Below are 144179 nucleotides of genomic sequence, written 5' to 3'. Positions count from 1 at the left end.
AATACTAATGGGCAAAGCTGTATACAAAAAAAGTACCACTAGATGTGTACAGAATGCCAACAGAACAGAGGATCACATGGCTATTCTGTTGACTGGATGTTGCAAGAGCTTTCCTAGGGAGATATAAAGAAACATCAATTTGTTCCAATACTATTACCAGAGTGTCATTCTGAAGTCACCTCAGCTCTCTTGTCTTTATGATCACACCTAAAGGAACTCAAACAAGATGGAGAGTAGGATAATTTCACTTCAGAGTAAAGGGAAGCATTCTCAAGGGATCCTTGCAGAGCAGAGCTTTCCCTCAAGGGATGAGAATGGACAGTGGTCAAAGAGACAAGTATGGGATCATTATGGAACAGAGCATGACCTCAAAAAGTAAGAGTAGAGAGTGACCAGCAAAACCATTGAGCCCATCTACATTTTAAGTAGGCTTTTATAGTATTTCTGAACTCTCTAGGATTGGCAGGTTTTCCTGAGAGACATTGTCCTGTCCAGATGATTAACAGGCCCATTCGGTTTAACTGTCTAGTGAGGTGACAATAGTATGCCTTTGCTCTTTACCAGAAAGCCACCAACTAGATAATGACCTAATGACCTTCCAGGCAGTTCAGAATGGCATGTCCCCTGGGACCAGAAATCTCTAGTCTTCTAACTAGTTGTGGCATTTCAGTTCCTTTTATAAGCTGATTGTAAGGGAGGAAACCATCTCCAATGACCTTTGAACCCACATATATCTATCACACAGCAATAAGGCACCAACAAGTCAAAGAAATTATTCCATCCAAGTCTATCTGGGTGAACCAATAACCTTATTTAGGTTGCTTATACAGTCAAAGATAGCAACATTACCCAAAAATCCCAACCAAGCATGAGCAATGGTTCAAAGGCTGCATCTCTGGAGTTCCATTACTTGGTTCACCTTCTAGCACCACATAGGACTATACCTAGACAAAAGCAAAGATTGAGTGATGGTGGATTCTGTGGAATCTCTGCACACTCTGTGCCCATAGACTTAGCTAATACTATATAGTCTTACTATTTCATTGTCATGATGGCAAGCCAATGTACTGTGCTTCATGGTGGCTGATGGTTGTGTTACATCTGGAAGAAATGGCTTCCCTGCAAGAGGAACTAAAGTTGAAGTGATTGTCAGCACTAGAAAGGTCATCCTTAAAGGAGGTGCCATCTGAATCGAGCCTGTTACCAAGCACAAATGAAGAAGAGAGTAGGGATGGATGTCCATCAGTAATGAGAGCAGCTGGGAAAGTTCTATCAGGGCTCAATGGAAAGAAGAACACTAAATTGACTGATAATTTGACTTTTGTTACTTAAAAACTGATTCTGAATAGATGGGGAGATAATTGCTTGACTATTTCTGGTGGATGGTGGAATTTACTTTCCTGCATCCTTCTATTGGTGCAGGGAGAAGGAGGGCAGGGAACTACAGGGCAAAATGAGAAGAATAAAGGCCTGAACTGGGACAATGGTTTTGAAAAGGCTCCCTTGAAGGGCTGGCTTTTGATGGCCTGCAACACTTCCTTTGTGACCTGCTGCAATTACAGGCACTTGTGTTACCACTGTCGATGTTATTGTTTGCTTGAACAAAAATTCTTTGAATGATGAAAATTCTATTTCCAGCTCTACTTGTGTGCAATTTCAAAGGGTTTTACCCACCAAGATGCAAAAATTCATGAGGAAGAAACATGAAGTGATTCTCTGCCATCTTTTACAATGTCTTGTTTTATTCCTTTTTTATTTTTTTCAAAATTTTAAGCATTAATTAGCTATAAAAGACCATTTAATGCTGATGCAATAAAACACAGTTCCCACCTCAAGAGGAATAAGAGATAGTTTGTTCTGAGGTTCAATGTGAGTGACCGTGGCCTAAGAACATAGATTTAGTTCTCCTCAAATACAATGTTCCAACATGGAAGCAATTTGATTGAGTTTTTATAGTAAAAGAACAAAGAAAGTTATAAATCAAGGCAATTTTAAGATACGTTGGTGGAAACATTAGGAGGCAGTTACTGAAGTACAGAGACTTTAGCTGCACTCCTAGGATGCTATTTCATAGTACTGTTTAGCCTGTTCACTGGTAGGAAATAGAGTTTTGTGCTGCTAATCATTCCAGAGGTTCTTGTCTGTTTATCAGAAAGTTAGGTATGATACAGAGGTGGGCAAGGACTGGCCCCTTGCAGGGTAAAATTAACCCCAAAGAACCTGTAATTAGTCTATGAGAACAGCAACATTCCAATCTGTGCCTCATCGTGGAATTCTTTATCAGCCTCACAGGCAACTTCTCTCCAGGAATTCTTGTTCATATTATCAGAAATGTACACACTCTAAAAAATACTGGAGCAATTCAAATATTCGTGCCTGCTCCTGTTCTATTTCCTTGTTCTGGGAGCTTATTTTCGTTCTTGGGATTTGACAAACACTTTTCTATGTTCCCTGTACTTGTTTATTCATTTTGCCTTCTGTTTCCGTGTGTGTGTGTGTGTGTGTGTGTGTGTGTGTGTGTGTGTGTGTGTGTGTGTGTGTAAGAGAGGAAGAGACAGAAAGAGAGAGGGGAGAGAGAGAAAGAGAAGGAAGAGAGAGATCTCAGATATTTTAATACATACTTAAGCCTTCAATATCTATTTAACAATATATTTCCATACTCCAGGATAAATACATTCTCTTTAGTTTTATTGACAACTTATCACAATCAAGAGTCACCTAGAAGAGAGAACCTCAACAGAGAGAATGCCCAGATCATACTGGCATGTGGCCATGTCTGTGAGGGAATTATCTTGCTTGTTGATTCATTTGGGAGGACATAGCCTACTGGGAGCAGGGCCACCACCTGTGCCCACTCGTTCCATTCTCATCCCTACCTCCCACCTCACCCCCCACCTCACCCTTGTCCCCTGGTCTACCATCCTCCCACCCTCACCCCACCCTCCCTGGCAAACTGAGCATGAGCTGAAAGAAACCACCCAATAAGAGGCCTCCCTCCATGGTTTCTGTCTCTGTTCTTATTTGAGTTCTTTTCCTGAATTCCCTCAAGGATGAATTGTGACCTCGAAGTTGTAAGATAAATCCTTCCTTCCCAGAGTTAGTTTTGGTTGGTGTTTTATCACAGCAACAAAAAAGCATACAAGAACAGAAGAATACAAGGACATTTCAACACTTTCATTCTAATCACACACTTTGTATGTTACCACTGGGATGTATTTAATTCTATCTTATATACTAATTACTTAAGTTCTTATATTACTGCTCTAAACAGTCAAGGATTTTAAGTATGTACCTAAATAGCAACATAATCTTTGGTAATTCCTTTTTATATCGTAAACTAGCTGGAAACATTATTTCCTTTCAACATTAAAATCACAATCTGCAACTTTCTTGATTGATGTCTATTGTAAAAAATAAACAAAAAATACTTTTCAAATCAAAATAACTTTTTATTTATGTATTTTACATCCTGATTGCGGTTTCCCCTCCATCCTCTCCTCCCAGTCCTTCCCCACACCTACCCTCTCCCTCCCTCCCATGCACTCCTCCTCCTTTTCTTTTCAGAAAAGGGCAGGCCTCCCATGAGTAACAACCAAACATTTCATATCAAGTTGCAGCTGGCTGGTTTTATGTATTTAAGGGTGGGCAAGGCAAGTTAGTATGAGGAGTAGGGTGCCAAAATCCAGGAAAAAGTGACAGACAGCCCTTGTTCTCACTGTTAGGGGTTCCACAATAAGACCAAACTACACAACTGTCACATATATGCAGAGGGCCTAGGTTAGTCCCATGCAGGCTCCCTGGTTGCCTGTTCAGTCTCTATGAGCTCCTGTGAGCCAAGTTAGTTGATTCAGTAGGTTTTCTTGTGATGTCCTTGACCCCTCTGGCTCCTACAATCCTTCCTCCATCTCTTCAGCAGGATTTCCCAAGCTGAGCTCCACCTAATGTTTGCCTGTGGGTCTCTACACCTGTTTATACCAGTTGCTGGATGAAGCCTCTCTGATGACTATTGGACTAGGTGCCAATCTATGAGTATAGTAGAATATCATTAGGTATCATTACATTGACATTTTTCTCTTCAGTCATGTTTGGTTCTATCTTAGGTTTTTTGGCCATCCAGCCTCTGGGACCTGATACTACAGTCAGTGTCAGGGGTAGGCTCACTCTCCTGGCATGGGTCTCAGACTGGACCAGTCACTGGTTGGCCAATCCCACAATCTGTGTCACCCTTCCATCCCATAAGTCAGACAGACTGTAGGTTGAAGGTTATGTGGCTGGGTTGTTGTCTCAATCCCTCCACTGGTAATCTTGCCTAGTCACAGGAGGTAGGCAGTATAAGCTATGTATCCCCTTTTACTAGGAGTCTTAGCTCGGATCATCCTTGTAGATCCCTGGGAGTTTCCTCTGCACCAGGTTTCTACCTGAACCGGAAATGACCCCCTTTGCAGTTGGCTCTTTTAGTACTTGGCCCCCCACACACACCCAACCCCCACCTAACCCATCATACTCTCATTGCTACCCACCCCCAGACTACTCATGAAATCTCTTCTATTTCACCTTCTCAAGGAGATCTGAATGTACCCCGTAAGTTCCCCCCCTTGTTACCTAGCCTCACTGGATCTGTGGATTATTGTATGGTTACCCTTTACTTTAAAGCTAGTGTCTACTTAAAAGTGAATAATACATGCCATGTTTGTCTGGGTCTGGGTTACCTCACTCAGAATGATTTTTCTAGTCCCATCCAATTGCCTTCAAATTTCATGCTGCCATTGTTTTTTAACAGCTGAATAATACTCCATTGTGTAAATATACCACATTTTCTTTATCCATTCTTCAGTTGAAGGACATCTAAATTTCCAGGTTCTAGCTATTACAAAATAAAGCTTCTATGAATATAGTCAAGCAAGTTTCCTTGTGGTATGATTGAGCATCCTTTGGGTATACACCCAAGAGAGGTATAGCTGGGTCTTAGGATAGATCTATTCCCAATTTTCAGCAGGGGAAGCCACCCCATTGATTTTCAAAGTATTCCCACCACCAATAGAGGAGTGTTCCCCTTTCTCCACATCCTCTCCAGCATGAGTATTGCCTTAGTCATTCTGACAGGTGTCCGGTAGAGTAGTTTTGATCTGCATTTCCCTGATGGCTAAGGATGTTGATCACTTCTTTAAATATTTCTCAGCCACTTGAGATTCTGCTATTGAAAATTCCCTGTTTAGATCTGTACCCCATTTTAATTGGTTTATTTGTTGGGCTTTTTGTTGTTTAATGTCTAGTTTCTTGAACTCTTTATATATTCTGGAAATCCACCCTTTGTCAGATGTGGAGATGGTTAAGATCTTTTCCATTCTATAGGCTGCCATTTTGTCGTATTAAGGGTGTTGTTTGCCTTACAAGGGCTTTTAAATTTTATGAGTTCCTATTTATTAATTGTCAATCTTAATGTCTGTGTTACTAGTGTGTTATTCAGGAAGTTGTTTTCTGTGCCAATATGAGCAAGGCTATTTCCCACTTTCTCTTCTATCAGTTTCAGTGTATCTGCATTAATGTTGAGGTCTTTGATCCATTTGGACTTGAGTTTTATGCTGGGTGAGAGATATAGATCTATTTGCATTCTTCTACATGCTGACAGCCAGTGATTCCAGCACCATTTGTTGAAGGTGTTTTCTTTTATCCATTGTATAATTTTGGCTTCTTTTTTGAAAATCGGGTGTCCATAGGTGTGTGAATTGATGTCTGGGCCTTCAATTCGATTCCACTGATCTCTTGTCTGTTTTTATGCCAATACTATGTGGGTTTTATTATTATAGCCCTGTAGGAGAGCTTGAAATATGGGATGGTGATACCTCCAGAAGTTCTTTTATTGTACATAACTATTTTGGCTATCCTGGGTTTTTGTCTTTCCATTTTTTTATTTGAGTATTGTTCTTTCAAGATCTGTAAAAAAAATTGTGCTGGGAATTTAGTGGGGATTGCATTGAATCTGTTTATTGCTTTTGGTAAGATGGCCATTTTTACTATGTTAATCCTACTGATCGATGAGCATGGGAGATCTTTCCATCTTCTGATATCTTCTCCAATTTCTTTCTTCAAAGATTTGAAGTTTTAGTCATACATGTCCTTCACTTGCTTGGATAGAGTTACACCAAGATATTTTATATTATCTGTAGTTATTGTGAAGGGTGTTGTTTCCCTGATTTCTTTCTCAGTCCTTTTATCCTCTGTATATAGGAGGGCTACTGATTTTTTTGTTGTTGTTAATCTTTTATCCAGTTACTTCACTAAAGGTGTTTATCAGCTGTAGGAGTTCCTTGGTAGAATTTTGGGGTGGCTATGTATACTATCATATCATCTATGAATAATAATACTTTGACTTCTTTCTGATTTGTATCCTCTTGATCTCCTTTAGTTATCTTATTGCTCTGGTTAGAACTTTGAGTATATTAAATACATAAGAGAGAGTGGATAGCCTTGTCTTGTTCCTGGTTTTAGATTAGGGAATTTACTTTTATAATTTTGCTAAATATGTTTTCTGACTTTTTGAGCTAGGTTTCTTCTTCTACTCATATTATTCTTAGGTTTGGTCATTTCATGGTGTACCAGATTTCCAGGATGTTTTGTGTCAGGGCTTTTTTAACTCTAACATTTTCTTTGACCAAATGAATATACTTCTTCTATTGTATCTTCAACACCTGAGACTCACTCTTGCCTCTCCTGAGTTGGTGATTCATGTATCTGTAGTTCCTGTTGGCTTAACCAGATTTTCCACTTCCTGTTTTCTTTATTGCTTGTACTTCAATTGTTATATCTTGGTTAGTTTCCTTCACTTCTTTGGTTTTTCTTGGCTTTCGTGGCGTTCTTTAAGGGATTTGTTGATTTCCTCCAATTTTTTGGTTGTCTTTTCCTTGATTTCTTTAAGGGAGTTTTTCCATCTTCTCTTTAAGGACCTCTATCATAATAATAAAGTTGATTTTAAGATTATTTTTTATACCTCCACTGTGTTGGCATATTCATGGCTTGATGTAGTGGGATGGCTGAGCTCTGGTGGTGACATATTGTCCTGGCTGCTGCTGTTTGAATTTTTACACTGACATTTAGGCACCTGGATTTGGAGCAATTAGAGGTCTAAGTGGCAATTTCTGGATTTTTCTTTGTTGGGTGGGTGTTTTCTTCCGTAGTTTCTGTTTCCTCTCTGGTCTTCTGGATCCTGTGGCCTGTAAAGTAGAGAGTCTCTGCCCATGTTGGAGGCTGTACTTCTGATATCTTGGATGGTCTCTGGTCCAGCAGGAGGTTGCTTCCCAAGTTGTGAGCTGAAGTTCTGGTTATGTATTTTGTGGCCTGCTGATCTTTGGGTTCAGGTGCTGGCCTGACTTCTGGTGGGGTAGGAGGCTTCTGCCTGGTTTTCAGGGAGTTGCCCTGGTATCTGAGCTTCAGAATGCTGATCTGGCCTCTGGAGATGAGGATCCAGGTTGGCCTTTGATGGAGTGGAAGGCTTCTGCCAGAGGTATGGGCCAGGATATGGTGATGGGAAGAGAAGGGGCTTTTGGAGTTATGCTGTGCTAGAGCAGGCAGACTAGGGGGCAGTATTACCTGGGTTTCAGGATGCTGGCTTGGACTTTGGGGAATAGAAGCCTTACTCCAGAGGTGTAGGACGGGATGCTTTAAACAACTTTTAAAATGATAGTTTTATAGGACACATAGACTCAGGGTGACACTGTTTCTCTCAGAACTATCATTATTTTTCCATGTACTCTTGCTGATAATGAAAAAATAGTTGCTGTAGTTGGTTTTGTTTTGTTTTGTTTTGTTTTGTTACTCTTTGCTCTTTGAGGACCCACCACCCAGCTCCCAAGTAAGTACACAGAGACTTATTTATTCTTACTTATGAATGTCTGACCTTAGCTTGGCTTGTTTCTAGCCATCATTTCTTAAATTATCCCATCTACATTTTGCCTCTGAGCTTTTATCTTTCTCTTTACTTCTTGCTCTTTATCTGACTGTGTAGCTATGTGGCTGGCCCCTGGTGTCCTCCTCTCCTTCTCCTCTTCTCATTCCTCCTCTCTCTTCTTTTTTCCTCCTCTTTATTCTCTCTGCGTGCCAGATCTGCCTATCCTTTCTCCTGCCTTGTTATTGGTTGTTCAGCTCTTTATTAAACCTATCAGGCAAAGTAACATAGCTTCACAAAGTTAAACAAATGCAACGTAAAAGAATGTATCACATCTTTAAATAAATATTCCACAGCACAAACAAATGTAACACATCTTAAGCTAATATTCTACAACATGTTGTTTTTAAATAACATGTTTTTCTTCCATCTCAATGTTGTTGGGATATTCCTTGTGTATTTGGATTTCTGCTTTATCACCACAATGAACATTGTGTGTTATTTACATATATTTTATGCATAGGACATCTTGACTCCTATTCTAAAGACTTTAACTTATTCCCTCTTTTCATCTGGTTTATCACTCATCTTCTTCCAGAACTCTAGTTAGAAATGCAATAAACTTCTACATCTAACTTTCATGTTGTTAACCCTGAGATATTCAAGAGAAAAGCCAGTGCCACAATTTTGAGCCAAATTTGAAAAAAGCTTTAATTAAATACTGGCCAAGTAGAAGGACTCTGGACAGGTCCACCTCTGGGTTTCCAGAGAATGGCCATGAGTCACATTTTGAAGTAGCTTAAGAATGCAAACGCCATAATTCAATGTATTTCCCATCAAGTCCAATCAGGGGCATTCATACATTCTGACATATTTTCTGTCCATGTGTCCCCTACCACATGTGATCAAGCACATCTGGTGCAGATGGGTCAATCAAATTTGTCTAGGGGAATGAAAATGAGGCTTTTTGTTTCCCAAGAACTACAACTCCCAGCATTCCAGGAAGTTATCTTGTCCATGGACAAGCAGGGTTTACAGATTAATGTTGGCTCACTATAATATCTTGTCCTCAACTATTTCTTAGAGATGCTTCAGCACACTGACCTGCAGACCTGCTGAGGCAATAGGGGGGACACAATGAGGAGAGGGTCCCAGAATGGGATTGTCTTTGCTTTGCTCAAATGCTAAAGAAACCACAACAAGACTTCCTTACACAGTTCAAGTGAATGACTTTCAATTAATCTAGGCAGGATATCTATGTTTATAAGTTTCTGGTGGAGAAATTTCTCTTAAGCACTTGTATTTGAGAGTGCAGAAGGAAGGCTTGTATATAGCCACTCGTTAATGAAAATAGCACTTCCAACTCTAGCCTTACAAGAGTGTGCAGTCAGCTGTCAATCTACCAGACACTCCCATTTTTTTTTGAAGGTGAGGTCCCTGAGAGATGGTATTTAGTATACCTATTTTCCACACCTCTAGACTACTCCATCAGATTGATGATCTGAGCTTTGTTTCAAGTTTGCCAAATTGTTCCAGGCCATGGAGTGAAGGGTCACCCACCCTCTGTTAGCAAAGCCAAAGACAAAGATGTCACTATGCTTCACCTTATGGGCTCTCTCATTGGTCTCACTTGCAGTGGTTTCACTTTGACTAGTTCTTAATTGCAGAAGCAGTTATTATTTAAAAGTAGCTATTAACTGAAAAGTAGACCACTTGCATTGGCATTTTTAATCTCTCTTTGGTTAGTTGTTAATTAAAGAATTTGTTATTAATTGAAAAAGTAGGTTTTATTTAAAAATAGTTTTCTATCAAAGTTTCAGTCATGGTATCTATTTTCATGAGATAAGAAATGGAGTGAATACTGTTGAAATTCAACTTTAAAAAAATTATTGCCATAACATTTAAGGTTAAATAGGAGAAAAGATGATTTCATGTTCAGATTTGTGACTAGTGTTCTTATTTTTGTATAATGAAAAGCAGTACATGGATGATTCACTCAGTGGGATGCATCAAGGTTTGTGAATGCAAGAATTAAGCAGTACTGTGTGCCAGACTCCTGTTGATCCTATAGGAATAATTATCTTGGTAGATTTAATCTTTCCACATAAAGGATTCAGTGATGCCCCATACATAGAGAAGGGAGATGAAAATAAGTGATTTAGTGAGGCACCTAAACACAACACAGTAAGTTCCTTCATTCTCAAAAAAGCACATTTATGTTAGATTAAAGTTAAGAAGAGCCAGGGGATCCATGAGACATCGCAAGAAGAATTTGTCAGCTCTGAGTTTTGGGGAAAAGGTGAAGAATGGGGAAGCCACTGACCCAGAGACAGGAAATTGAGCCCTTATTGGCTCTGGACATTCAGACAAGACCTTCACTTCATAGTCCATGAGCTCCCACTAGCTCAGGTCAGCTGTCTCTGTGTTTTTTCCCATCCTATTCTTGGCCCCCACCACCTTATCATATGATCCCTCCTCCCTCTATTCAACTGAACTCCAGGAACTTAGCCCAGTGCTTGGCTGTGGATCACATCATCTACTTCCATTAGTTATTGAATGTAGGTTCTATGATGACAAATAGGGTAGTCACTAATCTTGTTAAAGGGGAAGGCATGGGAATGAACCCTTTGAATGTGGGTGACAGTTATGTGACTTGATCTGTTGTGGTGGGGCTGGCAGTGGTACCAGAACCTATTCCAGGTGCATGAATTGACTTTTTGGAGCCAATTCCCTATGGTAGGATACTGTGCTCAACCTTAATACAGGGGGAGGGGCTTGTTCTTGCCTCAAATTGGTATGCCAAACCTTATTGATGCCCCAAGGAAGGCCTTACCCTCTCTAAGGAATAGATGGGTAGGAAGGAGGGAGGCAGGAGGTGGGAGAAGGGGAGAGAGGAGAAACTTGGGTTAGTATGTAAAATGAAAAATATTTTTAAAATAAACATAAATACATGAGCGAAAAAAAAAAACTGTATGCAATGACTCCCACCAACTGCAGCAACCATCTTTGATACCAGATGTTTTAAGCAGCAGAACCTAGAAAACTTGACCAAGAAGATAGATAGCTATAGCCACTATGGACGCAGATGATGAGAAAAGAGATTAAATCTTAGAGCCAACTGACCCCATGGCGCTGTCTTCCCCTAGTATCTGCTAGATCCGACAAACTTGTAATCAGCATCCTGTTCACCTTGGTTGAAAAGTTTTCTTAAACTAAAGTATCTTTAGCATCTGGTGACATTTGAAGCTCAGATAAATTGGTCAGATTCTTCGTGAATAGAGTAAAAATAAAATATATATCTCACAAGATTGAGAGCCATTGGTGTCACTTCAGATAACTCGTGAGAAAAGCCTATACAATTCCAAAGATTCAGAAAAATCTGGCATCTCATCAGTCAATCCTTTGTACACTAAGATATTTAGACAAGAATACCAGCAAAATATCTGTGTGCCTTTCCCATTAAATATGAGCACAAGTGAAATGAGCAATGTGGTGAGATGCCATTCCCTTCTAGGTTCTAGCCCAGGCAGAAGGTAAGTCCTCCAGCACCTGCTGCTGTCCAGAGAGAGGTCAACATAGGAAGGGTGAGCCTGGAGCACCCAGGTATGAAGGGATGAGTGGGACATAGAATTTAGAAACCTGGTTTTGGCTGAGAAGCTAATCTGTTTCTGCCTTTTGAGAATTAGAGGAAGAGTGTGTCTGGTCTTTGGGCTGCTGACAGTATGTGTTCATCATACTTACACCTCTGTCACCTAGAACCCTGCCACAGAAGTCACATGAAGTGGATTTTTAGTTACTTTCCCCACTATAAAGGGATTATAATGACTCCTTGGAATTAGCAGGAGAGGTGGGGAATGTCCCATGTCCTCAGGTAGGAAATGAGCAGACACTCAATACAGACTACTTCTCTCCCTGAACTGCTGATACATGGTATACATCTCTTTCTTGGGTGTACCTTCTATGGCTTTTTCCATAAGTTCCACCAGAGAATTTTTTTTCTTTGTACTTTTTATTTCATTATTTCTTTTATTTACAATTGTTTTAACTTTTCAAAGTTTCTTTTTTACATTTAATTTTTGATAACTTTATACATGAGTACTTTATTTACATCATTTCCATCTCCTACTCTCCTAACTCGAACTCTTCCCATGACCCCAACTCCAAACTTTATGACCTCTTCTCCTTTAGCTATTACACACACACACACACACACACACACACACACACACACACACACACACACACAAATACAACCTAATGAGTCCATTTACTGTTGTTATTCTTGTGTACATGTGTTTAGGGCTGACAACTTGGGATCAGATAACCTAAGTGGGGTCTCATCCCTAGAGAAAGCTGATTCTCTCTCTCAGTGTAGCCATCATTTGCCTACAGCCCTTCAGAGGGGGAAGGCCTTATGAGGTTTTCCCCATCCATATTGGCATGTCAGCTCTATCAGAGAGCCTAACCACATTTCCATATATAATTACCACCCCACTTGCAAAAGGCCATGTCTTAAATGTTTTTTTTCTTCATTGTGTCTAATGATCAAAAACAAAAGAAAATAAACAACAACTGCCAACGATTCAAAATCCAAAGGGGACAGATGTCTAGCTGTTTCTCAGCCCAAAAAGATTTCCAATTCATATTCCACCAGCTTGGAAGGCTCATGAAAAGTAAGCTCATCAGAGAAAGGAACGGGAGACACTGAAGATCTCCCAACAGGCTGGAGAGTCTGAGGCTGCAGTTGTGAAGTGCCCACTTTTCACCAGAAACACAGAGGGGTGAAAAGAAGGCCAGCTCTCCAGATGGACAGCCACTTTGGAGGTAGCTCAAGGGCCAACCTAGGGTGAGCTGTGTCTCCCTGTGTATCACACCCAGCCTGGATCTATGTGCTGATGAATGAACACAGCATTTACCCCTGAGGATCTCATAGTCTCTGAAAAGCACCCACCCAGTGATGCCACCTAAGGCACACTGCATGGCGATGTGTACCATGTTCAAAAGAGCAACAAGAAGAGAATGGGACCAACCTACCCAAAGATGAGCAGCCTTCAAGTCATAGTTCCTAAGCATGGTCTCAAGAGTCCACCAAGTTGTTTTATGGTCCAAAATCGAAGCCTTCAAAATAATTCTAGGTCAACCCCATTGTTATCTGCTTAAAGTCAAGCCTAGAGGGTAGAATTGTGGTAGAATTGTAGACCAGCTGGGAGCCAGTGCTTGCACTCCTGCTTCTCAGCTTCATTTATCCATGAGAAAGTTCAAAGTTCATAGACAATAAAAGAGAAGTGCAGGTGACAGCCATCACACTGTGTGGCTCACAAGAGAAAGCCTGCATGTTCTCAACTGCATCATAGCTGCGAAGTCATGTTCTAGGAAGAGAACTATGGCTCAGTGGCACACTTCCGTCTTCTCCACTTCCATCTTTCTTAGGCCAGTTTCACAGCAGTGAAAGTTTCTTCTTGGCATAATGGATTTGCTTGGTCACATCTGCTCCAAGCCGATATGGTGTCCTAGAAAAGCCTCTGTCAGGTCGCTTCACTTTGCACTTCAAGTCTTAGGCCTATTTCCTGAGCTGACAAGTAAGTGCCATGGATTTTCCTTTCAAATACCAGAGCTCTCTGGATTTAAAAATAAACCTCAACTTAGCAAGGTTCAAAGGCTTAAGCAGGTTTGGATTGTGTTTTGTTTAAAAGAGTTGTTCAAATTGGCTGGGTTGGAATTCAAAAATCAAAAATATCAAAGCAGGTCTCTATATAATCAGCTATAATGTATATGTGATTATGTGACAGGAACAAGACATTTTTGAAAGCTCACTACATACCTAGCATATACATTAAGTCATGGGCTCATTCTGAGGACTGACTGGGGGTTACATGTGGTATCATCTCCAAAGTAGAAAATTAGGCAGGTAAGTATGTAAACTCAAGTCTATCTGAGTTAAGCGCTTGTGTCAGTTCTACTTACCTATGAAAATTTATACAGTTCTTGCTCTGAGAAAGGAGAGGAATTGATATTTCAAGAGACATGGAGAATCATATAGCAATGGGTTAAAAAGTCACCCTGGAAACACATTTACTCACTTTCAGAGATTAAGTGAACTCTATTACAGACGAGACATGGGACACTGACATAAGATGCCTTAACTGTCAATCATCCACTCACTTGTCTTCAGTCCACCTCACTAGCTGCTAGTGGCAGTGCATACTGTGACAGAGAGCAGTAAAGAGACACTCAACAGGAGAAGTACACCCACCTTAGGCTGGAGCAGAAACCCAAACAGGGGGTGAGCTGAGAGATATTTTAGATAAAATATTTCCATTGTGTAGCCCACACCCTTCTATGGCTTCTAGAAGATTCCATTCAGGTCTCACAAGAGGAGCAAAGGGTGTGTGAAAATGCAATGGGGAAGGAAGATAATGAACTGGCTATCTGTAGGAATCCTCTGACCCTATGATTGGCATTGACTACTTATTATGTTTTATAAGAGGTTGTGACTGTCCCTAAGAGATTTAGAACTGCTAAGCCTAAGTATCTTCTTATGTCCATTTCTGTTGGGATAAGAATTGAGAGGTGACATGATAGAACTTGGCATGTATCTCAGTCATAGAATTCATATCTAGCATGTATGAAGTCCTGTATTCCATTCCTAATATCTAAAAAGGAAGAATGGAGAGGAGGAAGAGAAGTGGAAGAAAAAAAAGAAAGTTGGAGAAAGACCCTCTGCTCCTCATTATTTTGGGAAGCCATACTGGAGCCAACAAGAAACAGGAAATGAGATGATAAATTGTTTTTCCATTAATTTTAATATTGCACTGAAACTATAGTCATCTTGATCACTTATAGTTTTGGAGCTTGTGCCTGTCAACCCAACAGAATCTAGTTGCCTGAGAAATGGGCATGTGGGAAAGTTATCTTGCTTGGGTTCATTGAGATGGAAAGAAAATCCAACCACTGTGAGTGGGGCCATCCCCTGGCCAGGATCCTGTACTATATCAGTAGTAAAAGGAAGCCAAGCTGCAGCATATATCCATCACTCTCTGTTTCCTGGTTGTGGATAAGTTGTGATTAGCTGCTTCAGACTCTTGCAGCGTTAAATTCCCTGCTATGAGGGACTCTAAAAATTGAACTGTGGGATAAAAATAAATCTTTGCTTCTGCAAGTTGCTTTTGTCAGGGTATTTTATTATAGCAACAGAAAAAGAAACTAAAAGTGACCCTTTAATTTTGCTGCAAAGGTAAGCACACCACCTTGATCCTTACTTTGGTCTCTTCCCTGAGGCGCCTCTATATTTAGGCTGCAGGGTAATGGTAGGCTGTATCCAAACCTGACCTTGCTTCCTACTGGGAGAGAGAGTTCCCCCAAATGACCATGTCTCATGCTGTTTGAGTTCCCTCTGTAAAACAGAAAACGAAAAGACACCAGATTGGTTAGTCATGAGGTCTGGATGAGTTAACACATGGACTGTTAGAGAAGGCTGCCAGGCACTCAGAAAACATAGTTAGAGGTTATTATAATAGCACATGAACAAACAAGGAATTACCTTCTGTGATTCAAAGCAGTTCTTTGGTTCCTATTTCCATCACCATAGCAATGACTACCACAAGCCCAGGTTCCACCTGGAGATTCACCAGAAATAGGAGATGGAAGCATCATGCTGTTCCCCAGCAACAACTGTAGTCACATAATAACAAAGTCGTTCCTTGTGACCATGTTCTGTGCTATCCAATATTGCTATAACTCCTTGCATCAGAGTGATCACCCCTCTTCCCTCAGCTACATGTCCTCTTTGCCCTTCTCCCCCAGTCAGTTTTCATACTATGTTGAATATGTGGTTCTGCTCTAGCCAAGCTTCGATCCTGCTGCACATAACCAATCCACCAAGATTCACAATAGAGAAATGGGATTTCCATGTAACAGGATTTAATGAACCACAGTTATAAACCACGTTAGAGCAAAGACAAATCCAGGTATAAGTTCCTTCTCATGGGATGATGCCTGGAAACTCCATGCTAAAATTTCTTTCTGAAATATCTGGACATTCCCTAGGGACACAGATTTTATAATTGTGTTGTTACTTTAGAATGTTTTATATGTATGGGTGTTTTGCTTACATGTATGTCTGGGCATGGTATCTGTGTCTGGTACCCAGGGAGAACAGAAGAGGGTGTCAGATTCCCTAGAACTGGAGTTACAGATGATTATGAGTCACCATGTGGGTGCTGGGAATAGAACCTGAGTCCTCTGGAAGAGCAGCCAGTGCTCTTAACCACTAAACCATCGCTCCAGCACCATTACTTTAGAATGTTATGAACTGATGTTGAATATTTGTTGGGGACATATAAGAAAGAGGAACTGAAGTCATGTAGACACTGGTGCAGCCCCTCCCTTTCTCCTGTATGTTCTCATATATGCAAGGCTCTCTTCCTAGTGTGTTCTGACATCTCCCTCCAGAACTATTTTTGGGGGTATCTGAGATATTAGCAACAGCAAAAGAAGGAAACCTATTGCCACTGGACAGTCGTGATTGTCTGGTTTCTTATTCTTGACTGTAGGCACCATTAGGGCAAGGGCCATGTTTGTGTTGGTCTCTATTGTATCCCATGTATATAGCACAGGCCTTGAGACATGATGACATATGTTGATTGATATAGTGTTAGTGTAATTGATTGAATAAAGGAAACCTGAAGTTCTAATGACTGTGAAGTCATATGATCTCCTCCATCTGTAGTCATCCCAGGGTAAAAACATATGAAGAGACACTTGCACCTTTCTGATAGGTGTATTTTCCTTGTGACAGGTGTTGAAACAGTCACCAATGAAAGCCAAAAGCAAGGATCACATAACAACCACAATACAACAAAAAAAAAACAACAACTGTACATTCTAAAGCTAGATTACACAAATGTAAGTAAGCATCATGTATGTGTGTCTGTGTGTGTGCATACCTGTGTGTGCCTGCATACCTGTGTGTGTGTACTTTGCTTCATGCTGTTTACCTGTCATCTATCAATAAGAATTTATGACATATAGTTCTGTAGCATAGAACTCTTTAAATACACTTTCTTGTCTGCTATTTGCAGTATCCTTCTCAGGGGCCAACATAATCATTCTCACTTTAGATTTAAGATGACTAAGAGTTAAATATGTTGTGAGACTTTCTGATCTACCCACATATTAAATAACAGTGCAGTCCCATGAAGTGGATAGGGCTTCATTTTGTTTTTATGGCTCTTTCCTGTTTCATTTATTCAGCTTTCTATCGTAGAGATGGGGATTTGGGGCCTTTATAAGTGTACACAGGCTTCAGGGGTAGTACATTCTGGACTCACAGGAACATAGCAGGGCAATCTGGGTTTCCCCTAATGCCTATCTAGTTTTTTCTCCAGCTCCTTATTTTTTTTTTTTGCTTCTTGCTTCTGCTCTTAGGGTCCTATTAGTAATGACTCCTCCTCCGAAAGTTGTCTGCCTTTAAGATACAAGTTAAACGATAATCCAGAAAAGAATGAGAAAAGAACACTGCATCTCTTTATCTTTGGAGTTCCTAGACCTCTCTGCACCTGCTGGCTCACCCCTCCTTAGTTCTAGCTTCCTCCACCACTCAATGGGAACCTCCCTGAGGGTGAGTGCAATGTCTTGACCATCTCCACATGTGGCAGAAAAATTCCAAGCTATCTATCAGGAATGTGGCAGGGAAACTGACCTATCGTCATAATGCACATGTCATCCGAAAATGATTGTTCTTTAGATGTCATGCTTCTTATTTGTTCTTTGAACTTTATTTCCAAACTTAGCTCACAGATTCTGTGCTTTGTCTGTGAGTGACTGTGTTGTATTGTTGAGAATGGCAAACACTGAAATTGAAAGGATGAACCACATGCATTCATTCACTCACTGTCTTTACTTATTCACTCAAATGAGGAGCTATATCAGTCAAATGCTGTCCACAAACAACATTGCCAGAAGCTGGGGGGAGCCCCTCCATCCCAGGGTAGAAATAGAGTATATTGTATATCACTGCGTCCTCCGCACACCTTTTTTGGTCTGTTTCCCAAGGACAGTGGGAACCTGCTACGTGAAGGGCACCTCCAGCATGCTCCACCCTAGGAAAACTCTTGCTTTATGACCTGGGTCCTTAGGATAGAGCCAGCTTACCATAACCAACCATGGGAGCTCTCAACTTGCCTCTGTTTCCACAAAGTCTTCACCCAAGCATCATAGCCTTTGTATTGCCACTGAGTCCCAGCCCAGTCCACCAGCACCTGCTGCAAGTATCCAGATGTCTCTAGGGTTAGAAATTCTCCCCTTCGTGGAGGGTCTGAATCATCCTCAAAAGCACTATTCTACCTTATACAAATGCTTTTCCAACCCCTATGTGATCTTAGATAGATAGGACCCTAGTAAGTGAAAATATCCTAAGTCAAAATACATTAAATCATTAACCTACCCAACATCACAGTATCTCATTGCAGCACACCCACAGGTATGCCCAACCTGTTGACACTGGAATGCCACATTGTCACATACGGATTTCATGCTTTAGAACTATGCAAATGGGTTACAAAATAAATCACAACAAATTCTCATCATGTTTTAAGTTTATGATTTTTATATTGGACTGTATGCATAAGGTGTCCTAGGATATGCGCTGCCCTTGGGCAGTGGGTCAGATATAACTGCTAGAGAGTCAGTTGTTTTCCCTCAGGAACATGTCTGACCGAGAGATGGTTTTCACTGCCACCACTCAACAGAAAATGCGATTGCAGCACATACCACCAGCCCAGGGGGAAAAAAATCCTAATTCAAGAATTGATGTATAGCCTCTGTTGGAGAGATATCTCTTTCATACCATCATCAAGCCAAAAAGTTGTAAGCCAGACCATTAGGAAGTTTGGAAACATCTGTAGCTTCAAGATACCCAAGGCAAAAATTGTACCGATGCATCCAAACTTTCATGATTTTTTTTTCCTATGACAAAAGAGCTCTGCCATACTCAGAGATGAGGGTGGGCAACTTCCAGAAGCAGCTGCCACTGTGTCCTCACTGTGGCTTCCCTTCCTGATGAAACTTGACTGTAAGCTCCCAGGTGAGGGCCATGCTGACTCCCAGCAGCTGCTTTTCATCTGCCTCCACATAGGCATCCCGGAGCTGTTTATAGCTCTTGCTGCAAGGGCAATTCTTGGGCAGGGAGGAAGAAGTCTTCTGTGTTAAGGGAAGGCAGAGGCATGAAGGTAGGAGAGCAAGGATGAAAGAAACAGCTCTGTGTAGTCTTGGGCCTGGTGACATGAGCTGATAACCGGTGGGTGAGTCCATGTTTTGGGAAGGGAGTGGAAGTGGATGCCATCTATGCCTCTCTGCCTTAAGGTTGAACAGCAGCTGGCAATGGAGGAAGATTAGCATGCAAGAGGCTTATGGGTGCATGTATGAGTGTGTGTGAATAAATGTGTGTGAAATCAAGTGAGCAGGAGGAAAACCTTTAAAGCCTCTTCAAATATCTCAGTCAAGTTCCCTGCCCAATGCAGCAATGTCTGTGTCATCTCCTTGGATTGTCAGAAGTTAGAAGGATGTTCATTGCCTCAGCAGTTACACAGCTCACAGTTCCTTGTCTGGGAACCTTTTCCCTCACATATCTTTTGCTTCTATAATATGGTTTCCGGTTTTATTTTTATGGGTTTTCAGTGTGTGTGTACCTCAGTGTTTTACTGTTGCTTTTTCTTGGGCTTTTTTTTTCTGTTTGTTTTGTCCTAATTTAGTTTGTTTGTCTTTATTTTATCTTATTGTATTTCATTATCACCACCACAATCATCATCATTTTGTTATTATTACTATTATTATTATTGTTGTTGTTGTTATTTTAGATGCCTACTTGTATTATAGTGAGAGATAGAAAGAAAGGGTATAGGGTGACTGGGGATGTGGGGGGGATCTGGGAGGAACTGGGAAGAGGAAAACATAATCAGAATATGTTGTATGAAACAAAACAATTTATTTTCAACAGAAAATAATAAAGAGGTTTACACCACAGTGGTGTCCCCAGTAACTGAAGAAAGGAAGTCCATCAATAAGCTGGGTAGTTGTAAGTTGCTTCATTGAAAAAGAGCCTAGACATTATCTCTGAGCAGGTCTGGAGCTAAGTCCAAGTGGCTACTTTGTCTGAGGTAGAGGAGAAGGAACTCAACAGAGACCTCAGTGCTTCCTATCCACTGCATGTTGGTCATTTCTCCCGTAAAGAATCTTTCTGTGATGAAGAAAATATTCACCAAGTTCAAGTGTCACTATAGGGCACATGGCCATGAAAAATTCAAGTGAGATTAGTCAGAGACACTGAATTACCATCTTTAAAATGTTGTTATGTGAGTAGCCACCAGAGCCTGTGACTATTTTGGTAAGGGACATTTCAGAAACCATCCATTTATGTTCTTTATCTGTCCTATGACTTTGTGAGCTATGTAATAACCAAGGTCTTTTCTTGTTTTTTTTAAATATATTTATTTTATTAAAAATAGGTCCTTCCTCATACAAATCGTCCCAACCACAATTTCCTCTCCCTCCACTCCTCTTGGCTTCCCCCACCTCCCCTCTCCCCCAGATCCACACCCCCTCCATTTCCTTTCAGAAAAGATCAGACCTCCAAAAACCAACAGCCAAACATGACAAAATGAGATACACTAAGACAAGGCAAAAGCCTTCATATCAAGGCTGGACAAGGCAACCCAGTAGGAGGAAAAGAATCTGAAGAGCAGGCAAAAGAGTCAGAGACCCACCCACTCTCACTGTTAGGAGTCCCACATAAGCACCAAGCTAACAGTCATAACATATACACAGAGGACCTAATGAAGACCCATGTAGGCCCTATGCTTGCCACTGCAGTTTCTGTGAGCCCATGTGAGCTCTGCTTAGTTGATTCAGTGGGCTATTTTCTCCTGGTGTCCTCCATTCCCTCTGACTCCTACAATCTTTCCTCCTTCTCTTCTTGGGGTTCCCTGAGCTCTGAGGGGAGGGACCCAAGGGACCTCTAAATAAGACTCTTGCTGTTGGTCTCTGTACCCACTCTCATCTGCCACCAGAGGAAGCCATTCTGATGAGTTAAAATTATAGAATATCATTAGGAATCATTTTTCTTGTTTCCTTATTTTATTGATGAGGAAACTGAGGCTCCAAGGAGACTCCCCTAGAAGGTATTCCCTGCTATTAGCTGGATCCTAAGCTGGAGAGTCAGGGCAAGTTCTTTCCCAACCCACTTAACAGGTCTGTCTCAAACCCTAAGGCTGGTAGGCCACCTCCAGCTGAGACTGCTCATGAAATGAGCCAAAGTCACCAAGGATGAATTATTTGCTGTGTCAGTGGGAAAACAAACCATTTTCCATCACTAACAGGAAGGATCTGGCTCAATGAGAGAGTCATAGGACTATGGCAGCTCCAGGCAGCTCACCAGGTAAGGCACAAAGAGAATAGAACTCTGATGTTAGAGTCTCATTTGTGTTGGCCATAAATGACTCCATTCACCAAATCAAGAATATTTTTGTATGTTTCTATTTTTTATAATTTCATATATGTAAATAATGTGTTTTGATCAAATCTATCCCCAATTTCCTTCCTCTAATTCATCCCCTATCCCTCAAACCACTATTCACTCCTGATCTCACATATTTTTGTTGTTTTGTTTTGTTTAAACATAAAGTCCACTTAGTGCTGCCTGTATTAGCCTCTCAGGGCCTGCATCCCTGAAGAAAACTGACTCTGTTGGTAGCTATCAATTGCCAATGGCTTCTCAGCTATGGATGGGACTTCCTACCCACCACCCCATTCATACTAGGATTTTGTCTAATTTAATCTTGTTCGGGTCTGGTGCGTGCAATCACAGCCTGTCAGTTCATCTGTGCAACTGTCTCTTATGTCTGCCAGTTTTGCTGCCTCTGGCTTTGAAAATCTTTTTTGTCCCTCTCTTCCCTGATGATCCCTGAACCATGGGTGGATAGGGTGGTATACAATTGTCCCATCTAGAGTTGAGTACTCTGCAGTCTCATAGGTTGACCAGTTGTGGGTGTCTGCCCCAATTGCCATCAGAAGCCTCTCTGATGATAGCTGAGAGATGTATTGTCTTTTCAACACAGTAGTTCAGGACCAGCAAGGCTACAGCATCAGGAGAGGGCTACTTACTTGCAAGAATGCTTACTTAACATGCAGGAAACACACCCCTATATAAACCTCTAATCCCAGCACTTGAGAGGGGGAGGCAGAAAGTCCAGAGTTCAAGGTCATCCTCATTACACAGTGTGATGCTAGCCCAAGCTACATGACACCCTGTCTTAACATGAACAAACATCAATTTAAAGGGAATAAAGGTACCCACAGTTCCAGGGCACCTGCTATAGGCTACATTGTGTCCCCTAAATTCACAATGGTGAAGCCCAGACTTCCAGCACCAAGAATCTGTCTGTGTTCAGAGACATGTAGAGATGGGAACTTTCCAGAGACTGGTAATTTAAAATTAATGTTTTAGGTGGTCCTTAACCCAGGTGTCTACATTAAGAGAGGAGACTTAGGCAGGCTCTACTGTGGAAGGCCATGTGAAGACTCAGAGGTAGGTTAGTCAGCTCCAAAATCACCTTGAACCTGGCCTCCGAAATTAAGAGATGGTCAGTTCCTGCTGTTAAAGGTTTTCCGTATAGCATCCCAAACAAATGAATACAGCATTTATTTGACAAATCTGCCTGGGTAATTTTAACAAGAGGCACACACAAAGAACCTCTGCTCCATTTTACAAAGGAACAGCAGTGATCACAGTGCCAAGGTCAGCAGTAACTGCAATAACAATAAATGCAGACCTCCCCACTGTTTACGACTAATGTGCCTCTTTCACATATGTTTTTTATGTTATCATTTTGAGAAACGATCATTGTTCTATTTCAAAGACAGGCAACTGAAAACTCGGGAAGCAAAATGGCCTGTTTGAGTAGACAAAAACAGTCATTAATAATGCCAGACCATAACACCACACACTCCTTCATGCTACACAAACCCCATGCCACCATTTCATCTTATCTACTTTCACCTGCACTACCTCTAACCCAATTTTCCAAAAAGAGTTCAAGTTCACACTGTTTCCCACACAGGAATTGTTTTTTAACAATGGCTTCATGCCCATTCCCCCAAAACATCTGTATTTATACAAATTATGACCTGGTCTCCCTCCCTACAAACCACACTTAATAGTAAAAGTTCTCTGCAGTTGTGAATATAGTAATATCCCTATGCAGTCAGCACTCTCATAGGCAGGTTGGTGGGTGCAAACACAGCCTCAGTGACGAGATGCCTTGTAGGGAACAAGGCACAATCAGGGTTCAATTCAAGAGATTGGTGCCTTAGCTATGCCCTGCCACTGGCTTAGAGCAAGAGCTTAAAGTAAATGAGGAAAGTAAGCTAGATAATCCTGAGATCATGCCAGCCTTTCTCTTGCTAATTCAATAAGTGCTGGATATATTTAAAGGATTGCATAAGAGAGCAGCCAGTAGAAGAATGACTGGCATGTCACAAGAGATTGAAGTCATTTAGAAAGATAGAAAATGTGTTCTCTGATGTTTTACCCATGTACATAATTTGTTATGGTTATAAACAAACTTTGTAAACATCAGTTACTTACCATATCCAGGAGTTGCTGAAGTTCTCTTGTCCCTCCAGGTCCCACCACCCTTCTCAGCCCCAAATAAGCACACAGACACTATATTAATTATAAAACTGTTGGCAGATGGCTAAGGCTTCTTATTGGCTAGCTCAGTCTTAATTATTTAACCCATTTCTATTAATCTAAGTATTTCCACATGGTCTTATCTTACCAGAGAAGGGTCCGGACATGCTACATGGCATCTCCGTGTGGTTTCTCTCTGCCACCTTTCCCAGAATTCTTGTCTCTTAGCCCCGCCTATCTTCCTGCCTTTCCTGGCCAGTGTTTTATTCATCAACCAATAAGAGAAACATATATACAGAAGAACATCCCCCATCATACAGGCTTATTGCTTCATTTGAACACAGCATGTCTTAAGTCCCGCAGTCCTCTGCGGGTACATCCTCCCAACATGGTTATGCAGGGATTCAGTCCCAGCTTCACTAACTGGAGTGGGTGTCTAAGTCTGGGAAAGAAAGCCAGTAATGTAAGATAAAGTGCCTTCCATTCATATCCATTGTATGGAACTATTTTCATGGCCTTGCCAAACTTCAGAGAGCCTAGAAAATGTGGGCAAGCAAATGGCTCTTCAACCAGCAACAGATGTCTCTTCTAAAGGTGTGTGTTGTGATAGATTGCTATTAGAAAGAACATTTGCTTTAAATGAGAAAGATAGAGTCCAGGGGTTGATTCAAAGGTTCTCAAGTGCTGTCTCCATTGCCTCTTGGGCAGCCCCTGTGATCTGCCCTTGGTGGGCCCTGAGAGATCTTGATATATATTGCAACACCTGGCTGGAGTGAGCCACTTTGTCTCTACTGCTCTTCCCAAAATCAGAAGCCACCTAAGCCATAAGAGGCTGCAAGTGTTAACACTAGGGAGTTATATCTGTTTAATGATGTGTCATTCTGAAAAAGTTGAGTTGCTAATGGATTCCTGTGCTGAAACCTTGAGGTGGAGGACAAAGAGGTTGAGTGTACCATGAAGTACCTCCTTCTGATGATGTCCTTGTCACAAAATTCAGTTTTGCTCTAGTATTTCCATGTAAGGGTGCTGCAGTTGCCTGCCCATACACCTAGGGACCAGACACATTTCAAGTACATGGTGAGGGAATTCCCATGATTAGACCACCACTGTCCTTCTGTCATGGCTGTCTTCCCCTACCCTGGTACCCAGTGCCATAAGGGTCCCACAGTAAAGTGGTTAACATTCAGGAATTCTCTGCATGTGTCGTTTTTCTACAACTACCATAGCAAGCAACCACACACTGAGTGGTTTAAGACAACAGAACTTTAATCTCTTCTAATTTTGGGAATCAAAAGTCCAAAACCAAAGTTATCTACAACTGTATCACTCCAGTCTTGTCTCTGTCATTGTCTTAATAATTTTTCTATTACTGTAATAATACACCATAACCAAGGCAATTCATAGGAGAAAGACTATTTGGAGCTTACAGTTCCAGAGGGCCCACCACCATTGTGTCAATGAGCATGACAGAAAGCAGGCAGGGAACTGGAGCAGTAGCTGAGAGCTCACATATTGGGATGCAGCCACAAAGAAGAGAGAACTGGAAATGGCATGGGCTTTGGAAACCTCAAATCCTGCCCCCAGTAACACACCTCATCCAAGATCCTTCCCAAACAGTTCTGTCAATTGGAGACTAAGTATTCAAACATTTGAGCCTATGGGGACCATTCGCATACAACATTTGCACTGGGTATTCTCCTCTCCTTGTGTATCTGGCTCATAGTCACTTCTTATAAAGACACCAGTCATCATATTGAATTAAAGGCCACTGTGAAGGTGTTTCTGTTACAAAGATTCTATTTCCAAACAAGTTTGCATTCACAGGTTAAAGAGGTTCAGTGTATCCTTTCAGAGGACACAATTCAGCCTATGAAAACAGAGCTTCCTGGAGCAAGATCTCCCCCCCCCACCCCCGGGTTCTCATGAGCCATACTCCATACTCCATGATGGCAGCATCTGTCTCAGTGTAGAAGTCAAGAGTTTGCATACCTCTCCTTCTCACTTTGAGGCCTCGTGGGGACAATGTCTGATGTGCCTATTGCATCTCTCTAGCAGTGTCTCTAGATGTCCATATCCACAGTCAAAAGAAGATATAAACAATCTTAAAGTTCAGAACACAACCCACAACATGGCGCTACCCACATCCAGGGTGGGTCTTCTCACCTCTGTTAACATCAAGAGAAACCCTCACCAGCGACCTAATCTACAATTCCTGGGACTGTCCTCCCAGATGATTCTAGGCTGTATCAAATCAACAGTTAAAACTGACTAGCACACATCCCCTCCTGCTCTCCAGCAGAGGAGCCATGTGAGGGGATGAGGGACAAGGCTTTCTTCTCTCCAGACCTCAATACCACCTGTGAACACCCAGTCAGTTGCTTTTGTAGAGGACATGCTTGGATCATTCTTTATCACTAATGACTTTCACACTAATCTGAACCCGAAGGGGAAAGTCCAGTTGTTCTCTAGGTGGTCTGCACAGGGATAAAGCACAAAGCACAAATGCTCCAGAAGCAGAACAGTGACAAGTATTCCACAGATGCAGAGCTTGACTGGGGGGGGGGGGGGACCTGGACACACAGACGTGCCTCTGTGAAGCAGCAGACAAGTAGAAGGGATTAGAGTAATTAGTAGCACAACTTTCAGAAAGCTTCCCCAGCCAAGTATGGACTCTGGGCAGCAGGGTTATTTTCTCAGGAGATCAAGTGTGGAGAGGTAGAGAGCATGAAGCCTAAGATGCTGGGGAACTGACAGGCAAATGCAGTAAATAGAGCTAATTAACGTCAGTTTCTTTCCTCCTGATGACAACGAACTGAGTGAACACAGCAGGCTGGCCAGGAAACAGTGGGGTCTCCTGGCCTGCCCAATGACCCAGCTCTAACATGTGGGACATCTCCCAAAGTGACCACCAACGGTTCCTTTTTATATCTAAAGCTTCCTGTGGACCACTTTTGGGGGGGTGAAAACTCAGTTGTCTTCTGTTAGCTTCTCCTCAATGTCCCCTCTCTTCGCAGAAGCCTTTTACTGACAATCCTGGTGACCTCTCTGAGCTCTGACACCCCTGAAAAACTAGCAATGGCCAGGAAGAGAAGTGGCACATGATGCTTAATGGTAGAGCTCAGGATGAGTCCATTAGTCTGAAGCCTGCTATATCTTTTTTTTTTTTTTTTTTTTTTGGTTTTTCAAGACAGGGTTTCTCTGTGTAGCTTTGGAGCCTATCCTGACACTCACTCTGTAGACCAGGCTGGCCTCGAACTTACAGAGATCTGCCTGCCTCTGCCTCCTGAGTGCTGGGATTAAAGGTGAGCACCAACGCCCGGCTAAGCCTGCTCTATCTTAATGAGTTTGCATAGATGACTTTAGACCACTCTGGGTTTCACTCTCCTTCTCTATAAAATGACAGTTCTGATTTGGAATTCATTGATTGTTATAACTGTTCATGGGAACTCCTCCATTCATGAGCTGGATGAGAGGCAAAGATGGAGAACAGAGGTCAGGTGGAGTTGACTGTACCATGAACCACAAAGGTGTGTGTGTGTGTGTGTGTGTGTGTGTGTGTGTGTGTGTGTGTGTGTGTGTGTGTGTGCATGTATGTATGTATATATTGTATTATATATAAATTTATTAAAGGGGATGTTATGGGGAAACAGACTCAGGGATACAGGATATGATATATCCAGTTGCAGAGTCCTTCTGTTTTGCCCAAGGGAACTGGGGACCTGACCCAGTTTTCACCACCCAAGAGAGCAAGCAACCTCTCCTCTTAAGCAGTCATGTCTGTAGACAAGAATCCATGCCCTAAGGCTGGTACCCCAAGGCTATTGGTGGGAGACCTAGTGAAGGGTGATTAAAGCATGGACCACCACCTTAAGAGACATTAATGTTGGTCTCTCCAACTGGATCAAGTCTCACAGGAGCCGACTAATTTACAATGAACCCCTTCCTTGCATTCTCTATTGTATGCATGAGACCTCTCTCTCTCCAACTCTCTCTTTAAATCTCTCTCCATCTCTCTCCCACCCTCTCCATCTCTCTTGCCATCTCTCTCCATCTCTCTTTATCCATCTCTCTTCCCCATCCATGTCTCATGTGATAGCATCATCCACAATTCCTTGCTCCACTGTCCACTAGCTCCATACCATCTGATGGACAGTTTCTAAACTGTTTTTGCCCATTAGAGCACACTGAACAGCATCAATCTGACCTCACAGAGGGCTTGGAGGATGGAGTGAAACAAGGGATGTGGTTCCATCTCCCTTTCTCTTGGTCTGTTTTCTCTCCTTTTCTGTCTTCTCCAGTGGTGATGGGACTGAATCAGTCATTAGTAAAAGACAAGCAATCAAGCATCAGCAAAACTATCATGGCATGTTAAAACATCTTTTGTTTGCTTATTTTGTACTTGGCACCTGTGGTGGTTTGAATAAGAATGGCCCCCAAAGATTCGTATAATTGAGTATCTAATCCCTAGTTGGTGTAGAATGATTAAGTAGGATTGGAGGCGTGAGCTTCTTGGAGGAAATGTGTCAATAGGGGTGAATTTTGAGGTTTCAAAAATCCACAAGTAGGCCCAGATCCTCCCCACCCCCAGTGCTTGTCTCTATGCCTCCATGCTCCCCACCATGATGATAATGGACTAAGCCTCTGAAACATTAAGCATGCCCCCAATTAAATGTTTTATTTTATAAGAGTTGCCTTGGCCATAGTGTCTCTTCTTGGCAATAGAGCAGTAACTATGACAGCACCTTCTAGCAAATGTATCTATTTCAATTCATCTAAGTCTTTACCTGCCTACCTATTCATTTATCTACCTACAAAGTGGATACCATATTTTCAGATCACATAATGATTTGCAAAAATAAAAAATCTATAATTGTGATCTCTCATCCCTAGCCATTACATTTCCTTTCTCTTCATCTGAGCATCTGGGCAGAAGCAGTATCTCCTTTGCTACTTGTCTCTGGTTTCCAGCCTTCTGCTTATCTAGGGCTACCCAACCCAGCAAAGAACACAATTAAATGACTTCCTACAGAAGGCATCTGGAGTGTTTGGCCTTTGTGAGAGAAGATTCAGACCTTAGACAGTTGGAAATGCTTTTCAATCAATACAGTCTGGGCAGGGGTCACTCAGACTATGCTTATATCCTGTAGAGTTCTTCAGAGGCTGACCTCATCATGTTGACCCAAAGACTGCCTGACATGAGGAGGGGAAGGGAAGAAATGGAAGTGAAGACAGGCTTGCATTAAGCTGTGAGTGGATCAGGAGGCACTGATTTCCTGAAGTGTCCAGGCATCTGGCACCATTGCTATTGTGTAAGCAGGAGGCAGTATGGGTTGAGAAGTCTCTTATTCTGCTTCTCCTTCATGCTTTCTCTAAATACTATGGCTGCTGTCCTTATTTATTTGCTCATCCATTTACTCATTCATTGAGCAATGTACATGAAGATAAATGGCCTGGACTTCTAAAAGAAATATCATCCTTGGTATTGCTTACCTATTATAATGGGGTGTCCATTATAACTCATGTAAGACAATAGTGCCTAGCATAGTGTTTGACCTGTGGCTGATACCCTACAAAAAGTGGCTTATTGGTATAATTACTAAAGAGTAGAAATCTATGAGTGAAAGAATATATTAATAAATTCATGGAAGAATGAATGAATGCTTTCATGAGTAAGAGAATGACTGAAAAAATTAATCAATGAATGAATTAATATGAATGAAAGTGACAGATGCTCAAATTATATGAGTAAAGAAGGTGAACAGTATAGCGTCAAGCCAAAGACCTTAATCCTTCCTTCTTCCACTGTAATTAATTCATTAGCTTCTCCCTTTCCAGAGATCATAGCCCATTTGCAGAGATAGTGGCTCCATAATTCCTGAGTCCACAGAACATAGCTCAAGGCTTGGTTTAAAGTGAGAAGAAAAGCTAGAAATAACCCTGGACTTCTGGCTAAATAGATGCAGGTTGAATCCCAGCTCTGCCACTCGATATTTGTGCAGCTGGGCCAGTCCCAGGAGACCAAGTCTCCACTTGCTCCTCCGTGTGATGAGGGGGAAAACATTCTCTCACTTTTCTCATAGACTGATCGAAGTCCCACTGAGAACCAAGGAGTGTCCTAGCAGTTTGTCAGCCAGCAAGTGCAATTTGAAGGTAGAGTTGTTAGGACAAAATCACCAGGCAGAGGAGCAAGGCAAAAGGCAAGCTCAACTCAAAGACAAGGTTTAATCATGTCCACAGGCTGAGGAATTTCCATAAAAAAAGAACCAAGTTTCTGATGCAGCAGCAGAAAGGGCCATTCTCTGCCCTATCCCTTAATCACTGTCTTCCCATGATGTCTTCCTACATCTTCGTCCCCAAGCTCTCAGGGAGTCAACAGTACACGCTTTTTCCTGCCATGGAAGAATTCTGGTTGGCTGGCAGCATCAGAAGTCCTGCTGGGGACTAAAGAGAAGGGTTGATTTCTATTCTGAAGCTTTGAAAAACCTGAATATATTGTAGGAACTCCCTAGTGGGAGCTAATGCTTAAGTCTTGGGAGAGACAGTGGCATTGCCTGTGAAAGCCTTTCCCCTGGAGAAGTACAGTGATTACCAGTCAGTCTACATCACGATGCTTTGTCCATACTCTATAGGCTAGACACTGCTGCTTTGAAACCTACCTAGGTGGGCTGATAAAAGTCCTTTCACTAGGTAGGTGAGTAGGCAAACTCCCCCAGAGGATTGCTGGGTTTTTTCTCTGGTAGGTGTCAGCATCTCCCCACCTTCCCCTATGCTCACTCTCAGCTCCTGGGAATTGTAGGACTCAGGCTACACTGTGGATGAGCACTATATTCCCTTGACCCTCACATTGCTAATATGTCCAGAGGTGAGCCTCCCCCTTCCTCCTCCTTCCCAGGTCAACTCCAATAACAACCACTCATGATTGAGCAAGGACCTCACAAAATACCATGAAGGAAACAGGCATGCTGTCCCCAGGGAAAGGATGTGCAGACAGAAGCCAACTCCACCCATCTTGTGGGAGCTAACACTTGAGCCCATCTCCATCGCTCTGAAGCCCCTGGGCCACCCAAACCTACACTGCCTGCTCTGATCTCAATCTTAGGAGAAGCATTCTACTGTTTGCCACATTTTGGAAAACAAAAGGAAAAAAATGACATTGCTTTTACCCACATTGCATGCATCCAGAGAAACCCAAATAATTCCACAAATAAGCATTGAAACTCCAGTAAGTTCCAGGAGACTCATGAGTGGTGGCACTGACTTCATCTGAGTTCATATATAACCTTGAGTTGTAATCTAAAGGGCAACTTAAGCAAAGCAAAAATAAATAAATAAATAAATAAACTAAGGTCTGGTCTGCCTAAGGGAATCACATGGAGGAAGGCATTGATGCTGAAGGGAGCAGACATTCTGAGGAGATGGTAAAGCACTGTAGCTCAGGGGAGGGAGGGAGAGCCCCACAGTACCAGGGTATCTATTCCCAACTATGTCTCCTCATGAATAAAAATTCAAATAAAAGTATCATTTCTCTGTGTCTTTAGGAAAAAGGAAGAAATTGGTGTATTTTTCTAGAGACAACAGAGTTGAAATAAGATGAGCCAAATTTGTTTCCCAGGATTAATCCTTTGTAAGCTGTTTGCTAACAAAACTCAACTTCTTCACCTGTATAGTGGGAATAATGTTTCTTATAGTCTGACTGTGTGGCATTCACGCAATAGAAGGATAGGGAGCTCAAGGATATTTAAGAACTTCAAATCCTCCATACCTACAGCTGAAGGACACAAATTTCCCAAAGGAACATTTCTTCCCCCCACTATCTCCAGCCCCAGTCCCTAAGCAGTTATTGTGTCCACTATAGTCACCTTGACTACACATACCAAGTCCTGTTTTGCTCCAATAAAAGGGCGATTTGAGAACCATTTGCCCCTATTTCTCAGTATCACAGTCACAGAAAGACTCTGCTGTGTGGCACAGTGCTGATCCAAAACAAAAATTTAAGTTGGATTACTCTTAAAATTATTCTTCTCTCATCTGTGGTGTACCAGCATCTAGTCAAGGACAATGGGATGCCATGAAGAAATTTATCACCGTGTACAAGGAAAGTTCACCAAGAAGATTGTGCTCCTCTCAAAGGGATCACATTGGACCCTGGGGTAGAAAGGCCCTATTGCCAGATTTCTCAGACAGAGTTGCAGACCCAGCCATCTATTTACATAAACATCTACCAGTGTCAACTGTCTCCCAGCAACTGTTCTTGGAGCTAGAATTTAGAAGCCTAAGAAGATTCTTGCAATGGTTTGCTCATAGTCCACCCTCTCTGGGGAGCATGCTTCTATGAACTTATATTTACATTGTTTTGTTTAGGGATACCTAGGCAAACAACCCAACAGACACGGTATGATACAGCAAGCATTGTAAAAGAAGTGAGTACCCTGAAAGATCTGGGCTATGGGACAAGGACAGGCATGAGCACCACCAAATAGAATTAGCTCAATGAGGCAGAAGCTCAGGCAGAAGTTTCATTCATATGAGATGCTACACACCAGAGGTACAGTGAATGGTGTCTTACTGGGAAAATGAAAGGGTCAGGAAAGCGAAGTTAGAGGGAGTCCATGCACTTTGCTGACAAAATCACCAGTGGCCTTTTGGGATTTCAGTCAGTGTCTGTGTGAGGTGACTTCATGATAGGTATATCTCTGACCCTGTGATGACCTAGATACTCCAGGTGCCAACTCCTGCAGAAAAAATAAAGTGGTTGTCCTGAGTGAAGGCAAGCCTTGGAGGAATGGAGGGAACTATGGCTACTGCCTGACTGAGTGTTCTGGGTGTCAATGCCCCAAGTCTGGTCTTCCTGTTTCTCATTATCAAGGTCCTGGGTGTCTGAGTGAAATGTGCAGGAATGAGATGTGACAGAAGCTTGGTCATCTTCTCTGTCCTTTGCTCAAAGGACCTCTCGCTTGGCATGAAAACAAGGAGCAAGAAGTGCCTGGGTGACACAGGGCTCACATTCTTAGCAAGGCCTAGCTAGGCCATTGTCGAGGCCTCCTCTTTCTGTCCATCACTACAAAAGAGTTCTAGGACTGGAGCCACCTAGATAGAGGCTGGCCTGCAGCTATCAAGTTTCACTATGTATTTGGGACAGAGCATCCTGCTTCATTTGCCTCCGTTTCCTCATTTAAAAATGCAAGTAAGAAAGCCAGCTCTTGTATTTTGTATTTTAAAAAGTAAGGAAAAGAACCCCTTATTGTTGAGCATGTTGGCATTGTCCCCCTCCCCCTTTTTTTTTTCTTTTTGGGGACATATGAACCAAGTTATTTTCTGTATCTTTTTCTTGCAAACCTTTTGGTTTGTTTTGTTTTAAAATGGCTTTATAAAACGGCTTTTGTAAACCCCCCTCCTGAAAAAGAAAGAAAGCCAGCTCTATGAGAGGGAGTGATGACTAAGATGCCATAGACGACACAGAACAACATGCAGATAGCCCTTTCAGTTGCTGTTTCGTGTTGTGCGCACAATAGAGATCTATTGTAACCTCCTCAGTGCCTGAAGGTCCCCTTCCCCTTCCCTTCCTTTCTTCTTTCCATATCTGCCCAAACCCTAACCCCATCCACCACACTTGCCAATGTTTCTTGCAGAAATAAAACTCACACTAATAAGCAATTAGTAAGGTCATTGTCACACAGAGAGTAGACAAGGTGCTCTGAGAAGGACCGTAGCTCATAATGTTTATTTCCAACAAGGTATTGACCATCTCATTATTGCCAAAACCAGGCCCCCAGATTCCATCTGTCTCCCACTGATGTCCACTGCCGATTTGCTGGCAGCACTTCAAGGAGCCTGACTGATTTGAAAACATGAAGCTCCCCAAACCAGAATGAGTTTATTTTCCTAACGGGTGATAACTATGCTTAACTCTAATTTGCCGTGAAAAGACTCGGCCGGCTTCTTCGAGAGCTGCGCGTTCTTAGCATGAATTACAGCTCATGGTCCACAGGGTTCTCCTCCTTGAGGCACAGCTATGGAAGGAATGGACGCTGTCAGGTTTCAGCAGAGTGGCAGGTGGTGTGCAGAACACAGATAGCAGGGACTATCTGTTGAGAAAGAACCTGAGACATTCATAGGCTGCTCAAAGCTAAAGGCTGAGCTTCCTTTTAAATATAAACTGATTCAGAATATTTCACATGCCCTAAAATCCACCAGGTTGAAAATATACAATTTGCTGGCCTTTCAGCTAATTTACCAGACTGTGTCACCACCACCTCAAATCAGCTTTTAGAACATTCCCATCAGCCCCATAGGAGGCTTCATGCTCATTTCCTGTCAGCTCCAGCACCACAACACCCCACCCCCACCCCCACCCCAGCTGACACATACCTTCCCAAACAACCCCTCAGCTACTTTCTCCATACCTTCCCAGGCAACTGCTTCTCTACTCTAGCTTCCCTTGACATTTCACAGTAGCATTTACATGGCCTCTGTGCCTGGCTGTTTTCTTTCACTCAATAGAGTATTTTGAGGTTGTTGATGTTGCAGCATGTGTAAGAATTCTTTTGTTTTATTGCAAAATAGCATCCTGTTTTGTGAGTACACCCCAATGTGTTCTAACACCAATTGATAGCACTTAAGTCATTTCCCATTTGGCTCTTGTAACTCATATAGCTAAGAACACCGGTACACAGGTCTTTATGTAGACATTTGTATTTCTTTCAGGTGGACCTAAGGGTAGGTATAATGGTGGTTTAGTTGATTTGTGTTGCACTTTTTAAAAAACTGTCTGTAGCTCTTGATGCTTCCTCCCGTGTTCATTTCCTTTTTGGTCCTCAACAAAAATGCCTGCAGCTCTGACATGAGAAGCATACATTTCACACCTCTCTCTAGGGCCCAGGATGGGAAACACAAACATGAGGTGTTCCTCTCGCCCCACTGCACTCATCCTGCAAGAGAAGTGAAGGCTCTGCGCCACAAAGTGCACCTTCCAGGAAAGAAAGAAAGCCTATTTGTTTTCTTCCTTCTCTTTCTAGGCTGCATAGCTTAGAAAAAAAACAAAATACTACTGAGTTACAGAAAGAACAGGGCATGCTGTCATTTCCAATGGTTGTCCTGGGTTATGGATCACTAATTAAATTTTGTAAAATTTGTTTACACATTCTTTGCAATGCTATCACAAGTGAATTAATGACAGAGATTGGATACCTACTAAGTGCTGATCACAGAAAGTTGGATGTGGGCAAGACGTTCAAGTGAGTAGCTAGTCCCATTGATGACAAGTCAATAACATAAAACTATGTTGTATGTGTGGTTTAGAAAGAAAAAAGAACTTAGGTCTTGTCTCTCCTTTTGCTCACATTGATCCTTCTGACTAATATTCTTGCAGAGCAGAAATAGAAAAGGAAACTTGAACTTGGGTCTGCCCTGTATTTGCAGCTCTTCCAGTTATAAACAATAGATAGATCCTATACATTCAACTTGCAGAACAAAAAAAAAAAATCAAGAGATTGGCACATCAGGGAGTACTGAGGAGAGAATTCTATGAGGTTGTGTTCCTCTTGGGTCCCTATACTTGAAAAAGAATGGAATTAACTGCACTGGGCACCAATCCCACAGTATAAGCATGAAAACATGAATAGTATTTCCACCTTAGAGTTGTAAAATATGTGGCCCACAGCAATGAAGTTTGGGGTCTATTCCAAAATGTGCCACATAGCAGCAATAACTGGTGTTACCCTGAGCTTCTCCCACCATGGTGCTGTGCAAAGTGGGATAGCCAGTGGTGTTGGAAAATGTCTGATGAACAATTCAAGGGGTGGGGTGGTAAAATTTGTATGCATCTATACAAGCATACAAATTCCCATACATTTTACTATTATAAAATATTTACAGAATGCAACATACAAATAATAATAAAATATGCAGTGCTCTTTACTGTCAATGCCATATAGCTAATTGATTCCCCCAGAGTCACTTCATTGATCCATGCTGAACTCATATCCTTAAAAATCTATGGTTACAACTGACAAATGAGTATAGATAGCTCTGACATCAATATTTCCTTTCTAATACAAAGGAAAGGAATTTTCCTTTATGTTAATAAGTAAAATGATAATGAGACAATGGACATATGTCAGAAGTTCCCTTGTTCCTTGCAGAATAAGCAAATCTTCACTGAATTTGATAATAGTTTTGAATACTATAAGATTGTCTTTCAAAAGTTTGCAATAGTCACAACAGCTATAGACATGACACATTTGAAAATTAAGGCAACATCATTAATGGTTCCTCCACTATGTTCTTGATGTGCAGCATTAAGAAAACCAAACCCTGATATGCAGCACTTGCTGACTTCTGTAAATCTCCCACCCTGACCCATGTCAGGCTACCAACTTGATATTACTAAATGCAAATCTGTGAAGGGACACATGGGAGCAAGTTTCCATCCCTAGAGATGAGGTATAAATGCCATCTAGCCTGTGCGTGATTCCTAGAATAACTAGGAATGGCTGTTAGAAAGACATGAATTCGTGGGCAGATTTGAGTGGGGAAATACAGAAGAGTGCTGATGAGTCTCAGCTGTGACTGTGGTTACTAGAACACTCCCCTGCTATGCCCTTGCCCCAGCTAGTGTCATCTCCTGCTTAGGTCGTTGCAGTTATCTCAAGACTTCCTTTATCACCTGTCTCATTGGCTTTCTGTTGCTGTCACAAATACTACAGCCACAAAATTTGCAAAGGAAAGTTTATTGAGCTCACAGGTCCAAAGGCTCTGAAGTCCAAGAGCATGGTGCTATATCCAGTGAGAGCCTGCTTGTTGCCTCAGAACACTATTGAGACCATTACACATCAAGACAGAGCAACTGTGCTGGGTCTCTCTCTCCTTATAAAGCCACCAATGCCATCATGTAGTCTCACAGCCATTGACTAGACTAATCATAATTGTATCTCAAAGGCAACACCTTCAAATACCATTATCATATAAGTCTATCGGTTAACATTCCAACCCATGAACATTGGGGTTCATACTCACATAATAGCATCCCCCAATGACTATCTGCTCTTCAGAAAGCAGGCACTGGGGTGCTATGGACACATGGTTGATGTTCTATGCCTTTGTTTAGATGCTGCATGGACTGCTGATTTATTTGGAGCCTCACTCTACAGTCTCTCGGTGACTACATGGCCTATCACATGCTCTGATTGTTCTAGAAGCTCTTGCACTGTCTTTCCAGTGCTTCACTGAACTCATTCCAGGCCAGTCATACAGGACTTCACCATACAGCTGCCTTCGGGGTTTGTCTGCTGGTCTTAGATGGTCTTCCTGCACAACCATGGCTAAGACATGAGGCCTTGCCCCACCCTCACCCTATCAGTGAGGCCCACCATGACCATGCCATGGAGGACTCCCACCTTCCTTCCAACACCACCTGGGTACCTGGACTGTTGCCTTTGCACCTGACCTATGGCTCCAATGTATCCTCACATCCCTGGACAGTCTACTCACAGATATAGACAGCCTTCTCTACTCTGTGGAGATGCCCATCTTCTTTCTGCTTACCACCGTATTCTAGGCACTAATACTTTCTGCCTCACAATACAAACTAAAGAGGGAATGAACTTTGATAAAGATTGCAAGGCTATTTATTGAAGACTTACTCTGTTCCAATTGCTATTCTAAGCATTTTGCATGCATTATCTCACTTAATGCCAACAGTGTTCTCAAAATATAGCAAAGGCTGAACACTCCCAGTACCAAATGATGCTGTTAAAAAGCTCCAGGGAGACACAAATGGGGGGGGGCACATTAAAATGATCAGCTTCAACTCTGCCTTTCCAGGTTTGATTACCTTTTGATAATGCTTTCAAAACTAGTTTCGACAGACACATGATAAGATGGTCTGCTTGCAAAGCTCATCAGAACTGTTTCAAAGAAAGTTATACAAACCCCAGGTGACTCTGGGATCCTGGCCACTCCATTTCCATGAAGCCCAATTGGGAAAAATGGTCTTTGAGACAGATGGGTCTGCATTTGAATTCTTCAATGGCACTTACAGCTGTGTACCCATGCATCCATGCACAATATGGATTGCCTCTCCAGGATTCTTTTTCTGCATCTGTAAAGTAGGAATGTGGCTTAGCAAGTCATGCTGCTAAGTAAGAATTGTAAAGTTCCTTTCAAGGGTCAATGTGTCTCTTACCTTTTATTGTAGTGACTCACTTTATTTTTTATTAATTAATCAATTAATTTTTCACAGCCAATCACAGTTTTCCCTCCTTCCTCTTTTCCAGTCCCTCTCCCTAACCTATTCCTCCCCCTCAATCCACTCTCTCTCCCTTCCCTTCAGAAAAGTGTAGGCCTTCCATGTATATTAACAAGTCATAGGATATTAAGTCACAGCAAGACTAGGTACCTCCTCTCCCATTAAGGCTGGATGAGGCAACTCAGCAGGAGAGAAAGGTCCCAGAAGCAGGCAAAAGAGTCAGAGACAGACCCTGCTCCCTCTGCTAGGAGTCCTACAAGAAGACCAAGCCATACAATTGCAACACATGAGCAGAGGGCCCAGGTCAGTCCCATGCAAGTTCTCTGGTTGGTGGTTTAATCTCTGTGAGGCCCCATGAGCCCAGGTTACTTGATTCTGTGTTTTCCCACGGTGTCTTTGGTTCCTCTGGCTCCCATACCCACCCCACCCCACCCCCCCACACACAGAGCATTTTCTGAGGTTAGGAACCCACTTTAAACCTACACTTCCTCCTTTGGACTGTGATGTTGGACAGAATTGTATTGAAGTCCAGCCTAGCCACCTTAAACTCTTCCTGAGGGTGAGTCCCCATCCTCAGTGGTAGGATCATGGACATGCACTGAATGTTATCTTTTCCCTGAAAGATAAAGGCAAGCAACTTAAGCTCCATCAACACTCAGTTGCTGAGAGACTCAAACAAGATGTGTCTGGAACAAGAAATCATGTGTCAAATGTTAATCCATGGAACTCGTGGAAATTGTAGGAAGACTCAGACTATGACTCAGCCTGCTTTCTGTGCTTCTAGAAAGACAGTGGAAAAACCAGATGCACCTGAGATAGGCCAGTTGTTCACAATGGCTGCCTTGAAGGTGTGAAGTTCAGGCTAAGGAGAGAGAATGGAAGTCGGAGTGTTAAGGCTCAGATGTGGAAGACCTGAGCTCTATGTTCAGATGTTCAGGTGTTCAGGTGGTGGAAAAGCTAGGATTTAAAGTAAGGACTGATGAACTCATGTTGGATGCATGGGATCAAGTGAAATGAGGTGTGGTGTGAAGGGGAATGGGTCCCACAGTGAGTGCCAGAGACCTCCAAGGGAAGAAGGTAAACTGAGGCAAGCAGCTGCTGTTAGAGCGTCTCATTTCCCTCCCCCACTTTGGTTTCCTTCTTTTCCTTGGACCTTCTGGAGTCAGAAAGTGTTGTGTAGAGGACAGAAGGAAAGCTGTTTTCTAGGTGGCTTTCTCTGGAAGTTCCTCCTGTTCTCCCGGCATCCCCTGGAACTCATATACACCACAGGTCACTTGTGGCCTTTTATTGGGAGGGGATGTTACTAGGATAGACTCACCAGGCATAAATCAAGGAGGTTCTTAGTGGATGTTTTAAAGCTTGTTTTTAAGGTTCGTACTGTTTTTCCATGTTTTTCTATTACACACATGGGATCTTGAGGACATGACCATCTACAAAGTAACTTCTACTCTGAACATATCTGCGGGTCTAGGGAAAGGATAGCCTGAAGCTGTGTGTGCTCTTGCCATACTGGTGGTCCATTTGCCACTCTATCCCTGGACTGTCAAGAGAAAAGAGAGAGAAGGAAGCATACCTGAGCATGAGTCATAGGCTTCCCTTTGTATTGGTTCATTTCTCTTTTTTGCTGAGTCAAAACTTAAACAAAAAAGGGAAAGGGAAGCAGGAAAAGGACTTATGGGGTTTTTGAAACCTGCCTTAAAGGATTCAGCATTCCTTCCTTGTTTTCTAAATTAGTTTTTTTTTTTTTCTTATCTTGTGTTTCTTTCACTTCTCGGAAGTTACAATGAGGGACATTCACTTAAAAGATACAAGGAGGCTTGGTTAGAAGTATAAAGAAATCAAGGCCAAATGAAGGGACCATAGCAGATGTGGGGCAGCTTTCTCTCTGATAGGTTTAGTCATCAGTTCATTTCCTTTCTCATTTGTAAGGTCAGACATGAGGTGACATGCACACCTTTCCCCAGCCCTGGGCTCTGATATTAATCTTTCCCTTCCCTTCCAGGAAGGGAAGAGTTAAGTTTAGTTCTGCTTTATCCTGCATCCCAATAGCAGAGCTGGTCTAGTCTAGAACATTCTAGACCAACTCTTTTCCTTATTAAACAATAGGAGAGTTCCCTATCCCTATCTGTTGATTTTCTCCTGTACAAGCATTTCCACTACTGCTATCTGTATGAGGAGATAACAAGAGGCCCTAATATTTGAAGTCCCAGAGTTTAAGTGGAACATACATTTACAAAAGATGACTAGTACAGGTGGAAAACACTAAGAACTGGGGCCTGACTCATTTCAACGGAGAACACAGGGATCTCTCTGAGTCAGGGAAGCTAGAGGAAGCATATTTGGAAGGAGGGAAGCAAGTCCAGAAGGAGCGCTACCTCCCGACTATACAGATCAATACTTAATGCAAACATCCTGGTTTCCAACCCATCTCATTTTACATCCTCAACAATGAGTGTGGAGAACTCAGGAAGCCTAACCCTCTTCTCTCAGTGAAAAACTAGCATCTAATACATTTCATTGTTACCACAATAAATGTTTACTGTTGAAGGCCCTAGGCTGCTAGTTTATTAGAGCAGCATGAATGGGCTCAGACAAGAGATAACCCAATACTCATCTTAATCACTAGTCAGGAAATATTTGGCTGGAAGAGGGTACTGGAGTTTGCTTCCCACTTCAGTTCAGCTGAAGAAAAACTTTAGACTTAAAGGATGTTGGTATCCCCTTGATTCTGAGATGAAAAGGAGAGGGGTCAGATCCTGACTTGGGTAGGATCTTGGGAATCCTAACAGTCACCATGACAAAGAGCAAGCACCAATCCAGCCAATAGACTAAGCATTGTATATTCACAATGTTATGAATTCACAATGAGAGGTTATGAAAAGGGCAAGATGACTTGAAAAGCTGCTGAGGAATTAGAGGTAGGCAAGGTTGTAGAAGAAAGCAGATTCACATCCAGAGATGATATCAGAGGACAAGAATGCTTCAACTCACCTTGTTTGGGACCACTGAGAGGCTCCACTCCCCTGGCATGTGGGCTATAAAATGAATTTAAATAGGTGAAATAATGCTTGAGAAATTTGTGGAGGATCTTTGAGTAGGAAGGGATTGGTGTCAAGATCAACGAAAGAGCCTTTTAGTCTGGATGAGAGATCAAGGAAGCTTTGATAAGCTGCAGACACTAATGCCACTGAGTTCTCAGCAGATTACACACACACACACACACACACACACACACACACACACACACACACACCTCTTAGCACAGGGGGGTGGGACTTTTCTACTCCATTCAGCTGATTCGGATTCTTACTCTCTTCTGTTTAAAACAGAGCCAAGAGAGTGACCAGGACATAACTGATAGCAATCCATTATGAACAACACAATTAGCCAAATTCCCTGGTTTTGTTTTGTGGTTTTTCTTGCTTGTTTTTCTTTATTTGTTGTTTGAGACAGAGTCTCTCTATGAATCCCTGGTTGTCCTGGAACTTGATATGTAAACTAGGTTGGCCTTGAACTCACAGAAACCCACCTGCCTCTTCCTCCCCAATACTTGGATTAAAGGCATGTGCCCCCATACCTGGCCCATTCCCTGGCTTTATAGGTAAGGTAACAGGGCCCAGAACTCTTGAACTAAAAAATTGAGATGATTCAGGTCAGTTGAATAGCTACGGTTCTGGGCTGTGTCACACAATTAATCTCTCACTTCCTTGTAGCTGGCTGTTCCTGGAATCATAGTCCAGACTGTGGATGTAATCAGCACAGCTGAGAGGTGCTGGAAACTGAGTAATACCCCAAACTTAAAGATGTTTCAGATTTTATCTTATACTGAAATTATTTACTTACTTTCTACTCTAACTCTATTCCTAGATATAGAGGGACTGCTCCCATCACTGCTTGATTGTGACGTCCTGGTGTGTCAGGGCACTATGAGATTCAGCATCTCATTGCATTGAAGTCTCTGGAAGGGTTTGATATCAGACCTTGTTGGTATCCATCTCCTGTCTTCATTGGCAGCTCAAATTTTGCTTTCAGTGCCAGAAGGGAACAGAGTAGCCCACAGTGATGGTATGTCAACCTGGTGAAGGGACCAGTTCACATGCCAATCTGTCCTCAGGAGAAACTAGCAGACGTACTTACCCAACTCTCAGATGGCCTATCTGTCCCTCCTCCTGATCCCTCAGAAGCCTAGGGTTTGGGCTTTATGCAGGGGAGCCACATATTTTAAAGGGAGATTATCTAACAATAGGACTTCAGTGATTAGAACTCTGAATCTTGTTTTCTGCTTCTGCAAAATGGGGCAAGATGTCTACTCTGAGGACTTGTGAGGATGAAATCAACTCACAAAAGGACGTTTTTGTAAGAGGAAAGGAGTTTATTGCCTAGTGATATGATTCCCTTCCCTTATTTCTGCCTGAATGCAGTTCCAAAAATGGATGAATCTTCAAGATAGAGGTAGATATAGATGTAGACGTGTATCTAGAGTTACATAATTAGAGAAAGGTGATGATGATGGTGGTGTTGGTGGTGGTGGTATCGATAGCATGTACACAAGAGAAACAAACACAGAGACAAAGATTGTTAAGGATTGGCTCACAAGTTTGTGGAAGCTAACAATTCTAAGATTACCAGTCTGTCCCAAATTTGGAGATTTAGGTAACAGTTAATATTGTCATCTTGAATCCAAATTCCTCGGGCATCAGGTTGGTGACTGACAGTTTTTCCTGTGACAACTTTGATGAAGAATTCCTTATTTAGCATGACAATCATCTTTTTGCCATTGTAACAAAGTAACTGAGATCAACCAGGAGGAATGGCTTATTGGGGCTGATTGTTTCAGAAGAACCAATCACTAGCCACCTGGCCCCACTGCTTGGACCTGTGACAGGACAGTAGATCATGGCAGGAGCGCCCAACAAAAAGAGGTCTGTTCATCTCTTGGAGACTGGGAAGCAAAGAGAAACAGAAAAGAGTTGGGATCATAATATCCTTCTTGAAAGGCACACTCTCAATGACCTAGCTTCCTCCCACTAGGTCTCACCTCCTAAGGGTTCCCTTACCACTCTGTAGGATCACAGGATGTCAGGGAAGCCTTTGGCACATAGGCCATTCCAGACCCAAACATAGTGCCCAGGAAAAGTTTCTTTCCTCTTAGGGTCGTCAGCTTTTAGAGGATAGGGCACATTATGCGAATCATTTGCTGGATTCAGAGTCCACTGAGGGATTGGAAATGCTCATTACAACGAAGAAACACCTTCACAGTGGCATCTAGACACCATGGCCTAGTTAAGTTGACACATGAAATTAGCCATCACATCACAGGACTGGGAAATTGTAAATAGGAGAGGGGTACAAATCACAGCCTCTCACTGTGCTCAGTTGATTATCAAGTAGATTTTCCTCTCATGCTTCTCAGTGAAGGCTGCCAAGTATATGTTCAGGGTCCAGTCCACTAGTAGAAAACATGAGACAATAGGAAGTAGATGGTAGGGCTTTCTGAACTTGAGAGAATGCAACATATATTTGAGGGTTTAGAGAGATAGCTCAGTGGTTACATGTGTGTGCTGACATTGCAGAGAACTCGAGTTCTGTTCCTGAGTACCAGTCAGGCAGTTGACATTTGTAACTCCAGCTCCAGTGAATCCAGTATCTCTGACCTCTGTATGCACCTGCACTCATGTTCACCTACCTAAACATAGGCACACATAGACACATAATTTGAGATAAAATAAATATTTTTAAATAAATAAGTGTACTTAAATTCAAACAAATTCACAAGAAAAACTGGTGGGAAGCAGGCTGTGTGGCTCTTCACCTTTTTGAGCTGGACTGTGCAAGCAGTGAATATGTGAGGTATATGGAGCCTGGTGAATGACCTCCCAAAGCCTGAGATTAGCCTGGATGCTCAAGAGAGCACTAATCCATTTATATGCTTAGATGGAGCTGTATGCAGGAGTTTGGATTTGAAGGAGGTTCACACATACCTGTTACTGCCGAGGGACCCAACAGAAAGAAAAAAAGAGCATCTGGCACTTGGAGGAGTTTCTAGCAACTACTGTGGTGATTATTTCAAGGGACCTGAAAGCTGAGGCACAGGCTACCACAATAATCGTGCTGCTATCTCATATGCAAGAACTGGAGGTTAGAGAGCCAGGCTGTTCTGATGTTTGCTGGGCCCTGCTGAAAACCTTGTGGACCTTGAACTCACAGGTACAGAAAATGTAGATGGTTGAAATGAAAGAAAGAGACTGGTTGATTGGGCTTGTGGGCTGGTAAGAGTTGTTGTTCAAGTGTCATTCCACGCCTGTCTCCCTGCAGTGTAAGCATCATGTGGAACAGATGGACTAAAATTCCCATATGTGTCTCCACATCCTGGAACTTACGCTCTCTGTACAATCCCTTCCTTCAGGGTGAGCAAGGCAGGTGACTCCACTTGCTACTTCACACACTGTGCTCAGCACAATACATGTGACATGTGACTCCCCCAAGGGTGGGATGCTGTTTCTATACACAACATGCAATCTCCAGCAACACCAGGTTTGCCTGAAGCTGTGCCTGCAGCTGTGCCCCAGGTTTGATTCTGACCTGGCCATCTGGAGGAAACATCTGGCCTTGTAGATTGAGGGCTCAGTCCCAGAAGACTGCCTCACTTCACATACTAGTACCAAACTTCAGCTTGTGACCAACTATAAATTGGAGTTCTCATGATAGCTTCTCTGGGTTCAATTAACCTACCAAAACAGCTCACAGAACTTCTTTTTTGGTTGAAACAGGGTTTCTCTGTAGCTTTGGAGCCTGTCCTGGAACTCATAGAAATCCACGTGTCTCTGCCTCCCCAGTGCTGGGATTAAAGGTGTTCGCCACCACCACCCAGCTTACATGCCCACTTATTACAAAGAATATTTTCAAGGTTACAAACCTGAAGTCAGATAAAGGGATGTGTAAGATAGAATATAGAATAGTCTCATGCACAGCAATCCCTACTTTGTGGAGTTGAGTTGTGCCACCAATTAGGCAACCTCCAACCAACCTCCGGTAAGGAAAAGAGACTCTTAGCCTAACAGGTTTAAAGAAACTACATCTTGTCAAGAAAACCCTTCCCAGATAAGCTTTCACATGAGAACCCAGCTCTGGCTCACATCTTAGCCATAGCCTCAAAGGAGAAATCCTGATTTTCGGACTGCATTCTTTATGTTCTCCACTTCCCATCATGCCCTTTGGTAGCCATCAATGACTAGTACAGGATGCAATTCCTAAGAAGAAAACAAAACAGAATGTGAGCTCACTAAAGCTCACAAATAGCAGTGGAAAATCTTGACAATAATGGCATCCAGGAAGGGCTCCCTGCCTGACAAGAGCAGAAGCCAGTGCTGTATATGAGGGCTCTGCAGACAGAAAAAGCTTTATCACACAGTTAGTGATCAAAAGAGGCCAGAAGCTAAGAAGAAGCTCCACTAGACCTCCCCTGTGGTTTGGTGGCAGGGTTCATGGGAAGAAGAGAGGACACAATGCTTGATGATTGGGGGATGAAAAGGAAGGGTGTTTAGGAATCTTTTCAGGGACACGGATGGTCACCAGGACTTTTCAGAGGCCACATGCCTGCTTAAAGTGGAATTATGCTCTGAGCTGGGAAGTTTGAGTTTATAACATCAAATAGTGTCACACACTTCTAATTCCAGCAGAAGTGGATGTATCTTTTGTTCATATCATCTTGAAAAGCTGGATTACAGTTGCCTTTGAGAAGATTCTAGAAGCTTTCCTGAAAAGATACCTTCAAACACTTGAACTCAGAGAATTTTTGTCTGGGTGTATCAATCCATAGCCAATTTCAACAGGAGACTTAACACATTGCCTAGGGAAGAGGAAACCCCTTAGGGAATTCTAAGAAAGAAAATTTCATGGACTTCTCAGGGGAATAGAAAGGCTCCTGTGAAGTGGGGTATTTTGTTAGGTGGTGAAAGACCAGTGTAAGAAAATGTACAAGGTTACTCAGTGTCCTGCAATGGCAGTGAGTGTAGCAACAACTGAAGATTGCCTACATGTGACAAGGGGGTATAAGGGTGCTCCATCGTGGTGAGTCCTCATTTTGTTAGGGTGAGCCACTGTGTGTGCAGTTCCCAATCATGCAATGAAGGCCGTTCAGATCAGCGAGTGTTCAGTCCCAGGTGTGTGTGTGTGGTGGGAAGTACACACCTCTGTATGAAATTCCCCTTCAAGCATTAGGGATTAAAAGGAGCCACACTGCATGCCATTTTTCACTGCCTGCTTCCTGCCATGCAAATGACAGCATCTTAGCAGTAGTGTGGGATGATGGCTAACTTGTTTGGCTCTGCCATTTTTGTTACTATTCTTTTTGGGTGGAAGAAAGCCACCATTTTTCTGCTTGGAAATGCTTTCTGAATGAGGCTGACACTGGAGCCCCAGTCCTTTTCTGGATACTGCCTTCCCTCCACATCATGGATTATGTAGGAAAGAAGGAAGCTTCCTGAATGGACAAAGAAAGTCTGGAGGTAGGATGGTAGGATGAAGCTAGAGTGACAAGTGGCCAGGTGAAGGCTGTAGTTCTGAGAGCTTTGTGTGAATGAATATGATACAGTGTGGGTAGGTGGGACTCAAATTGAGATCCCAGGAGACATTGCTGCTCATGAGAAAATGCTTTCCCTCATGCTTAATTACATAGGCCACTGATGAAGATTTTTGTATCAGAGGCTTGACCTCAACAGTAGGTGCATATAAGAATGGAAAGAAAGACTTTGATTTCTACCAAGCACAGTGTGTACCAAGGCTGTCATCTCATGCTCACAGTTAACCACCAACATAATAGTTCCAGCATTTTTTAAGTTATCATGTGAGATAAGGGTCTTATACTTCAAAGAGTGGTGACAAAGAATTACTGGACACATCATGAAATGGAAAGCTATATCCCGGTCTGCCAAAGCTGTATAGAGTTTTGCTGGAACATTTGAAGCCATTCAGCAGACACTGGGGGGAAAGCCCAAAGTTATGGATCAGGATATAAACTCTAGCATTGGTGTAACATTAGTTGACAAGGCCATGGTGGCTGCTGTAAAGGAAGCAATGGAATACAGAATTCAGTTTACCTGCAAAAATGTTGGGGCAATTAACTATCAAGGATACAGTCCCCGCATTTAGGGAAAGCCAGATTCCCACAGATTCCCAGAGCACAGTCCCAAGGAGAGAAAACGCTGGAAGATAAAAATAATTCTACAACTCAGTTTCCCTCTAGGAAAAGCCCATGTTGGTAAAGAGGTCTCCTCTTTCTTTGATGTTTCTGGTTCTCAAGTTAAAAGATATTTTGTTATATATCCTTTTCTTTATAAAATAATAAGAACATGAAGTTAAATAAAACAAAAAGAAATACAAATAGAAACAACTCTATAACTAAATAAACTATGTAAGAGATCCATAATGTGGCCTCATATGTGGATAACCGATACCCACACTTCATACCTGGTTGAACAGCCGATTATGTTAATTCAAAGTGTAACTTTTACCTCAAAGGGAAAAATCATCTTTAAGGAATTTAAAGAAAAGAAAAAAAAAAGCCCACCTGACAGAGAAGGCATGGCAGCAAGAGTGCCGGAGAGCTAGTAACATTAGGAAACACTGTGTCTTAATGGCATAATGGATGGGAAGAGCCTAAGTCAACAGTATCTGTCTGCCACAACCCACTTTTTCCAGCTGGGTCCCACTCCTGCCATTTGTGCTCCAAGCATTCAGACACATGAGCTGATGGGGTAAATTTCACATTCAGTCTACAGTAAGATCCTTAGTTTAGTTACACCTTCAGGTACCCTTTATCTACTCACACACCCAGGCCCCAAGAACACAGACATTGCAGTGCCTGCCACACCACATGTGGTCTGAAGTCCACTTTACAAAACTGGCCTCTTCTAGGGTCATCTGACAGTAATGAGTACCTACATAGGAAGGAAATATAAGGAAAGAATGAAACATAAAGAAAGGTGGTGTATTTGTCAGAGTTCTCTAGATGAGCAGAACTGATACAATGGATATATGTGTATATATATAGAGAGAGAGAGGGTAGCAGTTATTAAAATGGTTTACAAACTATGGCCCAGCTGATCCAACAATGACAGTATACCAACAAAAGGTCCAAGAATCCAGTAGTTGTTCGGTCCATGAGGCTAGGTATCTAAGCCAATCTTCAGTATACACCAGAATCCTGAAGGAATGACCTTGCTAGGAGAGAAAGAACAAGCAAGCAAAGGGAAGCAGAAGAGACTAGGCCTGGCATGGCTTTTGAAACTTGAAAACCCACCCACCCCCACGTGACACACTTCCTCCAACAAGGACACACCTACTCCTAATAGGTTATACCTTCTAATCTTTCTAATCCTTTCAAAGAATTCCACTCCCTGGTGTCTAAGTATTCAAATGTGCATGTGTCTATGGGGGCCATTGTTACTGAAATCACCACAGGTGGGAAAGGAGTAGAAGATGGACCCAAATGCACAATGATGCAGGAGGAAGGCCAAGGGAAAAGAGGAAATCAAAGGTAGCCTAGCCAGAAAGTGTTGACTCTGGAGTGGGGGTGGGAGGAATAGCCAGAAGGAAAGCAGTAATGTATGTATCCACAGAGTGGGCAACAATTGCAATAAAATTCATTGACTGATCCCCTGACTTTGTTTCCTTGCAAACGTATGGCACCTCCAGATTTTCTGAAGCATGTTAAGTGTAACAACTCAGTCTGGGTTCCTTCGGGGTAGGGGGTGGCACCTAAAGAGACAGTGACAAGCTAATAGACCAGCAGCTTAGGAATGCAGGATGATTTATTTTACTATTTAGGTGGAGTGCACCAGAAGACTCCTGTGAAGTTCAGCTGAACCCAAATGACTGAAGCCTTTAACGGGTTGCACTTCTACTCTAAGGCTATGGCAAATAGCACCAGCATCCCCAATCTCAGTGCCCACGCCTGTCCAGGGTCAGATTTCCACGGAATGTAAAACAAACATTTTGAAATCCTGTGGCAACATTTTCTGGGATATCTGAGATATTCTTTTTAGAGCTGTTTTGGTTTTGTTGGTGTTGTTTGCTGCATGTGTCTAAAATCTGAGCTCTAGGGAGTGATTTCAGGCAGAGACGCTTGGTGGGAGAAAGCCTATTAATGACCCCTGCTCTCTGAGAGCATTTCAAAAACAGACTTTAACTCTTGCCATGCAGGCAGATAGCCATTTGTCTTCCAGGTTTGTTACTATCTGCCTTCACTAACTCTCATCAGTAAGGCTCCTCCTCCCCATTCTCCACTGTCCCTCCCCCAACCCTCTTCCTGTACCCTATCAGCTTTTGGCCTGAACTGTCCTGCTTGCTCTGGCCTCCTCCACAGCACACAGAGACCTGGACAAGAGCTGTGCCACTCACTGGGGCTTGTAGTACCTGCTCTGCCACCAACCAGCTTGCTTACCTAGAACCAGCTCTCCACTCTCAGCCGGCTGTTTCCTCACCTTCATGCAAAGCTAAGAAGGAAGTCTGCCCACACGGTGCTGAGTTGATATAAACATGAAATCCATCCAAATTTCAATTCAGCTCTCTTTGTAATGTTAAGAAGACCAAAGCTGACTGTCTAGAGAGGTCAGAGGGTTTTTGTAGACTGCTTCATTCCTGAGGAACCTAGAGAGAAGCTGAGACAGTTCCCAGAATCCTTAACTTCCTAAAGGGACTGATGAAAACCACTGAAAGGAGTGTTGTGTGGATTGTCAGAGCTCAGAATCAATGCTCATGACCCACAGGAGGAGTGAAATAGAACTCACTGCTCAGTGCAGGGACCAGTCACAGAGACATAGAGTACTCTGTACTGTGTATGAACATTGGTAGATGTTATCTGTGAGTATATGGGCTATCATTCCAGCATTTCTGAGTGCAGGCAGGGGTAACTCAGCCTGTGCTGTAGGAAAGATACCCAGGATATCCTCACCTCAGCATAGGGCCTACACAGTGAGAAAGCAAGCACCCACAAGCACATGATAAGGTTGTTTAGTCAGTTAAGGCCTGCCCTCCTACTACAATAAAAGCTTCATGCACACACTCCCAGTGTCCTTAGTTACTGCCTTGATAAATAGTCCAATAGCTATTTTCTGAGTGAAAGAATGAATGAATTTGTAAACAAATGAATGGCAAAGTAGAAGTGTCAAGGGAACTCAGAGAGGAAACAATAATGTGAGGGGCTCATAAGGAAGGTATATTTGAACTTAACCTAGAAGAATGGGGAGTATTTCCAGATATGGAGGAAACACTAGGTGATCTAATCAAGAGTGTGGAAGTATGAGAAGAAACAGCTCAGGGGCCACAGAATGGAATGTAGCACAGAGGACAGCTGGAGAATAGTGATATCAGTGGTATTTGAGGACTCTGAGACAGGAATCTTGGCTATTGTGGTTGAAGGTTTGGATTTTATCCTGCAGGAACAATGGTCTGGGGAGGACTCTTAAGGTAAGGGGGGGTAATTTGATGGTGTTCTGATATGTAGAAAGATAGTTCTTGCAGTGGTTCTGAAGATGTGGAGAGCCCAGGAGACCAGGAAAAAGATTCAAGCAGAGACGAGGGTGGAAATGATGGGAAAACACGAGAGGAGATCTGGGGGGAGATGAGAGAGAGAATGAGATGAGAATGGAGATGCTAGAGGCTGAGCTCGAGACACGAAAAGCAGAATTAACACTGAGATTGACAACTGGTTTAAGGAGTCAGGAGGAAGGTTCAAAGTCGAAAGGCCATTGAGAACCTGAGTGTTAGGATCTGGTAACAGGTCTTCAAGACAGCAGTGAGTGGAGAGGACACCCATGCTCAGTGCCTCAGTGCCTGAACTGTCCTGCTTGCTCTGGCCTCCTCCACAGCACACAGAGACCTGGACAAGAGCTGTGCCACTCACTGGGGCTTGTAGTACCTGCTCTGCCACCAACCAGCTTGCTTACCTAGAACCAGCTCTCCACTCTCAGCCGGCTGTTTCCTCACCTTCATGCAAAGCTAAGAAGGAAGTCTGCCTTCCTTCTTAGGATGCTCATTTAAAAGTTAAGTCATGCACAGCGCAGCCTCCCAAGGATGAAGGCCTGGGTCTATCGGAGGACACCAATAGAAAGATCTAGAAAGCATCTGGTTATTCATGACCAGAATTTAGAAGAAACATCAATGTGTGGATTAGATTTATGAATCAGCTTTACTCAGAAAGGAAAAATAATAATGAAATAAAAAGAAACAAGGGATAATGCAATCATACAATCATTTTTAAATAAATGGAAGAGAATTGGAACAGGTCATTGAAATCATGAACTACAGGGTCACGTTCCACAGTGACAATCCCCTCCCTGCACAGTATACTTTTGCTGTACCCTATAGCCTTCACACAAAATGCCAGGTGGGGAGGGAGCCTCAGGTGACCCTGAGGTTTGTTCTAAAGGCCCAAAGTCCTGTGTGCATTCCCACATGCCCACATAGGCTCAGTGTAGGTCAGGCACAAGCCCAGGCCCAGGAAGACACATCTTCAAGTCTCTGGAGTAGTGGAGATGCAAGCTCAATGATTTTGTCAAACAAGCTATACATTAAAACAAAGGTAAGAGTTGGAGAGATGGCTCAGTGGGTGAAATGTTTGCTCTGAAACATTAAGGATATAAGTTTGGATCTGCAGAAGCCATAAACAAGCAGGGAGTAGCTGTACATATTCATAACCTCATCACTGGGGGGGTGGAAAAAGGTGGATAGCTGCAGCTCATTGGCCCACCAATATAGCTGAAATGATGAGTTCCACACGCAGTGACAGATCCTGCCCCCCACCAAAAGAGCTGGATGGGATTGGCAAGATAGATGCTTAGCAGATAAAAGTGCTTGATGCCATATCTGCACAAGCCACGTGGTGGAAGGAGAAAATCAACTCCCTCAAGTTGTCCTCTGACCTCAGTCCATGTGCTATGTGTGTGATAACCACGTGAGCACAGTAAATAAAGACACTGATGGCCACCTCTGGCCTCTGCAAGTGCATGTATGGGCAAGCACATGCTCTCTCTCTCTCTCTCTCTCTCTCTCTCTCTCTCTCTCTCTCTCTCTCACACACACACACACACACACACACACACACACACACACACACACACACAGAGAGAGAGAAGAGAGAGAGAGAGAGAGAGAGAGAGAGAGAGAGAGAGAGAGAGAGAGAGAGAAGACAAAGTAAATAGAAATGTGAAATAAAAGCTCAGCCAGGAGCCAGGAATGAGGAAGCCTGCAAGGTCTGGGGTGGGGAGGCTGGGGGAGGGGGGAGGGGTGGAGTGCTTGACAGAAGCAGAATGGACTTGATGTGGAAGGAGAGGCTAAAGAGAGAAGACAAGCCATGTCTCAGAAAGTGCTTCATGGCAAGGAATAGAGAGTGTTCGTGGGCCAAGAGACAAGTTAACCCAGGCAGAGAGAAGAGTGGGTTTGTGAAGTTAGGTTGACTAACCAACTAGTTGTCATGGAGCAATTGTTCAAGAAAAAAATCCCCAGGAAGCACTTGGTAAAGCCTAGGGAATGTCTGCAAAGAAAAGAGAGTCTGCTGAACCGGACTAATTAGATGAGCTAAAGATGCATAACAATGATGGCTTATGATAGTAAATGTATTTAATGAATTTTAACAAATTAACTCAATTTAAAAATCATTTAATGTCTTTGTGGAAAAATGCCTTAGCAGAGTGCCTAAACATTACTTGGATCAGAGCTGTGCTTGCTAAATAGTCTGCCTTTCTACGTGGGATGATATTTGCTAGACTTTTCTCAAATTCAGCTGACACAGTAGAGCAGCTAGACTTGTGCCTGGCTCAAGTCGCTGTCCCCACAGTAGCTTAACATCCTTCTGGCAAGCTTACAGCAGAGGTCCATGCTCTTCTCTATAGATGAGCAGAGGCACTCATGGAGCTTGAAGAAGATAACTGTAAGTGAGACACTGATGTGGGAGAGACAGACTCAATCTTCACCTTGACCCGACTACTTCTTCCATCCTGAATCCTGCCCTCTAAAACAGTTTTAAGTAATTAAGTTTCTTTAAACATGTTTCTAGCCCCAGTGGAAATGCAAAGATCGAGTCAGAAAGATATGTGAGGCATTAATTACTCAATCCGACTGGGGAGGGGGGCTGTTTCTATGAATGAATGCACTTCATTAATTTTTTCCTCCAGCTCCTTGCTGTTTCCCAGTTATAATGTATTTTCTCTCATCCCAGGGGCAATAAAAGGACAACAAAAGAAGGATTCAGTGATTTGAGATCCCAGAACTTCTCTCTGCTGAAAAATAGGTCAGAATATTTACTTATTTATTACTAGAGGAGTGAAAGTTCTAATTCTGTGACAGATAAACTGACCATCACACATTCATAGATACACACACAGAGAATAACACACAGGCGCACACATTCATACAGTGTCACACAAAGAGAAACTTACACACAGACTCACAGAGAAAAAGAAATCCACACAGACTCATACACACATCACAGAGAGACTCAAATCCACACAGACTCACATACACAAAGAGAGACTCAAATTCACACAGATTCATACACAGTGAGAGAGAGAGAGAAAGAGATGAGGGAGACTCAAATACACATAGACTCTCATACACATACACAGAGAGACTCAAATTCACCCAGACTTGTGCACACACTCATACACACTCATATACACAAACACAGAGAAAGACTTACATAGAGAGACTCACATACACATACAGAGACTCAAATACACACAGACTCATGCACGCACATGTGTGCACACACAGGCATACACACAGACTCATAACACACACATACACAGAGAAAGACTCAAGTACACACAGACTCATTCACACAGAAAAAGACTCACATAGAGAGACTCACATACACACAGAGAGAGACTCAAATACACACAGACTCATTCACACGCACATACACACAAAAACAATGTTATTCTCATTGGATTACTTCACAAAGGTGAAGAAAAGACTTGAGGTGGGCTGGCCATACAGATAGTGTGTGATACACCCCTTGAATGATGGGGCCCTGATCTCCACAGCTTTGCTGAGCAGGGCTTCTTTACAGTCCACCCAGGTCTCTAGACAGCCCAAGAGAAACACTTTAGGGATCATCTGTCCCCCCTGATTGACTGAGATAATGGGTTGTGGCCCCTAGCACTGAAACCTGGTGCTTGGAACATGTGATTCACCCAAGTCCTACAGAGATGATCTCTCTTCCCAGCAGTACCCAAGGTCTCCTTATCTATCAAATGTTGGCACCCCTCATCTAGTTCAAGTCAATCTTCTCCATGTGTTCTCCAGGTCCTACTTTGTGTCCCTCTGCCACAGCTCTGAGATGCTAAGGCATGCTGGAATAACTGAACTCCCTGTGCAGAGTGAACAAATGCCCTCAAGACAGAATAGACAAGTTACTTTTCACAAACATTTTAAGAAAAGGGAAATTTGTAGCTGTGCTCAAACTTCTTTAATGTTTACATTACACACATTTGAATAATGCATTTTAAGTCTGTTTTTCTTATTTCTTGACAAAAGCAAGAGATAGGAAATGGAAGGGCTAGAAGCCTTCCTTCCAAGAGAGAGGGTTGAAGCAATTACATACATCAAAGTAATATTTACAGTTACATTTTTTGGGAGAAAAGACAGAGAGAGAGGAGAGCAGTGTTGGTTTTTTTTTCTTTTTTTCAGAAGCAAATTATTTCAGGATGTGTCATAGCATGCTCAAGATATATTAAAAAGAGCAACTGATGATGCTTCTGCAACCTGTTCCAGGCCATTTATAAACCAATCTTTTTAAATTCCCATATTCACACAAATCTCTGTACCAGTGCATATTTTATAATGAAAGCATTATATGAATATAAATTAGTTTTTGAGATATATAAATCAAATTAAAATGTCTGAAAACGACATATTTCAGTCCACTCTCTTATGTTAGTATCTGTTAAACCAACGTGTTCAGTTCCCATAAAATGACAATCACTGGCATTGAGCAATGGAGGAGGGTGGAAGCTGCTGATGGGCAGTGTCACCATGCCTATCGAGTCCTCGTCCAGGCCTGAGCTAAAGCCTCAGCCATCCTGCTAACTAATGGTGTAGCTTCTGGTGGCTGTCTCCAGCTGTGGGCTTTAGAAATATTTTCTGGGAAAAGTTGATTCTTCTTTATGGCTGAATCCCCTGCACTCAAACCGTATGATATTTGAAGAGTGAATCAGTGGTCTCTGTACTGTTCCTGGACCATAGTAGATTCTCAAAAATAATACTCATAATATTCAATATATGCTAGGTTGCATTTCAAGAGCTCATTAAGCAGCTCTGAACACTGCCAATCATATTCTCAGTCTCCCATTCAAGGGTGAAAAGACTAAAAATCCTCCCTGAGGCTATCCAGCTAGTTGTAACATGATAAACCGCAGGGCCATCTTTATTAGTAAGATAGAAAACAGCCTTGGTGTTCACTTCTTGCTGCTTTCATGTCATTAAGCATTGGTATTAACTCTCCATCCTCCTCCAAGTTCAAATGTCCACCAGGTTCTTGGCAAGGTGCATTACCAAGCTTAATGCTAGGGCACGCATGGATGATATGACCCAGGCAATGCAGACCATTCCCACATCTGTAATCTGCCTACAAGCCTAAGATAAGAGAGCCTTGCAGCCTTTCAAGGTATTTGCCTGGCTAGATTGACAACTACCATTTCTCTTGTGTTCAATTTCCTATGAACATAGAAGCAGAAACACTGGTGAGTGCTTTTCAATTGAGACCACACTCAATCATTATCTGGCACTAGCATGCACCAGACATCCCAAGAGGAGTATGTAAATGCAACATTCACAAGTTTTACCTAAAACATATATCTTTGTTCCTGTTTATAAGTATGGAAAATAGTCTAAGGAGGTGGCCCACCATGGTCATCATCACAGAAATACTAAGTTGTGATAGCTAGATTTGAATTCAGAATTGAACTTCAAACCTGCTGTCACTCCTGGACTCTAGTGACCAGTATACATCTGGTCTCCTCTATCTGTGGATTCAACCAGCCATAGGTCAGAAATGTTCTGCACTGGGCATATGCAGTGTTTTCTTGTCCTTATTCCCTAAGCCATGCTATCAACTGTTTGCATCGTATTTATATTGTATTAGTTATTGGAAGTAATCAACATAGATTTAAAGTCTACAGGAGTAATGCACAAGTTAGACACAAATACAGATGTATTTGTTACAGGAGATTTGAGTGTTCATAGATTTTGGAACCCATGAGGATAAAGAGCTGAAACTAATACCCTGTAGATACCAAGTGACATGTGTGCTGGGTTTTCTGTTCCCACACATCACTAATCTGTTCCCACTAAGAATCCTCCATCAAGAAGAAACACAGCATTGCACTCTTGGTTATCACAACACATCCAGGGTAAGGGTTATGTCTCCTGCAGTGGTCTCTAGGGGATAGGACTGAGACTTGAGGGACATTCACCTGTGTTAAAATCAGCCCTCCCATGATTTCCAGACACTCAGGTTTGAGAAGCTCAGTCAGAAGTTCCCTTCCGACAGACAGCTCAAGCCTTAGAGCTAGAGTGAGAGGCTTCAGGTCTCATTGCTGCTCTTCCATTCAGGCTGACTAGAACAATGGATGAAAGGAGGATAACCTCAAACATAGGATGGAGAGTGATGAAGGATGTGGTGTCAGAGTCTTTCCTACTATAATCATTTCTCACCCTTTTCAGAGTCCTTAAAGTTCCTGGGTTGAGCCCTAGGGATTGTAAAATGAACAACACACAGCTCTAGCCATCAGTATGTTCAAACTGTGATAGGGTGGGAAGGTTGGGGGAGTTGTCAAAAACAGAAATACATCACTCCTGTGAAGCCACATGCACAGCAGAAGAGATGTAGACCCTATGGTGACCCAGGGACATAGGATCTGCTGGTCAACTGAAGGTGAAGGTCTAGCCAAATCCAGACCCCAGCAAGTAGCACAGACAACACTCCAATCTCTATCTTCATTTTCCTATCCCAAACCTGTAGCAACAGCTTTCCAGGTGACAAGGTGCAGATGGCTATGACTTATCATTGCCTTGAAGAGGCAGTCCTTTTCTATTCTATGCATTAGGATGCCTCTCTGGCATCCTGAGACCATGTAAGAACAGGAACCGGCGAGCACTGTTGTTTGTCTGCTCTCCCAGACTCTGGTGTTCTCTTGTGCTATACAGCTGCTCCAGGACTTCATAGCACTGAGAGATCCCAGAGGTCACTCACTGCCTCCACTCCATTGTACAGAAGATAGGGTAAGCTTCCAAGAGACCTCACTAGCAAAATCTTCACTGAACATCCAACATGCTCTCAGAGTATGCATGCATCCACTGGGTTGTCTGCTATCTTTTCTCTGAGCCAGAGAAACACCTGATGGAAGGAACAAAGGAAATTTAAGATAAAGTCAAGACCCAAGACAGCTCATTAGTGTTGATAACCCAGGTTATTGGAGATGTCACTGTGCCCACAGTCCTCTACAGTGTCAAGTACATACTGTGTACTTAAATGGATGGCAAAAAAAAAATTCTAACGTGGGAACAAGGATAGAGGAGAGGGGAGTAGGAACGGAAAGCAGGGAGGGTCAAAGAGAGGCGAAGAGGATTTCCAACTCTTCAGTTCACTGAAATAATGTCCCAGCTGAAGTGGGTGTGACAAGCCATCCTACTGTCTGACTTGCCTGCCGTAGCATCCATCCAGGTGATCAACTTCACCTTCAGTTTTCAGCCTCTGACCCAGGCATTCCCTGCTTATCAGAAGAGGACTGTAACTCTCAAGGACATGCTGCCTGTCCTCAGAAGTCCATCAGTAGAAGTAGCATATAAATAATCACATGTAGCTTTCTAGCCCCTCTGAGATATATTACTAGAGAAAGAAATTGCCTAAGAGCTAGGGCAGGGGTAGTTCAGATGGTTCCTAAGTAAGAGAAAGCTCACAGAGGTCTGGGTGCTATCCAAACATGGGGACTTCTCAAGACATTTGCCCCAAACAATGTTCACCAATGAATCCAATGAAAAGATTCTGGAATTGAATAGTGTTGAGTGTGTGAATGTGTCTAAATAGCCACAGATACGTACAATTGTTATGTATAAAAGTGAAAGGTTCTGGAAAGTCACCAGGGAAGTCTTTAAGAAACAGCAGGCCCATTTGTCCACTTACTAAATAGGAAGCTGAGATGATTTTGCCTTGAATCAATTTCATCAGCATCCAAATATCATGGGATGGAAGGCCCTCCCAGTCTCTATTCTATCAAAAATGTAGTCCTCCCCCTTCCAGAGAAATTCAGGGGATTTTTGTAAAGATCCCTACTAAGTTTGGATACTCCATTGGCTTTGTTGGGATAGGACATGGCTTGCAAAGCATCTTTAGGCCTATATCCTCATGGGATGCTTAGGATCCATGCTTCCCTGAGCATGTACACATCACATGCATTCTCTCATCCATCTACTCCCCCCTGCTCATTCACCAACATGCTTGTGCATATGGCCCAAGCCCCAGGTACCATATGAGGTAACCATCTCCTTTTAGGGGACACTGTAGTTAGTCTAAGAATTCAAGATGGGCTCTATTCCAGTTGTATGGTTAAATTCAATCAAATAAGTGTAAGGTACATGTCCAGGTGATAAAGGAGATTTTTTGTGGTCTTGGGAAATAAGGAAGGCACTCACATCCATCCATTATGCTCTTTTCTCCACACTGCTGGAAACCCCAGTTGGCACCTTTCCAACCAACTCTGTGTGTTCCCATGTTACCTTCCTGAGACATAGCTCTGCACATCTTTGCCATGCCAAACTCTCTACTGTACCCCTAGTCACACCAGTCTGCTAACTGAGCCCTGCAGGTTCTCTACCCTCTGAGCATGCTGTGTGTGTCCAAACCTTAGCCCCACAGTTCTCTAATGGGAACTTCCTACTCTGAATGGGGAGTCACCAGCCTGGGGGTGAAGCATAGCACCTTTGATACCTGGGAATGTGGATCAATGTGGTGACAAAGATACTGTTCCCCAGGACAAAGTTTGTGTGAGATCGTTTTTTGCTCAGTTCTCAAGGCAGATATTCAAGTGAAGAGGAGAAAGTACCAAACTTAGAAATTTGTGTTCTCCTTCAATTCTCTCTGTATTTAAAATGAGTTTAACAACTCCTAAATACATCAGTTGTCTTTCAAAAGCTACAAAATTTTATTCTGGAGTAACATTCTAATTTCATGAATAGCACTTAAATAAGATACAGAGTTCAAATCCATCATTCTTGGAAGCTCGGGAGGTGAAGAAGGCTGATGATGTAAGATCACATGGATCACTTCCCCAGGGTTTGCTGCCAAGTTCCAGGGGACAATGAGTTACTAATGTCCATTCCAGGAGCTCGACCCTGGAGACACGGCTGAGTCCCATCTCCAAGGTACCCAGATAACACACCATCTACACTGTGTTCCAGTGGATCACAGGAACACACTGTCTACATCATAACATCCAGTGTGCCAGGCAGCAGGAGAGGTGGAGGAGGGGAGAGTTTGTTTTAGCATCCTTTAAAAATTAAAGCTCATTAAATGCATTAAATTATTTAAAAGAATTAAAAATTCAAAATAATTCCAAATTTAAAACCTATTTATAATAAGATTACATGTCAGAAAACCACAGACATGGGAGGACCAATTTGATCATTCTATACTTCACAGAGTTGCATGCCACCGTGATCACACCTGCCACATACACAGAAAAAGCCAAGGAAGGAAACCCTGCTTCCTGCAGGCTCAGATGTGGAAGGAAGCCTAGAGTATAAGGGCAGATGATGCTGCCAGTCTTGTGCTCTACCCAGCTGTGGCCCATTTGCACATGGCTATGTTATTGATGCTGTTGACAAAAGGAAGCCAGAACGCATCTTGTGATTCCCTGGCAAGGGGCAGCTTGCTAACAGGCTAGCCTCACTGAAGCACAGGCTGAGCACATCAAATCCCCATGAAGTCAGCTAGCGGCATCTTTCATTCGTCACCATGGGCTGTCAGGCTGCAAAGAGCATTAACACAGAAGCCTTTCCAGAGAGCTCGGCAGCTGCTGGTGTCAGGGTGATGTCCACACTCCATCCAGACAAACCCAGTATCCAGCCTCCCTTCTTCCATCTCAGGCAACACTGCCAGCCTCCCCACCCCCAAGCCATTTTTCTAGCTCTCTGGATCATAGCAGCAGGCTCAGCTGGAATAACAGCCCCTTCCCTGTTTTGCTGAGGTTTCCTCTGCTAATTCACAGACTTACACTGACGCACAGAGAGCCCCCAGGGTGCAGAATCCCCAAGGACATGACATATGAATACCCAACCATCATTTTGAGACCCCACCCAGAGTGAAGCAGATAAGCCACTTTCAGACAGCCTTGGCAATCGGGAGGAAGCTTCCAGATGCACAGCCCTCTGCAAGCTGTATTGCTGCTCTAGGCTTGTGAATAACAAGGAACTCGGGGTGGAAACCTGACTCTGGCAATAGCTTGTTGTGCCACTCTAGGCAGGTTAAGTTTTAGTTACATCTGCAGAGTGGAAGATGGAGATCCAATTGGCTAAAACTGATGCCAGAAACCTGTATCTGCTGCCTCCAAATGGCTTCTCTGCCCTTATGTTTTACTATTACTTGTGTATAACACAGAAACACATAACATGAGATCAGCTCCCAAAACTTCAGCTGTGCACACCGTGCTGATAACTATGGGCACGCTGCAGCCTCTAGATCACCTCTATGGCCTGTTTTCTTGTAAAAGTCAAAACACTGTCCCCTTGAATGCCCCATCCTTCTCCTGTCCCTGGCAGCCCCCCTTCTACTCTGTGTCATCATAACAGCAACGCTGGATACTATTTGTCTCTTCACAACGTCTGTACAGTGACATCTATGGCTTTCTGTAAGTCAAAAATAAAACTAGAAGCTGGGCTGTTACATATCTATAATCCCAGCACCTAGGAAGCTGAAACAGGGGGATTATAGAGAGTTCACAGCAAGGCCAGCTTGGGCTATAGAGAGACCTTCTCTTTAAAAAATATCTGTTAATTGATCAATCCATAAGGGTAAAATAAAAATATTGCATCAGCAGGGAAAAGAAATTGAGAAGATAAGTGTAAATAGGTCAGACACTGCCAAAGAGGGGAGCCAGGTCAGTGCCCAGACAGGTGCTAAATGTTTTGTTTTGGTTTGTTTTCCCATCATCTTTTGTTCAACTTATTGTGTGCCAAAGGGCCTCAGCCCAGGGTCTGAGGAGAGGGAAACCACTAAGCCATCTCAGGCCTCAGCGTCCCTGTCGAACTAGCAAATCAGACTATGTGATCTCCTGTATCACATTCTAAAATACTAGAGGGTAAAGTCAGAAGACAGTGAATACAAAAGTCAGGGTCCTCCCTAGGAAGACTTCTCCTGAGGATCAGAAGTCCCAGGTTCATACCCACATTCAGCCCACTTTAGAATCCCCTACCTGGAGTCCCTGGGACACTTGCTCCATTCATAATGAGCTCACTGGACACAGACACAGAAACTTGTTCTATTGCATGTCATAAGTTGTATGTCTGGGGGCCTTGTGAGACTAATGGCAGGCCAGGATGTCAGGGAAGAGATCATGTGACTAGGGTTGACAGTAGAGTGTTCACAGGCCCCACATGCAGGATTTGCTTCTCACCAGGTACTATACTGTTAGTTTCTGCTGAAGCTCAGGCAACTTGAAAGGGCACCAACTGCTAACTACAGGGCTCCTGGCTGCAGATGTGTGGTGGCTCCCGAGTGAGACTCACCACATCCCAAAGGCATGGGTAAGGAGAGCAAGCTGGAGGAGAAGCAAAGCTTGAGGCAATTTTCTTGCCTCTCAGTGGCTGTCTGGATTGAGCTGTTTGTGCAGCTCTGTACCCTGTATCTTGTATGGGAAGTTCCCCAAGGTCATTTGAAAGATGAAGTTAGGGAAGGGATGGCATCAGAATAGGCAGGAATCTGGACTCCTGAGCTCTGGTCTCCTGGTTACTGATACTTCATTGCTTAACTATTGTGTGCCCAATGTCCCAGCCACCAGATAGGCCTCATAAATATTTACACGCAATGTGCGTTGCGATGCTCAATTAATTGCAGCTGTGACGCACTTAGAGAGCCTCGGAGGAAAGGTGTGCATAGAGAGCTAGGGGTTATTAAATGCACAAACAAGTCAGCTCACGGAAGCAGCGCCCTTTGGAGCTTTCCATTGCCCTGGGGCTTTTCAGATCAGAGCCCAAATCTAGGGAAAACCTGCTCCCAGGAGGACACTGTCCAAGAGTGACATTTGTGACTATGCCAAGAACTTGTCATCAGAACATGAACAATGACGTGCACGTGTGATTGACCAAAGAGGGAATGCAGGTAATAATTTAAACTCCTTAGTCGTCTCAGAAATGAAACAGGTGCCATAAGTAGGTAAAGTGGGGTTGGAGCGTGGATCCTGGTGGGGAGACACAGTGGGTGGCCACTTCACGTTGAGTGAATGAGAATGTAAGTTAATCGGAATCAATACAAACTATCCAGAAAGCATCTGAGAAATGTGCCACAGGGCCTGAGGATGCCCAAATGACCCGGCACTTTCCTTTAATTAGATTATTGTCCATCCATGAAGATATTCAGAGATGAGACTAAAATGCTAGAATGGATGAGTTTTGCAATCTTGTTTACAGTAGTCAAAATTAGCAAGAAAGGAAATCTGCTTGAAAAGTGCCACACAGCCAACAAATGTGTTTTTCAATGACACTGAATAAGAAAGTGTCACAGTGGCATCCTACACAATCTCATATAAAGACACTTAAACAACTATGTATCTTAATGTGTCTGTGGGCCTACATGACAGCTCAGTGGGTAAGAGCACTGATGCAATCCTGATGACTTGAGTTCCACGCCTGTGACCCACCCAAAAAGCCTAGTGCTAGGACAGGCATCTGTAATTGCATCCCTCCTACAGTGAGGTGAGAGGTGGAGACAGGGGCATTGCCTGGCTGCTCATAGCATGGACTATCCTGGAGTATGAAGCACAGAAATGAGAGGCCTTGCCTCAACAGGGTGGGACCCCAAAGAGCTGTCCTCTGACTTCCACATATGTGCTATGATATGGGAACAATCACACACACACACACACACACACACACACACACACAGAGAGAGAGAGAGAGAGAGAGAGAGAGAGAGAGAGAGATGCATATGCATGCACCTGCATGCACCATTCACACATTGCTTTCATTTTAAATGTATGCATGCATCCTCATTGCACACATATACACATATGAACATGGTGCTGACTTTTTTTCATGTCTATGTCTTCTATCTTTAATATTGCCTCTAACAAAACATTACTTCAAGACTACATTAATACAAACACGAAGGGTTTGCTTCCTGTTTGTATTACCCAGACTGGGACTGGGTGAGTGACTGCTCACAGGGTAAAAAATAGGGACCTGAGTTCCATCCCATATATATATATATATATATATATTAATATATATATATATATATATATATATAAGCCAGAAGTGGTAGTGCATGTTTATACTCCAGCACTGGCGAGGTGGAAATAATATGACCCCTGGGGTTCACTGGCCAGCCCAGAAGCCATGGTGAGCTCCAGTCCACTGACAGACCATGTCTTGAAATGTCAAGGTGGACCACACCTGAGGAACATGTGCACACATCCATATGATTGTGCAGCTATATATGCATGGACACTCAGACCTGTGCACCTGTACAGATATGAACATACATGTACAGTTTCCACAGAAGGAGTGCTGAAATACATCTTGAGAGGCCTGCTACTTTGGAAACAGTGTTGAATTCAGTTTGTTCTGAATTTAACACTCATTTTTGTTCTCTTTTCTGCCCTAGGTCATGGCCGCGCCTCAGCAGTACCAAAGGTGAGCTATGGGTTCTGTGTCCTTTAAGTGATGACATAGCTGGCCTATTGGGCTTTCCTTTCTATTCTATGAAAGAGCAATGGCTGTCACTCTCTGCACAGTCATGATGTCTGGGCCTCAGTGAAGAAGACTCAGACAGCCGGGGGTCCTGCACACAAATGGCTGATCCTTGGACTTGGACAACCGATAGAAGGCTAGAGCCCTTGATGTGGGTCGGGCTTGTCACACACTGGTGACAGGGTTTTAAAAGAGAGTGCATCCCAGGAAGGAAAGCCCACAGAACAGCAAGTTAAGGAACCAGGCTAGAAGCTACAGCCTTCTTGTGGTCTAGCCTCAGATATCCAGAGCATCACCTCTGATGTAGCTCTGGATTACAGGCAAGATATGCACGTTAGCCTAGATTTCAAAAAAACACAATCATCTCAGATGGCTGTTTTACCAACACCCAGTAACATGCATTAGCTTCTTGCAGCCTTCCTCTCCAGCTGCCCCAGAGCACAGCTGACTCGTCTGTCAGGCCCACAAATCTGCAGATATGTGGGGATCCTCCTGCACCACTCATTAGTTGTGCAGTCTTGGGCAGGGTGCTGCATTGTGAGCCCGAGTTCCTCCCTCTGTGAAACAGGTAGAGACCCAAGCTATTCACTAGTGCCCAGTCCACTAAACTCTCTATTGTAGGTTTTCAAAAAAAAACAAATACATAGGTACAGTAGAAAAACTGCAAGGACCCATAGAATCCCACAAGAAAAGTGGGATGGGTGAAGACCCAAGTGAGCGAGAAAAAAAGCACTAGGCTAGAAGAAATGTGCAAGGGAGTGCATGAATCTCAAAGAGCTCTGTGCCAAGCGTGGAAAGGTTCTCTGCAGGCAGCTTGTAGTGTGCACTCTGCACTCAGCTCAACATGGGCTGCAATAGAATCGCATAAAAACCAAAGCGCAGTCCCAAAGTGATGTGTGAGGCTAAACAGTGGACAATACTCAGCGCTCACCCTCCTCCCCTCAATCTGCCACCAGTAAGTTCCCCTCCAGGCCTGAGTTCTCCAAGGTTAATGTCTCCAAACTGTGCTGCCAGACTCTTTGGTCTCAGATATGCCATCTACTCCCTCCATCCTCTCTGAACACCCACTGGAATCCTGGAGGAGACTAGAACACTCTAAGGGGCTTTGCCCAGGGCAAGGAAGCTGTTTATTGGTTACATTAGATAGTAACTTGGAAACCAAGAGAGCAAAACAACATGTCAATGTAGCCAGCTGTATTACCTTCTCCATCTTGGGTTAGAAGCAGAGAAAAACTCAAAGGTGGATATTCCATTTCATTGATAAAACTCTATATATTCAAGGAAAAGAAAGATTTTTACAAAGTCAGCTCAGATTTTAAAAAGAAAAGTCCAGGCCTGCCCAGACACAGATACATCTATACCATTCCAAAACTCTGTACAAAATCATAATGTGTGTGTCACAGACCACTCTGGTGTCTACAAAACTCTAACAGACATGGTGTAAATAAGGACACAAAGGAAGGCTGGCATCAGAGAATGTCCATCTCGAGATAGTCACACATTCCTACGTCTTCATGGTGTTTGTGTTTTTCACCAATGGATTCATTGAAAACATGGGTCATCCGTGAGGGAGAATTCCTTGCAGCTGTTTTAACTGAGGAATGGGAAGCCTGTTCATGGCCATCACTTAACAGCTTGTTTGTGAAAGGGCAGGCAAGAAAACATTGTGCACGATATGAACAGGTGTATTGATGCACATGTTGCAGTGTGTGTGTGTATATGTGTTGTGTGTGTGTGTCTCACACAATGTGCACAATGATAGAAGACATATTAATGTACAGCTGTGTTGTATCTCTGTGTGTATCTCTGTGTCTCTGTATGAATTTGTATCTCTGTCCTCTCACTCTCCTGTCTCTCTCCCTCTCTTTATCTCCCCCGTGTGTGTGTGTGTGTGTGTGTGTGTGTGTGTGTGTGTATCTGCACATCGATGTGTGTCTGTGCTTGTCAGCATGGGTGTCTGTATGTAGCTCTCTGTATCTGTGTTTCACAGTGAGGAGATGTCGGCAATCAAACATTTATGTTAGCTGTGTCAGTGAATTGACATCCTTCTCTTTTGCAAACCTACATCTTATATTTTCTTCCACAGAAACATACAGTTTTATATAGTTAGAATATTCTATTAAAAACTGAATGCTTAACAAATCCCTCCAGGCCTGGAAAAGACAGACACATTCTGGGATGTAAATGATGGGTCAGTGTAGCTGCCCCCTCAGAGGCAGGCACGGTGCTGTGTTATCCAACAAGATGAACTTGTGAGCTACCTCCTTCCAGTGCCTAAGGAATGGAATCCCGGAGAAGTGACTACATTATTTAGAAAGTGTGTCCCTCTGTCCTAAGTCCCCAGAAGCTGGGGGAGGGGAGGGCAGATAAGAAATAGGCTGATTCTATTAAAAAGACAAGAAATTTCATTTTTCCAGAAACATTTGGGTTTTGTCCTTCTAGTTTTCTAAGGTAATGGGTATTAAAGGTTGATTTTTCTCCCACTTTTAAAAGAAAAAGTAGTAAAGATATTTAAGACTAGGAGGCGCACCAGCAGGTACAAAATATGTGGACCTCCAGCGACCCCTGCTGGCTAATTCTAGGCATTGCGTTAACTGAGCTAAATGAACTGGAAGGGCTATGAATCCGTTTCTCCCCAAGACTTCAAAACATTAGTGGACAGGAACAAATCGCGAAAATGTCAGCTGAGCTGAAGCGAGGCTCTCACCACACACTTGGAAGCAAAAATCACAGTTTTGGGTCACCCAAAGACTGGCAAACCCAAGGACTAATAGTTGCCTTCAAAATGCATTGTGCTTTAGAATCACCGCAGAAGCACACAAAACCTACAGCCCATCCCGGGATTTCCACTTTGGCTGTACTTTGCTGAAGCCAAGGAAGCATTCTTTTTAAGAACAGTATTCCAATGCATGTAGTTCTTTAGAGAACCGCTTGTTGAAACAAAGGCGGGGGGGGAGTAAAGCCCACATATCCAGACCGTCCCGACCTAGAGGTTTTTGATGGTGGTCTGGACAGCCACTGTGTTAGCCTGGGGTTTCTGTCCTGAGGAGTGGGGGTGGGGACTGTCTCTCCTTCACCATCCATTCACTCAACTGTCTATCCAGCCAGCCAGTTTACCGCTGATTCCTAATGTGACAGCTATGATCACATAGAAATGAAACATTAAGATCTGACAGACTCAACTGAGCATGTGCATTCTAGAGGAAGAGATGAAAACCTAAAGAAGGGATTGACTTTCCGGGGACCACTGGGTGAGAACATTAGGCCTGCACTCTGGCTCAGCTCCTCTCGATGTTTGAGACTACAAATTGGCCGCTCATGGTATCAAGGCAAGCGCTGTGCATCAGCAAATAAAGCTGGAAGACCCAGAAAGCTACAAGTCTCTCTTTCTCTCTCTGTAGTGTGTGCCAGACATCTTATAACCTTGTCTGGCTTAGTTGTAGGGCTGATTTTATTAGACTCATATATAAATAAGATTAACTGGGCCCAAGAGAAATTAGATAGGCTGGCAAGAAAGCAGTAGAGTAGAGCTCAAATCCACAATATATTTGGGACTATGCAGCAAACAACTTCAGCCTCTGTCATTCATCCATTACAAAAGGGACCACCAGATGTTAGTGGCCACTGAATCCCTGAGCTTCTCAGATGATGAGGACCTGGCTTGAAGAATTTTTGTGAAAGGTCAACATCTGGATGTCAATGGAATTTAACACCAGAAAAGCCACACATAACTTTAAAATAAGCAAGCTCCCATGCTGGAGCTAAAAGATGAGCTGTAGACTTGGACTGATCGAGAAAGACCTGCCTATGTAGCTAAACTTGAAAAGATAAGCACATTGCACATTGTTTGAGGGCATTGAGCCAAGAAATCACACATTCTCTGGAAGCTGTGAAGTGATTTTCTACCTTGATAACATAGACTAAACTTCTCAGCAACTATTTAGAATACATACTGCTGAACCCTTCACAGGGTAACATCAGTTAACCAAGGTTGTAATTGAGGGTGTTCGCCTGAGCCCATGTAGTCAGAAAATGACCTACCAGGATTTGAACTTAGAACACCCCATCATCCTCCAAGAGATATATGTACTTGCCTTTCTCCCAGCTTTGCTTAGTGACTTTGCTATGTGACCTGCAAGCTCCAAAGCTCACATCTCCAAAGAGCAAAAACATCAAAGGCTGCAAGGCATGTAAAAATCTTCACAGAGGCTCAACCATGAGAAATGCTTGTTATATATTTTTTCTTACATAAGGCAAATCTAGAAATAACCTTCCTAAGGCCTGTGGGTATCTCTGCTTCTGAGAGATCCTTGAATATCCAAACATTTCCCTGTCTTATTGTTCCCTCTATTGTGTTGGCCTCAACCCCGTAATCCATGGTAATGATGCCTGAACATCACATAGCAGGAAGAAGAGAGGGAAGTGAGTCACAACTTAAGAAAGGATCCTGGCAGCTGTGAGTTGATTCTCTGCTTAGATTACATTGACCAGAACTTGGACTTGAGGCCACAGACAGCAATACTTGGCCAGAAACCCACCAGGCCTCAAGTGGTGCATGGATCCAGAGAGATGCCCAGATGCCTGGCACATCCAGAGATGGGCAGAAGGCAATCTCTGAGCCTTCATTTTTCAATACATATTTGGTTATGTCTAACTGGTAGCCTGTGGCTCTGGAGTCAAGCCTCGGCATTATGCCTCACTCTCCTCCCCATTCCCCCGACTCTCCCATAACAGAAATGAAAACAGAAGTCAGTTTTGTACAAGAAACCAGTCTGCGACCTGTCAACCAGTCCTGCTTCCTGAAGGAAGAAACAGCTCTAGAGCTCTGCAGGCTTACCATTTTATTTGTCTTCTCACATAGCATGAGCATATTCTTGTCTTGGGACCTGCTCATAATACCCTCAAAGTACCTATTTCCATGGTAACCCACCAGGATAACTTTTAGACGATGGACCAGTCTTGTACCTCCAGAGACCTGTACTTCCAGGATCTGTGTCCCTATGCTGGACTTCAAGGACTGTCTGATGTTAATGCAAAGGCAGTAACTTTTCCATCACTTCTTCTCAAAATTTAAATCCAATGAATGGCACTGTGGAAACTTATATTAAAAACAGACTAAATTCCTCAGATTTATATAGGGCCACCTTTGTTTAATCTCCCCTCCTTTCGTATCTCATTGTTTAAACACATGAGACAGGTCAGGTGCCATGAACAGGAGACCTTACCTTGAAAGGTATTGGCCATGTGCCTTCATCATCTTTGGCTCTGCTTCTGGAATCAAGAGGACAATTGTGACATTGATGGCTATAGGGCTAGAGTATTTGCCATTGACCGTCAGCATGGCCCTGGGCTAGTGCTGGATGTCTCTACAATTTTGTTCAAATGACTGCAGAACCTGGAAAAGCTGTTGCTGCTATTGATGCATAACATACTGCCATTATTGGTCTTTTTATATAAATATAAATATATATACATATATAATTTGAATTTTTGGAAACTTTAGCTGTGATGTCAACTTTGGAAAAAAGTATCCCAGTTTACCATGTTCAGTTGGCATTGTACAAAAATTAACAGCCATATTGGTCTAGAAATGTTGAACTTAATTTTTTTCCATTTGTACAGGGGTAACACACTGTATTAAATATGTAAGGTCTTAAAAAAAGGGGGGGATTTTGAGAGCCCATCCCATGTGAAGGGATACTCTCTTGACCTGGACACATGGGGAAGGGCCTAGGCCTGGCCCAGGATGATGTGGTGGACTTTGGGGAGCCCCTCTTGAGGGCCTTACTCTGCCTGGGGAGTGGAGGGGGGATGGCTAGGGGCAGGTGGGATGTTGGGGGGGAGGAGAGGGAGAGGGAGAAGGGATTGACATCTGAAGCAAGCTTATTCCTAATTTGAACTAATAAAATAAAATAAAAAATAATAATAATAAAAATAAAAGTAACTTACAAAGGAATGTTCTTTGTAAGATGTTTTCCTTGAGGGCCCCACAGAAGTTGGGTGTTCCCTGAAGCTAATCAGGGCCTGTGGATGATGAATGACTCCCCAGGTCCTCATGACATTCCTCACCATTTGGGAGCTGATATGGAAGATTATTAAGCAACTTCCTTTCTCTGTTTCATCCTTCTATAAAACCAGCTGTGTTAGCTTTGCACCACTGTGACAAAATCTCTGAGACAATTAGCATAAGAGGAGAAAGGGTTTTGTTGTTGATGTTTTTGTTGTTGTTGTTGTTGTTGGTGGTGGTGGTGGTGGTGTGTGTGTGTGTGTGTGTGTGTGTGTGTGTGTGTTCATAGTTTCAGAGGTTTCAGTACATGGTCAGTTGTCTCTGTTGCTCTAGACGTATGGTGAGAAGGACCTTCATGGTAGGGATGATTTCTCAGGAAGATTGTGTCACCTCCTGCTAGAATCTTGGGCACTCAGGGTCTACACCACACCATCAGTCAATGCTTGAGTTCCAGGAAGAATGAATCATTGTAGTGGAAATCTGGGGCCTGGCTAGAGAAAGGGTCAAGTCCAAGCTCAACTAGCAATGGAGGAGACTATGGTCTGTTTACTTGAGATCCTGGGAGTCTGTCACTGGCCCCTTTCTGGGGGTAGTTCCACTGAGCCACATGCCATACATGACATGACTCTTCTTATGGTATGCACTTACCATATACCACCAGTCTCTGCAATATTCTGAGCTATAGGTGTCATCAAGAAGGCACCATGATCTGCGACTATAAAATGCATCTACTGGCTTCATTCCTGGATGTTATGGAGAAACATAAATTAATGTATTAATTGGGCAGGACTCACATCTATAATGAATGGACTACAAGTATCAGGGGTGAGATAAAAATGGCAGCTTTTGTGTTCACATCCCAATCTGATGTGAACACACCTTTATCCAACATCTTCCAAGACACCTGAGGACTCTGGGGCCCTCTTGTCCCTGTTGGCCACTAGCTGATGCAAAATTGTTGTGTGCAGGACTCAGGAGGCAGTCCATAGCCATCCTCAGTGACATTTATCTCACTCTTCAAATCCCAGGAGATACAACACATACCATGCCTGACCGGTACCTAGACATCTGGGAAGTGCACCCCAGCTGAGCACCCATTGGAAAGGGAAATGAGGCATGGTGAGTCTGCAGAGTCAACCCTACTGCCAGACAAGGTTGGGGGAGGAGGGGAGCAGTGAGGAACCAGAGTGGAACTATGCTCTTTGACTTAACAGCTGAGGTTGGTGGCCAGAGATGTTACCAAGGAAGATGATATTCGAAGTGGGATCTGAGGACCAGAAAGGATATATATAGGCACAGGAAAAGTTAGGGGAGAATATTCGAGACTGAGAGACAAGATGCACTGCATCATTGATACAGAAGAGCATGAAGTGCTATAAGGACTTGAAAATAGTCTGAGGTACAGAGTCCAGAGGGAAGAAAGAGAGAAGAAAAGAAAAGAAAAGAAAAGAAAAGAAAAGAAAAGAAAAGAGGAGGGAAGGGAAGGAAAGGAAAGGAAGAGAAGAAGAGAAGAGAAGAGAAGAGAAGAGAAGAGAAGAGAAGAGAAGAGAAGAGAAGAGAAGAGAAGAGAAGAGAAGAGAAGAGAAGAGAAGAGAAGAGAAGAGAGCCTTCGAGACATCTTTAAAGAAGCAATTGCTGACTGTTTCCACCACCATCAGGTCAGGAGAGGGACTACAGCTAAAAGGGAGAGTGTGGCTTCAGTCTGAATGCAACAAAGGAAAATGGGAATCCCCAGCCCAGGCTCAGGATGGAAAACTACTCAGAAGAAACATTTGGGGTAAAAGCTGCCTAAGAGGATTCTTACAGAAGGCAAGCCAGGGAGGGGAGAAATACTACCTGGGGGGTGGTACAAGATGAGGATCCCGGTTAAATATGGTTGATGATGAGACGTGGAAGGGAGTTCTGACTAAACAGAATTAGGAGGATTCTTGCTAAAATTAGACCATGAAGAAACAAGCAGGGAAGCAGAGAATACAGACAGGGCCAACCTGAGGCGGAGCTCTGAGGAGCTAACCAAGGCTTTGAGTAGGGGGAGAATTTTTGTGTTCTGGATAGTTTCTTATCAACTTAAAATAAACTAGAGTCATCAGGAAGGAGGGAACCACAACAAGAAAATGCCTCCATCAATTGGCCTGGAGGCAAGTGTGTAGTGCATTTACTTGATTAATGATTGATGTTGGAGAGGCCACCCCACTGTGGGCAATGCCCCCTAGGCGGCCAGTCCTGGGAGGTATAAGAAAGGTAGTGAGCATGATCCTGGCAGCAAGCCAGTAAGCCAGCATTCCTCCAGGGCCTCTGCTATAATTCTAGCCTTCTAGTTTGGGCCTTGAGTTCCCTTCACAAAAGAATATAAGCTGTAAAACGAACTAGATCTTTTCCTTCCACAAGTAAGTTTTGGTCAGTGATCATCACAGCAACAGAGAGTAACTAATATATTTATCTAGAAAGAACTGGATGGTATGAGGAGAGCAAGGGTGGGGCTCAAGGGTCTACTCTTGGAATCTGAACTGTTAGTTTGGTGACAGGGACATGAATGGATGTACACCTTTAAGACTATGCTTAAAATGGACAGAACTAGAAAAAAAATCCTAAATGAGGTAACCCAAAACCAGAAATACAAATATAGTATATACTCACTCATAAAAGGATACCAGACATAAAGCAAAAGATAACCAGCCTACAATCCATAACCCCAGAGAAGCTTGAACCCTCTTCCAGAAACAAATGGAAGCAGATACAGAAATCCACAACTAACCAATGGGCCAAGCTCCTGGAGTACAATCAAAGGGAGGGAGGAGCAACAATATGAACAAAGGAGTCAAGACCATGATGGGGAAACCCACAGAATCAGGTGACCCAAGCTACTGGGAGATCACTGACTCAGGTCTGACAAATGGGGAATCTGCATAAGACCAAACTAGACTCCCTTAATATAGGTGACAATGGTGTGACTGGTACAATACATGAGGCCACTGGCAGTGGGTCCAAGATCTAACACTAATGTACAAACTGACTTAGTGGAGCCCATTCTATATGGAGAGATACCAAGCCCAGCCTAGACACAGGGGTATGGGGATAGAGAGGTGCCTTGGTCCTACCTCAACGAGATGATGGGACAGACTTAGTAGACTTCCTATGGGAGGCCTTACCCTCTCCGTGGAGCAGATGAGAGGAGGAGTGGAGGAGTGGGAGGAGAGGAGGGAGGATAAACTGGGATTGGAATGTAAAAAATAATAAAAGAGGGAAAAAAGACTATTCTTAAAATTATGTATTGAAACTTTCCCCCAATGAGAAAACAGATAGAAAATCTGGGACATGGAGACAAGGCAGTCTTCCCCAGGTAAGACAGGTAGACTCCCAATAAAGAAGTCATCAGATACCACATGTCATGAAGGAGACAGGAAATGAGCACTGAATGATTTAATGAGATAAATGTGATCTGGATGGTCCAAGATGGAAGCTCCAGGAAGCAGGGACATCAGATGGCAATGAACACTGAATATGAGAAGCTAGGGGTGTGTGAGGGTTACAGGTGAGTCAGACACAGACAGACCAAGAAGGGATGTGAAACACATTTGGGAGACCCAAAAACACTGGGCCTCGGGGGAAGTGAGACCCCACAGTGCTCTGTGTGGACAGTGATACAATGGACCACACACAAGAGTTCTAAAGTTCCTAGTAGCATGCACTCTTAGAAACAATGCTTGCCATTAAATCAAAGAAGCTCACAGTTTCTGGTCCTAAAGCCTAAAGGAACCATCTCATATGTGTGCTGATAAACAGATGTGATTGTAAAAATTTCCCCTGCTTTACATTCGTCAACATAGACTAATAACTACAAAAAATACCACATAACTAAGGAACTTTCAGTCTATGAGGAACCAAAGATTCTCCACTGGTGTGAACAGTTCTTGGGTGGTTTTGCATAATCTGGAAGTAAATTTTAGAACAGAATACTGAGTGGGCTGATGATCTAAGCCGTTTTCATAAATGAGCCCAAATAGGGTAGCTGAGAGAAGCCTCAACTGAACTATATTGTTCTAACAAAAACTCAGTGGCTCCATTTCTGGATGTTGGGATGGGTGCCTGGACCTGGGAACAGATCCATGAAGAAACAGGAGCTCTGCCCACGAAGTAGTTAGTTGCAGGAGCTGGGGGAGGTAGGTGCCTAGACAGAGCTCTGCAAACGTGCTGTGCTATGGTGCTGGGGACCTCCTCCTCAGTTGCCTGGTCCTGCCCGACTGCAGGGCAGGTGTTGTGGAGGCCTCTCCCATCACAAAAGTGAATTGAAATGAACACAAGATTTCCTCCAGGAAACCACGGCCCAGGCTTTCTATGCTGTGAGCTAGCACTGGGTTTGCAGTGACACGTGATCTGTGTTTTCTGGCAGGCCGGTGTCGGGCGGTTCTGGAGCCTCTTCCGGATCATGTGAGTAGGCTGTGTTCCTTAACTGTCTTTACAAAGTAAGTGCTGTAGTTTGGGCCTCTTTTTATGTCAGCCGATGAATTTAAAAGGAAGAAACGATTCTTCCAAGTGGCATTCTCGCCTAGTAAAGAAAGTCGTATTTCACCGTGTTCCATTTCTCACGGTCATTGCTAAAGCAGACAGAGGTGAAAATATTAACACAGAGTGCTGGTGAGTGTGTTCTGAAACAGGCGCTTTACAACATTCATGGTGAAATTTTAAATTGGAACAAACTTTTTGGAAGGTAATTTCAGGACAATGTTCACTTAATAATATAAAAATATCCTGGTGGGTTTTTTGTTTTGTTTTGTTCCTAGAACTCCATGTTTGAGAGTTTAAAAGAAAGAAAACAAGATACATTTCAGAACACTATTTCACCAAACTCACTGATATTTTGTAACATAGCTTATATAGTAGCATATTGAAATCACACTAAACATTTGATAATATAAAATTTATTGGACACTTGAGCATTTTGTGAAGTTACTGGAATCACTGGCCAGAATTTTAACAACTAAAGGAAAAGATTAAAATTTATAACATTAACTCAAATATCCAATATTATAAAAAATTTGTAAATTACATATCCATATAATTTACATATTTTATATAGCTATAAATGTTATCTGAAGAATTGGCTTGTTGTTATTTGATGCATGCCTTTAAATTTTTAATTAAAGCTAAGGACCTTTACCCACAAACACACACACACACACACACACACACACACACACACACACACACACACACACGAATACATACACACACACAAATTTGTTCTGACATAGTGGCTCATGGGTAAAGAATATCAAACCTGAAGTTAGGGACTTACCAGAGAGACATGTAAAGGACAGTAAGTGAGATAGGTATGATGGATTATATTTAAAACTCAACCCCTCAGTAAATATAAAGTCATGCTGTTTGTAGCCACGCCTATGGCCAATGAGGTAAAAGTCAGTACACATTCTCTTGGTCCCTGGGTGACAGCAGCCATCATCCTGTTTTTTGCCACCTCTTGCCCCCATGAACATTAGCCAAAGGATGAAATGACAAAGTGACTTCAGCTCATGTGCGGAGTTCTTCAAGCAGGTCCTGGGTCTCCGCACCCCCCCCCCCGAAAATGCTGGAAGTAGCACACAGGACACAAAAGGTGCCCTTTAGCATTGTCCCCAAGAGGCCCCTATCTCTACTACTCCCCAAACTCATTTCCAGGTGTGACTCTGGAGTCTATGCCCAACCTTCCTGTACTGAGTGGGTCAGAAACCCTCTGTTGTTCATTCATGGTTTCACTAAGCTCAGAGCACTTGGCTCTGCTTCACTCAGGTCATCAACCAGAGAGAAGTCATCTAATATCCTGGGCCCCTGCCATAGGACAGATGCCAAGAATCTTTCTGTGTTCACTCAGCCTCCCACCAAATAAGCAAGTTTAATTACCTCTATCTGCCTTCGGAGAAACAAAGCAGCCTCCCTGTGGTCAGAATGTGGCCTCTACAACTTATGCCTAGGACATAGTGGCAACACACCCATGCTATCACCAATACTCTCCCAACCAAAATGTCCCATCTTAATCAAGTCTATCTCTGAAGGCCCAACAAGAGGGCCAGTTTCACGGGTGGTTATGCCTAAACTCTGACTGACAACTCTAATGGCACCATGTGGCTCTTTACCTGGTCATTTAGACCCCTCTCCTGTGGGTGAGCAGCTCTGGTCTTCCACCTCCTCCAGCTTAAGAATCACAGGGTCTCTTAAACCTGATCTGGTTAACTAGCCTCAGCTCACACACAGCCTGATTGGGCTTTCTTCATGGAGCATTGCTGGGGATGTGGACTATGCAGCTTTCTTCATGGAGCACTGCTGGGGATGTGGACTATTGGGCTTTCTTCTTGGAGCACTGCTGGGGATGTAGACTATTGGGCTTTCTTCTTGGAGCACTGCTGGGGATGTGGACTATTGGGCTTTCTTCATGGAGCACTGCTGGGGATGTGGACTATTGGGCTTTCTTCTTGGAGCACTGCTGGGGATGTGGACTATTGGGCTTTCTTCATGGAGCACTGCTGGGGATGTGGACTATTGGACTTTCTTCATGGAGCACTGCTGGGGGATGTGGACTAGCACACTTAAAGGTAAAACTGCTGACTCATCCTGTCTTCCCTTTTCTGTGGAGAACACAGCTTCCTAAACCATGTTCTGGACACCCTTGCTCTGTCCCAGATGGGAGCCCAGAGACTTCCCCAGGTGGGCCTGGCAGGTCTCGCCTGCCCCGTTTTCTTAGAAACTGGGCTCCCCTGGGACTCCTCCCTAGCTTTCCAGACAGGACAGAGAATCTGCTGGCCAGGGTGCTCCTCCCCCATCTTCAACATTCTCCTACACTGCCAGTCAGAGCATCAGAGCAGCCATAGGAGCCTTGACTGAAAGGGCTTTTGTGCATGAGTAGTCTTACTTCCGCACCCCCATCCGATAAACATGTATAGCTGTAATTAATAACTCTACTCACTCATAGGAGTGTGTGTCTGGCCATCTAACCCAAAAGTAAATTAAACTGAACCCTAATAACTAGATACATTACAGCATAAATATTTTAAATCACACCCTTAGGAATAATTATATCCCCAGCCTTATTAAAATCTATGACTTCATTTACCAATCATATATTAGAAATCTACTATAGAAAGCTACAAATACAATCAAGGCTATTAAGCAACAACTTCAACTTTACACTCTTTTTATTTTTTTTTAACCCTTGACTATAAACTGTTAAGAGTTCAAAAAGGAGTTCTAGGGCTGCCCTATCCCTGGAGCAGAATTCCCTCTGAAGAGTAAGAATCTATGCCCAGGCTAACACTGTGCATCCACCATTGTGCTAACTACCCAGAAGTCCTCCTATGGAATGTCCTGTACTCTCTGACTTTCATCTTGAGATATAAAATAATTTTTAATTCAGGTGCTGGTCAGGTGGAAGTGTTGGAGGGATTCAGCCCACCTACAACCGGTGTGGCTTTGGGAAGTCACCAATATCAGTCTATATTTGCAAAATGAAGATACGATTTCCTTATTTGAGACACCACCTGGTGAATGTACATGAGAACAGATGTCTCTGTGTCCTCAAGTTCCCAGCATCACATGGTGGTCCTTAGACCTTTCAGATAGTCACCATTTATATACATTATACCTGGATTTCTCCCTTAGGTGCAAATGGAGAGTAATATCACTTCTAGGTAAAGCTGGGCATTCTGAGACTCCTGGTGGCTTTGCACGACAATTGTCAGATCCCTGCTTACACAGAGCAGCTTCTGGCTGCAGACCCAACCTAAAGGAACTCACTCAGGAATGGCTGTGGCACCCCAATGAGAATTTATCTGCTGTGAACTGGTTCCCTTTCCTGTCATCCCCAGACTTCAGCCCCAGACCTGTATAAGCCAGTTTACCCTAGCAAAATGCCACCATGGTCTAGGTGGCTTGAATCCAGATCATTGTCATTTTTTACCTCATCCCTGAAAAACAAAAATTCAAAGTCAAGGTACCAAAGGGTTGATAAGGACTGTCCCCCTATGCAGATAACAGGAGTCATCTCCTATGTCCTTCTCTTGGTGCATGGATGTGATGGGAGGGTCATAGGAATTTGAGCATCCTCTTGTCAATTTTTATAAAAATTTCTGTCCATTTACTGAGAAATGCAGCTTGGATTTTTATATGAATCCTACTGAATTTGTATATCAATTTTTAAAGAATTCTATTTAACAACATTAAGTCCTCAGCTCATGAACAGTGAGCCTCTTTACATTCATTGTGGCCTTTTTCCATGATCTTCAGCAGTATGCTGATGGGAGGAGTGCTTCTGTGTATGTGTTTGTCTTACTAGATCATAAATAAAGTACTGTTTGGCCAATGAGGCAGCAAGTTAGGTGGGACTAGGAGTCAAGGAGGATTCTGGGAAATGTAGTAGAGATCCAGGCAGGAAGTGACATAGCAGGCAGACTTATACATAAGCAAGGACAAGAAGGAAGTCGTTCCTTTTCTCTTGCACTTCCTCCTGGTCTCTGCTCTGGAGTCACCATGTGATCCGCTGTCAAGAGAGGGTGCCAGCGGAAGGTGTCCTCGATAAGTCTTATAAAATATATAGATTTATGATAATTAAGACTGAGCTAGCATATAAGAAATCTTAGTCTTTGGCCAAGCAGCATTTGTACTTAATATAAGTGTCTATGTATTATTTGGGGCCCTAACTCAGTGGGCGGAACTTGGGCGGCTTTGGCATAAAGACTTATTGTTACAGTATGCCTTCAGGTTTTTAGCACAAGCTTCACTTCTGTGGCCCAGAATACTCAAGGGTTAAATTCTTCTTGATATTTTGCTGTTGTTCTTTCCTTTTCTATTCTCAGATTGCTATCGGTAATTTATAGAAAAGCTAATTGCTGTTAGCATTGCATATAAACAAACTGAACTGTGAATGGGATCAACCTTATATCCTGAGACCTTGCTGAACTTTTGATTAGTTCTAAGCTGTACTCGTTTTTCAGGGGTTCTTGATTTTCCACATGTAACATCACTACACTGACAGTCTCCCTTTTATATTTTCTGGGACTCCTGAAAACATTGGGCCCACCCAGATGATCCAGAATCCTCTGTGTTTTAAAATCAATTCATTAACAACTTATACCTGCCCTATCCCCTCACGGCAGGGCAAGATGGGTCTTTGATTAAATGATCAAAGCGATGAGGATATCCTGAAGACACCTTTAAAATTCCCTCTATCTCAAGAATTACATGTCTATGTAAGATCTTAGATCCCAGAATCTTAACATCTGCTGTCATCATCACTCCCTAAGCCAGCACTGAGACATGCTACCTTTATCCACATGCCCCCCCCTTTTTCTCACTCCTGTGTTTCATCCACTTAGAGAAGGAACTTGGCTGCAGCTGTGGATGGAGAGAAATGCCATAGTGACGATGACTATGAAGACCCTGAGCTCCAGCTGCTAAAGGCATGGCCGTCGATGAAAATTTTACCAGCCAGACCTATACAGGAATCAGAATATGCAGGTACCTGGGAGTCTGAAGAAGCATACCCATGTGCATCACTGCATAGTGATTACAGGCTCATACTCCAGAACTCAGATTTTTGTCTGAATACAGGCTTCCCAGAAAAACTAGCCCCAGACAGTTCCTCTGAAGTTATATGAGATATGGAGTCAAATTCTGTTGTCACTTACTGTCATTGTCAGGGCAAGGTCTGCTTGAGCCTTAGGCCTGTCCCCACAGTGGGAGCATGGGAGAAGTAGCCAGGCACGTGAGACATGTGAGGTTTGTCTGCATAGTGGGGGAGAGCAGAGATAGGAAGTTGATTTGCTCTGCAGGCTGCCAGACTACGAATGGACCCAGTAGTAACATCCCACTCATCAGAAGGGAAGGAGGCTGGCTTTGTGCACACCCTACCTTTTTCCATATAGGGCAGTGTCCATAGGTTCTCTGTGCCACTATCAAGGGAAGAAGGAAGCACACCTGATTTCTGAGGGCCTGGATCACAGACATGAACCTGTAGAAATTTCTTTAGGGAGAATTGTCTTATAAGTAGTGAACAAGTAAGATGACACACATCGTTTACACCCCTGCACTTCAGGGGCTGAGGCAGGATTCCAAGTTCAAGGCCTACTTGAGCTGCATGGTGAGACCTTGACTCCAAACAACAACAAAAATAATGGTAATTATTGCCTTGTATTCAGTACTCAAAAGCATTGAGTGAGTATCTACACTGTGCTGTCATTGTTCTAGAATATATCAAGTGATATATAAATAACAGGAAAATGCGATACAAGCATACCAGAGGAAAGAGGTGGATGGCATTGGGTGGCAGCCTCCAGGGGCTCATGTCTGTAGTTGCACCCAAGATCCTAAAGCAAAAGAATGGCCACAGTGAGTTTCAGGCCAGCCTGAGCCATGGTGTGAGACCCTGTTGGAAACAAAACTAATAAATAAATAAACATATAAACAGAAAGGAAAAAATAAAGTATGTGGCATAGCACAAATCTTCAAGAACTGGTAGTATTTCTCAGGTGGATAAAAAATGAAGGGTAGTCAAGGCCATCATCCTTGGAAGGATTGCTGTGAACCAAAACAAGGAGGTCCACTTTAATTTCCTCCTCTCACAGATGCAGGCAGGATTGCTTGCCTCTTTGAGAGTGTTTTTGTTCATTTTTGTTTTTTCTTTCACAATGATCTCTCTAGCCACTCTATACACTAGAGAGTGTTTTCTTTCCACAATAATCCCCTTGGGTCACTGTCCACTCTTACTCTTTTTCTCCCTCAGGTTTTTTGAGAAGGGTTTCTCTGTGTAACAGCCCTAGATATCCTGGAACTAGCTCTGTAGATGTTGGCCTCAATCTCACAGAGATCCACCTGCCTCTGCCGACCAAGTGCTGGGATTAAAGGCGTGCGCCACCACTGCCCAGCCTACCCTTACTCTTATGAGTGCCATGTGATATGCTGTAATAAACTTTGCCTGTCTTCCTGAACTCTGCCCCCCAAAAAGGAATTGCTTACCTAGTACCTGCTCTGGGATGATTCCATGAGTGTGAGCATGTATGAATACCCCATAAACTGCAATGTGCCCAGTCTAGCCAGCTCATGAGGCACAAGCTTACCAGCTTCCTTTTTCCACAGATACTCGCTATTTCAAGGATCTGATGGAGGTGCCCCTTCTGTTACCTCCCAAGGCTTCTGGCCCCACTGGGAAGCAAACTCGGAATGTAGGGATGAGGCGACAGGAAGAAGTGAGTAAAAGGGGACCCTGAGGACCTGGCCTAGCTCACAGAGATCTCCCCCAGATCTCCCTCCACAAGGCATCATGACAGATGACAAATAGGGCAGGGCAAGCTTGGGGGAGCTGAATAGTGTGACTTATGAAATCATGGGCCTTTGGAGGAATCTAGAAGGAAATAAAAGTGACAGTTGCTGAAGACTGACAGTGAGTCAGCCATCAGGCTACAGAATTTCCATCTTCTCCAATTATCATTGCACTCATTAGATCCTGAGTTAGAACATGAATCTTTTTTATAATAACACATCATTTTGCCAAGATTCTTTGTGTGTGTGTGTGTGTGTGTGTGTGTGTGTGTGTGTGTGTGTGTGTGTGTTTTTCAAGACAGAGTTTCTCTGTGTAGCTTTGGAGCCTATCCTGGCACTCGCTGTGGAGACCAGGCTGGCCTCGAACTCACAGAGATCCACCTGCCTCTGCCTCCTGAGTGCTGGGATTAAAGGCGTGTGCCACCAATGCCCGGCTTTTGCCAAGATTCTTAGCCCAGCATTGTCAACTGTTAAACTGGGCATTGAGAAGTCTCATGCCCTTTTGAACCTCTGTAATCCCTGTACAAACCAGATTGGAATTCTACATGCTAATTTAAAAGGTCATCTAGAGGAACAGCAGATAACTTTATGGAAATAAATTTGTGGAAATTAAATGAAAATGCACTAGTTACACATGCAGGTTTTTATTTTTAATAAACATGTATAATGATCAATACTCTTAATATAGATGTCCATAAAAATAAAGACTCACCCCGGGTCTGCATGTCACTGGTGATAATATTCTGATACATTCCAGGCCAGTATTCCCTATAGAGACAGAATCATACGAGGGATCCTTGTCACATTAACATGCTCCTGTCTTTTCACACTGAGTCCAGTCACAAAATAAGTTGCACTGAGTTGAGCAAGGGCTTATCAGCATAAACTCTACAGCTATGCAGTTCCCTGTAGGGAGACACAGTAACCTCACCTCCTAAGGGCTGGCTACAGGAGTACCTACCACACCCATCAGGGTGTGGTCAAGGTGATGTCACAGTGACATGGAAAAAGGTTTAAAGGGATAGCCAAGGCACATGGTAGCTCTCTCTTCTCTGCTGCTTTGGCTCGCTCTGGTTTCCTGTCCGTTGGCATTTACCTATTAAAGATATCCTGACCTTACAGGCTACATATTAGTTATTCACCGTAATAGTTGTACAATTTTGATTAATGTACTCAGCACATGTAAAATCATGTCAATGTGTGCCCATCCAGAAGCTCTACAAAACCTTGTTCAATTCAAGGAAGTCTCAACAGAACTGGATTTTACTGGTGTGGGAATGAAAGGGGATGGCACTGTTAGAGTCTCTTTCCCTGACACCATTCACTGGTGAAGTGGAACAATCTCTTTCATGTTCCATCAACTCTCCTGGGTGAGATGTCCACCCTGCTCCTTAGACTCACAGCTTCTCTTGATATTGAGCACCCATCAGCCTATCTTGTGCCGACATGACAGATTATCTGTGGGAAACAGTAGTTTATAATGAGACAAATTTATCTTCCATACTTCTGGAGTCTGGATGCCCAAGATGCAGGGGCCAAAATCAGCACAGTTTCTCTTTCTGTCTCATTATGTGGTAGAAGGGCAAAAGACAAGGGGAAGGGGGGAAGGAAAGGCAAGAAAAGGGAGCCAAAGTGAACCTTTTATGACATCCACTTGAGTTATAAAAGACCCCTGTTCAGGCCAGGCTTGGTGCTGCATGCCTTTAACCCCAGAAAAGCCCTGTTCCAACTACAAGAAACAGAAGGCACTTAGAAGATCTGAGATCTCCTTCCTCAAACTCCATGACATGGCTGTACACAAATGCCCTCATTTGGAAAATATGTTTCCTAGGGGAAAATAACCTCATTTGGCTTTTTAAAAGCTATGGCAAGCTAGATACTGCATCACACTCCTGAATGCCAACAGTTGGGAGGTAGGAAGAGGAGGTTATCCTGGATTGTATGACAAGTTTGAGGCTAGCCCAAGTTACATAAGTTCCTGTCTCAAAACCCAACCTTGGCAAGATCCTGTCTTACAGTCCACACCTCTGCATTGCCTCAGTTTCTTCTTTCTAATAGATCACTTCAAAAACAAAACCTCGAATGCATCACTGTAAATCAACTGAGATGAGTGAGGGGACAGACAAGGACAAATGGTTGCCAGGAGAGAAATTTCCTTATAAATTAGGCAGGGTCTTAGTAGTCTCAGTTCAGACAATTTTACTTTAGTCTTCAGTGATGTAGTAAGGAAGATTTCATGGCAAGTAGATTATCTTTCTCATTAACAACTTTGTTTCCAAAAGCTTTTCTTTTTTTCCCCCAAAAGGCTATTTCTTACTAGTTTTGAGATTAAACTATCTGTGGACTAGATCTTCAATAACCCTTACAGAGGCCCTTTCTTATCTCAGTTCCTCTGGACGTTTGCAGCTATCTTGCCCTAAACTAGTGTTCTACTCAGTGAGCACTTACTGTGCAGCAAGCACTGTGCTCAGCAATGGAAACACAGACATGAGTCAGTGCCCAAAATCTAAGAGAGGAGGCCGTGACCCGAGATGGTGGTCTTGATGTCTGAGAGAAGTGTGAGAAACAGTTGTTCATCCATACAACATACTGCATTGTAATTGGTGGTTCTCAACAGGAAGATTTTAGCCCCTCCCCCCACCAGGACCTTTGGCACAGACTGGAGACATTTTTAGTTGTTACAGTGGGAAAGTAGATATTGCCAAGCACTGTACAAGGGAAAACACACCACACAACACACATACACACACACACACACACACACACACACACACCAACACATAATAACATATACACACCATACCACATCACACCCACACACATACACACACACACACACACACACACACATCAACATACTGTATCACACACATGCTCACAAATCATACATATACACACATACCACACACAATAAACACTCTGCACACACACCAAAACATCATAACACACACATTAATACAACATATCACATCACACACAGAGATACCAACATAGTGTATCACACACACACAATCATCAGAAGTCACTGACACCTCACATACAAAGGCTTCTCTATGTATAAAAAGCAGAATGTGTCTGCCTAGGGGAAAAGAGCAGGGACATTAAGGAAGCCCCATCCTGAAACCCTAAGCATGCGGGAGCCATGTACAGTGAAGAGAGCCTCCCCTGCTGCTCTAACCAAGCAGACACTGGGGTATAGGCAAGAGTGGTGAGTGGCTGACTCACAGGAAGACTGAACTTTCAAAAGCCCTCCAGCAGCTGCTCCTCCAAGAAAGCAACTGGAAACTCCTGACTCTGTGAAAGAATGCAGGGCTGCAGAAAAACCCTACCAGCACTCTATCGCAATCAGGCTAAAGTGCAGAATAGCAGCTGTGGCCTTCCCAAGGCCTGAGGTTCAAAGTTCATGGAAGAGATTCAGACCCCCTCAGGAACCTTGCCCAGCACCATCAGCACTAGATAAGATAAACACTAAGGTCCAGTGATAGCTGTACAGAAAGGCCTTCCAAGGCCTTGGCACTTCATCATCCCTCATGTCTTCTAATCCATTATCATTAATAGTCACTACACCCCAGTGATGGCATTATTGTTGTTCTGTGTCATAGTGATGCCTCACATACTGGGTGCATTACCCATTGTGTCTCACATTATCATATTCGCGAGCGTGCGCACGCGCGCGCGCGCGCGCACACACACACACACACCATCCTCACAATGATGCAGGAATTTTTTAAACTCCATTCTATAGAAAGAAAACCATGGAGTTGAGTAAGTCACCATGCCCTCACAACTGGCATGTGATAGACACAAGGTGATATCACCTGAGCTGTCATTAAAGGTCACACACTGTGGCTGATGAATTGCTTCCACACCCCTGGCCATGTACACTGGTCTCCATTTTGATACAGTGGCATACACTGACTCTTTTTTCTGTCATAAAGATGTAAAGTGACACCATAAAGGCCCTAGATGTCCTTCCCAAGCTTTTGTGACAAAAAGGTAAAGTAGGATTTCAAACTTGAGATTTTATGCCAAATAACACCCAGGTCACCACAGCCTTCTCTGGTGGCAATCCACATATTTACAGATATTCAGCCAATGCCAACTACATGCATACAGCAGCCTCTAAGAACAGCAGGCCCAGGGATGTATGCACTTATGCTGGGGACTATAGCCATATGGAGTAGCCAGGCACGTGGTTATGGCATGATCGCTGTGAGCTGATGGTGTTGCATTGTCTCTTACAGGTCTTTTATAGGGACAAGCCCATCTCTAAGGATGTCAGAAGCCAACACTATCAAGGTAAAGTCCCAAGAGTTTAAAATCCCATGGAGTATCTCCCCTGTTCCCATGGTCCTTTGCTCTGCTTGTGGTCACAGGCCCCCATACAAGCTCTGCTGAATGATACTCTGAGAAATGACAGTCCCATTCTGTTGTCACACAGACCTCCCAACTCTTTTACAGTCTTACCTTATTGGCAAAGAAATTGATTGTGAAAACTCATATTCTGTCCTACATCATCTGAGAAAGGTGTTGTTTCAAAACATATGGATTGCATTCAAATAAGTCATTTCTATAAGCACATGCCCTGGAAAAGAAAATCACAAGAGAGGAATCTAATTTTAAAATGTTGATTAATGAATATGAAAATGGGCTTTAGAGCTTGAGGCAAAACAACTCAATTTGAAGACAGAAGCACAGGTACAAGCCTGAGAGGAAGTAATCAATTCCATAGATGCTAGAAGCACAAACTAAGGGCAGCTGGAGAAATGCAGTTGGATTGTATCTATTATGGGTCTCATCATTTTCCTGTCTCATCATTTTCCCCTGGCCCCATTGCCACTTATGATGTCCAGTGGAAAGATGCCAGTCCTGTGATTTACAGACCCCAATAACTGAAGCCCACCAATGTCACTATTTGTACGCTTAATGCTGAATCCCAAACTGTCTTTAATAAGGAAGTGTAGAACTACAGGTCCCAATAGGAGATTATAATGAGCACAAAGTAAGGTAATTTAAGAAAGTTTACTTATAGAGGAACTATTTACAGAGGTGTGCCGGGCATAGGGAAAGAGCCAAGAATCCTGGTGTAGATCCAGGGCTGACATGATCAGGGGCTGGAGGATCCCCACCCTAGGCCCAGAGAGATGGAGAGGAACTACTGAAAGCCACAGGGGCAAAGCTGTGGTGGGGAGACCTCCTCGGGAGGGAGTTGTGTTAGTGTCTCATTCCTATAACAAAAAATCTCTGAGAAAGAACTTCAAAGGAGCAGAAGTCGCTTTTGCTCACAGTTTCAGAGATCTTGAGCCATACATAGCTGGGTGACTCCTGCTTTGGAGCAGGGGTGAGACAGAGCATCCAGTGGACAGAGTATGTTAGAGAAAAATCTCATGATCTGAGGATGGCTTGGGAAGCAAGGAGAAAAGAATGGACCAGAGTACCAATATACCCTACAAAGGCAGGCCCTTAATGATCTAACTTCCTCCCCTAACTCCTCTCTCCTTCCCAGGGTTCCCAGAACTCCCCAATAGTGTTACAGGCTAACAAAAGACTACCCATAAGCATTTGGTGGACATTTAACATAGAAAGGATATAAACCATGATGGGAATGATTTTTTTCATCAGATTGAGCAGTTACAGTTTCATATAAATGTATGTCTCCTGTCATTTTTCCTCCAATCATTACCTGGAAAGCATCAAATTTCTAGACCTTATCTTCCCTGAAGGTGGAGAGGGTTTTTTTGTTTTGTTTTGTTTTGTTTTGTTTTGTTTTTCCACTCCTGGGAATGGCCAAAAGTTTTATTTGGAGGTAAAACAGTTACTGTACAAACTGTGTGTGATGAACCACCAACAATAAGCACAGATCCAGAGGACACCTCATTCCAAGAAGAGCTGTAACTTTCCAATAGACACAGCTTAGCTTCCTGGGAGAGGCAAAGCTGAGAACACCAGCAGCTCAAATGTACATCTCTTCGCCTGGGATGCAAACTAAGCTCAAACTCTAAACCAATTTTCTTTGAAGTGACACGAATACTCTACTCAGGAATCACTTTATAAAGACATACAATAAACCATCCAAGAAAAAGAATTACACTCAGGCGGCTGAACGAGTAAATCCAGAAATACAAGCATGGCTGGTTGAAAGCAACAAACCAGATTCTACTCGGTACCTCCAGAGGGATCATGTGAATTCAGATACTGAAGAAATCAGAGGTCACTTTGGAGTTAATCTGGCTCAAGGCCCTGGTGGCCTGTGCTGAGGTGCAGGTCGGGGTCAGCCAGTAAGTAATCATAGCACGCAGTGTTCACCAGACGCAGATGTTCTCTGGGTCTAAGGACATTGGCCAGTGTTGGCAGTCAGGCTCCTGTTCTGAAAGCCAAACTGTTCAGTCCAAGGGGAGAACAGGTGGGTGATACTGCCCCCTAGCAGCTGCAGGTGGCAACACAGGACACGGTGGAACTGCATGCACATGCTTAAAAATAATAAACCTTAGCTCTCAGATGGGTAAGAGAGAAATGAAAGACTGACTCATGTTTGTATTGGATTTAAATTTATTTCAGATATAATCTGCGGTCCAAAACCAACACAGGTATTGGTTCCATGCTGGATTCAAAACCGATGCTTTAAAGTAACCCTCACTCTTTAAAGGGGCTTTAAGAGATCTTAAGCTAGCAAATAAATGGTTTTAGTTATGGCACTTTCACACACATGGGTCACTATAGTTGGTTCTAATTATTCCCCTTCTCCAAGCCCCTTTCCTCCTAATCCAGGCAGAGAATGGATTTCTGAAAGAGAGGGAGCGTCCACATTGATGACACCAGCTGTGCCAGGAGGGCTCTACTTCCAAACTCACTGTGTGCCAAGTTTCTGCATGCCACAGAGCCATACAAGACCAGTGGAGTCCAGTGTGTTGAGTTCTGTACTAGGAGTTGAAGTAACTAAGAAAATCACACTAATTCCCACTGGGAGAAGCCATGTGTCTCCCAGGAAAGACTCAGGAGCAAGTGGCATGGAACTGGGATGTGGGACAATGAACTTGGGGAAGGAAATCCGCATTTTTGATGCCTAGAATCCACAGTGTGGCTAGCTATACAGTGGCTGTTGGGACAGATGGTCCTGCATTCAAATTCTGACTGTACTCCTCTCCTCTAGAAGACCTAAAAGTAACTCGGGAACCAACAATACTACATGACAAGGCATTTGAGGAAGGCTTCAGAGGAAACAACCAATGGGAAAGCCACATCACAGTGATGATGAGGACCCTCGGTGCTGATCTGCACTAGCCATCCTGATCCCTGACTCCTTATTCCATTCCCTGACTCCTTCTTCAGGCTAAAACCATCTCCTATCTAGCTAGTTTGGTTTTTAGCAGGCAAGTAGATCTGTTGTGGATGAATTGATGAAAAAGTGAGTCAGAGTCCTCAGTCACAGAGAACACAGTTCATGACTTATCATTTCCCCACAGCAAACATGTGACACAATGCTGGACATGTGGAAAATATTTGTGGGATTCCTTCTATGACTTAGCCCATGATAACAGTGTATAGATAAACATCATCACCCTGACTAGTGTCACAGAACCACCCAGGGATGATCCAGTACCTCATAGTCTCATTAGGTGGGGACCAGCAAAGTGGCAACTCAAGAGGCTCTGGTAACTTCCTGCCCCATTTCTGTCTGTGCTTTCAAATTCAGCTGCACCTTGCTCCTTCACTGGAACCTCACATCTCAGCTGTGGAAACAGAAGTACCTGTTCTCTAGCATTTTGTGAATCCACAACACCACTGCCTGGTTTTTGTCCATCACTTTACCCTGCCTGCCCACTCTTCATCCAAGACAGCAGGAAATACCTCCCTCCAGGGTTGGGCTGGAAGAATTGTTCCATCCCACCTTCTTCACTGGTCCCAATGTGAAAGCTATTGAAACATGCATTCCTAAACGTGGTACCTTCTGATTTTATCCAAGGGAATGTAAGGGCCAGTAGGTCCCTGCAACACCCTTGGCTTTGCCTAACATGATCCCTTCCCACTGCTTCCCCAAGGATGGCTTCAGCAATTTATTACTGCAATTAATTTCTGAAGGTTATGATGGACTTGAAGATGCTTTTCCAGCAGGTCCTGCCAAGTGGACATTACTAGCCACTGGGATTATTTAAGACGCTTTTCTGGACTCCTCTGTAATTAATCATCAAGACACAAAATGTCAATGGTCATAACAGTCTTAGACACAATAAATTTTGTAACTGGATCCAAGTTTTATCTAATTTTCTTCAAAGCCCATTTCTGTAATTATAGAACATCACATGGATGCTCTATTTCTGGGAATGTTTGCATGCATACACTTCAGGAGTAACTAGTACAGCTTGCACTCAGCACAAATAGAATGGAAGCTTACATCAGTGGTTGTCAACCTCCTAATGATTCTACCCTTTAATACAGTTCCTAATGTTGTGGTGACTCCCAACCATAAAGTTATTTCATTGCTACTTCATAACTGTAATTGTGCTACTGTTATGAATTGTAATATAAATATCTGATATGCAGATTATGAAACATGTGGCCCCTGTGAATGGGTTGTTAAACCCCAAAAGGATCAAGACCTTTGATTGATTGAAAACCACTGGCTTAAGTGAAAACTAAATAATATTTTATTTATTCTTAAATTTTAAGTCACCAAGTCCAGTAAGTTACAGGCTTACACTCAACTCATGTGACTTCACAAGTCCCATCTGTGGCCACTTGGCTTTGTGTCTTCTATTAAGAGATAAAGTCTCGGCTCCTATGAGTCTTGTTTTCTCATTTTTTTAAAAAATCACAGATAAGTATAGAAGAAGCCCAGAGAGGCCAATCAATTTGTGTCAAGTTGCTCAGCTCCTTGATAATAACAGCAAAACTCAATCACAAACCTTGGCAAATGCCAAACAGTCAGGTATCCGAAGGAGAAAATTCAAACACATATGCAAATGAGGTCACTATATGTGTTACTGAAGGATATATAGCATACACTTGTAAAGTAACAGTGAGAGATAAAATATCCCTTATCCCAAATTCACAGGGCCAGTTGTTTTTTTGTTTCATTGTTTTAAAGGACTTATGTAGCCCAGAGGCCCGTGCACTCATTCTTCAACCCTAGCTGGCCTTGAACTTAAGGTCCTCCTGCCTCCATTTCCTGAGTGCTGGAATTACAGGCATGTACTACCACACCCAGATCTGACTGGCTTTTGCCAATCTCTTGCATCCACAGCTAAATCACAGCTCCCAGGGTATAACGACGTGGGACATTTCTTAGTTAAGCTGAAAATTTCTAGACATCTGTTTCCTTAGGCACACTCCTCAGAACACAATGCCTACAAGCATTATACAACTATAAGTAGGGCATGCTCAATTAACACTTTCTATAAAACTTCCTTAAGTTCGGACAAATGGCAAACAATAAGTCCTCTGATTCTGCAACATTTCCCTTCAAGGAAATACTTCCAGAATGCCAGTCTTCAAGTACAAAAGAGCATGGAATTGGAAGAGATGTCATTTCATAGCATGGGAAATAACCTCAATGGGACTTGTAAAGCACACTCACAGGAAGCGATGTCTTGGTGTTCCTTATCTTTGTTTTGATATGACTTAACTGTACCATTCTAAGAGCTATTTTTAACAATGTCTATATTTAACAGCCAGCTTACAAAATCCTTGCCCATTTAACAACCAGGTCTTACAGTGTAGTCCAAGCCACTCCTGCACATCTCAAATAGACCTCTAAAGCCTCCCACCCCCACCCCCACCCCACCCTAAGAAGCAGGGATTCAACTTCACAAAATGTTGTGTGTGTCGTTAGATTCTTCAGGGTTTGACCCTAAAATAGTCCAGTACGGGTCCAATAGCATCCACATCTGTGGTCTGCTCTCTTCCTAATCACCTCACCAGAAACAAGACCCCCCAGCTAGTGATGGGAGACCTAAACACTGAAAAGGGCAGGACCAGTCTCTTGGCAGATAATGCTGGTTACAGCACTGGCCACCAGAGGGCAGACATGTGAGTCACCGCCCAGTGAAAAGCCTGGGCTTGAAGGGGAAAATCCTCTAGGTAGTCCTCTGGTTTGACTGACAGGAAACTCTTCCCCAGCATTGGAGAACATCCTTGGGCTTTGTCAGGAGGGTAACCAAACATTCCCTCTCCAATCTCCCATTGCACAGTAGAAACCAAGTGTGCATTAGAAACTATGCCTCCATGTTTTTATTAAATAATAATTTTTAAAAACAGGAAACATGCCTTGACATGCTCAACTTCATTTATCTCACATATACATGCTGGGGAAGTACAAGAAATCACCCATTACTCAGTCCAGGAGTTTGTTTCATTACTACTGACAGAGCCTACAGTGAGTAACAGGAGTCAAGGCCAGGCTGGAGGTGTGGTTAGGTAAGTAGAATGCTGGCTTAGCATGACCTAAGGTCCTCAGCTTGATCTGTGCCCTGCTAAAAACAAATTTTAAAGGTCAGTCTGAAAAAAAAATCCACTCTAAATCTTATCTTTTGTCATTATTGCAAATACCTGACCTGTTAGCTCTATATTAAACAACCTCCCCACCCCCCATGAAAAACAAAGAATTTTGCTGGATTTTAGCCACAAAAGCTGACAGCTATGTGATGAGTTACTTCACTTATGTGGTCCTGTTTGCTTACCCTTAAGGTCACCCAGACCACTTACCTTGTGAAATGTTGATATCTAAACCAGTAGTGTGGAGAGGCCCCTGGCATGGATGGTTTGTCAGCATACATGCCTGCTCTGGGTGACAGAGTGTAAGGGTGTCCAGGCCTTTTGTTTCTATGCCACATAGGGCAAAGACAATATCACTGTCTAGAGCTGCACAGGAGCCCTGTGTTCAACCTGAAGCTCATGGCTTGTGAGCACAAACTTACATTTACATTGCATAACACTGCAACACAACAAGCTATCCAGAACCACAAGCCACCCAAGGCCACAAATTGGATATATGTGGTTTGTTGCTATTGTTGATAGAATTACTACTAAAATTTTAAGGGAGGGGAGAGAATACTAAACAATGCTGGAGAAAGTCCAGCATTTTAATAGAGAAACAGGATACACACACCAGGTGTCAGAAAGATGCAAGCATGAACACCCCATCCAAAGTGGCATCACAAGGTGTGGGGCAGTGCCCACTGCCGGTGAGAAGCCAAGCTGGCACAATCATGTGGGAAAACTATAATATTTCCTCTAGAATGTAAAATTAGAACAGCCTGTGACTCAGGAACCCCACTTGTAGTATCCACCAAGGGCACTGAAATTAGGATCTTGAAGAGCTGTCTCCCCTCCAAGTCCCTGAAGCATTGTTCACAAAGCAAACCATGAGAGAAATCTGTCTGTACACAGCAGCCTTGGTGAAGAAATGGTATACATATATAGAATGGATTTTATTCAACCCCACAAGAAGGAAAGCCTACCATTTATGACCATGGGGATAAGCTTGGAAGACATTATGCTGGGTGAAACAAGACACACTCAGATGAAACTCTGCATGCTGTCACTTTGATGGTCTGAAACAACGAAACTCATGGTATCAGGAAGTGCAAGGTGGTTTTCAGGAGCAATGGGATGGATAGTGAAAGGATGATGTTCTGGAGTCCTTGAGAGTCATGGCACTCACAGTGACATCTGCTTCCTATGATTTTCTAGCTTGTGGGATATTGAATTTCCCTACATCTCAGACTTTTCCTTTCCATTAGCAAGGGTGAGAATGTAATAAGATCCCCAAACTAAAGTGTTCAGCATTATGCTGGGCAACTGGTGAGATCCCAGTAAGTATCATTAAGCAATGTCATCAATCTTATTACATATAAGTGTAATAAGTGGCTTCCATAGAAGCATATGTAAGAGTATTTGATGGTATTTTCCACGGGGTTCACTGTTTTTTCCATCTTATATTTTAGGAGCCAGGTACTCAGAGGTGAACAAGGTAAGTGAAAAAAATATCAAAATGTACTTGCTACACTATAAAGGCACAGACATGTGGGCACTGGGAAATGCAGCTTAAATGTCACTTGAGCAGTATGCCCTGGGGCTTCAGCCATTGTTTTTTTCATTTCCATTTGTAGAACAAAAACATTCTTAACCACTGGCCCTGCCCAACAACAATGGATTTAACTCCCTGTTCTCTTTCCTTTTGCAGATTCCTGTACCGCCGCCTCGGTAAGACATTTAAAATCACATTTATGGGACTGGAATGATGCTTCAGACATTAAGAGAACTGGCTGCTCTTGCAGAGGAACCAGGTTCGATTTCCAACACCCACATGGTGGCTCACAACCACCTGTAACTCCAGTTCCAGGGGATCTGATGCCTCCGTCGGCACTGCATACACACGATGCACAGACAACACACAGTCAAAACACTTGTACATATTAAGTATTTTTAATGTAAATTTCTTGCCATAAACATAAATGATTTGTGCCAGTTCCTGCAAAAGAGAAGCACAAACATTTGGCCTTGGAGAAGCTGGACTGTGAACAACATCCAGGAGCCTCCATTCATTCACATCATTAGACATCCTGTCTGCTGTCAGCACACCTCCTCCATTTATCTTTCTTTCTTAGCATTGATGTTTGAAACAAGTCAGTTCCGTTTTTTACATTTGCTTATTTGTGGTGGGCAGTGTGAACATGGGGAGGTCAGAGGACAACGTATGGGAGTTGACTGTCTATTTCCACCCTGTGGGTCCTGGGAATCAAACATAGGTCTTCTGTGACTACAAGTACCTTTACCGGCTAAGCCATCTTACCAGCCCAAGATCAAGCTGGCCAAGTATGCATGTAGCAGGCAGACAATGTTAAACAACCTAATAATAGCCCAAACCTTCTGATTACTCTGAAGTTATCATTTGGGGGATGAAGTCCATCCCCCAAATCCATTTCTAGCAAGTGTCTCTACACTTGCTGTTCTTTCTTCCCAGAATCTTGCTCCGTAAATACCAACATTGCATGCTCTTTTCTTTAGGGAAAAATCAGACAGAACATGTTGTAGACACATCTAGCTGCCCACACTCACAAGATCAAGAGAGATCCAACATATAAATCAACCAGAAATTTGAATTTTTATAAATAAATTGACTCAATTTAATTTAAGGACTTACAATATGCTCACATCAGTCCATATGCTTATATATCACATATATTAATGTTGATTATTGCTCTATTCATACACACACAGAGGTGAGAGCTGCAGACTGGGCCACTGGGGCTCTGAGTGGGTTAGTGAATGCCTTTGCTCTTCTTGGGTCAATGTGTCCCTCAGCCAAGCATGTCAATCACTTTGCCCCTCACTCTTTCCTTGCATGGAGCAGGGCTTTCTAAGCCAACGACTATATCTATTTTGTTTTCTTTTGCATCCCTAGTAGACACAAAACCACATAATACACTTTGTGAATGAGCACAAAAATGGCTGGAGAGAATGGGTGAAACAGGCTCTTATTGACTTGCAAACATTTTCATGATTCTTGGGGTGTTTTTGAAACTCGGGTCATCTAATGTAGAATAAGCAAGAGGTAATTATTCTCTTTCCTCTAGGCCTCCTATAGTCCATATGGGTGGCATATTGAAAAGCATATAACACTTGTAGGAAATTGTTGAACACACTACGGAATGCCAAGCATCAGAACATTATTACTCTGGAAGAGAGAGGATGCTAAGACTTGAAGATGCCCAGATGATCCATAAAGCATTCTTCACACTTGAGCTTCAAACCCATAGCAGAGGAGGGTAGGAGCAGGCCAGAGTGAACTCACTGTCTGAGAAAGGCATGGCTACAAACCTGCTCAACCCTTAACCATGTGACTCTTCCCACAGGCCTGTCATCACCCTCCCCAAAAAGTATCAGCCCTTACCTCCAGCACCACCAGAGATCAGTGCACACTTCCCTCTGAGACATGCCTTTCCAGAAGTCCAGAGGGGGCTCAGGTAAGACACTTGTCACTGTTGTGGTAAAATGATCAATAGAAGTGGTAGCTATCGGGGAAGAAATGAGAGATGAGCGAAACCAAACAGATCCCCTCTCTGAATTCCACACCACTGTGGGGGGTCAAGGGAGGGCAGGGGGAACTATACCTAGAGGGAAAAAATAGACTTAGAAACATGTGTTTGACTCTTCACAGAAAACACAGATGTGTGCAAAAAGATAAGTCACTGACAGAACTGTTCTCTTAAGACCTGAACTGGTCATCTCAGAAAATAGGAAATGCCAGGAGGAAAGCAGGACTCTGAAAAAAAGCAGGATAGGGGGTCTAGAAAACTCCAGGACATTCCCCTTGCCAACTTCCAGACACATAGCCCAGAGGACATACTCAAGCTTAAACAACCTTCTGCCAAAAACAGATTTGTCAGCCTTCCACCAGCAAGGGGAGTATAGCAGCTGATGCTAATCACAAATGTGTAGGGAATGTTCTTTCAAGATAATGGATTTCCAAAATCGCTGATTTTGGAAGGGGGGATGGAGTGTGCCTCCCCCTTCTTCTGGGTCAGGATAATTGAGGATTTCTCATAGAAATCTTGGGTGAGCAGACCGCTGATGCAGGGGCATAACTAGGTATGATGGTGCCTTGGGAATACTAAAATTCAAGTACATTTTGAGATACTGTGAAAAACAGTCCTGTATCTGGTTCTGATATCGATAATAGATGACTACAATTCTGATTCTCCCCCTTATCCTCAACTGTCCCCTTGTCTTTTTCTTTTTTTTTTTCTTTAGAGACCCCTACAAACACCTCAGAGATGCACCTTCTCTTTCTGGACAGTCCTCTCCATCTATCCTTGTGTCCCTTAGCCTAGCCCCTGGGAAAGAACATAGACCTGAACTGTAACTCCCAAATCCATGGTAGAGATTCTGCTTCTGATGACCTGGCACTGTTTTGTATAAGCTTGGGGAGTGAGAGTCTGGCTGGAGGAAGTGGGGTGCTGGCATGCAGGCATTGAAGGTTACAAGTTTCAGCAGCTATTCTCAACTGTAGGTGACTTTATCCTTGCCCTGGATGAGGACAGTCTGTGATATCTGGAGAAACTTGGAGTTGGGATCACTTGGAAGAGAGGCAGGGAAACTGATAGCAGAGCCCATCACAAATGGCAATGGATCATGCCTTAGTATGTCCAGGAACATACTTTGTAGACCTTCCCTAAGGCCAAGGATAGATAATAGAAGAGTGCTATGTTGCCTCCCACATACCCCACGGGCTAATGTGAGAATTGGCTCCCAAGAAGTGTTCAATAGCACAGATTAAAGTTATGGGTGTGAGTCCCAACATGGAATAGATTTTAGTTTAATTTGTCTGACCTTGGCCTTCTCTCTTCCTATTGTATACCAAGATTCTAGCCAGGCTCATCCACTCTTAAAGGAGAGATTAACCTGTTTCAGGGTCCACATTTCTTGGCACAGTGCCTGACATGGATAGTGTTGACTAAGTAATGAGTTTAGAAGTTGCAGCAGCTTCCAAAGACACCCATTATATTACTTTTCTGTTGCTGTGATGAAACATCAGGACCAAAAAGACTTTTTTTCAACTGTTTTATTTTTTGTGATTATAATATTATTATATCAGTTGTCATTTCCCCTTTCCCTTTCCTCCCTCCAAACCCTCTCATGTGTCACTGAATGATCTTTCAAATGCATGACTTATTTTTCTATTTCCAGATTTCCCTCAGTTTGTGTTTTCTTTATTGTCTCTATTTCAGTTTTCAGGTCTTGAACTGTTTCCTTCAGCTGTTTAATTGTATTTCCTTGGCTTTCCTTGATTTCTTGCATCTTTTGTCTTTTCTTCCATTTCCTTGAAGGATTTCCTCATTTCCTCTCTTAGGGTCCCTATCATCTGCATGAAGTTGTTTTTAAGGTTTCTCTCTTCTGCTTCATCTGTGTTGGGATGTTCAGGTCTTGCTGGTGTAGAGTCCCTAGACTCTGGTGGCATCATATTGGTTTCTCTGTTGTTGGATGTGTTCTTATATTGTCGTCTTCCCATCTCTTCTTCCAGTGGTGCAGGTGGTATCTCTTCCTTTCCTGGTGTGTATGGGTCCAAGGTTCTCTTCCAGTGGGTTCAAGAGGGTCTGATACTCTGATGGGTCTCAAGGTGGATGCAGGCAGGTCTGGGGCACTCACTGTCCAGGTGAGTGGGAACAGGACTAGCACAGAGATGTCAGCAGACTCAGGGTTGCTTGGTCCTCAGGGGCTGAGTGGACCTGCCTCGCATGACTTATTTTTATTAAGTGTTGTTACATTCATATGTGCATATGTATATAAAATATAACCTGCTGAGTCTGTATAACATTACTTGTATGTGCATTTTTCTGGGCTGACCATTTGGTTTTGGATAACCAATTGCTGTGATCTTCCCTGAGCAATGCTATTTCTCCCACTCTCAGAATTTCTTAGTTTCCTATAGTTCTTTAAGTATGGTTGAAGCCACATGACTGCCCCCTCCACTTTGTCATATCTATTGTTGTTCTTATTCAAATTATGCTTAGAAAGTCATGATGGTGGGACTTTATGGGTGTAACTTCTGATATTCCTAGGAAACACAATCTCACAGCAAACTCCCTGATTCTCTGGCTCTTAGTCTTTCTATCCCCTCTTCCTCAATGTTCCCTGAGCTTTACATGAGGGATATTTTTCTTTTTCTTTTTCTTTTTTTTTTTAATGTATTCACTGGGACTGGGCTCCACAACTCTGCATTGGTTATGATTTTCTGTAATGGTCTCTGTCTGTTGCAATGAAATGTTTCCTTGGTAAAGGGTGAGAACTATACATATTTGTGGGCATAAGGACAAATGTTTGGAATGCAATTAGGGATTATGCTGATTTAGTAAAAAGCAGTAGCAGGTTTTCCTCGAAAATCTATTACTACACTAGCCCTGGGTAGTTAACTAGGTTTCTAGTGTCAGATATGACATATCTGTTGTTTAGTGAGTCTTAAGTCCAATTATACAAGATATGTGCACCATCACTGCACCCTTAGGGTTATTATGTTTGGTGGTCATTGATGTGGCTCACAGGTATCATAGATGGGGAGGACCATTGGTTGTTTCCCTTTTGGAAGCTTGCATGGTGCCTTCTGATACCAAGAAAACTAGTCCTCAGAGACTAGTTCATATCAGTTCCAGCTTAAGAGCCTCTGGGCTCTGCATCTAAAGTGCGTGGTGTCTTCAGCAATAGGAAATTCCCTTCCACCTCTGAGGGCTAACCAAGGCAACAGCCTGTAATATTGTGGGAGCTTCTTGAACATCCCTGGCCAACAACGCAAAAGACAGTTTTCATACCTGGTGTTGGGGTTTTTATTAGATGGTTGTTGGCTCTTGGAGGGAGCATTGTCATCCCAGAATTTCATTTAAACTATATATGAATTTTTATATGCTGACTTGCATGCATTATAGGTATCTTGGGGTAGACAGTAGTAATCCTTATTACTTTTTCAGATGTCCTGACTGTTGTTTTACCTTTATCCCTCCTCCCTGCTCTTGTTCCCAATGTCTGGGATAGTGCCCTTGATTTCTACAGCTGGGCCTATCAGTCTCTGTGCTGAGGGGCATTGGTCACATTTTAACATATTGGATTACTTCATCAAGAGTTTCCTGGGGGCTATAGAGATGGATTAACAGTTAAGAGCTCATACCTAACAGCTTGCACTGTTTTTGTATGGGATCCAAGTTCTTTTCCCAGCTCTACATGGTGGCTCACAATCACCTGTAACTCCAGTTCCAGAGAACCTGATGTCATCTTCTGGCATCTGGGGGCTTCCTGCACTCATGTGATGCATGTAAATTCATGAGGCAAAATACTCATACATAAAAAATTTAATCATCTATTTTTTAAAAAGGAATATTCTGAGTGGAAAATTTAATGTTTCCAGTTCTGACATTGTCACTTTATTAGGTCCTGTGTTTATTCCTTGAATTTCTGGGGTCATTACTTCATCATTTCTAGATGTGATAAGAACTGGGCAAGATCTTTCCATCCAAATAGCGCCAAAGAACAATTACATGTGATCTCATTGGCTACTCCCAGCAGAGCTGAAAAGGACTGTTTTCCAAGGCTGAGGAGAACAGGTGCCCAGGCCAGCAGATGGCACAGAGTGTCAGTAAATGTTACATCAATGAATCACTGCGGTTCAGAAAGTAAACCAGGTGGGAGCCTTGATGAGTGCACACAGGCAAAGTCCCAGAGGAGACTGGGGACATGGCCATGAACCAGAGGATTTTACTACAGGAAAAGAGAAGTGCCCTCAAATTCAATTCCATTCAGGCCCTCATGAATAGCCAGACTGATGATTCAGGTCACAGTGAAGTTACTGCTGTGTAAACAGAGCCCTGAAGCTCTGAGCATCAGGGGGGACTACACAGAAGGCTGTGCCTCTCTTTCTAGAAGCTTCTCTGTAAGGCACTTGGGTAAGTTGCCCAAAAGCGGATGCTGTGAGTTCAGCTCCCAGGGTATAAATTGCAGGCCTCCACCATTCTCTTTGCTCACACTGGATGGTTGGTGTGGTCCCAGCTATTGTCTTTCAGGACCCATTTGTCTCTACCAGCTCTGCCACTTTCTCTTTACAGCTAAGTCTTGACTTCACAAACAAGGCTAGGTGGAAGCACTTCAGTGAAGGATGATGTCATGTAGGTCTCCTGTCAACAACCAAACACTAGAGGAGAATTTGGCATTGTGAAGGACAATGGCTGGATATTTTCAACAATTAATGCTACGAAACTGACGATATCCACACACATTTTTTTCTCAACTTGTTTTTTTCCAATTAAAATAATTTTTCTCAGAAGAGCGACTTATATCCCAACCATAAAAAACTACAACACAGCTTTTCAAACTAAAACTTTGAACCCCATGAAATTTCTTTTTGTTACAAAGATAGCACATGTTGAATAGGCATTTGGGACTTTGCAATCCATATAGGCAGTCCCTCCAGTTGACATAACCTTAAAGAAAACTCAAAGGGTAGTAACTTTATGGTATGGATTCTCTGATATTTTCATTCAGTTGTCCACACACAAAATAGCATCTTCCTGAGTATTAATCTACGTTTTTTGTGATCTAACTGCTCTGGGGATTGAACCAGGTCTTTGCACATGCCAAGAAAGCAACTGTGTGTCACCAGTCCCTTGTGGAGGCTTCTGTGTATATATTCAGACACACCATGTGGAAGCAGCATTACTGTGTCCCATAATACTGAAGGCACAGAAATACAGAGCTTGTTGTACCACCATGTGTCATTCAAGCTTCAGTGAACACAGTGACATAATTTAAATGAAGTAGCTCATATTTAGGACATGAAACGCTTAGGTGACTGGCTGGGGCTTTCCCTTTTTCCCCAACCACACTGGGATGACATCTGTTCAAGGAATCCAGTTCACCAAAAAGTATGCTATGATAATTTGGAAAGTAAAAGATATCTTTATGAATATCAAAAAAGCATGGCCCTTTTAAACAAAGTAAGTGTGGGTTTCAGAGATATACCAATTCATATTTATAAATGGAAACTAAAGACATAAAGGGGTAAATTGTTATTATCACCATCATTAATATTATATGTATTTTATTATATGTACATATTATGAATATTGTTGTAATATGTATTATTATTATAGCTTTATAATGGCATTGCCATCAGGAAAAACTAGGTGGAAAAGACTCAGCATCTCTCTGAATGTCAAACCACATTGGGCATCCTATATCGATCTCAGAATAGATTGAAATCAAATGTAACCATCACAGTGACCACAGACATGAAGCATTGTCTTAATCTAAACAGATTCATGTATTTTTTTTTCAGTAGAACTTTTAACAACCCTTTTTTTTACTGTCTAAATTTGGGGCTCAGAGGGGAAATTTAGTTTATCAAGGGTGGCAGAGCCTGTAGATGACACAGCAAGGATTCTAGTCCAACCCATTCAAAACTAAGCCAAAAACTAAACAATGCTAAAGAAAGTCCACGTTTGCAGAAAATAGCAGTATCTTTAAAGTTATACTAAGCACCTGTTAGATCAAAGGGACAAATGTTAGAACTTTCCCCATGTAGTTTGCAGCGATTTTTAATTGACCAGCTCTGGCAGCTAGAGCATGAGCAAGTATGTGTCCAGATACAGTGCACCACCTGCTCCACACAGAAAGGATTTAGAGAGAGTGCTGAAGTTCAGTTTGTTAACATGAAAGATTCCAAAGCTGACCCATCCTGGAGCCCCATTCAACTTGTGAGGTGCATCAGGGATTTACACACTGAGGGCTTTATCTAACGGGACAGCCACTCCACCTGTCCTACAAATATAAATGAAATGCAAGAGAGTGTACGGAATCTCAGAGAGCGAGATTTGCTTACACACTTAGTGAAATTCACTTAAATATTTGAAAGGCCTTTGTAAACTGAATGTATTTGATTTTTGAATACTGCTCATGCTGACCATGCAGGTTCAAATCCTAGCAAACCAAACTTCCCTTCACCCTTTCTGTAGATTTAATAAAGTCAATATGTAAATTTAGAAAAATTCAGGACCTCTCATAGTTCACACTCTTCACAGAGCTGAATGCCATGAGTACTGTAACTTAAAACCACAATTCTAAAATCACCTCTACAATTTTAAGATGTATTTTTCTTTTACTGTGTGTGCGAGCGCTCACGTGCAATCACTTGCATTCAGATTCCTGCAGAAGCCAGAAGAGAGCATCAGATGAGAACCCCTGGAACTGGAGTTACAGGCAGCTGTGAGCCACCCAATGCTTTCAAGTGCTGGGGACCCAACTTGAGAGCAGCAAACACTTTTAACTACTGTGCAGTCTCTCCAGCCTGAGCTTCTACATTTAAAAAAAAATCATTATACGAGGCTACATAAATCCATTTGCATGCAAGTATATAATGTACTTTGCACACATCATTAAATTAAGCTAGGCCAACAGTGTCTTTGACACACCAGAATCTCAATCATTGAAAACACTGAAGTTAGCCTCATTGTAATCATAAAATAAAAAGTATGATATCAGTTCTATTTCATTATTTCCACTCATCTCTTGTTTTTAATTTGTGCCTATCCCACAGGGACTGGATAAAACATTAAGACTGAGGAAGCCTTTTTTAGACTGGGTCTGTGTAGCCCAGGCTGGTCTTGAACTCCTATGCTTCCTGCTTTTGTCACCTCAGTACTGGGATTCCAGGCAAGAACTACCATGCCTGGTTTATGTGGCACTGGGGAGCTAACACTCTAGCAATCGCTTGACCCACCCACTAAGTGGCCTCAGTGGTTACTGCTTTCATAGTTGACTAGTATGGATAATGTAGCTATGAACTCCTGTATGCAAGTGTTTGTATATGATTTTAATTCTTTTGGACATAACCCAAGCACACCATTTTTCAAAGTGAGGGAGTGGCTTAAACTTGAGATCAGCAGGTAAGGTCAGTCTGGCTGCCTGATCCAGCCCAACTCCAAAGCTTCTTACTGGGATTGGCAATGCCATCTAAAACTCTGAGCACTCTCTTCTTTTCACTCCCACAACCAGATAGGTGTGGGACAATACACCCTCACCCCACTTCCTCCCTGGCTTGCTCACCAATCTGACCAATGGATATCACAGATTCATATCTTCATCTCTAGTGGTTCTTCTAATTCATGAGGTTCAACCCTCCAAGATAAATGCTCTTGCTGCCATTCTGTGAGAACAAATTAAAGTTAGAGGTTTGAAGCCCCACTCAATTTGTGAGATACATCTGTGATATATACAACATTGACGGCTTTATCTAACAGGACAGCCACGCCACCTGTCCTACAAATATAAATGAAGTCAAGCAAAGGAGAGTTTAGAATCTTAGAGAACAAGATTTGCTTACACACTCAATGAAATCCACTTAAATATTTTAAATGCCTTTGTAAAATGAACATACTTGATTTTCAAGGACTGCTCATGCTGACCATGGAGGTTCAAATCCCAGCAAAGACTCCTCATGCTCAGGAGATAAAGTGCTTGCAGCACAGCATGAGGATCTGAGTTCAAATCCCCTGCACCCACATACAAAGCCTGTTGTGTCAGCAGATAGGTCTATAACCCAGAACTGGGGAGAGGAGAGAGACAAGCAAATTATCCCTCACAGGATGGCCAACCTGGAAGAAGACAAGGTAAGAAAAGAGTAATGGAGGAAGACACCAGTGCCAAGCTCTGGCCTCCACATGTGCAAGTACACATACACACACACACACACACACACACACACACACACACACACACACACACACAAATGAGTACTGAAGGCTTGTTCGCATATTATATGCTGGATGTTTGCTCTGCAACTCATCCAATAACCACACAGTCAACTCATCCAATAGTTACACAGTCAGGCGCCCGTATTGAGTTCCCTCCTTCCCATTCATTTTCACAGCCTTTCTTCTGTCTCATTCTTTCTCCATCACCTGCATTCTTTCCCTGATCTCCCTGGGATCTCGGTGCCCCTGACAGCTTTGCATTTAAAACTTCCTTTCTCAAAGTGAAAAGCTGAGAGCTTGCTAAGCAGAGGTCCAGTGAGCTAATGATACCTGGCATGGAAGCTCAGGCATCAGACAGAACAGGGGGTGACTCAAACCCCCCTAAAGTAAGAAATGAATATATTCATGTGCCTCCACTCACTAGTTTCCACTGGCTTAGCGCTTCTCTGTTCCCCTAGAAAATTAAAAGAAAATGGGATGGTTTAGCTTTACAAGACAATGATGGATTCACACTGGACTATGGGCTGTTAATTTGGCCATGAAAATGTAATCAAAGGTTTATAAGGTTCAGAATGATTTTATCTTGCTCATAATAAATTACCTTTTATTTAACACCTTTCTTTTTTTATTTTTTTTTCTTGCAGGCAGATCAGCTCAAAAGACTTCAGTGAGGTAAGTAACTTTTGTCTAACAAAGGGGGAATTTTGTGCATTATCTCTGTAAGAAGCAAGATTTTGATCACTGCAGGCAGCAGGGAGCACAGGGGGCTGTCTCCTTTCTTTGTACTTTTTTGTTGTTGTTTTGCCTTCCACTAGAACTTGGTGTCATCCTAACAACCAGGATTAGTTAAAACACACAGTCTTACATTTTGCCAAGATCTTTCCCTTTTATTTTGTCTGAAATGCAACTGAAGGCCAAGTATGAGACGGATCTATTCTGGCAGAAACTGCAGCCTACCTGCCCTGACACAAGCTCAAGCTTAACTTCTAGTTAGTTTGAGTCAGTGTAGACTGGTTCCTATGTGATCCTCACAAAGCCCTAAGTCAGTGGTTCTCAACCTGCCTAATGCTGCCACCCTTTAATACATTTCCTCATGTTGTGGTGACCCCCCAACCATAAAATTATTTTGTAGCTACTTCATAACATTAACTTTGCTATTGTTATCTATCATAATGTAAATATCTGCTATGAGACCCCAGGGGACCGTGACCCACAGGTTGAGAACCGCTGCCCTAAGAAAAGAAAGCCCAGGGTAAAGCTGGTTGGCAAAGTTCCCCCAGCAGGTAGAAGATGGGACTGTGCTTATGGATCCCACCATTCTGATCTGCTCCCTACTGCTGTGACTTTGCCCTAAAGTCACTTAAAATATGTTTCTAATGGAAAAACAAAAAAGGAAAAGAAGGAGAGAGGGAGAAAGCAAAGAAAACATTTCTAGCTCATTCGACTATGTTTGCTAACAGAAAAATAAACTTAAGTAGAACAGCTAAGAGACTTCACTGTGCTTTTCTAGTTGTATTTGATTTGGAATTGGAAGCCCTCAAGCAAAAGAGTCAGCTGGGCTCCAACAAGATAAAGCAACTACCCTCCCAGAAGCAGGCTTCTCATGGCTGTACAGGTCTCCTTCCCCTTGCCTTTGACAAGCCTGAGAACTCCTGCCGAATCAGATTGAGCACTTTGAACTGCTGAAGAATACTCAGTGGGGAAACTTTCAAACCACTTGTTTAGAATGGATTCATTATCCTTTACATCTAGCCTATGGATTAGCTTTGATTCACTATCCATAATACACATACCCTCATCCCAGACCCCCAGGGATGCTGAGGTCTTTAAAACAAAAAGGGCTTTCAGTTAGCTTCAAACAAGACACAGGATGCCTCTCTAAGCAAATTGCTGCTAAGGGTTTCCTGTCTCCACAGCCAACATGAATCAAGACAGCTGGGCTCAAGGTCAGTTAGTCTCAGGGTAACTCTCAGAACCTGGTCACAGGTACCACCTTGTAACTTACCTAAAACAATGATTCCTAAAATTTCTAGACTTTACAGTCCTTTGAGATTTTGATGAAAGGTATAATAAACTTTCTTTGTGCCCTCAAAGAAAGTATGATTTAATTCACTACCAGAACCTTTTTTACTTTGCAAGGTTCCTAAGCCATATCATGACATTTCCATTCCCGACTAATGAATTTCTTGTCTAGTTGATTCCTCGGGGGCTTCCCAGCAGAGGCAATGTCTGGAATGGCCTTTGGAAATTATTTGCAAGGAAGTGCTAAATCTACTGTAAAGTAATCCCATCATATAGAGGCTGAGGCAGGAGGCTTGCCTGTTTAAGCTGGGACATGAAATACATGCTGGGACCCTGCAATCCCAATAAACATGTGGATTCTTCATCACATTCAGGAAGTCTACCACTTTTAATCAGAGAAAGAGAAAGGAAGTGTTTGGAAAGAGGAATAGCTTCATCTAAGAACAATAACATAATCCTGTTCATTTTTTAAAAGGAAATTTTCGTTTTAAACAGCCTTGTACTCAAGCACAACCTCTCTTATTTCAAAGTTTTTCTTCAAACCTATTGTGTGTGTGTGTTCATGAGCACACAAATGTACATTTAAAACAAGCCACCATTTGACCTATGTATAGTGTATTCTTATTCCATTTTACATAGACATCTGCTATGTCTGCATATTTCAGTAACCAAGTATAACACCCAAATGAACAATTCCTCTGTGTGTGTGTGTGTGTGTGTGTGTGTGTGTGTGTGTGTATGCTTATATGTATGTGTGTACATGTGTGTGTATGTGTGTGCCTGCAAGTATGTATGTGCATGTACAAGCCTATATGTGTGCATGTGAAGGCCAGAGGAAGATGTCAAGTGTCTTCTGTTGTTCTCTGTCTTAGTCCCTTAAGATCTCTCACAAACCCTGATGTCTGGCTACACTGGCTTGCCAGAGGTTCCCAGGATCCACCTATGTCAGCTCCCCCCTCCTGAATCGCTACCATTACAGGCACTTGTGGCTCACTTTTACCTGAGTGGTAGGGAACTCAGTTCTTCACACTTGGATAGCAAGCACTCTTAGCCACCAAGAAGCCACCTCCCTGGCTTCTAAAGGAGCACTTCTTACTTCTCTGAACCTATAGGCTATTTCCAGTGCTCTGGTACTGGAATGACATGAACATCCTTGTGTGTGTAACTTGGCCAGATTTGGTTTCTTAGAAAGTGAGTGTCACCAAGACAGTTGTTGGAATAAGAATATTTTAAAGACTTTGATAACTATGAGTGAGTAGTGCCCCAGTAGTCAAATCAACTTTTAATGCCATCAGCCAACTATATATTTGTTACATGTATACAGAAGACAAAACCTTGGTTTTTATGTAGTTTTTAGAATGTTTGCAGATCTCCTTAAAAGTCTGTACTAACAAAAATATTCCCCAAACTCTAGTAAGAAAATTCCCAATACACACAGTTAATTTTCTGTTAAATTTTCTGTTACCTGAAGTCATTCACCATTATCTTATTTAATTTGATGCAGGTCCTTGGAGCAGAAGAAGGTAACTGTTTACATTGGTTTTCTTACCTGGGTGCTATCTTACTAGATCCTGTGTCTAGGTTATCACTGTGTGGAAAGAGAGGGTTTGAAGCCTGGGATCTATAGGGGACATTTGTGGTGAGGTCATCCAGATGAATGCAAGACTTCATAGGCTACTTAAACAGCCTCTGGTCTAAGGAGAATAATTAAAATCAGGAGTAGGGTAGTACCTTTCTTTTTCTACATCCACTAACCAAAAGAAGTCACAACTCTGCCACTTGGGAAATGCATTGCTGTCCCCCTGTTCAGAAGAAGACCTTGACGTCTCTGATGCCAGTGTCACCCATGTGTATGCATATGCCCTCATACACACACATGTGCACACTGTTGATGTTACTGACACAGACACATGCAACCCAAAGCTTGTTAAACAACAAGACACTGAGCAACAATGGACCTTCATGACTATCTTTGAAATACTGTTCCCTATTACTTTAAAATGTAAATTATCATTCAAAAGGCCAGCCTCATGGCCCAGAGAGTTAGCAAGATACAATATGGGTCAATGAAGGAGTGCAATGGAATGAAATTCTGAGACCTGTTTCCAACATATGATGGATGTGTCTTAGTTAGGTTTTTCTGTGGTTGTGATAAAAACAACTTAGGGAGGAAAGAGTTTATTTCACCTTAAAACTCTCAGATCACATTCTATTCCTGAGGGAAGTTGGGACAGGAACTCCAACAAGGCAGGAAACTGAAGGCAGGGCTGATGCAGAGGCCATGGAGGAGTGCTGCTTACTGGTTTTCTCCTTGTAGCCTGCTCAGCCTGTTTTCTTATAGCACCCAGGATCATCAGCTCAAGGGTGGCACTTCCCACAGTGAGCTGGGCCCTCCTACATCTATCATTTATCAAGAAAATGCCCCAAAGGTCAATGTTGTAGGGGATACTTTTTCAACTGAGGTTCCCTCTAGCTTGTGTCAAGTTGAAATAAAACTATGTGAGTATGAGTTGTATTTCCTCTGTGGATCTCAAGTTAGCTCTATGCATTGAAGATGTTAAAACACTTGGAAGAGGGGCCTACCTAAGCCTCCAAGAACCCTGATAGAGAACAGGGGACTTGTTAACAACTGAAATAACTGTGAAACCAAGTGAAATTTATGATAGATCTTAATGTACTAAGACATCCAGATAACCTTGCAACAGGCTTTGATGTAGTAATGTGACAATGTAGCATTGCTAAGCTCCAGAGGGGCAGATGCTGTAAGTGGCCATTGATGACAAGAAGTATTTTTATGGGTGTGTGATTAATGGGCCTATCACTAACTCAAATGCCATTGCAAGTAATCACAGTCCATTCAATCAGAGATGTCCAGTCTGTGGTCAACCTTGGGCAGAGAACAGAGTAACAACCCAAATTAAGGCAAGACAGCCAGTGTGTGCATGCTTCCATGGCTTTATGGCTCACCATCACAAGTGGAACAGTGCTTTGTGAGTCTCACATGAGAGTATATGCAATTTCCTTTATGAGTATTGATGACTGGTTAAGAATCAATCCATGGTGAAAAGCAAGGACAGTAATGGCATGCTAAGTAACTCCACTGTGGAGGCATGACCAAACTCGGTTATTTTTTCTAGTGATTTCTGTACTTAAACATTCTAGCCAAAACCAATCTGGGGGGGTGGATTTAGCTCACACTTTAAGGTCACATTCACTCGTTGAGCTAAATTGGGGCAAGAAAGAAAGATAGGAACCTGGAAGCAAGAACCATGGAAGAATGCTGCTTGCTGACCCCCTCCCAGGCTGATGCTTAGCTAGCTTTTTTAGATAGCCCAGGCACACTTGCCTGGTGGTGGTACTGCCCACAGTGGGCTGAGTCCACCTGCACCAATTAATAATCAAGATAATCCCCCAATGACATGAATATAGGCTAATCTGATCTGGGCAATTCCTCAATTGAGACTCTTCCTTCAGATTACTGAAGGATGTGTAAAGTTGACAGATTTATATAAGACAATGATCAAGGAAGAAACATGGAGGAAATGGATCCTGGTTTGTTACCAGCTGGTAACTGCTGGCCTACATCAAAACCTTGGAAGCTCTATTACAAGATGGGAATGAGACCACAATGGCTTGTACAGACAGTCAGCCCCCACAGAAGTCCTTTGGTTTCACACTCTCCTCATCCCAATGTTATTCACCAGTCAACTCTCAGAAGGCCCTCATTAGCCACACAAGGTCAACCCTACACCCTAAAGCACACTTTACTTTCTTTATGTCACTCATTCTGTCCTAATGTTTTTTCCTGCTCTGCTTGCTTGCTGTCTTCTTTTATTTAGTTACTCTCCCTACTGTAGCTCCATATTCTAGCAGATAACCTATTCCATAAGTGTTACACAAAGACTCATTGAATCATATAAAGAAACCAACAAACAAATGAATGAGTGTATGGATGCATGATAAAGCCAGTCTTTTAAAACTAATTCATCTATAATTACCCCTAAAGTGCTTTCTGATGAAAAAGTCTGTATTACTGGGAAAATCCAGTTATGTGTGCTCTAGATTGTAAACAATCCATGCAATTTTCAGTCTCCAGAAGGTAGTGCTCCTGGGGTGATGGTGGTGGTGTAGACTATATAAGTTTATAGTTTCTTTCTTTCTTTCTTTTTTTTTTTTTTGTTTTTGTTTTTTCGAGACAGGGTTTCTCTGTGTAGCTTTGGAGACTATCCTGGCACTCGCTCTGGAGACCAGGCTGGCCATCTCACAGAGATCCGCCTGCCTCTGCCTCCCAAGTGCTGGGATTAAAGGCGTGCACCACCAATGCCCGGCCTAAGTTTACAGTTTCTAAAAGTCCCCTAATGATAATGAGAATACTTAAAATTATAGCCATCACAGTGTACTACTCCCAAAAGCCCTCAATTGTATTCACTGTGCAATGTGAACCAAGTATGTCACACTTTCCAGGATCTCATCATCAGGCAAAGTCAAGACCTTGTCACCCATCACAACATCAAAGCACTCGGAAGAGTCCACCTGCCATCACCAGGTAAGGAGGCAGGAATACCTGTTATTCACATCAGCAGGCATGTGCCCTCTAGATCTTAGACGGTGACTCACAAGACTTCTAAAAGCTGGAAATGTTAGGCCTTCTAGTCTGAAGCCCTGTGATAGGTCTCAAGGAAAACAAGGACATCTCCATGTGCCACAGGATCTAATGTCTTTCTGATATTTATAAGTGATTGGCTGTTACAGGCAACTGAGGGGTATAAAAACTTAAATATTAACTGAATGGGATGAATGCTGATCAATTTTTCAGGAAAAGTGGATCATCTCTAGCTGTTATCAGTTTACGACTGCATCAAAACCCACAGGCACATTTGAACAGTACTGTATAGGTGAACAGATGTTGAGAATACTACTTCGGATGATGCAATCACATGATCAGTTTCATCATCAATTTCACTGAGGAATTGAAGAATCCTTGATCAAGGCCACTTGATAAAAATGAGTAGCGGCTTTCTCAAAATGTAGAACCTGTAAAGTTAGGACTCTGAGTTGCTGCTATGCAAGCCTGGCTAACGCCTGGGACCTCAGTTCCCGGCCCTCTCCTGTACACACTGCATCCTCATCAGATGCCCTCCAGCCACCCCACTACCACCTCAGAAGTACATTTTCACATCTATCTTCTGTCTACTTTCTTCATAGTTACTTTACCCATAGTCATTTCTCTCCCTATGTGGAAAACTTATTTCCATCCATCACACCCAAAGTTAGAGCCACACTGAAGTTAAGAGTAACTTCAAAGCCCAAGCCCCTGCTGACATAACAACTTGATTTCTGAAATGCTGCCCAATAGTCATGACTCTCCTCGAGCACACCCATATTTGAGATGGTACCTTGATTTATAGTATTTACTGGTAGTGTCCACATTAGTGATAGGAGTAGGGCTGTGAGGTGGAAGTGACTAAATTCAGACTGAGAGATGTTACCATTGGTAAACAACAGATTTGGACAGTGTTGGTGTCTAAGCTTAAAACAGAACCAGGAACATAGCAAGAGCCTAGTAAATGGCTGTTCTCTGTATGATGACCAGGCTGTGAACCTCAGAGCATCACATGCCCCAATTCCCTTCTCCTGTCTCATTCTCTTAATGTGTCCTGTTTTGTACATTCAGTAACTTCTCATTCTTTGGCCTGCAGAGATTAGGACTATTGTTTTGTAGTTCTTAGGAGGCTATTTGCTACTTAAGTTCCCATCTGACCCAATATTCTTTCTTACTGCAATTTTCTAATAGGAGGGAAAATCACATTTGAGAGACGATAATGAGCTATTCCATCTGGCCTGTACCTCTGGTAGTTACTTGATATGGTTTCAGCTTATTTGTTTGCTTTATTTATTATACAAAGTCTGATTTTAATTGTTGCCTTAATTAGCTACCTCTCCTAAGTCTCCTTCTTGGACTTCTCTCTTCAAACAGCCCTAGATGATGGTGGTACCTGAGTTCATCTTACAGGCCCCTTCCAGTCAATGAAGGCCTGAATCTCATTTGTCTCAGGGTCAAATGCCCTCCCATATCAATGATTTCCAAGTCCCCTTCTCCTGACCAAACCCCCTTGCTTGGCTCCAGACTATGCATCCAATTATTCAGTAGACCCTTCCCCTTTGAGAAGTTCCAGGTAATCCAAAACAATTGTGTTGAAATCTGCTCTTATTTTGAATGCCATTTCCAAACTTTCCCACTCCTGTGGAGAAGAACCCTTTTCTAATTCAAAATTCTATCTCCAAAACATGTCTTGAATAGACCCATTTCTCCTCCCAGCTCTTTGCATAGATCAGCCCCCATCAACTCTTGCCAGGACTGCTGAAATGGCCTCTATCGACACCAAGAACATCCACCCCCATCCCATTCCCTACGGGATTACTTCTTGGGCTCTTGCAGAACAGCCTATGGTTTCTCAGCTCTGAGCCTTCCCACAGTGATATCCCACCTTCCTGAAACATGCTTCCCCATCTTTTACAATCAGAGCAATTCTACATGTATGACCTCTCACATCACAGCAGCTGACATTGTATACTTTTCCTGGGACACCTGACGGGTCCATTAGGATTCTCCACAGTCATGTCTTCCCTACATAAACTGTTCCCCACTAATACAGAAACTGGGTCTCTCCTCCAGTTCGTATCTCCCCAAACACAGGCTCATTTGAAAGTGCTCAACACATTTGTTAGATGAGTCATCACTTTTATGTCCATTTTAGTTGTTTTAGGATTTCGTGTCTATTCTTATGAACTATGTGCTTAGTACCTAAAAGATTCTGGAAGGGCACTCCACCTCTTTTAGCATTCTCCACACATTCTTTAAAATCAGAGAGAAAGTTTGTGACTCATTTTTTTTTCCTCAGTCATTTAACAGAAACGATATATTGGTTCCTTGTAAGGGGACACTGGTTTTAATAGTCAAGAGCATGGATGTCAGAAGTGTAACCAGTGATGGTGGCAGTGTCTGGCTTTCAGATAACCTGCAAGAATTTTCAATTATAAAGCCAGCTGTAAGGTCCTTGGGCTTCTGTGGGGACAACAAAAAGCAGGCATGTCCTCAGTTGAGTTCACTGGTGCTAGGAAAAGGTCAAGTTGCTTTTAATTAGACCAGAGGCTTCCGTCAATAGCACAATCCTTGGCTCATGTAATTAGATGGAATTCTATTAGCACCTGGAGCTTACACTGACGTTGATTGTAACACAAAGTGAAGTAGAAAATTAGAGTGAGGTGCAAAGGGTGGGCAGTCCTGGTCACACCACCTTTGAGACTAGAAATGCATATTGCTGTTGTGATTACCTTGTATTTTATTTTCATAATCCCCTTTTGTGTGGTGTTCCTTGAGATCCTGCATTATTTTCTCATCCAGGTCACATTTTCAAAAGGCATGACTTTCTGTGCTTCTCTTTCTATCCATAGCCAACTCTCAACTGGTAGAAGTTCTATAGAATATGAACCACAAAGGGAGGAGCTTAGTCCTACCTCACCTTATTGCACCATGCTTTGTTGACACCCATGGGAAGCCTGCCCCTTTCTGAACAGAAACAGAGAAGGAATGGATGGGAGGGCAGAGGAGAGGTGGGGAGGGAATTGGAGGAGAGGAGGGACGGAAAACTGAAGTCAGGATGTAAAATAAATTTAAAAAGTAATTAATAAAAAATAAATTCTAAAAGAAAAGAATACGAGTCCCAAACACACTGATGTTAGCATTCGTGGGTGGAACTAAAAGGCAAGACCAAATTCATCTTATGAAAGCAAAGAGAGATGGCATGTTCTCCCAGAGATGACAAGGGGAAACAATATGTCCACCAGTCCCTTAGTTCCATGTCTAATGCTTGCCACGTTTAAGAAAGGAGAGGAAAAGCCAATCACTGCTGTTTCAGAAAACTGATAATTCTTCAAGCGAATTCAGTAAAATATGCATACTTTATAAATGTCCCCTTAAGATATTGCCATTAACTTTGACTGTAAGTGGGATTTTGTCTGTCACAGGAATGCTAACATACGAATTCTGACATTTTCTTTAGTTCCTCCTACATGCCAGCAAAGCACAGTGTACATGTCAGAGGTAAGGGCACTGTAAGAATCATGATATAAACAGGTAAGTCAGCACTCTATGAGAGTCCTACACAGTGACTTGATGTTTGGGAACTGGAGCGGTTGTGTACAGATGTGACTGTCTCATCTTCACTGATTAATAGTGCTCCCTTTGTGTTAAAGCTACATAACAACTTAATTTTTGTTTGAATTCACAATGAAACAATCCTCTTATAAGCATTATTGTTGCAAACCATAGTATTGACATCCTTTTTTTAGAAGTACAATAGGATCTAAAAAGAGAAATATCCAGGTCTCAAGCTGTGTGTCTCTTTAGCTGCCTCAGATGAATTTTTGCATGGTAGACATAGCAGTTAGTTATTAAACTGATAAGAACATACTACACCTGGTCTTTACCAGAAGGAGGGTGGATTCACACATCATTCACCAACAGTTCATGAGTACACTGTGCGCTCCATCACCCCCAACAGTTGCAGACAATTTTCCCCAATACATTGGGTATACTGTAGATTTATCTTAAGAAATAAAAATCTATAAAATGGGGGGAAATGACCCTAATAACTTAAATGACCCCTCTTACTGATCATGACATAAAACTTGGAAAGCTAACATATCTCTGCATGAAGCAGAATAGAAACACAGTCCTGTGCATGCCAGGGGGCTCAGCATTGTCAGTGTCATTTGTCTCAGCTACTTCTGCCATGTGCATTTCCCCTCTTGATTACTCTGTGTGCCAGGGAAATGCTGTGTTCATGTCTCTTGGTTGATCCAGAAAAGAGTGTCTGGGGCTGAGAAGAGCAGACTCCACAGGGTATAGTGGAAGAGGTGAGAGCTCCATTGCCCTGGTCTCAGCTCTGCCTGTCTCTCTTCAGCAGGGCCACTAAAGTCTAGTTAACCCGTTGAGCTTCGATCTTGCACTGAAGAATGTAAATAAAAGCTCCTATATTAATATCAATACAATATGCACACAGGCACATCCAGACTCCTACTTGGCACTCTCTGATCTTAATACCCTTCCTTCTTTTCTTTCTTCCCCCATTTCCTCTTCCCCAAATGACATCAGTGAGACTCAGAGATACAAGACTGCTTCCTATCATGCCTCATTTCACTTTTGCCCTGCACTGAAATAGCTAAGGCCCAGATGATAAGCTTTTTTTTTTTCAATGCATACAATGATAATGGGACTCTCTCCAAACAGGGACTCCCCTCATACACACACCTCCTTCTTCAAAACAGGGTCCAGGTAGCCCAGGGCTGTCTGTTGCCTAAGATGACCTTGAACTCCTGATCCTCCTGTCTCTACCTCCCAAAAATTGGTATTACAGTTATGCCACACAGCTGGCTTGAGTGGTCAAAAAGAGCTATGGTTAACTTGCAGCTTCCTTCCATCCCTAAGGCTCAAATGTCAGCAACAGGAGTGCTGAAGGTCAGATTTAGGCATATAAAGATGAGCGGGGCTGGGAATATCCATCTGGGGAATACCTGGGGCTGGAAAGGGCTTGACTTTCTGGGTTTTGAAAGTGTGCTTCAAGGTTAGAGAGAATCATAACTCAGACCATGGTGGGCGTCTATCTCAAAGATAAAATCGTGTGCAGGTACAAAGCAAAGCAAGCACAGTGTTAAGGGAATGGGCTTCACCACCAGGAGTCCAGTCCCTCTCAACCCATCACAGAGGAATCTAGACTCCTTAAGAAAGTCTAGAGGGGACGAAGGAGACGTTTTGCCTCCATTATTTTCTATTTCCATCAACAAGCACCCACCAAATATGTCATTAGTACTCAAAATGTGGCCACTCTGTAAAGATACAGAGACAGCCCTATCCTTCCAATGACCAGTGCTTCTCCATCAGCTTACTAGGCAAATATTCATTCTGCTGAGTAGAAGTTCATTTCTGATTCATCAGACTTAGCAATGTGACATGTGCAGAAGACAATGTGTTATCTGCACTCATAGATGGCCAGTGTGGGTCTCAGCCCTACACCAGGACTCATACAGATGCCTTAAGGGTAAGCTTTCATATAGGATAGTGCGGTCCACAACTCTGTAGATGCTGATGTCATTATTCTTATCTTACAAATGGAAAAAGAATCTTGGATACCTTTAGTTTCTGGGTAGTTCACTTACAGATAAACACAATGGGCCCAATGTATTGATAAGTTAACTCAAGCTAAACTATAAAAAATCCCAGGGAACAGATTATATGTGTGTGTTACATGTACAAACTAGAAGAGGGTTTAGAAACATCTTATTATACACCGCGATAGTAACAATATTGCTCTTTAGATTTGGAAGTGTGTATGATTGTGTGCGTGTGCATGTGCGTGTGTGTGTGTGTGTGTGTGTGTGTGTGTGTGTGTGTGTGTGTCTGTCTGTCTGTCTGTCTGTCTGTCTGTCTGTATTTATTCTTGTTTTTTCTTTTGGAAAACATACATCTTTCCTATAAGGAAACATATTTCTTTCCTATAAGGTTAATTTTTAATTACATATAGATATAAGTTAAAATATTCTGATAAGTACTGACAAAATGCCTGACTTTAAATGCTGTACTGTAAGTGACAACAGATAGATGTAAGGCTCTCTCTCTCTCTCTCTCTCTCTCTCTCTCTCTCTCTCTCTCTCTCTCTCTCTCTGGTAATACTGAGCACACAAGTTAGCATCCAGGGGCTGAACACAAGGGTCAGAGTTTGTGCTGAGACATATAGCTACCGAAGAATTTTTTTTCCCAAAAAAATTATTTTTTTATTAGTTCAAATTAGAAACAAGGCTTAGGCCCTCCCCCATGTATCCAGGCTGAGAGAGCATCCCTCCATGTGGGATGGGCTCCCAAAGTCCCTTCTTACACCAGGGAAAAATACTAATTCACTACAAGGGGCGCCATAGAGTGCTGAGGCCTCCTTATTGACATCCACATTCAGGGGTCTGGATCAGTCCTGTGTTGGCCTCCCAGACACCAGTCTGGGGTCCATGCATTCCCTCTTGTTCAGGTCAGCTGTTTTGCTACAGAATTTTAAAGCAGCCGGGCGGTGATGGCACACACCTTTAATCCCAGCACTCAGGAGGCAGAGGCAGGCAGATTTCTGTGAGTTCAAGGCCAGCCTGGTCTGCAGAGCAAGTTCCAGGACAGGCTCCAAAGCTACACAGAGAAACCCTGTCGGGAGGGGGGTGGGGAGCAAGAAATGAAAGAAAGAAAGAAAGAAAGAAAGAAAGAAAGAAAGAAAGAAAGAAAGAAAGAGAATTTTAAAACATTATAAAGTGTTGGCAGCAGTGCAGTTTCACCCCAAACCTTTTTCTATCAACTGTTTTGCCTCTTGGGGTGTCAACTACCTACCCCAAAAACTCTTCAACTGACCTTTCACCAATCTCTCCATTGCTGTCCCCCTAATTTTCCAGGCTCCATAAGAATGATCAGCCTCAAATGCAATGTCTCACGTAAGAAGCTTTAGAAGCTTAGCTGCTTTCACTCTGAAGTAGTAAAGCCTGTGATGTGATGGGATACAGACAGCATGCTCAGAACTGTTCATTTATTCATTCATCATCCCACACAGATCCCAGCCAGCCGCCTTCACAGGAAAACTGTAGCAAATTTGCTGTTGTTTCATTTCACTAGTTCTGTGAACAGACTACAAATGCATAATTATTTCCAAATGCTCTTTTTAAAAATAGGACTTTTTAAATATTTAAGCAAGGCATACGGGGTTGAACAATAATGAATCAGTTGCTATAATATCATAAAATTTTCATAATCCCCAAACTCTATTGGGCACAAAACACAAACTAAGTAATAAGAAATGCTGATAATGCTGATTTCTCCTCTCAAGTTTGTTCTTCCTGCTTTAAGCCACAAAGGCAGTCACTGCCATTTAAATATTACACACACACACACACACACACACACACACACACACACACACACACACACACCTGCACCCTGTTTTAGGATAACTTACAGGAAAGTTTTTAAGCCAATGTTCTTCTCACAAATAGAGGCCTATAGGTTTGCTCTTAGGACTGCAGGTGCGTGATCACACCTGCATGTGACTTCTCTGTGCCCTTAGCCTCTGGATACGTGGTCAGCACACTTGTGTTTTAATTTAAAACACTTAGTTTAAGTTAAAAACACTTAGGCTTTTAAGCCAATTTGTGTCTGACTTTTAAGTGCTCTGTTTCCATGTTTGATGTTTGTTGTAACTGCCAAAATTTGGCTCTAATTCTGTGTTATTTTGTGACTGTTGGCTGCTCAACTTCTCACTGATGATTTGGTTTTCTTCCTGTTTGCGTTAGATCCATCTCTCCTTTACTCCCTAGGTTTCCCCGTTGTCTGGGAGGTATACTACTCAAAATTATTCTCCTCTTGGTTACTCAACATTTTAAATAATGTTTAAAATAGCAGAAAGTCACATTCTCTTTCCAAACAGTACCAAAAAGTAAAAACAGTTTAGCAGTATAGATTCTATGCCATTTCAAGCTTAAGTTTTATTATTTACCAACTGATATTTTAGGACGGAAATCTTTAGCTTTCTTCTTGCTCTTAAGATCATAAATTGGTGGGTGAAATTAACTTACTATTATAAATGTATTTAGATTCTAGGTGGTCAGTCTTCCCCTTAGGCCTTGGTAATCCCAGCTTCTTGGCAGGAGAACCACAAATGCAAGGCTTTCCTGAAATACACAATGAGTTCACAGCCAACCTATGCAAATTAATAAGCCCCCATTTCAATAAAAGAAAAAGAAAACTAAAGAGTGTTCTAGACTGTTCTAGGGACATTGCATGCGGCCCTGGGTCCAATTCCCATTAAACACTTACATATTCTTAGGCTAAATAAAAACCATAATCACTGGCACGATTGAAACAGAACTTTCAAGGTATCAGGAATACTGTTTGTTCTTAGTAAATACTTGCCAAAACTTCATTTCATCTAAACAAAGTTTTGGGTCTAAAGCAGCTCACACCCCTGAGGTTCTTGATCAGCTGCTAAGCAGGATAACAGCCTGGTCATGCCCCTGAGACTGAGGAAGGCTATATGCTTACAATGCTGACCTGAGGAGAATCACCTCACTTCCAGTTTATATGTGTTCTCTCTGTTCTCTCTATTCTCTCTCTCTCTCTCTCTCTCTCTCTCTCTCTCTCTCTCTCTCTCTCTGTGTGTGTGTGTGTGTGTGTGTGTGTGTGTGTGTGTGTCTCAGACAGAGAGAGAGACACAGAGAGAGACACAGAGTATCTCTCTGTGTGTCTCTGTGTCTGTCTGTCTGTCTGTCTCTCTCTCTCTCTCTCTCTCTCTCTCTCTCTCTCTTTCTCTCTCTGTCTCTCTCAATGGAATCTCACTATGTAGCCCAGGGTGGCCTGGAGCTCTTTATGTAGACCAGGCTGACCTGCCTAGCTCTGGCTTCGAGGTACCACCACATCTGGTTTATATGTTACTTTTGTCTGGTATTTTACTTACATAGTGTTTGTATACACTTATGGTTTTATAATTTTTTTTAGCTATTCCTAGCTTAAATTACTAACATAGTCACAAATTCCTTGGCTGTGCTTGGCTAACCTCCTGATACTACATGTCATCCTTCCGACCTAAATGTCAAAACCTCCATTCTTCATTTCTATTTACAAGAATAACATGTGGTGGAAATGTTTCATTTTGGCTGAAGTATGTAGAGAAAACACCATATCAAAATTTGACAAATGGTGGTATCTTAATGCTTAGGTACCAGGTAAAATGGACTAGCTTATTTTGCATCTCAATTCACTTCTTACCCACATGGGTGAGTTAGAAATAATAGTTCACAGACATGATCCAGACTTCCAGTGGTAACATATATGTGTGTGTGTGTGTGTGTGTGTGTGTGTGTGTGTGTGTGTGTGTGTGTGTATGCCACATTTTCCCCTCTCTGACCGAGTTCTTGAGAAAAAAAAAAAAACCTAAAGGAGGTAAGATTTCCTTTGACTTAAAATTTCAAATCCATGATTGCTGGATTCCATCACTTTTGGGATCCAAGCAAGCTCAAATATCATACAGAATGTGATGGAGCAAATCTGCTCATGTGTACCAGGAAACAGAGTGAGTAGAGTCTAGGCATAAGATAAACCCCCTCAAAGGCATGCTCACTGTGACTAAATTCCTCCAACTAGGACCCACCTCTTAACAATCTATGAACTCATCAGTAAATTAGCCCATGAAAGGGTCAGAGCCCTCATGAACCAATCACCTCTTGACAGTACTACCATTTGGGGATCAATCCTGCAATGCACACCCTTGACACAGATAGCATAATATGTTTGTGTCAGTCAGACATGCCGCAGTGTGACAGTACATTTGTGCTTATGTTTTTGATCTCTATCCATGGTTGCCTGGCCCTGTTACTTTGAGCCTATGATATAGCAGAGCATCATGGTAAGGAGTGTGTGATGGAACAAGGCTACTGGTTTCCAATGTGGGGCCCTAATATCCCCTTCAAGAGCATATACCCACTGATTTCCTCCAACTAGGGTTCATCTCCTAAAATATCTACCACCTCTCAAGAGCATCCCATGCTGTGGATCAAACCTTCAGCACACATGCTTTGGGGATCCAGTTACCATCTGAACCACAACAATGTGTCATTATATAATATACTTATATTTGCAACTAGTACCACCAATCTCATGAGAAAAGTCAATCAGAATACTGTTATGTTAGATGCAAATTTCCCAGCTTCCAACTTGCACCTTTGTGCTTTAAATTTATGACTGGCAATGAATACTATTCCCTTGCTTTATTCATTTTCAATAAAATGTCTGCCAAACATCCAAGTCTGAATTACCATGGTTTCTCTATCAGGTGCTCTTCTAGGTTAAAAAGAAATCATATTTTAGTTTTCTTAGCTTACACTTCGAGTTTTTTAATGGTATTTCCCAAGCTAGGAATGATCATGGTAGGTTTAAGAAACCAAACAGAGTTCATTACGGTCTGGATGGAGTGGTTAACATGGGAAGATGGATGTGGAAACAAGGGATGGAATGGTTAACATGAGGCAAGAATGAAGAAATAAGAAGACATGGAATTTGGAGTCTTAAAAACAGAAGAGAGGGGGCTGGAGAGATGGCTCAATGGTTAAGAGCACTGGCTGCTCTTCCAAAGGACCCAGGTTCGGTTCCCAGCACCCACATGGCAGCTCATAACTGTATGCAACTCCAGTTCCAAAGAATCTAACACCCTCACACAGACAACTCACCTAATGTAAAAATAAAGTACTAGTAGTAGTAGTAGTAGTAGTAGTTTTTCCAGAGTCTCTCTGTAGCCATGGCTGTCCTGGAACTTGCTCTGTAGACCAAGCTGTCCTTGAACTCACAGAGATCTGCCTGACTCTGCTTCCCAAGTGCTGGGATTAAAGGCCTGCACCACCACCTCCAGCTAAAGAAATTATTTAAACAAACAAAAAAAAGATGAGGCACTTTTTTTGGGGGGGGCGATAATCATGGAAGTATTTTTAGCCAGGATGAGTAGCTAAGTCAGTTACATGTCTGTCTCTGTCTCTCTTGCTCTGTGTAAGAGAGAGAGAGAGAGAGAGAGAGAGAGAGAGAGAGAGAGAGAGAGAGAGAGAGAGAGAGAGAGAGAGAGTAGGCCCACACAGAGGTCAACCTTGGTTTTGGTCCTTACCTTCCACCTTATTTAAGACAGAATCTTTGAGGAGTTTTTTGGGGGGGCTGTTGTTGTTGTTGTTTTGTTTTGTTTTGTTTTTTCTAATATAGTCTGCCAGGTTAGCTGGCCTGAAAGCCTCTGGGGATTCTCCTGTCTCTGTCTACCATTTCCCTGTAGGAATGCTGGGATTATAGCTCTCAATAGCATCTGGCCTTTTCATGGGTTCTGAGGATTTAAACACAGCTCGTCACACTTGTGAAGCAAACTCTTCTTACCTACTGAGCCAGACACACAATTTAGAGAGAGTGGCCAGGGTGGATGTGGAAACAAGGCAGTAATTCAGAGAGCACTGCAGTCCATGGTGATAGGGTATTGTCTAGACCACAAAGATGGCCTGCCAGAGGCAGGCAGAAGTGATGGGCCCAGCTTTCTGTTGGAAGGAGACAGGCTAAGCCAGCAATGTGATTTCATTCAAGTGTACTCTCTTCCCAGACCATACAGGTACCATGCAACACCATCTTCCTCAGAGATGCCAAGCTGCATCCAGCCACAGCCCTCATGATCGAGCCCTGCCCTATGAAAACACAAACACAGAGAAACCTGGCCCCACCAAGCTTGATGAGAAGGTGAGGTGGGAACTTCTCTGCAAGCCCTTCTGACTGTCCTTGGCATCCAGTGAGAGCTTGCTGGGAAAGCCCAAAGCAGATCATTGTGGCTGCAATTAATTATTTTCCAATATAATGACAAATCAGTTGGGTTTAATGTTTCTAAAATGTTCTGTTGTCTCATACGTCATTAGTCTTTCACTAAATGTTTAACTTGCATGCTTTGCAGATTCTCAGAACGTTCTGCTCATTAATTCCAGGGGGTAGGAGGGCAGGGCTGAGAGAGATTTACACTTGTATCTGTTAAGTTTCATGGATGATTAACTGGAATTTGAATATGAGAATTCATTTTCCATCAAAAGATTTACAAGTCACATTTCAACATCAGTTGAGCCTGGCAGCCATTTCCTGAGCATTGATTATCTGATATCTGTATCAGACAGTGAGAGGAGTCTAGATCCCTAACACAGAAGAGAGTTAGAAACAACTAATAAGTGGCTTCATTTGTCTTTGTCTGTTTCCCTGTCTCTCCCTAAAATCAGCTTCATTCACACAGTCACTGCTCAGGCCATCTTGCACTCATGGCGTCCTCTAAAGAGAGTGAGCTCTCCTTGTGTCCTATCGGCTGCACCCTCCATCACCTAGGACATTGCTTTCTACAGACAGCACCAAAGAAGATGCTGCTGCCTTCATTCCATATCCCCCACTGCTGCAGACCTTCTTGCAGTTTGAAAGTGAAGCATCTGTGATCTCTGATCAATTCCTATAGTGTCTCAAATGTCTCTGCTTGGCCTTATAATTAATCCCTACCTAGTTCTCTAATGGCATCCCATTCTTCCAAGGGACTCTGGAATACTCTTTCATTTTCACTCAGCCATTCTCAGAAGTCTTAGGATTCTTGGGCTCTAACTGAGTGTCTGTGTAAGACCAAACTCCTAGTGCCTGAGTTCCATGGGCATGAGAGCAGCTTAGATTAAATCAGGATGTCCCTATTTTCAACAGTTCCTATTTTCAACAGTTCTGGCTTGTTACAGATCTAAATCCTCTCAATAATGATATCTGCGTAATATTTGGTAAATTGGCTGCTCTCACTTTCCATTGCTAAGTTAATATTTTAAAGCAGTATTCCAGAACACAGACTAAAAAGAAACTAGAAGTCAATTACCACATTCTACTACGGGGCATATCCTCAAGAGAACTGAAAGCAGAGCCCAACAGCATTTGAACACTCTGTTTATAACATTTATGATAGTCAAAAGGCAGGAAGAACAAAGATGTCCATTCATAGACAGAGAGATAAACATCACACACACACACACACACACACACACACACACACACACACACACAGAGAGAGAGAGAGAGAGAGAGAGAGAGAGAGAGAGAGAGAGAGAGAAATAATCTCAAATAGAAAAAAATCTGGCATGTGCTACATGAATATACTTCAAAAACATGACACTAGGTGTAGTCAGACAGACACTAAAGGACAAGCACATACCTCCTGCTATTCATGGTTCATAGAGCAGCAAAGTCTACAGAGACATCCAGGAGCAAGGTGGCTCCCCAGAACTGGGAAGGAGAAGGCAGTAATGGAGAGCTGTTGTTTAGTGGGCACACAGTTTCAGTTTGAGAGGATGGAACATTCTTGGAAATAGATAGTGGTGATGGTTTTAAAATAATATAAATGTTCTTACTGCAATGGGTTGAACACTCAAAAATGGCTAAAATGGTGATTCTTTACACTGTGTATATTTTATTGTGCTTTTAAAAAAGCATAGCAGGTTCCTGCATCCGGCTAAAGGTTCCCAGAGTAAGGGTCTCATGTCTTCTGTTGAGTGATGACTAGAAATGCCAACATTGTTAAGGAGACTCAAGCAGAGTGCTCTGCAGTCACTCAGAGGACCAGAAAGGACTACAGATGAGCTTGGCTCCTCCACATTGTCACTAAGAAGCCACCAAGAGCTTCACTCAAGCACTAGTCTACACCCTACACCCCTCATAACCACATCTTGAAATAGTTCAAGATGCCCCAAGCTGCAATATCTAAGGCAGTGGTTCTCAACCTGTGGGTCATGACCCCTTTGGGGAATGATATATCAGATATCCTGTATATAAGATATTTACATTACAATTCATAACAATAGCAAATTACAGTTATGAAGTAGCAATGAAATAATGTTATGTTGGGAGTCACTACAACATGAGGAACTGTATTAAAGGGTCCCAGCATTAGGAAAGTTGAGAACCACTGCTCTAAGGCATCTTCCAACTTAAAGGAATAAATCAGAGTAGATGAAACACACCATGGCTGAGCCCCCCCCCCCCAAAGCTCTGAGGCTAACCAGGAGTCCCAGAGCCACCACCACAATGACCACAGTGATAGGAAGCCTCACACTCTAGCAGAGAGCTAAAGTTTTGGACATTTTCTTACTGGGAGCCTGACTTAGCTTTGCCTAGGACAGAGTCTTGACCTTCCTAGCACTGATTATTCCTCAAGTAGAGGAACTTATTACAAAGGGGGCTTCAAACAAGGTAAGAGTTTTAGTTTCATTTTTTGTCTGTGTTTACAAAACCAAAGAACTGTCGGGTGATGGTGGCACACACCTTTAATCCCAGCAATCAGGAGGCAGAGGCAGGCAGATCTCTGTGAGTTTGAGACCAGTCTGGTCTTCAAAGAGAGTTCCAGGACAGTCTCCAAACCTATAGAGAAACCCTGTCTCGAAAAACAAAAACAAAAAACAAAAAAAAAAAAACAAAGAACAAAGAACTACTTAAGATATTTATGCTGAGCAGTTGGTGGCACACGCCTTTAATCCCAGCACTCGGGAGGCACAAACAAGTGGATCTCTGAGTTTGAGGCCAGCCTGGTTTACAGAACCAGTTCCAGGATAGGCTCGAAAGCTATACAGAGAAACCATGACTGGAAAAACCAAAAACAGAAAGACATTATTTACATGCAATAAATATCAGAAATTGCAAGTATTATGTACAGTCTCATGGCTTTTGAGAAACAAAAATACCAGGCTAGCCACTGTCCTGGTTCAAGAACCACTTTCCACTATACCCCAATATCCTTCCTGCTCTTATGAAACCCTGTCCTCCTCTGGCTCCAGACAGCAACTCTCTAATTTCCACCACTGCCCTGTGTTCTTCCTAGAGGCCTGTCTAAACAGAACCAGAGAGTAGCTTTTTGTGCCCTGAGCACAATGCTTTTGAGGGTCACCCCTGTTGTTACCTGTGTCCTGTTTCCCTTTAGTTTGGGATTGCACTCTTAATGGAGGAGAGTGCCTGAGTTGAATGGCAGAGACAGAAGGTGTGTGTGTGTGTTGGAATAGTAGACATGTCTGACTGGCTAGGCCCATGATCTGAGAGCATGAAAGGAAGCGCAGCTGCAGCTAGGTAGGAGCAGTACATGCTAGCCAGATGGCATTCACCTTTGCCCATCACTGGATGGATCATGTTGGTGCTGGGAAGATGGGAGACTGCAATGGGAGACCAAGGACTTGATGTCACGTCCCTGATTTTTGCCAACCCCATGGAAGGTTTTGACTCCTCGAGTCTCTGCCACCTATCTATAACTAGAACGAGCACTGTCCATCATGAATGGTCAGTCCAGACAAGTAGTGTAGGAAAGGTTTCAGATACTGAATAAAGAAGGGCCTTGAAGAGGGATGGCTCCACATTGTAACCCTGGGAACTCAATGAAGAGATTGAAGGACCATGCTGTCTTGGGCACACATGCAATGCCAGAGCATAGATGTAAACACTTGCATCTTTCTGCAATGTCAGAATTCACTGAGTAACACTGACAGATGGGGTGAGGGGTGTTATGCTTCTTGAAACTCAAATGATGGACTTTTCCTAACTGATGGGCAATTTCTGGCCACTCCCAATAACCACTCTCTTTTTATCCCTATCAACCCAAGAATTTCCAGCTGTAGTTGCTTTTGCCATGTTCATCTTCTCCTAGCATCAGTAGGCATTTCCAGGTTCCAGGTGCTATGCTAAATATCTATCAATTAGCCTGTGATTGGACACTGGTGGAACAAAAGTAAAATTTGAATTAATTGGTCCATAATGAATACCTCCCTCTGATCCTAAAATATTCCTCATTGTACCACAGGACGTCCAGCAGAATGAATGGTACATTGGAGAATACAGTCGCCAGGCAGTAGAAGAGGTGCTTATGAGAGAGAACAAGGTAATGCCTCTACATCCTTCCTGTGGCCATCAAGTGTATTTCTGCATGCAGGAACACTCAAACCTAGAAGGGGGATGAGGAGGTTCTATGGAAGAGGAAAGGCGTGAGAAAGGTTAATGGGGTACAGTTTCTAGTTACTTCAGGGAAAACCTTGATGAAAGAACACTAGATATCAGATGAAATTGTGGAATAATTTTCTTAAAATGCAAAGATATTTAAAATGGTCTCAAACCTAAGACTTGGTTTTGTCGTTTATCAGACATGTGACTTTCCCAAGTTCCTAAACAAGGTTAGCTGTTGATTCTTTATTCATAAAAATGAAAATAAGAAAAAAAATGAAAATAAGTTTTTGAAAATATCAATGCTAAAGGAGCCACTGGAAAATCACTTGTGGTATCTGGGATTCAGTGGTCACAATGAGAAGTGTCTCCTTCTGCTCTCTTCAGATTCCATCCCCTTACTACATCTGTGCCAATGGTACAAATGGGTCTTTATGTCTCACTTCTTCCAGAAAGGAGCAGGAGTCACGAATACTGTGATCCAGCATATGACATGTCATGCTGCAGTAACAGACACCCTCAAGATCTCCGTTTTATCACATGATACTATTTCTTCACTGCACACCAGATTTAAGATAGATTTGTTTAGTCTGTGTGAGGCCCTGTGTCCACAGAGTGCTTCTACCACCCCACTCTGGCTCTCCATACATCTCTCCAGGAATAATATACTTTACCTTTTCCTTGACCAAATTCCAAGACCAAAGCCAATTTCAAAGGGAAGAGAGAGGTTCCAGCCTACTGTGTGACCAAAAGGAGAGAAGAACTTGAAAAACTGACTACCACAGCCTTGATCACAAAGCGAGTGACTATTATTAGGTGACTACTCTATTAGATACAGAACTATGCTGGGTCAGTCAGAAATAACAGAGAGCTTCTATGACTTCAGGTCACCAAATGTGAATGCTGAATGTAAAAACACAATATGAATTAGTCAGTTAATTGGTGACCAAATCATAGGTCTCCAACACATTTAAGAAAACTCCAAATTGATATAAAAGACTCACCAGTTGATATGATAAACAGAATCATGGCCATTCCCCCACCCCACACATAATGATGCTCATGGCCTAAATCCCAGAACCTGTGAATGAATCACTTTATATAGAAAAGGGGCCTTAGCAGATTAACTAAGTTGGGGATTAAGATGGGAAGGCTATTCTGAGATGAGTGTCCCCTTATGATTCCCGATAAGAGGGAGGCAGAGATGTCATGGAAAATATGTGATTATGGAAACAGAGGTCAGAATGGTGGGGGCACCATAGGCAAGGAATTCTAGTTACCTCTAGAGACTTATCAGAGTCACAGACATGGACTCCATCCCCCAACACTAGCCCTAGCTCACTGAGACCTACATTGGACTTCTGACCTCCAAAACTATTCAAGAATGACTTTACTTCTAAGTCACTAATTTCACATTAGCTTGTTAATGCTAGCAGTAGACACAAAGAAGATTGCCAACAAACCATCATGACTCTATCAGGAATAAGGGGAACTATCCCATTCCATAGATGGGGAGGCTTGAGGCCAAGGTCTCAGTCACAACAAAGAAATTAGTACCTCTTTCACCAAGTCTCAGCTGCTTCCAGCTACCATAACAGTTCTCTGCAGTGGCTGGTCCCCTGTCCTGGGATCTCTAGCCCCTTCCTCTGTTGGGGCCTCAGACATGGCTGGCATCTGCTGTCAATAGGATGAAGCACAGGATGATGTCATATGATGAGGATGGTAGACCCCAGCCAAGGCTTCCCTTCTTGGGCAATCATTACCCAGTACAGTATTGTATTCACAGAGTTGGGCTTTCACCAGAAAACAATCATAGAGGACCCAGATGCAGAAGCCCACATGCGAACTGTGCTGGGAGAGCAATGTGCAGGCCATCTGGCATCAGTGTGGCAGGGCTTGGTGCTCCTCAAATGCTCCCTTCCTCCCTGTGTGCCTATTCTGCCTCCTCCAAAGGCACAGAAGAACACTGGCTAAGCTGAACAACTGTGTTTTCCTTTTCTGTTTGCATCAGTCTTGTCAGGATGTGTTTCCCATTCATGAGAGATAATTTAGTTTAAATGAAAGATTTCCCAGATTTATTTTGACAAGTATATTGCAGAGTTTAAGAAGATAAACCCCAGTTTGGCCTCAATTCTTGGCCCCCTTTCCCTTCCTGATCTCTGGCAGTGTTCTATGCTGGAGTTCTAAGTCTTTGCTTCTGAATGAACACTTTAGGCAGAGGAAGCTGCAGATGGTTCCTCATCACCCCTGATGAAGCAGAAGTCACCATGTTTAAAGTGTTAGACTTCAAGCTTGACTTTCAGGTTTATCATTTGCTAACTATCCAACCAATAGCCACATGTGATCAAGAACAGCTATGAATGCATGCCAACATGCAAGTGTTAATTTATTCAAACCCTATGAGTCAATTTTTGTAATTTTTGTAACTTTTTAAAAAAGATTTATTTGTATTATTTTTATTCGTGTGTGTGTGTGTGTGTGTGTGTGTGTGTGTGTGTGTGTGTGTGTGTGTGCGCATGCACACCCATGCACATATACATATATGTGTGGGTGCTCACAGAGGCCAGAAAGGCATGTTGGCATGCCTCAAGAGACAGGCATAATTTTGTGATATGGGTGCTGGGTTTTCACGATAGAGCAGCAAGAACTCTTAATGGCTAAGCCATATTTCCACCCTTATTCTTTTTCTTTGAAATTTTGACTTCATTTCTCAAGCACGGACTTATAGATGGCAGCCTCACATCCAGTCTCAATGTTGGACATACCTGCTAAGCCTAGGAGATTTGCTTAGGTTCAGAAGCCATGTCCCTGTATCTGTAAATGGGGGTAAATGTCTATCCTCAAGATTTATGTAAAGACCGAATGAAATAATGCATGCAAGATGCTGGTCACCTCAAGGGCAGCTCTCAGTAGATTTCTAGTGCCCACACTGTTAGAACATATGCACAAAATAATAGTGCTATTTTTAAATTTAGTTTTTGTTAAGGAATCATATTGCATGACATAGTATTTTATATGTCATATATTTATATTATAGATTATATTATTTTACAGATTAGTTAAATATAATCTATATAGAGAACTAAGTAATGATTACAAATCTAAATCATCATACATACTGTCTACACCTATGCTATTTTTATGACATTTATCATTGACACACATTTACAGTTGCAGACTTTCAGTACCCTCCAGCATGTGGATGACACAGCATAATCCTGAAGCCAAGCCCTTCAGTGTGTTCAGAGGAAGCCCAGTTCTCAACTTTACACATTCATCTTGAGTTATTCCCTCCAGTGTGTCTGGGTATTTCTGTTCCACGTCCTTCATATCCTCAGCCCTTGGTCTCAGGGCTCCTGTTCTCTTTGCATACCTTTGTTGTCCACCACTTGGCCTCAGACACTAAAGCTTCTTGCAACTTTTTTATCTCCTCTCCCTTGCCTCACCCCTGCCTTATGCAAGCTGTATTTCCTGCTCCCTCTCTCTAGTCATTTTGGCAATCTTCTCTACAAAGTACCATCCCTCTTTTGGGAACCCTGATCCTGAATCAAAATCTCCCACACCCATACCCCCCCCACACACACACACACAGGTGTCCAATTCTTGGGCTAAGATCTTTGCATGGTCTATGATGGCTTTCATTTCATAGAACAAGATTCGACCTCTAGATGAACAGGAGACATGTGAACAGTGACAGGTACAGAGAAACACACCAGAGAGGGATGAAGGAGGACCTCCCTGTGCAGAAAGGGGACAGTATGCAACAGATAAGAAACCCAGAGCAGGTGTGCATTCAGAAAGTAGTAGTCTAGCTGGAGCCAGGAGCTGGGGACATGAGATCAAACAAAGGACTAGTTGGTGAATCCACTATGAAAGTCTCATTAAGGTTGTAAGAATTATGCAACAAGTAGAGGAAGATTTGAAAGAAGGAAATACATTATGCATCTGGTATACTCTCAGAAGGTAGTAAATCATCTTATCTATACAAACACTGTGTCAGCCATTGCTGTGGCAAAAGACCTGAGGAAACTGAGAAAGAAGGATTTCTTTGGCCTTCTGGTATCAACCCACAGCAGGCTGATCCCATTGCTTTTAGGTCTGTGGCAAACAGAAGCACTATGGATGAAGGGCTGCCCACCTCACAGTAGACAGGAAGCAGAAAGACGATAAGACCAGATACCTCCTCTCAATGAAAGGCTCCTCACCCATCAATGGCCTACTTCATAGGACTAGGCCCCACCTCCAAATAGCTCATTCAGCTTTGAACTCACCAATGGGTTAACTTCATGATGTTAGTGCCTTCATAAACCAATTGCCTCCCTGTAACACCACCAGTTAACACATGAGCCTTTTGAGGGGACACTTCATATCCAAACCCCAACAGGCACTCAGGAAGAGCTCACTGAGTTAAATGGAATGTACATCTGGGCTGCCCAAAACTAAGTTCATTTAGGAGTTTCACAAAAGCATCATTGTTGACATCACCTTAAGGCCAGGGTAATGAACACCTGAGAAGATAACCCTAACTCCTTTCATTTCAGGATGGTACTTTTTTGGTCCGAGATTGTTCCACAAAATCCAAGGCAGAGCCCTATGTTTTGGTGGTGTTTTATGGGAACAAAGTCTACAATGTGAAAATTCGTTTCCTGGAGAGCAATCAGCAGTTTGCCCTGGGATCAGGACTCAGAGGAAATGAGGTAAGTGCCACCCAACCACTTCCCCTTCCTTGGGTATAAGTAAAAATGAAATAGAGAGTTTGGGAGATGCTGGGTCCATGTCTCCATACCCCAATGAACACAGGACAGAATTGAAAAGACACTGCAGTGATACCCTTCCACCCCCTTTCATGAACATCCTAGCACATGCGTTCTGTGTTCAGTTCATCAGGCCAGCCGTCCACAATGCTACTGGATGTCCCTCATCCTCCTAAGCCTATTAGAGAAACCTACTCAGAAAGAAGCAACTGCATTCTGCCTTGTGGAGAGTTTCTCTTAGCCCATGCTGACACTCCATTCTCCCACCTCTCCATTTTTGCTGCAGGTATCTCTGAAGTCAAGTGTCTTTCATTTATGCACAGGACTAGTTCTCAAAATGAGTGTGTGTTCAACAGTAGCATTCGGTGCTAAACTGAGGTTCCATTATCAGTACAGGTGTGCTGACGGGAATCCATCTATTGGCAAATTGGTCAGTTGCACAGGCCAATAATCCCACATACTTATGAGGCTGAGGTGGGAAGATTGCCAAGACTAGCATAGTCAACTTAGTGCGAGCCCTGTCTTAAAATAAAAGGTGCAAACAGGGTTGAGGATGTGGCTCAGTGGTAGAGTGCTTGCCCAGCACATGTGAGGCCCTAGGTTTAATCTATAGTACTACAAAAAATCAACTAAACATCAATTAATAGCAATATAAATAACTTGATCAAAAAGGGATGTCTTTCTGTGTACATCATCCTATTTCAGTCAACAACTTTGTGATGTGATAATTCCTTTCTCAGAGTTACAGAAGCGGAGTCCTAGAAAATTAAGTAAATGGTCAAGGGATGGAAGCAATTGGCAGGAGGGTAAGCAAAGGCTGTACTCCCAGGCTTTCTTTGATGAAAAATAAAGAAGAAAAATGGGGAAGAAGGAAGCTAGTTGTACGTCATCATCTACTACGGATGTGAGCGTGGGCACATCCCTCCACTACTCTGGGCTTTAATCTCAAGTGCAAATCTTAGGATCTATATCCCTGTAATTCAGTGATGGCCATTCCTTGTGTTGTGAAAGTCAAGTCTTGACCTCATCTGCTGGTGGGGGTCATGGTGTGGAGTGTCTATCTCCCTCTGGCAAATTTACAAGATGATGTCTGAAATCCAAGGAATTCACAGTAGTACTTTAAGGCCTTTATAGAGATACTTAAGGTTAAATGACAGAGGTTAGCTCTAATCCAATAGGACTGGCTTCTTTAAAATAAACAAAAAAATATTTTTAGAAGAGAAACCACAGGGCTGGGAAGGTGGCAACAGGTAGATTCCTGAGGCTCAATGGCTGCCAGATGAGCCAACTTGGCAAACTTCAGGCCTGTGTGAGAACTTGTCTCAAAAATGAATAAAGTGGACAGCACCTGAAAAATGACACCCAAAATTGTTCTCTGCCCTACTGATACACACATGTAAAGACACCTAATCACACGCAAACATACATACATGTACACAAACATACATACATGTGCACACACATACAAATAAGCACTAGGAAGTCAGAGGGTCAGAGATACAGAGATGGTCTACAGCTCTCATCAGTGTTCTTGGTCTGTGCATCATCCATGCTTCATCTGTCCTGGAAACAGAGGAAGGTATCTGTGTCTCCTCAGACCCTCTGGTACTACTACAGTCCAAGCTTGAATTTATAAGAACTTTTCTCAAACATTCATACTGAGGCTCAGGTGTTGACCTCAGCTCCTAAGCCAAATTCAGCAGATGAGCCATGGAAACTCCTTTATTGAGGCAAGGGAAGGGATCTGCCAGGAAACAATACCTACTATACGAGGCAGCAAGGAAGAAAGCACACAGTAGAAAGCAAGCATGATTCTGAAGGCCTGGTGCAGGCAGTAATCCAACACACCAATTCAATCTGCAAATGCCGGTAGGAAAGAAGTGCCGCCTAATAGAAGCCAAGGACCTGGATGCACAGATGAAAATAGTTCATTACCAAAAAAAAAAAAAAAAAAAAAAAAAAAAAAAAAAAAAAAAACACCGGTGTCACTTGGTGACTTGGTGTGTAGAGTACTTACCTAGCATGCATGAAGCCCTGGGTTCCATCTACATAAAACAGGTATGGTGGTGCACATTTGTAATCCCAGCACTTGGAATGTAGAGGCAAGAGGATCAAGTTCATCCCCAGTTACATAGTGACTTCTGGGCCAGCATGGACTACACGAGACCCTATCTCAAAAAAGAAAGGAAGGCAGGAAGGATGGGAGGGAAGGAGGGAGAGAGAGAAGAGGGAGAGAGAGAAGAGAGAGAGAGAGAGAGAGAGAGAGAGAGAGAGAGAATGAAAGAAACAAAGCTACACAGAGAAACCCTGTCTCGAAAAATCAGAAAGAAAGACAGACAGACAGACAGACAGACAGACAGACAGACAGACAGACAGACAGACAAGATCATAACTTGTCAATGGCTGCATAGTAGCCATATTGAACCATAGAAGAACAAACATTTTCCAAATGATCCCAGATTGGAACTGCTGTTTGTCATGACCTTAATCAGAACTACACTAGAAAAAAATAGTAAGTCACTGTCAAATGACCTTCTCAAAGCCTGCAAACCACCTGGTTCCACTCTCTTTAATCCTTAAAATATATAAACAAGGATTTCTCAGCCACATGAAACAGAGGTCTAATATGAAATACTAATGTCTGATCTAACATGAGATAGTAATGTCTGCATTTTGCTATATTTACAAACAGTGGTCAATTGTTCTGAAACAAATTCACTATGGGTTTTACTCATGGAAATTATTAGCTGATGTAGCAATATAATCAAAGTATATCCATTTTCATTTGTTTTGTGCCATGTGCACTGTGACAATAGCTGCAGGGTCACTTTGACAATTGTACTTGAGTGTACTATTCTCTACTAAGTATCTTTTAATTTTTATTGTGTATGTGTGTGTATAAGTACATGTATGTGTAACACATATATGCAGCTGCCCACAGAGACCAGAAGAAGGCATTGGATCACTTGGAACTGGAGTTTGTGAGCCATCAGATGTGGGTGCTGGGAACAGAAGCCAGGGCCTCTGCAAGAGTAGCAATTATTCTTACCCACTGAGCCATCTTTCCAGACCTCAAGCATCTTTTAAATGATCACACTTAAGTTTAGATTTGGAGTATGGTAAAGGAAGCTACTTTTTCTAATGTCTATTGAGAGAAAATAAGAGTTGTGGCTCCACAGATTTACTTGTAGGGAACCACATTATAAATGTCCAGCTGAAATATGCCAGGTGGACATTTGAAAGTTAAAAATGTTTAAGAATACTCATACACCATAATGTTTACCAAAAGGGCATTCAGCTTGTTCTTTTTTTTTTTTTTTTTTTTTTTTTTTTTTTTTTTTTTTGGTTTTTCGAGACAGGGTTTCTCTGTGTAGCTTTGGAGCCTATTCTGGCACTCGCTCTGGAGAACAGGCTGGCCTCGAACTCATAGAGATCCACCTGCCTCTGCCTCCTGAGTGCTGGGATTAAAGATGTGCACCACCAAAGCCCGGCTCAGCTTGTTGTTAATAAATAGCTGCATCTTCCTAAGTCAAACACTGGAGAATGTGTGAAGAGCACATGGGCTTATAAGAATGGGGTACAACACTGAGACCCAGTGGCCTTATTTCTTACATGCAGTGAATGGCACCTGCCAACAGCTATACTAAAGTCTTTTATAATATTCGTTTTATTTTTAATTGTATGTATGTGTGGGTATCTGTGTGTATGTGCACATAAGTGCAGGTGCCCAAGAAGGCCAGAAGGGGGCATCAGATACCCAGAGACTGGAGGATAGGTGTTTGTGAGCCACCATGTGAGTGCTGGGAACAGAACTTGGGTCCTCTGCAAAAGCAGTAAAGGCTCCTAACCACTGATCTATCTCTCAAGCCCCTGTCCACTCCCATTTTTTTAAAAAACTGAAATAGTTTTGAGGATCATTCAATAGCTTTCAGAAAATATTTTTGAGATCTAGCAACCGCCAGCTATTCTGATAGAGACCTGGCCCTGTGTCATTGTGGCAAAGCCTCCTTATAGTGGAGAGTTGAATGGTGCAAACGCTGTAAGTGCCTACAGAAGAAGGAGCCATGTTAATATGTATAATTCTAATGGACTTTACCCTGGAAAATCAAAGAAACAAAATTATTTTAGTATAGTTTGCTGAATGTAACAACATGGATTGTTTTCTACACTGTAGTCTCATTTTATATGTCCTATTTGTTTTACAAGTTTGCCCTTGGGCTAGAATACCAGTATGCATATGTTATAAATGGCTTGGCTATAAACTATATTTCAAAGTAAATCCTAGTATGGTTTTTAAAAAAGATAAAACAAAAACTAGCCCAGAGAAGGAAAATCATGTAAGCGAGGACATGGGGACACATCAGTCATCTGCCACCCAAGGAGAGAAGCTCAGGAAGAATCAACATATAGATGCCTGGGACCTCTGGCCTGCTAAATTGTGGGAAATATTTTTTTTCTGTTTCTTCCATTCTGTTATGACCGACAGTATTTCTTCCACTGTTAGGACAGCCCTGAAAACTTAGAGTCCAGAACTTCCATAAATGCCAGTAGTTAATCAGTCCATATTGAAATAATGTCACCAAGGCTTAGAGAGTACTTCCTGTGGCCACATATGTGACAAGCCTGTCTACTGACTATATCTGAAAAGTCCTGGTTACATTGGTCTCCAACACAGAGTAGTTTTCTGAGAATTGCATGTGGCCTGAGCTAGCACTGGGGAGGGTGCAGTAAGATGGGTAATTGGCATATCTAGCATCTCCTAAGAAACATGCCCCCAAGAATTTGACTCCATTAATTGAGATGTGAAGTCCCTTTTCTGTACCGCATGAAAAGGAGAGGGAGCTGAGTCTCAGGATTCATGGTTCTCTGCTTCCTGACAGGAGATATAATGTGACCGGCTGCCTCAGGCTCTTGCTGCCAGGATGTCCCCACCATGATGAATCTTAACCCAGTGCCAGAATCAGCCCTTTCTTCCTCAAGCTGCTTTTGTTGGGGGTATTTTATCAGGGCAATGAGACTGCAACTAGGATAGACAATGAAATCAGTTCTCCAGACTTTCCTCAGCCCAGGATATGTGAACTGAGCCAGGAAATAGGCTGCTCCATTCACTGTATCCTTCAACATCTTCTTCCAGCTCATAGAATTTTTTTTATTAAAACAACAACAAAAAAAACATTGTATGTTTTTTAAATGCTTAGGCTTCATGGTTTCTTTCCCTTATAGGACTAGGAAATAGCTACTCTAGGGCCTTCCCTCTGCCAAGAGATTTGTAATTTGCTCTCTCACTTGGTCCTTGAAGCTTCTCTAGGAAGGGCACATTATTGAGTCCCATTTACTGGGGACAAACAGAGCCGGTACTAAGGTCTCAGCTTTGTTTCCAACATGCCACACTTTGGCATGCTAATGAAAGACAGGATACAGTGTAATGTTATAATTACATCCTAACAGCATCTTAGTGGACCACAAGTCATCAGCTGGCTGCCTTGGAAATAAAGAGCTGTCAACTGAGGCCACCTGTAGACCCCACCATAAGCACCTGACAAGCTGTTCCAATTACTGGATCCTGGTGCCTATTTTTTAAAGCCCCATTCTGTGTTAGTCCATAATTCTCTCTTCTTTGCACCCTCTGGGCATGAGTTCCCTTTCCATGGATCTGTCAATCATTATACACATGTACTTTGCATACTCAGAGCCACCCTGTGAGGCAAGTGCTGCTCTCATTTTCTAGATGGTGAAAGTGAAGTACAAAAAGGCTAAGAAAACGGCAGTCCTGGGATGTACTCTCCTTGGCAAGTATCTTGGCTTTTTCATACAATCTCTCCCACTTGATGACAGCTCCCAAGCACTGCAGGTTGAGAACAGGCAACACCTACTTGGAGCTTACTGTATGTCTAGCATCTCGAGAGTAACACCCTACAGAGATTCTTCCCACTGTTATTGGAAAACGTTGAGCCCTGCAGTCAGAGTGAAATGGCCCCATGTGCCTTTCACAGCCTGACCCCTCTGCCTTACTGAGGAACTTCACTTCATTAAGAGAATTGGAAGAACCAGATTCCGATATCTCTGATAAAATGCAAGACATCCCAGCTCTTCCATCTGTGCTCAGACAAAGAGCATCATCCGCCACTTCAACAGGAAATACATGATGAGAAAGAGGGCTTCTGGGGAGAATATTCACTTCATCTTGTTTTCATCTATCTTGTGGGCTTCGTAATGGCACAGGAAGACAGTAGCTCCTAACTCACAGGAGCTATCTGAGTGTGAGATGGCGTGATATAAATCCATGGCAGGTAGACAGAGGCAGGTGCTTATGAAGTATCCAATCTCATCTAAAGTAACTCAGAAAAGCCCTTCCCTTGAAGCCATATACCTCAGGCAAAGGTGAACACCACACTTCAAAGACTATAAGAAGCACCTGGGCCAGACCCAGGGAACGTTCTACCTGTCTCCCATCCTCACCAGCACTAAGGGCAAGCAAAGTCATGTGTCCCCATGGTCAGGAGGACAGAAATCCCTGTTTGGTTTCAAGTTTAGGAGTACTCATTGTATTAATGTTCTGACTATACTACCATAGGTTTCCTCAAACTGGAAGGCTTAGAACAAGAGAAATTCATCTTTTTTCAATACTGGAACAAAAGTCTGAAATCCAGCCCCCAACCCCAGGCAGATGCTCTTGGCATCCTTGACTCATGGCCACAGCTCTCCAGTGTCTGCCTCATGGGAAACACATACTTCCCTCTGATTATAATCTCACTAACACATGACTTTGTCTAGGACCCGTTGTCCTCCTGAGGATAATCTGGAGTGAGCTCCTCGATTTAAGAGTATGTTTTACCGGGCTGGAGAGATGGCTCAGAGGTTAAAAGCACCGACTGCTCTTCCAGAGGTCCTGAGTTCAATTCCCAGCAACCACATGGTGGCTCACAACCATCTGTTATGAGGTCTGGTACCCTCTTCTGATGTGCAGATATACATGGAAGTAGAATGTTGTATACATAATAAATAAATAAAATCTAAAACAAGAGTATGTTTTACCAAATAAAATGCTATTAACACTTTCAACACATAGGGTAATGAGCATAGATTCTAGGTCACAAACACGAATGAATTGGGTACAGTATTTATCTCATGATGCCTGGCTACTCACTGACTGGACCAGAAACCATTTCATGGCTACCCAGGGTTATAAGACTCATCCATGCCTCTCAATGAAGTTACCTAAGTAGAGTTTTTAAAAGTGATGGTACATTTTTACTTAACTTAAGCTTTTTTGTTGTTTTTTTTTTTTTTTTTGAGACAGGGCTTCTTAAGCTTTTAAGACTAAAAGGCAGATTAACAATAACCTGTATGTTTCTTTCTCACCTCCCCTGTCTTCTTCCTTATCCTCCCCTGTAGCTCCCCTCTCTTACTTTTCTCTGTCTCTGTTTCTGTGTGTCTCTCTGTCTCTCTCTTCCTCTGTCCTTCTCTCCCTCTCTCTGCTTTTCTGATAAGGAAAAAAAAGGAAATGCTGTCTATAGTTTGCATATAGGACAGACACAAAAGATTTAAACAGACTTTGGTATCTAATATTAGGACATTTGACATTTGCAGGGGAATCTAAGATAAAAATAGGAGCTTAATTACAGTCTTTTCTTCCAGCCTTTCAGGCAGCATTGCAGCTGTGCATTGGAGCCACTAAGAAGGGACAGGAGCAGGGTTTATGCACCTGCCTTGTTTCCTAATAATGTGGTCTCACAGAAACTACCCATGGAGTAGACTAGAAAGGCTATTGATATCAGATTATTTGCCCTTAGCTATCTATGAATCTGTTCACTGGATCAGTGCTGCACAAAAAGGTTCTCTGCATTGGCCACTTTGGTGAGTGTAAAGAAAAGGGAAGAAAACCCCATCCTCTGTTTAAATTGGAAGTGAAATTCAAAAACTCCCTTTCATCCTAAGGCTTATGAAGATAGTTTAGAGTGCATCCCATGGTCTCTCATTTACTGACCCTCCCTGTGTGCTGAAACATAGGGAATGTTTTCTTCCAAATGCTGTCCATGCTTAAGCTCCATGAATGCTCACAAAGAACCCCAGATGGAAGTCCTAATGTCACCACTACTCTTTGTAGACAGAGAAATCCAATGTAAGAAGTTGGCCTCAGGTCACACAGCTAGTAGCTGTCAGAACAACCAGGCATTGAACTCAAGACATTCATTTGTGGTGACTTCATAAATAATCCATCTAAGTCATGGGGTAGGAAGACTGTGATGGAGCTGGGAGAATATTGACATAGGTGATCTGACTGGGCAAACTGTGTGGAGAGGAAATGTAAGAGCTACCATTAGGCTCACCTGTGTTCCACAAGGACTTTTTCATCTCCTTGTGCTTGCCACTCATCCTTCAGTTGCTTGTTTGCTACATCCTCAAAAAGAGAGAGGGGGGAAATAAAGAAAGAAAAAAGAAACAGCCAGACATGGTGGCTGACATCTGTAATGCTAGCCTCCTGAGTGAGGCAAGGCAAGATGATCACTGCAAGTTCAAGGCCCATCTGGGCTACAGAGTGAGTCCCAGGTCAGGCTGAGCTACAACAACAAGTCTCTCTACTAAGTCAAAACTATGAAATCCTTCACCTTCACTAAGTAACATACAACAGCTGAGCTGAGCTACAGGCACCAGATGTGTTCAAAAGTGTTCACTTTGCTTTCTATATTTCAGATGTTTGATTCTGTGGAAGACATCATCGAACACTTCAAGTACTTTCCCATTGTACTAATAGATGGGAAGGACAAGGCCGGTGTGCGCAGGGCACAGTGCTACCTCACCCAGCCACTGCCTCTCAGTAGGCACTTCCTGACTCGGTACTCTAGCCAGGCACTTCATGAGTAAGTAGCCCAGCCAGTTATTTCCACATCAGCAGCCAGGACCTTGTTTCATCCTCAGCTCAATGGATTCAGTGCTTCTACCATCTTCATTTATCTCAAATTATATTGTCCGTGTCTTCAAGGGATGACTTTTTTGACTCTGTAAAAAAGAAAAATATTCTGTAATGGAACTTGAAAGCTCAATTATGGCTTGAAAGCTTGAGTCATAGAAGAAATATTTGCAACCCGCAAAAAACAAAAAAAAATCAAACCTAGGTTTGAAAAAAGAGTTTTCTAAGCTACAGACACTGTTATCATACATTAGCAATGAGTAGCTAATGCAACAAGATCTGACAGCTTCAATGTTTGCAGGTGGTGTGAGATCCCCAAACTGCTACTTAGTGTAGGATATCAGGTTGACCTTATTTCAAAACCTTTTGCACTAAGATGCTAATCTTTGGATGGTCCCATGTACTGAAGTGAATGTTAGTTAGCTCTATTTATGTGTATCTAGGTGTAATCCTAGAAATTCAAATACAGGGAAGAGTTGTGGTGTGAGAGGGGAAAAGCCCTTGTGAATACCAGCATGAAGACAAAGAGAAGAAATATGTGGACTGTGATGTGAAATGGCCACAGGCCCTGATTTCCACCTACTCTATGAACAGTGACTTCAATGGAACTATCAGACCCATAGCAAGAAACCCAGAGCTCATCCCAACCATAAAGCAAGCATTCATTTGAGTAACAGTGAAATGTTTTGAATAGTTCAGTGATACATTTTCATTCGTGGGAAGAGAAGAATTATCCTCAAAAGAGTACTTAAGCTTACAATAGCACCGCCCATCATGATGTCTCTTCCCAGGAAAAAAAAAAAGGATTTGAGTGTATTCCTACTCCATAATGCAGATGAGACAGGGACATTCAAAGGTCTCATTAGTATAAGAAGTGAGGCTGGACTGTAACCCAATTGGCATGTTCATATCACTGCATCATCCCAGATATATTCTCTACTCTATGGACTTTTATAATTGAGCTATAAACTTTCATTATTAGAACTAAGCTTTAAAAATACATTATTTATCCACCTTAAATCCTTATAGTACAATAAGTTCGCCAAAATAAGGTGCCATTGAATAAATGGGTATACCATATGCCATGACACCAATTATTACCAAATACTACATGTACAATTCATGGAGTATTTATGCAATTTGAATTTCCATGAAGAAATAAAACCAGGCAGAGGGCAGGAGTTGAAGTTAAGTTGGCAGAAAGCATACCTATCCCTAGGCTAAATCCACAGCACTGCATAAAAACGAGTGTGGTGGTACACACCTAAAATCTCAGCACATGGAAGGCAGAGGCAAGAGACTCAGAATCTCAGGGTCATCCTTGACTATATAGCAAGTTCAAGGCCAGCTTGGATTGCATAAAACCATGCCTCAGAGAGAGAGAGAGAGAGAGAGAGAGAGAGAGAGAGAGAGAGAGAGAGAGATTGTCTCTTCTATAAAATGGTGGCAGACAAGATGCTCTTTGTAATAATATTCAGACTAGAGTCTACCCAAAGACTAGAGCATCATGCTGAGCAGAAAGGGCCAGGTCCTCGTGCCTCTTCATGCCAACTTCTTGGCTGTAGACCTGAGCTTTGAGTTTTGTAACACACACTGGAAGTACTCACCAGGGACTTGTCCACTGAATTGCTGGTCAACATCCCTGTGTTTACTATTTCCAGTGTCTGTTACTATAAGGGTATTTTCTTGTAATCTATGACTATGGAATAGCATAGGAAAATTGAATGTATTTCATTCTTACAGTATTTGTGACTAAAGCAGGGACTGGGAAGTACAGTTCTTCTGTTCTTTGGCTATTGGTTTTATTGGATCCCTAGGTGAAAATTCAGTGATGGGTAATATGCTAGAATGTTTTGATCTTTTCAAATATTATCTCATTTTCAATTTTAAAAATGTCACTTGACACCTAGCCTCAGTAGGACAATGAAATTTCAGCTTCATCTGATTATGGCATCTGTGAATTCCAGAGATTTCTTTTGGACCACATATCCACACAGAATCTGAATCTGTGTCTCCTCCAGTCATCATTCGGCATTGTCATTGCCCTTGTTGCATGCTGGATGTCCTTGTTGCTAGGTGGTATTGTAGATGTTGGAAACTTTGGAGTGAGTGAGAGAGACAGACATGGAAGTGTACAAATAAACAGGTAGTCTAAGTTAGTTTCCCATTACTCTTTCATGTCTCTATTTTAATATATCACTGAGATATTTAGAGTGAGGAAGATATTAAGTATTTTAAGAAGCTCCTTTAAAGGTGACTTCAAAAATTTCCTGAGACCAGAAAATATGTTACCAACTTAGCTGAGAGAAGACTTTTCTTCCTACAGGTAGAGGTTGGGGATGGGGGATTGCTTATATGTATAAGCAATCTAATCCATTTTAATTAATATAAAAAGTCAAATTTAACTCATTATCCAATATAGTTATTATCATGTGTGTGAAAATAGATAAGTTTTAAAGATAGTCTATACTATATATGATTCACATTCTACTTGTACATCTATTGTTTGAGCCTCAGTAATCCAGCTAAGCATATCTGCCCTTTAATATTTGAAGTTTATAGATTGTTAACTTAAATGAAAGCAAATATGTAAGTCAATGTTGTGATATTCTCTATAAGTGAGTGGTGAAGCTTGAAATTCAAAGCATAGCTTAATTTCCCTTGTTTCATGTACTATTGCCCCTAAAGCACTTTAGAAATCACACTTAGGGCAAAGTTAAGAAATATTTCTAGAACAATTATTGGCAAAAGAGTACTATGCTAGATTCTAGGAATAATGATGAAGAAAACACAAGCTATGTGACTCAAAGCTCAAAGCAGGCAAATTGTTGTCAAATTAGCCAAAAAGGTAAAAAATAAAAGCACAAGAATTAGCAAGGGAGGTGGATCAGCTGGGAACTTGACCTGCTGATAGGAGAATCAAATGATACAATCACTATAGAAGACAATAGAGTCTCTCCAAAAATTAAGAACTACCACTAGAGACAGCAGGCCAACTCATGTGTGCCTATCTGGAAGTACTGAGGGGGAACCTTGAAGAGCTGTCTGCATTTCTATTTATTGTTAAGTTGTCCTCAACAGCCAAGATTTAAAAAATAAGATCAACCTAAACATACATCGCTGGATAAAAAATACATGTCACAAGATCTCACAAGAAAGTACTATGGCCATAATGAAGAAATGTGGTCATAGCTGAAAACATGGGATGAAATTTATGGACAATATACACATTAATGTGCATAAAGCTTTAGTTGTACTAGTTAAATAACTATAGAGATGTGCTTTTTACAACACCATGCCTCTGGTCAGCAGTAATGTTACTGCACACCTAAAACTGGATAAAGAATGGGTCTCATGTTACCACAAAAGGAGGGGATGAACAAGTTTGGGAGGCATTGATATGCTTATTACCTTTATTGTGGTTATGGTTTCTGGAATGTATGCATATCTTCAAGTATATCCAGATGTACACATTAAATGTGCCCGTATTTGTTTGCTCTCCCCCTCCCCCCATCAGCTATACTTCAACAAAGCTATCTCCCTTTTTTTGTTTTTGGGGTTTGTTTTTTTGGTTGGTTTTTGGTTTTTGGTTTGTTTATTTTTTTGTTTGGTTTGTTTTGTTTTGTTTTGATTTTCAAGACAGGGTTTCTCTGTAGTTTTGGGAGATTGCCCTGGAACTCTCTTTGAAGACCAGGCTGGCCTCTAACTCACAGAGATCCAAAGCTATCTCCTAAAAAGGAGTATAAGAAGTATACAAAATAACAGATGCATGCAAAACAGAATAATAGATTTGTAAGTTCCTTCCTTGTCTGTCACTGCACGGGTTGGAGGGAGCAGAGTCATAGGGAGGTGTGGCCAGGGAAGACTTTGCCGAGATGTTCTGGTAGGGACTTGAAGACATTGGGAATGTACTTGGTACATGTGGGGACCTTGCGTTCTAAGATTCCAACAGTGACCACATGCTGGGGGGTTAGATGAAGACAACAGAGGCAACATCCTCAGGGAAAGGCTGGTGATACATTCAATATTTCTAGGGAAACTGGCTCTCTGGCTAGAAAAAGAAAAAATCTGTAATTATTTCTCTCCTTCAAGTCATAACAAAATATATTCTATATATAAATCAAATAGCTGCAAGCAAAGTCAGAATTGAGTCCTTTATTCTCATCTAATAATTTTTATGACTTTGTGGTAGAGAAGGTGCTCTTAAGTGAGATGAAAGCATAAATCATAAAGGGAAAGATTGATAGATTCATTACATCAAAATTGCAAATGTTTGCAAAAGTCAAGCAAAGCCAAAAGGCAATTAAACAACATGACATGTGCATACAAAGGGCATAAACAACTCAGAGAAAACACTCCAGGCCTTAAAGTTAAGACATGTAGCCTTGCTGAGTGTGAGGTTATCTGAACTGGCCAGACGGAGTTATCAGTGTTAGCCTAGAACAGTAGTTCTCAACCTCCTAATGCTGTGACCCTTTGTTCCTCCTGTTGGGGTAACCCCCAACCATTTAAATTATTTTTATTGTTTCTTCATAACTGTAATTTTGCTACTGTTGTGAATCGGAATGTAAATATCTGTGTTGTTCAATGGTCTTAGGTGACC

The 144179-nt window shown here is 42.5% G+C and overlaps 1 protein-coding gene across 1 annotated transcript; it reads left to right on the top strand.

The window, feature by feature from the left end:
* The first annotated feature begins 48683 nt into the window (after window positions 1-48683).
* Window positions 48684-139530, top strand: Clnk (cytokine dependent hematopoietic cell linker). The gene is made up of 18 exons (XM_027386715.2): window positions 48684-48793; window positions 53030-53101; window positions 63689-63717; window positions 74172-74209; window positions 79144-79285; window positions 80903-81012; window positions 85330-85384; window positions 93028-93053; window positions 93267-93286; window positions 94939-95049; window positions 103959-103986; window positions 106841-106859; window positions 109801-109882; window positions 113400-113440; window positions 121539-121672; window positions 125775-125852; window positions 130453-130608; window positions 139360-139530. The coding sequence occupies exons 1-18, from the start codon at window positions 48684-48686 to the stop codon at window positions 139528-139530; spliced, it is 1422 nt and encodes a 473-aa protein (XP_027242516.2).
* The last annotated feature ends 4649 nt before the right edge of the window (window positions 139531-144179 follow it).

The sequence above is a fragment of the Cricetulus griseus genome (assembly GCF_003668045.3).
Source record: "Cricetulus griseus strain 17A/GY chromosome 1 unlocalized genomic scaffold, alternate assembly CriGri-PICRH-1.0 chr1_1, whole genome shotgun sequence".
Taxonomy (NCBI): Eukaryota; Metazoa; Chordata; class Mammalia; order Rodentia; family Cricetidae; genus Cricetulus; species Cricetulus griseus.
The sequence above is the reverse complement of the archived record's forward strand: the minus strand, read 5'-3'. Positions and strand labels throughout refer to the sequence as shown.

Excerpts from the sequence above, each read along its gene's own strand:
- Clnk (XM_027386715.2), top strand. The coding sequence starts at position 48,684 with ATGACTGAAGCCTTTAACGGGTTGCACTTCTACTCTAAGGCTATGGCA. Across the intron at positions 63,718-74,171 it reads GCGCCTCAGCAGTACCAAAG|GCCGGTGTCGGGCGGTTCTG; the intron begins GTGAGCTATGGG and ends GTTTTCTGGCAG. Across the intron at positions 74,210-79,143 it reads TGGAGCCTCTTCCGGATCAT|AGAAGGAACTTGGCTGCAGC; the intron begins GTGAGTAGGCTG and ends TCATCCACTTAG.